Raw genomic sequence first — 144,179 nt, 5'->3', positions numbered from 1 at the left:
CCTCCAGGGCTCACGCAGGAATAATGAAGGGGGGGAAGTCAAGAATTTGCTCCCTGCCTCTGATCGATTTCCACCTAGAGAAGACTCCGTATGAACTTGATTGCCTAATTCTAAAATGAATTTGGTTCTGCGTGACCCCAAATACTAGCCATCTGTCCTTGTCTAAAAGTCAAAACCATAACAAGGGAGCGCTGCCACCTGGAGACATTTATTTTAAGCCCAAACAACCTGCCCGCACGTCTGAGCACAGTGTCGCCTTGTCGCAGAGCTGCCGGCCAGCGGCTCTCTGTGGCCTGCACTCTTTGCCTTGCCCTTCGTGGACCATTTGGAGGGGCAGGGAGTGCGGGGTTGGGAGGCATGTTCCAATAGTGGGCTCAGCTCCCCCCAGCCCAGCTTGTCATGCAGAGTGGGCTTCACTATGGCTCCCAGGACGCAGGTGCCAGGTCGGTGCCCCCAGGCATCTCTGCAGCCTCCCCCGCCCCGGTCCTGCACCAGGTCATGGCTGTGAGCAATAGAACACACACACCTGTCTGCTTCCCTAAACACCCTCGCCCGTTCCTCCCCCAGCCCTCCCCTCCTCCCCCAGCCCTCCCCTCCTCCCCCTCTTGGCTATGTTATCGTTATCAACTTAGATATTTCAGATGAAGAGCTGTGCCACTTGGGGCTTGGGGGCGATCTGGGGTCTTACCTACCCCCACCTGGCCTGAAATGGAAAAACAGGTGTCAACTCCCCCCAGGGCAAGGGAGCGCAGAGCTCTGGAAGCCAGAGGCCCAGAGGAAGAGGAGGAATCCCTGTCTCCATCAAGGGTGAATGCGTTCCCCCCCGCAGCACCGAATACCGTGTCGGTGAGCCACGCTGCGTCCGGCCCTGCCGGGCTCCAGATACTCCCTGCCCTGGAGGAGGATGCCCTGGGAGGCCAGGCAGTTCCTCTGGTCACTGAGCCCTCAGCCGAGGCAGGGGAGCCCCAGGTGCCAGCTCTGGGGAGCCTCCGGAGCCAGCTGGTGGGACCAGGGACGCACGCCGGCAGGGCCGCTGCAGGGACCTGCAGGTTGTGCCTGGCCCAGAGGGTGTGGGGACTGAAATCCCACGCTCTGCTGGAAAAGGCATGTGCTGGCTGTGGGCGCAGGAGCCCGGGAAAGGGCTCCTTTTCCAGTTCGTCTGCCTGGAGACAGGCCTTTTATAACCGCCTGCCCTGGGGGGAGTCGTTTTCCAGTTCATGTAAAGGCCCTGCAGGTGGTTGCACCCCAGCACCTAGGAGTCAGAGAGGCAGGCAGTTGCCCAGGGACCCACCTGATGCCCCAAAGCTCTGTTCACAACCCGCCCTCCACACAGGGTGGGACTAACCCAGCTGAACAGAGGACCTCAGAGAGTTAGAACCTCCTGAGATGGGATCTCAAAGATGCGGAGGGACTGAGAGTGGGGTGCAGGGACAGAACACAGAGAAGACGGCAGTAAGTCAGAGCCGGGAGGTGGAGCGACGCTGCTTAGCCAAGCATCCGTGTGGCCCGGTCACGCTGGAGACAGGGCCTGGGTCAGGAGTGCTGGCCAGAGCTGCCAAGGCCACCAGGCTCTGGCCGGGTGCTGGGCAGCACCTGCAGACTCCAGGCCACTGCAGGATGCTGACGTCCTGGGCAGGCTGTTACCTGGCTCTTGTACCCCCAGAGTGAAACCTGTCACTGGGGGCTGCCCAAGGGTGTACTTGGTCCTGGCAACCTGAGCAGGTCCAGAAGCCAGCACAAAGGCGAGAGGCAGAGACCAGAGAAGGGCAGGGAACTCACACCGTGACCGTGATTGGGATCTACAGCCCCCACCAGTGTGGTGGTCACTTCGCTGCCCTGTGACATCCCTGTCCTGCCTCCAGTCCTGAACTCACGCAAGCTTCTCAACTCTTGTTTCCCACGTGTGCTCCACTCACCTGCCCACCCACCACCACCAGGGGCATCGCTCTCGCTGGGACGGAGTGGATGTGCGGCCATCTGACCCAGAGAGGGCACAGGACGATCGGCTTATCAAGCTCTACTCGGACAGAGCCGCCCTCCCGACACAGTTGCTCCGCAGCACGCGCCGTGGTTGACTTACCTGCCTCACGGGCTCCCCGCTCCCCACCAGCTGGCGCACTGGAAGAGGTCAGGGAGCCTCTGCGTCGCATCCCTCTCGTCCAGGTGCTTAACACGCCCTCCCTGAGTCAGACGGAACACGCCACAATATGTGTGTAAAGGAGTCGTGTTCTCTACAAAGCGATCACTGTGGTCATTTTGGAACAAGGCTTTTTGAACTGTCTTCAGAAAATTCGTTTGGAGGCTTCACGAGAGAAATAAGCCTTCATGCTTTACGCAACCAGTGGTGAACAGAAAACAGGACTAAACCCCAAACCAGCTAAAATCCAGCTGCTTACAGGAAAGCTTTTTAGCGACTGACTCTTGCATTTTTACTTACTGAGATTTTTACTTTTCTGGCCTCTGAGCTTGTTAAGGCCAGAGAGCTGGCCCGCTGTTGGGAGAGCTGGAGGCTCACACGCACCTGCCATGACGGAAGAAGGTGGTATTTCCGAATACACGCACACATTTTCTTTCTGATGAAAGAATTTGCTAGTGATGCTTAAAATCTGTATTATGCTTCTATCCCCACTTTTGTCCTCAACATTCAGATTTTAATTCGGGAGGCAAGATTGTCCATACTTGGTGTGGACATGCTTGGGGTGGCAGAGAGAAGCCATCAACCCCAGCGTCTCTAAGTCCTGTCACCTCCCGTAGTCACATGTAACTCTTTGATACGTCCCGGTTGTGGGGAAACGCACAGTGGGGTTGAATCACAGCAGATCCAAGTCCGCCCAGATCACCCCACAGCCCAGGCCTCCTCAGGACTGGCGAGTCCAGCCCAGGCTTTCCCTGTGCTACCGTGGTCTTCCTGCTCAGGACACAGCTACGGGAACCCCAGCACTCAAGGGGACCCCTGGCTTCCCCGAGGAATTAATTAAATGGGCTCCAGGTCAGAATAAAACACCTCAACATTGAACTGAAGGCCTTGAACTCCTCTGGGGCAATCAGAGACTTTCCCAAGCACCAGCTTTGCCCAGTGTCAGCGGAGCACAGAAAGTGCTAGGCTGCCCACGGAGCTGTTTCACAGGAGCCCAAGGAGCTGTGAGGCCAGCGTAGCAGAAACACAGTAGATCCTGTGGGGCTGGTCCCAGAGGGGCGGGAAGCACGCACCTGCCTTCCTATAGCTCTGGCCCAGCAGGAGCCGTGCCCGCCGAGTTCCCAGGGCCGCCCCCACCACGAGATACACACGCGGTGCAGAGAACATCGGCCTGAAAACTGATGCTCCAGGATCTCTTCCCTAGACTGCCGACCTTTGGCTGTCTAGGCTGCGGACTGTTGCCACCCAGACCTTTGACATTCCTGGTTCCTCAAGCCCACCTGATCCCCCAAGCAGACCCAGGACCCTCCTTATTGCAGGAGCCTCCCTGACTCCCTGGCTCTGCTTTTGGTCCTGGCTGACCCAGCCCTGCCAGCCCCCATGCCTGAGGCAGCACTGAGCTGGGGGACCTGGCCAGCCGGTGGGGAAACAGCACAGCACACATGCCAGAGGCTGCAGATCGTGCGGCAGGGCTAGTGCTCTCAGAGCCTCCTTGGTGATGCTCACGCCCCAGCCCACCTTCAGATCATGTCCTGTGTCGCCCCATCCCCGCCTGCTCTCAGACTACACTTCACGTGGTTTTTGAGCAAGTCATGCTTCCACGCCCAGTGGTTACTTTTCCGCTAGGCAGTATGAATACTTTTCTTAGGAAATACAATGGGATGCTGCATAAATCTGTTATACAAGATTGATTTTAATTTGGAGTTTTTAAAGCCCTTAGAGATTTATATCTTTGCTGCAGTAGCAAATTTATTCCCCGAATGGGCTCATCTGTTAGGAAACACATACCGGGCGTCATGGCAGGTATGTTACTTTATCTCATTTAACCATTCCATGCAGTGGGCAGTAACAGTCCCATTTACAGATGAGGAAGCTTCGGCTTGAGGAAATTAAGCAGCCTGCTCAGGGTCACAGGAGGTAGTAGAAGCAACCAACAGCAAAGGCAAGAATGGCATTTTGTTGTTAGGAATTTTTGCTAAGTTGTCTGCACGTGGTTTACATGCTTCTCTGTGACCTTAACCGTGAACTCAAAAGGTTGACTGGGGTGGCAGCCTAAGGGCTCCAAGGGGCCCGCCCCCTGCCGACCACGAAAGCCTGGGAGAGACGCAGCAGGTGACCGTTGCTGGTCTCACAAGAGGTCGCGAGATCCCCGAAGCTCTCACGTAGGTCAGGGCCGGAGCGCGACCAGCCGGGCCGAGCGTCACACCAGGTGGCAGGTGGCCGGGGGCGTCTGTCAGGAATCACTGGTAGCCGCCGTGTTGTGGGGAAACAGAGCAAGACAAAGGTCAGGAAGGAAGAATCAGGGACTCCAAAACTGAGCCTAGATGCCCCGGACGGGGAGAAATAGTCCTCAGTTGGTGATATTCCCTGGCTTCTGGCAAAAGACAAAGCAAATCCTCTCTACAGGAGAGCCTTCCCAACCCCTGGTGTCAGCTACCCAGACAGAGTAAGATGTGAAATAAGCTCACAATCACAGCCAAGATAACTGAACACAAGGGAGCAGAGCAGGGCACTGGGACAGAGCATGACCACAGTGAGCCTGCCGAGGACTGTAGACACTGGAACCGTCAGACACAGAATATAGACAAGCTATGTATTAGTGACAAAAGAAATAAAAAAGTCAACCACAAAGATTATCAATCATCAAGAAATGATTAGGAATAATCGGATGTTTAAAAATCAAAATTCTGGAAATGAGAAAAAGCTATAATCATTGAAATAAAAACTCAGCAAATGGGTCAAACAGCAGATTAGACACAGTCGAAGGAAAAATTGTGAACTAGGAGTTATAACCAAAGAAATTACTCACATTAAGGATGTGAGCGGAAAACATTAAAGACATGATAACAGATGTGGAATGCTGAGCGAGGCAGTCTAAGTTACATCCAGGCAGAATGCCAGAGGAGGGGACAGAGACGGTATATAAAGAGATCATTCTCCAGGACTGGTGAAAGACGTGAGTCCACACCTAGGAAGCACACTGTGCCTGAACCAGGAAAGGGCACTCGATGGGCAGCCTTCCACTCTGCCGTCAGCACCCTGTCCCTGTGTTTCAGCCCCAGCCCGCAGCTGGGGGCCGGGCGCTAGGAGAATGAGGGGGGCGCGACCTGACTTTTCATTTCTCTTGCTCCGCTTTCAGCCCCTCCCCACAGCTTCTGCCTCCTCCGTGTCTGAGACGGGGTGAGGAGGGGGCAAGGAGGAGAGGAAAAGGGGCTTTTACGCGTAGCTGGTGCTGTTTGTGTCCCCCCCTGTCTGTCAGATGCCTTCTGTTTCGGAAGACTTTCAAATTCTTGCTTTCTCTCTTGTGGGCTGCACTCCCGGGCCACTCTGTTGCGTCCACGCCTTCAGCTCCTGCACCTGTGCTGTTACACCTATAGGCTCTTCTGGCTAAAACCCTTTGTGCCAGCAGGCAGCCCTCTTGGGCAGAGTCCTCCAGGGTGATGTGGGCCTGACCCCCCTCCACGGGGACCCTCCTGCCTCCTGGTCCTGCACAGTGTGTAAGGGCAGCCGGCTCCCATGGGGGCCGTCTCTCCTCACTCCTCACTGACATCCCCTCCCAGAAATGTCTAGAGGAAACACAGGTACGGTCTCCCTCCGTGTGTGTGTGTGTGTGTGTGTGTGTGTGTGTGTGTGTGTGTGTGTGTCCCAAACCCCCAGGGACATGCCTCTGAAGAGCCTCCTGCTCTGGCAGCAGCAAGGGCCAGGCCTCAGAGTTGTTCCTCTGGCTCAGCAGGCACTTGGCAGTGAGCGAGCTGCTTCCAGGCAGCCCTGGTCTCCAGGAAACCTTCTCCTGGGGCCCCCCACCTGCGAGAGGGGGGCGGGCAGAGCACCGTTCCTGCTCTGCCGAGGAGCTCAGCCAGCACTGCGCCCTGTGTCTGTGCGCGCCTTTCAAGGGCCTCTCAGAAACACTGCAGCCTCCTCAGCGAGCCTGAGGTAGCGGTTATTGGATTGCCTCGCTGTATTTTAACTGCGTAGATGAGTCTAGAACCTTCCTTCAGAATAAGGAGTTCCTGTCATTCATTTCTCAGCTCTGAGGCTTTGGCCAAGTTTCGGAGACTAGAGAAATGCTTTGGTCTTATTGTTTGAAGCTGATGTGGACAGTGAGAGAGCTGGTCTTCAGCAGAGTTCTCTGTGTGTGACGCATTCACTGGGCAACTCTCTCACTTCACTTTGGATGCGGACCGTGCTTGGAGGCTGAGGATAGACAGTAATGTAGACACACACACACCACCACCACCACCATATACACACCTCATCACACACACACTCCACACATACGCACACACCACACACACCACACCCCCCCCACCATATACACATACACCTCCCACGCCACACAGACATATGTACACACACGTCATCATGTGCACACAGCTCACTTCGCACACACCACACACACCACACACACACGCACACGGCGAGGCTGGCAGGGCCACCGTGTGCTCTAGCTGGCCACACTCAGAACTCAGTGCCACAGGAAAATAACATGCATTTGCAGCCTTTTCATCCAGAAAACAAGAGTAGAAGTGTATCTAATTATTGCTAGGTTACTGCATTTCCCAAAGAGGGACACGCACAGATAAAACAGCATGCACGAAGCAGTCAGCCTCCTCCTTCGTCATTTTTGGAACTATTTTTCTCTGCCCCTTGGGTGTGCTTAGAGGATCCAGAATCCCTTGTTCAAAACCTGCTAGGGCAGATGTGTTTCAGATTTCAGAAGTGTGCAGACCTCAGGAAGTCAGTCTAAGGCAGCTGCCACGCTTTATGTAACAGCCCCAGGTCTAGGGCAGCATGTCATAATTAAACTCACGAGCATTCCTCTAGCAAAGGGTATCAACAGTCGTCCTAAGTGTCATGAGTTAAGATCCTAATTTGCCTCATCTCATTTTAGGTCAGGTTCTGCCTCTAAATGCAAGAGATAAAAAAATCCCCAGACCTCTTGGGTTTTGGATATTGGAATTGTAGATAATGGATTGTGAGCCTTTCTGCCCAGTTTTTGGACTTACCCCATCTTTTCCTCCTTCTGTGCACATCTTCCTTTGTTCATGCTTTGGGTCTGATATCACAGCCTTTTCCTGTCCTTCCTCAATCTTATCCTTCTTAAATATCTCAGGCGTAACAGTCAGACTAATTTTTACTTTCAAATGCTGTAGCTACAACCCGCTTTGTGCAGTGAGGACATTCAGGCGCAAAGAGACGTGGTCTAGACTCGGATTTTAGGCGTCGCAAAATAGGTTTGTGTCTTATGCAGCTTTGCAGAGTCCACAATTTGAGCGATTTACCAAAAACATACAGGGCCCCTGGTGTTTCATGCACCAACGCTGAAAAGAACACTTCAGGCACTGAGCAAGCCCCCACCCTTCATTCATTGGTTAAATCAGTGAGGATTAGCCATTGGTTCCTGGTCAGCCAACCCATCTCACAAGACTCCACAAGAACTAGTTTCTGGTTGCAGATGACTTTCTGGAGTCACCCAGAGTTATGCATAACTATTTATGCCAGGAAATAAAATCTCCAAAGCACAGCCCAGCAGAACGCAAGCGCTCGTTTCACGCGGGGGTGTGAAGTTTTACCCACTGGAGAATGCTCATCCTGCGTCTCAGCTGTGGGTCGTGGCTCCACGCCTCGCTCAGTTCACTCAAGAAGCGCTCATCTTATTTGTGCGTCCAAGCCTTTTTCACAAGAGCCAAAGGTGGAGGCAGCCCAAGCGCCCGCGGCCGCGGGAACGGCTAAGCAAGCAGTTGCATGTGTATGAACACAAGGGGACCGACTATTCAGCCTTTGAAGAGGAGGGAAATGCTGACACGTCTACAGCACGGATGAGTCTTGAGGACATGATGGTGAATGAAATAAGCCAGTCATAGAAAGACAAATACTGTGCAATTCCGTTTATGTGAAGAACCTAGAGTAATCAAACCCAGAGACCCCCAAAGTAGAACGGTGGTTGCCAGGTGCTGGGAGGAGGGGGGATGGAGTGTTGCTGTTTAATGGAGAAGGGGTTTCAGTTTTGCACGATGAAAAGATCCTGGCAATGGACAGTGGTGACGGTTGCACCACAGTGTGAATGTGAATCATGCCACAGAACTACACACTTCAGAACTGTTTTAACGGTACATTTCACATTGTGTATTTGCACCACAATAAAGAAGAGAATAGCTAATACTAACCAAGATAACTCTTGTTTTGCAGACATACTTTTTGCTTCAAGTACTAACATGAGCCCCAAAATGACAGAACAAGTCATCAACATACACCTGAAACTAAAATGCAAGAGACACCGATAGCATCGATGACCTCCACTAGGAAAGCCTTCCATCGGGCTTTGCACAGTTTGTTTTTGCGCATGAACATTTTGAATTTACAGCAGTGATGACTTGGAAAGGGGGGAACAAAGTGAATCTCAGCTTTAAGAAAACTAGGACACGGTGTCATTTATAGAAACAGGTTCAACTGGTTTTATTTGGAAATTTTTTTCACAACTCTCTTCGCGATAAATAAAAGCAGATGCCACCAAACCGGGGATCTTTGTTCGCAGCTGCTGACAAACTGTTCAGTTGCATGAAGGTACCGAATAGTAGGCGGCCATCTTGCCAGCCCTCCTGGGAAACCACCTTCTAGAAGAAGCCGACAGACCCCTTTGGGGCCAAACACTCATCCTCCCCCCCGAGGAGCCGTAGCCAAGCCACACTCTGGAAGCTGCCACACCCAGGGTCTATGAGGAGTGGAGTGGTCTTCTCACCTCGATTTGGGGGCAACCCAGAGCCACCCCATAGTGCCCCCTGGGATTGGCAGAGGCTTCTGGCACCACTCACCCTCAGTTCTCCATCCTCTGCCAGTCCTGCTTACTTGCTCCCTCACCAGCAGTGATCCCGGTAAACTTCCCTCAGGCAAACCCTCATCTTAGCCAGTTTCCCAGGAAACCTTCCCCAAGACTGTGATGGGTACCAGGGGGGCAGGAGCGGAGATGGGTGAGGTGAGGATGAAGAATTCTATCAGAGGCGGAGCTACAGGACCTGCTGAAGGACTGAGTGTGAGCCTTGAGAAACAGCAAGGAATCAAGGATGCTGCCTCAGTTTGGAGCCTGGGAACCAGGCGGCTGATATTGATGCTATTTTCTGAGGTTCTCCAGGGAGAAACACTGGCCACAGAAATGTTGATGTGTTCCAAAACAAGGGCTTCCAACTGCAGTTTGTAAATTATTAAAGGCTGCCCTCGTAATAGCTGTTAGTTCTGTGTGTTCTAAGAGCTTTAGATGCATTCGGGATCTTAACTTGTTTAATTCTCACAGTAGCACAGTAGCGTGGGCTTTATTTTCCTGTCCTCAGATCCTCATGGGCACCAGTCTCTTCTTCCAGATCTGGTCGACAGGATCAATGATTCTGACCTCAGGCCCTTTGCACGTGCTGCCCTCCGCCTGGAGTGCTCTCCCCCGACCCCACCACTCTTCTGGCTGTGACCTTCTTCAGGTATCACCTCAGAATTCACTCCATCAACGTGGCTTCTCTTGTCCTCCAAGGTTAATGAGGCCAGGTAGTGCTGGTCTCACAGTGCCTGGACATCTTTCTTTATGGATTGACTCTATGGTTTTCCTTCATTGAATAGCCCTGTGATATTTCCTATTTCTTTTTGATTAACCCAATAGTATTTCTTTGCTATTTCACTACAATTATAGTTATATTACTATTTGTGAGATGAATCTCTTCCCTGGTGTATTTTAAGCTCCATGAGAGTAGACGCTGCCTGGCTCTGATTTTTCCCAGCACAGTCTTGGCACATAGTAGGCTCTCAAGAAATATTTGTTGAATGAACCATGGAAGTACAGGGGTGAATGAAATTATAGGACTTCCCAAGAGTCCAGGTCATTTTGTTGCAGAGCTGGGATGTGAACCCAGGTCTATTTGACTCCAAAGGTCAAAACACATCATAATTGGCTGACTGAGGTCGGGTGGGCAGCCCCATCTAACTGGTCAGTAGTATCTGGACTATTACAATATGCACGGGAGTCCAAGAATGCTTCCTGGAAACTGGATTGAAATGAGGGTTCCTATAACACCCAGCCCTTCACTGGGACGCTTCCCAGAACAGCAGGGAAGTGATCATGTTCCTTCACCCAGGCAACTCTAAACCAGATTCAGGTTGACGTAAAGAATTGGGGCAGGATGCGATGAGGGGACAGGAGGCTCTAAGAAGGTACAGTCCACTGGACTCCTCAGAGCCTGAGATGGGATGGTGTGAATCCACGAGGTCCTTTCTCACCGAAGACGGATTCACTAGAAAACCCCTTTTATGTCAGCTCTCATGTAAATCTTTCTAAAATGGGTTAGTCCACTTTCCTGCAATAAAAAACCCTATTTTCTAAATGAGATCTAATTTTTTAGTGATGACAGAATCCCACGGGGCCAGCTCTGACAATCCAGCGCTGTAATGATGAAATGGACAGAGCCAAGCCAACAGAGGAGAATGCTCTGGGTCAGTGAGCGGAGGACGAGTCCAGCCTCTACCACACGTAGCTGGCGAGCGGGAGCCGGGCAGTAAACCCACGTGGACCTGCGTGTCTTCCTCTGAAAAGTGATGGTGATGGACCACATCGGTGTTTGTCATGTTGTTCAACTACATCCCGCAGTTGAGAGGATTGATCTTCGGAGTCTGCATATGTACATGTATATATGTGTGTTTATATAGAATTAAAACAAAGTTTTACTAAAAATACCTACTCTTTTGTACTCACTGGACGAGCAGAACATCCCCATCTTCATCCGTTGCTGCCCGGATGTTTCAGAGCCTCTAACAATGCAGGGGCTCTTAGGATTGCAAACGTAGGGGTCATGATCCCAGAAACTGGCAACAGGAAATTCACCCACATCAGCCCCTTTCAGTCCCAGGTGAGGAGTCATTCCTGCCGTCCCCACTGCCCACCCTGGACCACAGTCCCAGTAGCACAGGTCACAGGAAGCATGGGCTTGGGGCTGGGCTGAGCCGCAAGAGACGGCAGAACTGGCCTTTCAGACCTTCAAGCAATGGCGTGATTGGAAAAGCTGCCAACTCATTGTCCTGGTATCCTGGGGGTCTAAACCAGCTTCATTTGGGGACATCAAGGCCTCCGGCTGGGTTCACACTACAGCAGGGAGCACAGCCACAGAGGTTCACCTGCAGCCGCGCCCGGCTCTTCCTCCAGCCTGGAAGGGTGTGGCTGCCTTTGTGGATCAGAAAATTAGAACAGAGGAAAAAACAAGACCTGGGTTTCCCTTGACTGAGGGACGAGAATCTGGGTCTCCCGGTTCCTGGCCCAGCCTCCGGTACTGTTTCCTCGTGTCTGCACAGAAGGAGGCTCCTGGGAGTGCTGACAGCATGTTACTACCAAGCACATCGAGCTTACCTTCTGGGTACCAGGCCCATGCCAAGGGCTTCACGTGAGTTCATTGACTTAATCTCAAAAAGCAAACCCTGTGAAATGAGTTCCATTTTTTCCCTTTTCCAGTTAAGTAGGATGAGGAGGGGCGGTTAGGGTGTCTTCACATCCTCCAGGCCCTGAGGGACTTTCAGAGTCCAAACTAGGGAGCATGGAGCAGAATGTGTCTTATTGAAAGAAACCAAGGTGGCCCTCGCCCAGACTCCTCTGAGTCATGGATAAATACATCAGAGAAGGAAACTAATTCAATTGGGCTAATTCAGATTTCATGCCATTTAACTTTAATAGGATGAATATTAGCCCATAAATAACACGTTTAAGTTGGTTGGACTGTGAACAGGGGCAAGTCGATGTTGAACCAAAGGTATTATTGCAACATCATTTAATTTGATTGGTCTTGGAGGAAACGGAGGAGGCATTTTTAGTGGCCACAAAGGTGGCTGGCTGGAGTTCTGATAAAGCTGGGGACAGATGGATAAAACATCATCCCAAAACCAACAACCAGAGCTTGAGCGTCTCTGAAGCACCTAGAGGCTCAGCCCCTTCTCCTCTCCATCATGAGTGTCCTGGGGCCAGTCACCGAGCACGCGTGGTGGGGATCGCGGCATCAGGTATCCCGTGACAACTGTGGCCCAGCTCCCTTGCCCCCTCACTCCCCCGTGAGCCTGGTGAGGGCAGCAGTCAGGTCCCCTGTCCTCTGGGGCCTTGTACCAGTAGCTGCTAGTCCAGTGCCTTCGGATGAACCATTCATGCCGCTGGCCAGTGTTCCCTGTGCAGCCCCGACCTCTGTCCTGACACACAATCCTCCACTGAGGACGTCCTCGACTTGTGGTCCACCCAGATGGCCCCCGGCTTCCCCAGCAACAATTGTAGAATAAACCAACTATGGGCACTCCCAGCATTCCCCATCCTACAGCAGCATGTCCAAGTAAATTCTGGAAGCGCTCAGGGGTGTTCCAGGGTGGCTAACGAGCGATCCTGGCTGAGAAAGTTTGTGAAGCCCTGGCTTGAACTCAACTAAGTGCCTTTTTTTTTGAAGACTTTAGCCTCTAACATGCTCCTAAGGGCTGTAATTTTCCTAGAAGGACAAACACATTCAGCTTTTCCGTCTTGGTTTGGGTTCCCCAGAGGCAGGCCCTGAGATGCAGATTTACCGTCAGGAATTTTGGATGTGATCCCAGGAAACATTGGTAGGGGTGGAGAAGTGAGACAAGAAAGAAGATAAGACAACGCGCTGGGCTTTCATGCAAGTTACCTGCTGTGGAGTGAACGTCTACATCCTCACACATGTGTATTGTGAAGGCCCAGCCCCCAGTGTGACTGTATTTGGAAATGGGGCCTTGATGGAAGTAATTAAGGTAAATGAGGTCATAAGGGTGGGGCCCTGATCCGAAAGGATTAGTGCCCTTATAAGAAGAGACACCAGAGAGCTGGCGTGGTCTCTCCACAGGCACGTGTGCCCACATGGAGGACAAGCGTGTGAGGCCTTCAGAGAAGGTGGTGTCTACAAGCCAGAAGGAAGATCCTCACCAGAAACAGAACTCTGCCAGGACTCTGATCTTGAACTTCTAGCCTTCAGAACTGTGAGGAAATAAACCTTTTGCTGCTTCAGCCCCTCAGGCCGTGGCACTTGGTTACATCCACCCGAGCTGACTAGTGCTCTCCTGCCATGAGCTTAAGGCCCCTAAGGGTCAGAGGAAAACCTGCACCAGGGCCTTGGTTAAACCACAAGGAGACAACCTGGGGGGGGGGGCAGGTTGGGATCTCCGCACAGTAACAGGGTATAAGTGAGCTTCCCGTGCCGTGTGCTCGGCACACCCGGGACTGAGTGAGTGGCACAACCAGAGAAGTTCCCACGTCACCCAGGCGGTGGTGGCTTCTCCAATCTGAAAACATCATGCCAACTTGTTAGTCCGGTAAACTGAGACCCAGAGGGGAGGAGGGAGCTGGGGTACGTACACTGTTCCCATCAGTCCTGGCGCCCGGCGCTGACCCACCTGCAGCGCAGGTGCCCAAGCAGGCTCCAGACCAGAGAGAGTCCTCAGGCAAGAGACGCAGGTGCTGGGTGCTGGAGGTTGGCTGGTGGGCCCTGAGGGGCCGGGGCACACGCTGGGGTGTTGATAGCACCAGGCACGCGTCTCAGAATTGTCCTCACGTCTTACTGAACAGTGATGTTCCTTGATGCGGTTGGGGAAGTTCAGTTCTAGACAGATGTCAGGCCCTCCAGGAGAGCTTGGCTTCTGTCAGAATCAGCCCATCTGCTCAGCTGTGGTGATCAAGTGCCACCGCAGACTGGGTGACTGAAGCAAAAGAAATTTATTTAATCTCAGTTCTGGAAGCCATCACTGCGATTGACGTGTCGACAGGGTGGGTCCCTCCTGAGGCCTTGCTCCTTGGTTTGCAGGCGGCCGCCTTCCCCCGGTTTTTCACGTGGTCTTCCCTTGTCCTGGGTGAGTCTGTGTCCTGATCTCTTTTTGTAAGGACCTGGTTGTACTGGATTAGAGCCCACCCCTAATGTCCTCCTTTTAACTGAATCATCTCTTTAAAGTGTCTCTCTCCAAACTCAGTCCCACTCTGAGGTACTGGGAGCTAAGACTTCAACATAGGAATTTGGGGGGAATGTAACTTAGCCCCTAACACCAGTTACCCCTCCCCTAGCATCAAGGCAAGTCATTTGAAAAAGAGCACAGGGCTCTGAAATCAGCGGGACCTGCCTTAGACCGTCGGGTAGAAGAGCACGTCTCAGAGAGCACGTGGCTCCCAAGGGAGTTGTTCGGTCACCATGGAGATGCCGGCGGAGGCCCACCCCGCACATCCAGGACCTCAGACACGAGCTGCCCCAGGCTCGGGGGAGGCCTACCCTGGGGTCAGACACAGACTGCAGGCCATCGCAGTCCAACTCTGCCGCAGTCAGGTCTCCTCACTTCCAACGCCGACTCCTCCGTCACCCAGAAATAGGCCCCCTGCACACCAGATGGTTCTAGGTGCTGGAGATGCCGCAGCCAGCCAAGGAGCCTGTCCTGGGGGGGCTGAGGGGAGGACAGATGAACAAGGTGAAGAAATAAAATACCCGGCACAGCAGTGGTGATGAGCGCTGAGGACAGAAACAAAGCAGGAAGCGGACTGGTGGGAGCTGGGGGTGTACAGCGTACCGGGTGGCCGAGGGGCAGAGGAGTGGCCAAGGGGGAACAGCACTGTCTCTGCCTGACCATCCACATTCCAGGGCAGGGGCCGGACTAACCAACAGTTCAGAATCCAAAGAAAAAGAAAAACTTTGTTCCATGCAACAACGAGAATAAAATGTTTCTGAAAGTAATTCTTCAAGTTACTCTACCAAAAAAAAACAGACAAAAAAACCCAAATAAATTCATTAAAAATGTGTATTGACAGAACGAGCACAGTGCCTCTCCTTAAAAGTGAGAGTAATTTTACTTTCTAATCTTAGTTTCAGGCTCTAAAAGTTCTGTAATGAATATGTGTTACTTTACAATCAGAAAAAAGACATATAATTTAAAAATGTTTAATACCATTTTAACAACACAAAAATATATAGAGAAATGAGGCCCTGACCACAGAGCTCTCTTTCTCATACAGAATCTCAAGCGGAATACTGTCTTTATGTGATGCTTGCTTCCGTTCTCTATTTGATAGACCCTGAGGATGTTGCTTCTGCAGGAAGGAGTTAGTTCTGGGGTCCTGTATCCTGCAGGCCATCTCTGTTCATGCAGGAGCCCATCCCTGAGTGTGGGGAGAGGTAGTTGGGAAAACGTTCCCTGCTGACGGGGAAACACCAGAATATCACGCCTTTTCCTTCTCCCATCTTTATAAACGGAGAGATCATATTTAAACTTAAGATCTACTGCGTGCTCTGGTTTTTGTATCCAGAGGAGACAGGCTCATAAAACCAGGCAGAGATCAGGTTCTTAATTTTAGAAACTATTGATGGGTTAAAGTAAAAACAAATAAATTAACACTGCCACTTCAGGACCTAAATGCATTGGATTTGGGCCAGCATCTGCTTCTGCAGGAACTCGGTAAATAATTTCCGTTTGAAAACACAGCTCGAGGAGCAGTTAGTAATTGCAGTCTGAGGAGCACAGTGGTGATTTACACCGCAGCAGCGTCCATCCAGACAAGCCGATATTCTTGGGGAATAGTAACAGTGAGCCAGATCCAGGGCGCACTAAGGAAGGGGCTCCTTTGGGATCAGGATGCAATGTGGTCAACGGCGGTTCTTAAAACTGGCTGAGCATTTTGCTGCTGTAGGATTTGCCTCCCTAATCTGCTCACCCCACATCCATCCTCGCTGCTAATCTTGAATATCGTAATTCTTTTGACCAAGACTGTAGCAATTTAGGGAAAGGCGTGAAGAAGCGGGACGCTGGAGACTGGGACTCCCGAGGGGGACCTCAGGAACGAAATGGGTCACGGGGCTCCCAGGCAGCGCTGCCCCGCCTCCGCGCGGGTGCGAGCGCCGACCGCCTGCCCGGTGGGATGCAGGGCGGCGGCAGAGAGGGTGACGGTGCAGTTCCGGGTGTCCGGGTCCTCGCTCCCAGAGGATGGTGGGGGGCTCTCCGCGCCCGCGTCCGCGCCTGTCCGCGCGACCCGCGCAGCAGAGCCCCGCGGGGCGCGCGCCGGCCTACCGGGGCTCCGGCGGCGGCGCGCGCAGGCGGGCGCGGGGCGGGGGCGCGCGCGGGAAGCGCGCGGCCGGGCGGCCGGGCTGGGAGAGCCGGGCGCGCGAGCCGAAGCCGCCGCTCACCTGCCGCCGCGGCTCACCTGGCGCGGAGCGCGCCCCCGTCCCCCCCCCCCCCGTCCCCACCCGCGGAGCCCCGAGCGCAGCCGCCGCCCCTCGCCCCGCGGGCCTGGCGCCGACATGCGACACGGGTAGCCCGCGCGCTTCGGGAGCAGCGGAGGAGCCCCCCGGCCTGGGCGCGCAAGGTGACCCCCTTGATGCCCCCGCCCCCGCGGGCTGCCTGTCCCGGCGCCACGTGTGTCCCCTCGCGTCCGCCGCGCGCCCCCGCCGCCAGGGCAGCGGCCGCGGTGCATGGACATCTGTGTGTCTGTCTGTGTCCACACCTCCATCGCGCGCGCACGCCTTTTGTGGCCCTGCCGCGACTGCCCCGTGCACACGGGGGAGGCCGGGACCCCTCTTTGTTCTGGCTGGGGTGTGAGTGTGTGCACGCGCGCCGGCTGGCTGGCCGGGTGGGAGTTCGAGGGAGGTGGGCGGTTTAAATATTCCACCGAGGATGGCAGCCCCCGGCTGGCGACCTGTCCCCGCGGCGGGGTCCCCCTGCGGCCGACCCGATGCCAGGCGGCTGCTCCTTGTCAGCCTGCGAGACGGATTTTCACGTGCGTGTCCCCAGCACTTCAGCAAACCGAGCGCCGCGGTTCCGGGTGTGCCTGCCCCGCTCACGCTCGCGTGCTCAAGTCCTGTGCTTTCCCCAACGCCAGACGGCGTTTTTTTGTTGGTGGTGGTGTGGGTTTTAAACCACGGAGACTTTGGCTTTTGTTTTATTTCATATCAGTTTGTGATTCACGAAGCTTGTGGCATTTGGTGGTAGCATCCGAGTGGGGGCTGGCTTTCTGTTTGTGTGTTTTTTGCATGATGTTGGATTGTCTCCCTGCTGTATCTAAACATTAAACAGCCTGTCTTTTCGTTGAAGAGGACAGGGGTTAAAATGAATGAAGACCTGAAGGGCAATGTAAGCGGGCTGCCTCGGGATTATTTAGATGCCCGTGCTGCGGAGAACGTCTCGGCTGCTGCCTCCTCCCAGGTTCCTGTTGTAGAGCCAGAGCCAGAGCTCGTGGTCAACCCCTGGGACATTGTCTTGTGTACCTCGGGTACGCTCATCTCCTGTGAGAATGCCATCGTGGTCCTTATCATCTTCCATAACCCCAGCCTGCGTGCACCCATGTTCCTGCTGATAGGCAGCCTGGCTCTTGCAGACCTGCTGGCCGGCATCGGACTGATCATCAATTTTGTTTTTGCCTACCTGCTTCAGTCAGAAGCCACCAAGCTGGTCACAATTGGACTCATTGTCGCCTCTTTCTCTGCCTCTGTCTGCAGCTTGCTGGCTATCACTGTGGACCGCTACCTCTCCCTGTATTACGCTCTGACCTACCACTCGGAGAGGACGGTCACATTTACCTATGTCATGCTGATCATGCTCTGGGGGACGTCCATCTGCCTGGGACTGCTGCCCATCCTGGGCTGGAACTGCCTCCGAGACGAGTCCACCTGCAGTGTGGTCAGACCCCTCACCAAGAACAACGCCGCCATCCTCTCCATCTCCTTCCTCTTCATGTTTGCACTCATGCTCCAGCTCTACATCCAGATCTGCAAGATTGTGATGAGGCACGCCCACCAGATCGCCCTGCAGCACCACTTCCTGGCCACCTCGCACTACGTGACCACCCGGAAGGGGGTATCGACCCTGGCCATCATCCTGGGGACCTTCGCTGCTTGCTGGATGCCTTTCACCCTCTATTCCTTGATAGCTGATTACACCTACCCCTCCATCTACACCTACGCCACCCTCCTGCCCGCCACCTACAATTCCATCATCAACCCTGTCATCTATGCTTTCCGAAACCAAGAGATCCAGAAAGCCCTCTGCCTCATTTGCTGCGGCTGCGTCCCGTCCAGCCTCTCCCAGAGAGCGCGGTCACCCAGCGACGTGTAGCAGCCCTCCACGCAGGGGAACACTGCGTTTACCAAGCACTCCCACTGCCTGGCCAAATGGTTGAGATGCTTTCCTTAAATCCTTTCTGCTGGATTCTCTTTGAGCCATAGGAGAGCTCAGCACTCATGAAGCATTCGTTTAGATGAGTTAAGTGATTGAAGTGAAAATAATGCTCTTAGTGTTTTCACTCTTAAAAAAAATGGTTGAGTTCTTCGCTCAATATTATTTTGTTTTGTTTGGTGGGTGGGCTTTTAAAAAAATATCTTTGGAGGTAGGGTTTTTGTTTTCTATTCTGTTGGGAGGATTGGTAGTGGGTGGGAAAGGAAGGGCTATGACATGTCCATGAAATTATAAAAAGTAAACTGGTCCCAGAGTTTACCGGACTTTAAAATAAAACTGAGTTATTGAGGAAAATGGAGAAGTTACTTTTTGCAGGCTTTGCTGTTTTAATGTCAAGGTAGATTTTCACTGCCATGTGTATCTACCAAAATGCAGTCACTCTCAAGCCAACAGAAATCGTTTACATGGTTATGTTTGGAAGGAACCTGATTTTAGTAACATGAACTCAGTAATAAGTTACCAACATTGAAACCGTGAACCCCCATTCTTATTCATTCTTTCCTTCCTTTCAGCAATTACTGTTTACCAGAGTTATTTTGGTATTTCTATGAATGTTGTAATTCTTTCTGCATGGTTGCCTGTGTTAGCTAGACCACTAGTTTCAAATGTTGCCGTGTAAATCCAGAATCAAATGTGAATCACTTTTTAATATAGTTTTTCAATATGTCCTTCTAAAATGAATTGTGAAATTTGTCTTGATTTACATATGAAGTAAGATTGATTAGGTACACCATGTAGTTTTTTAAACTACAGTCTCATTGTGTTCAGGAAACAAAAGAAAAAAAATGAATAATATTATTAAAAGTAGATTAAAATTATTTTAGTATATTCTGAAAAAATAAATCCATGGAAAGCTATCAGAAAATATGAAAAGCACCACCTTTCCTATCTCTCTCTATTTAAGACTATATTAATAGGTATTCTTGATTGAAGCAAACAGAATTAAATATTGTAGACAAGTATTTCTGTTCATACTGTCTGTGGTAGCAGTGCATTTGAAACAGGTGGTCTCCTATTTTCCTGATTCAGTTAGTGAACAACGTACCTGTCTGATTGTGATGTTTATCAGCTCTGTCCTGTAAGTTTACAGCCAGAATGACCACATGGCTGTTTGTGAAAAGTTAAATTTGAACTCTGATCTTTCTCTTCACCAAAAAACAACTTAAATGCAATAAAAACTATATTGCCTGTTTTCAAAGATCAAGGATTTAGTCAGGAAATGACACAGAAGAATTCATTTTATATATATTGTAAAATCGTTGTGTCTGAGTGTCACTTCCATTAGCGAGACAGACGTTCTGGACACGGATAACCTTCCCTCTGTTTGCAGTGCGTTTATGGCTGTGTCTGTACAACCAGTGGAAGACTTTCTGGACAGCACATCAGCGTAGCCCAAGCCTGGTGTTTCAGGGCCCTTGGGGATTCATCAGTAATAAGTTGACGTCGTTGGTCTGTCCCAAACATTATGCCGGTGGTGGTCGCAGGACCGGTACAACAGCCCGCATGCCGGTACCACCTCCAGCGCCCCTCAAATCATAGCACAAGCGTGAGCAAACCCTAGGCTTGAATCTGTGCCTCCTCCCTTAGGTTACTTTGAAGCAGGAGAGGGGTTGAAATATTTCAGAAGTGGGAGAGGATTTCAGTACATATCACTGTACGATCAATCTCGTCAAGCTGATGCCTTTAAAAAAAATCCATCAACATGGGATGCAGCTGGCAGGCCGAATATGTTGAATATGTTTTTAATCACTTAAAAGTTAATAGCGTCCCCATGTGAGAAATGACGAGGTAAGACCGGTTTTGACGGGGGCCGGGGGAGTATCCATAGTGAGGCTTGAAAGCGGTAAATGACGTTTCTGCAGAAATGGTGGTTGCCATTTGCATATCTCTAGTAGTAAAAATTACAGTGTGTTTCACCGCATGTTGTGTGCCGGCCCCATGCTGGGGGCTTTACCTGCTCTGTTCCTATATTCACAAACACACACTTCTAAATTTAAGAAAACTGAGGGTAAGAGAACCTAAGAAATTGGTCCGAGGCCACGGAGCTTCAAGGGTAAAGCCAGGCTCTGAACCCAGGTTTTCCGAAGTCCCTGCCTTTCTCCTTCCCCACACGGGGCTGCCTTTGATGCCCCCCTGGATCCAAGAGGGAGGAAAAGATTTATAACATGGTACTGCCACTAACGCTTTAGTTCCACAGTTAAGACATAAAGGTTCCTGTTTAAAATTACATGTGATGGGACTGTCAGCTTGGTCCTACTACGTGGAAGGGGTCTGGGTTACTTAGGTGTCCTCTCCTCCACTTGGAGCCGAGACCAACCCCCAGAGGCACATGGCAATATTTTAATTTAAAGACGTGAGGGCAGTCTTACTGTGCAGAGATTCTCCCTTCATTTACTATTTTTAGGGGAGGGGAAATTAGGTTTATTTATTTACTGTTTTTCTTTTTCTAATGGAGGTACTGGAGATTGAACCCAGGACCATTTACTGTTTTAAATTTCATGTTATCCACTTAACATCAGTACATAATGATCTTGTAAGTCCTGTAAATGGTTGATTTTGCCTCCTAGTTTTAAAACATCTGCTTTCCACTGAGATTTTTCAATCGACTACAACATGTCCTTTCTGTGGACTTTAAATTGTGAAGAATTCTGGATGTTTATGTGGTTTCTTCAAAGCGTCTTGTTTCTACCGGGTTAATGATTAAGATATGCTCATGTGTCTTGATATATATGTGTACGTCTCTGTAGGTGTTTGTGTATGTGTAATATGCTTATATATGTTCAATAAGATGAACTTTGCAACTGAAAACAGCATGGAAAACAGTCATTTGCCAGCAGTCCTGAGGTAGCAGGTAATCTTTTACTCCATGTGATTAAAATTTTTAGCTGCCAAGAAACTTGTATTATTTCCAGTAGAAAGAGTTACACTTGTAACGATGACAGCTCAGTTCTAGGCTCATTATCCAAGTTGTGGCGTCCTGGGGTTTGTTTCCTTTTATCCCTCGTAGCTCTGTTTCTTTGTCTCTGTCACGGTTGTTTCTTGGTGGTGGAGGGGACTGTTCCCTCTGGTACCTGGAGGCAGAGGGGGTGACCCCGAGGAGAGCACCTCCTTTCCCGGAAGCCTAAATTACACAGCCGCGTTCAGGAGGGGAGAAATCCTCGGGTGACTTGGCAGCAGGAATCGTCTGGGAGTCCTCCAGAATTTAAAGCAGGATTTAAACAAACTTAAAAGAGAAAATGAGAAATAAATGTTTAGTGCCAATGAAAGTATCTTGGCAACTTTAAACTTTATTTTTTTAGAGAAATGCTTAGTCCGTTATTAAAATGATTGACTTTATTTCATGATAAATATATATCCTATGAAATTAGGATGACTTAGCATTTCAAATTTAAAATGCATATTAAATAAGTGACTATGTTGGTGTTACATTGAACATTTGTTTCCACTTGGATTATATGCCTGGTGTAATAAAGGGACAGATGGCCTTCTTGTCCTCTTTAAAAAATGTCGTGATTATTGGATGGCTTTGATACCTGGTTGTGGTAGTGGAGGGAGGGACCCCTAAAGTAGGAAGCCCACCAAAGTGTGGGTTCTTGCCGCTGGCTGTGGAAGCATTTGCACGGCAGAGGCAGGGGGATGAAGTGAACAGGCACTTTATTGCTCACAAGGGGAAGTGAAAGGCAAGTGCTGGAGCAGAGAGAGGGAGGAAAAGCTCTCAAGCAGGAAGAGGCACTCAGGTGGGGAGCGGTCAGCCAAGGTGGGCGGCAGAGACAGCTCCTGCCTGGGCTGGGCCACGTGGACTTTTACGGGAGGCTTCCACCATCATGTCCGCCTTCTGGGCGTGATGGAGCCAGTCAGTTCTTGTTCGGGTTTTTCAGTCCTTGTGTGGACTTTTCCGGTTGTTGTCATGGTGATCACAACTGTCATGGTCCTGGTGGGGGTGTCACTTAGCAGATAATGCATTACAACGAACAAATAATGAGGCTCACGGTCACTGGAAGTCAAGTCCTCCACCATCTTGGACTCTGTCGGTTCTAACCAGTTCTTGTTTCTTCTCTGCAGCTGCCTCCTGACACTTAGATAAGAGTAACTGGTTTCTGTTTGAGGGAGGGGCAGGGGTACGATCCGGGGGCAACAGCATTGGTAACAAAAAGGAAAGTTGCCTTTTAATCAAAATGCCTGCAATCTGGTGGACCCAGCATCCCCTCCCTCCCCCCAAATTTCATAAGATGCTGTTCAGCTATGAAAGTTTTAAAGGGAAATGGGTGAGTGATCTCAGTTAACTGTTGAGATAGGTGGTCAGAGTCCTTGCCATCCCCCGGTGCCCGTAGGCTTGTCCTCACCAACTGCTGGAGCTGCTCTTCTGTGACTCAGGGAGGCGGGGAGACTCGGCTTTTTTATAGACAAGGGGCCGGGGTGGGGGGTGGCAGGCTTTATTGGAATCTTAAAATCTGGTTAGATCTTTTAGAATCATCACCATAGTTTATGTACATCAAGGAAGTAAAAATGTGGTTTGAATTAGCAGACAGGTTTACTGATCTATTGTACTCTGGCAAACGATGCAGAAAAAAAGTACTGGTAATTTTGACTAGGGATCCTCAAAATTTAAATATTTAAAAGATATACAAATCACCTGAGACTCTTGTTAAAATGCAGATTCTGCTTCAGTAGATCTGGGCATTGCTGAATTTCTAGCAAGCTCCCAGGTCATGCTGAAGCTGGTGGTCTGTAGCCAACACTTGGAGTCACAAGGGTAAGTGTCACACCTTCAGCATCCTTAAAATATATATGTATACACACACACACACACACACACACACACACACACATATAAACCTCTGATAAGAATAAATAATTTAAAATATATATACTTAAATAGAATATATAATATATATTTAAGTTATAATTAATTTATAATAATTATTATATAATATAGAAATTTAATGTATTTTAAATATATATATTTAAAGTGTGTATTCTTGTCAGAAGTTAATAGATAACTAGTCTGTGTTTAATGGATATGAACTTTGAACTTTTCCTAGAATTTCTCAGTATCTAGTAAAGCTCTATAAATATATTTTTTCCATGTTAATGTTCTCACTTTTAAAAATTCAGATTACCATTGCCTTAGGGTAATTCTTTCAGAAACTCTACATAACAATGCAATGTGTTTCTCTATATGTGTGTGAGCATACTTAGCAACAAAGGTTTGCACCTCCATTTTTTTCAAGGTCAGTTTTCTGCGTGACCTGTGGTTTGTGTTTGGGGGGCTGTGTGTGCTTGCTTGATTTCATCCTGAGATAACTGAGACGAAACTTTCGTTCTCTGTGTTCTAAAATTCAGCTGAACTCATCCTAAAGCAACCCTTTTCTAGTCTGGTAAATCAGAGACTTTCTGAAATATCTCACCTTGACTTCTGACATGTATCTGTAAGCTTTTGTTATTTTTCAGCATCAAAAACGATGTTAATGTTAGTCGTTACAGTGGTCATTACGTCTTGCTTCTTTCCTGCCCAAGGAGATGAGAACATTTTGTATCCAATAGAAGTATGTTAAGGTACGTAGTTGAAATGGATTTTAATATCTAACTTAAATATCTCCGTGGTATAAAATATTTACAGAAGAAATCTAGGAATTTAAAAATCATAAACACTCAAATACTAGCATCAGATCATCAGTGAACAAACTTTCAATTGAAAACAAGTTTGGAGCAGAGGAGAAAACAGTACCCAGGGCACAGATTTCCCTGGTAACTGACTGTGTGAACAGGCAAGTAGAAGATGCTAAAAGGAAAGAGATCCTTTTGAAATATGAGCAAATTTATTCTTGGAACCTACAGGGTCTAACGATGGGAAGAAAATTCACAGAGTGTAACTGTCTATATTGAATCAAAATCATCGAAGTCAGGATACCTCGGGAAGTTGCACCGCTTCGCTCAGTGCTTAGCGGTGTGTTAATATTCCGCGTGGAAGTCTTCCTTGTTACTCTCTAATTCTGTTTCTCTTGGCCAGCCCCTGGAGGTACCGAGAATGCCTTCGTCGCAGTCAACATTTATACATTGGAAATATCAATGAAACGCTATCCTCTTCTTCACACGAGGTTATCCCAATTACTGAAATTGTTTTTTTCGGATTTATTTTCTATTATATCCTTTTGCTCATTTTCCTGTTCTTTCCCCCCATACATCTACCATTTCTCTGCAACCTCTTCAGCTCTACTCATCAAAACTGGGCTACAATGGCTCATTTATGCAGCGCTTCCTGGAGCAAAACGACCCATTATCCTCTGCTTCTGCTGGTCGTGGGGCCTGCAGGTGTGGGCCCAGCCAGCAGCAGCGGCGTCTCCTGGGAACGTGTTAAAAATGCAGAGTCTCAGGCCTCACCCCAGCCCTGCTGACTCAGCTCTGGACACAGACCACCTGGGATCATGTCCCTTCTCCATCACTTCCGATTGACCCTCCGTGTCCTGGCTCTGTGCGAGGGGCCTGACCCAGGGACCCACCGTGCCAGGTGAGTTAGGACACAGGAGAGGTTTAGCAGACGTCGCTCTGCACACACCTGTTTGGATGTTATTTTGCGTTCGTATTATTATTATTAGCGCTGCTGCTAATACGTGTACTGACTTGGCCATTCTTCACATCCTTCAAGGTAGAATTTGAAAACTAGCCTCAAAAGAGGGGCTGTTTACATACCCAGATGGAGAACAAGCTCAACACACTTCTGGCCAAAATCCTCCAAAACCATTTATCACCTTAACAGGTGACGCTGCATTTCAGAAGTCATTGCATCTTCAGTACAGGTTATATGACGTCTGCCCGTCCAGAATATCAGTACAAAGCCTGGCAGACACCCCACCCACTGTGATTCTGTGTCACAGCAGGGCTGGCACGCTTTGAAGGGGGATTTGCAAAGGCCTAGAACCTGTTTCTGTCCTGCCAGAAAGTGCGTGGCTGGTACCAGACGTGACAAGTATGCTTTTAGAATCCCGCATGTGGCAGGCGACCAGCTTGCGGAAATAATCCCGATACAACTATTGCTCAAAGTGACAGCAAATAGCAAAATCCATCGGGGGCCGGCTGTCCCGGGCACCGCAGTAGGCAGGGCAAGTGCTTTGCCTAGACGAGCTCTTTCAACCTTTTCAGTGACCCAGGGACCCACAGGCAGGTTCGCTGTCCCCATTTTCCAGGCGAGGGTACCAAGGACTGAGCGACTAAGGAACGTGACCTTCCGCCTGCTAAGTGTAGGGTCCGCCTGATGTCACAGCCACCCTCTCTCCCGCTAGACCCTGTTCCTTCGGATCTGTCTTGAGGATTAACCTGAGTGTCTGTCCTCAGCAGGCTTGTCTACACAATACTGAAGGCAGTTTCTGGAAGACAGGATCTGAGACTGTCTTTGTTGTAACACCTCTGAGCACAAGACTGCCTTCTACCACACGCCAAGAGACGTTCCTTGACCCTGTGTGAACAGCGGATGCGAATCAAGTAAACTGCACTGAATGTTTAAATAGAGGGGCTCCAGCCCCCGACTTCCACCCTGCTGTTCAGTGGGGCCTGGTCCTTAAATACAGGAGTATTTCCTGAGTCTCAGTTATTTTGTAAAGGAAGCCTAGAAAACATTTGGAAGTACAGAAACACAGGTAACCTGAAGAACCCCTCAATGGCATAAGCTAACCCACAAAAAGCAGGATTTTTTTAAAGCTGCTTTCTTAGTACTAGTGAGGGAGAGAAGCCCAGACGGGCTGTTTCCCAGTCTGCCAAGCTTAAGACTTTCTAAGATGATGGTCTATGTATTTGATAAAGGATTTCACTGAAAATGATGAATTTGACAGTTCATTTCAGCACAGCAATCAGCTGACTCATAGAACTTGAGACCTCAAAATAATAATTCTTACAGCTAGAATTATATTCACGGGAGTGTGTGCGTGTGCACGCACTAGGATGGATGTGTAATCTGTATATTCTCATTTGGGTTTTGGCAATGAAAAACTGTTGAGGATGTATTAAATCAAGCTTGAGTTTTCTGCAAGAGATAAAATTAAATGGGACCAGGACAAAACTGAAGCATCAAGAATGTATTTTTATATACTTTATAAAAGCATACAATTCAGTAAGTAGTGAGTTGTTCTTTATGTCAGTGTGTAATGTCAGTGTTACATATTTTGGATTGTATAATTTTGTTTGGTAAATACTTACTATAGAGCAATCAAATCTAAGCACTTATTAAAAGCTATGTCAGTGGTGACTTATTTTAAAAGCTGGATCAGCTGTACTTCTATTTAATACCGTGTATATCCATCTATTTTGATCTCTGAGAATAATTCTAGAGCAAGGCTGTCCAATGGAACGTTCTGTGACAATGGAAATGTTCTGTGTGCGCTACTGAGGACAGAAACTGCCAGCCCCACGTGGCAACTGAGCATTGGAAAGGTGGCCAGCGAGACTGAGGAACGGAATTTTTCATTTTGTTTCATTTCAATCAATTAAAAAAGCTACATGTGGTATCAACTGCTGTGCCAGGCGGCGCTCACCTAGTGACGCCCTGCGTTTCTCATGGAGACGAAGACAAGAAAGACTGGTTTACAAATAACTGCGCCCCGCTGCGGAGCACAGGGAGCGCTGCTCCACGGCTCGTAGCGCCTGTGAGGAAGAAGAGAGTACGTGTACGTGTGTACTGCTGCCACGCTGCGCTGTAGCCAGAAACTGACGCGGCCCTGCAAACCAAAAAGTAAAAAGAAAAAGCCGCAAACTTCGGAAAAAAAACAGGTGTCATTTTTAGGAATTAAGTTTCTGTCTCTTGGTCCTCTTTACTATTCCGCTGGCTTTAAATTATGCACAGCACCTTGTTTCAGGAAAATCTGTGTGTGCAGATTTTAAACTGAGGAAACTGAAACATTAGGAGCGATGGTCACCTTGGACAAGAATTTGACGTCACGAGATTCCCAATGATTCTTTTAAAATGGTATTTTTTTCTGCCTTGCAAATTCAGTTCACTAAAGTTTCAGTCATACAAGGTAAGTGCGAGGGCTCTGTTGTACAGCATAGCCTGCTGTGAACAACAGTGCATTGTGTTCCTGAAGTCTTGCTAAGAGGGTAAACCTTATGTTAAGCGTTATAATAATAATAATAAATAATAATAGTAAATAAGAGAATGGGAGGAGACTTTTGGAGGTAATGGGTGGGTTTCTGGCATAGACTGTGGTGATGGTTTCCCAGGTGTATATTTATCGCCAAACTCATCAAGTTACATACAGTCATTTTGGACAGTTTTTTGTATCTCAGTCATGCCTGAATCAAGTAGTTAAATAAATAAATGAATAAAATGTGCAGTACCAAATTCTAATGTTTACAGAGCATTAAAATATACATAATCCATTATCTACGAATTACCCTTCCTATCCTGTCCGGTCCCTGGAGACGGACAGGGCAGAGGGACGGGAAAGAGTGAAGGTGGAATTCAGGGATGTTGACCGTGGCTTCAAAAGCAGCAAACTGAGCCTTTTCCAAGGGCTACGTTAGCATTAGAAACAGTGCATTCAGCCCTGAAACATCTGTGCACAGGCCGTGGTGGGGGAGCTGGGGCCCGACCAGAGGACCAGATAAGAGTGGAAAGTCAGGTTTCTGCCTCCACTGGAGCAGGTGAAGGGGTGGCCATCATCACAGACACGGTCACCTGCAGGTTTGCTTGTCAGATCAGCCACAAGGAGGAAGGCGTTTCCTAGATCCTAATAAAACCCTGTCATCTTCCAAACTGCATTTCCTACAATTTCTTTCCCACCCCCTGCCATCCCCCCACTGGTTTCTGAGAAACAGGAGGAGGAAGATGCAGGACAGTTTACAGTACTTTGCTTTCTATATCATTTTTTGGGTATCACGTTCCCTCAATTTGCTTGAATCTCATCTCTGACTTCGCGGCACGAGCCCCACCTCCAGTGAAAGCGACACGCTGACCGCCCCAGCGCCGGCGCCTGGGCCCCGGGGGCTGCCTCCCGGGTCCCGGGTAACTTTCATACCTCCTCTTACCCAATGATTGTGACACTTTGAAACCTAATCTTTAAAACGTCAAATACTGAAAATAGATTCAATTCTTAAGTTCCTTAAGGTTTCAACTGTGGATTAAAATCAGCCTCATGTGATTTGCATGATGACTCTTGAACTTTAGTTTTTTAAATGGCATAAAGTAACTCTGTCTAATGTCCCAATTTGCACTGCACTATAGCTGCTGCTAAATTGAAAACGTAGTTTTCGCTCATATTGTAATACTTTATTAAAAAACAATTGTCCACAGTACTTTATTAAAAAACAATTGTCCACGGCGTTTGCGTCATTTTATACATGGTATATATGACAAATTTAGCTTTGTAGAAAAGATTGTGCATTTCTTGATGCTGAATAGACACATTTGTTGATTCTTTTCAGTGTATCTAAATGTGCCCTTTAGAAACAGGGGCTCACCTGTGTCTAGATTGCTGAGATTTGACTCTAGAAGTTTAGGTTTCCAGAAAAACAAAACCTCAAAAAGGTAACAAAATTTCATTTAATTGCATTTCTGCACAATCCTGATTAGACTGATTTTTGCTTAAACTAAACAGCTTTAGAATGCCCAAGATCTGAAACAGGCAAAGATGATATGGGTCAAGCCATAAATTAAGCAGCAAATAAATAAAATTTACCTGAATCTCCAAAAGTGAATTCTGATTTTTGCCTTTGAAGGTTTAGTGTGTTTTAGGAACATGTCTATGGTGGAAACGCATCGTATGTACCCTTTTCTTCTGGGCTGGGGAGAGCTCATGAAGTCTGACTGGGGGACAAACCCCAGGCTGTGGGCTCTGGGAGGGAAGTCGCCGGCCCTCTGTGCTCTGCCCGGCCACCACCCCGGCCTGTACTAGGGACGGTGGGTGTGGAGAGAGACCAGCCCCTGAGCATGTTGCCCTGGTCTCTCTCCCCAGCCGCAAGTCCTTGCACAGAGTAATTCTGGTTCACACGTTCCCAGGGCTGGTCCCCTGCCAGCTCTCCTGCCTCCAGGGCAGGGAACCAAGTCAGATGAAAGAAGGCGGGCGTTGGTCCAAGATGGGTAGGCAGGCCAGCAGGCTGCCTCATCACACATCACTGACACTTTCCTGACCTGCAAGTTTTGGGGTCAGATTTTAGAGTCTTTAGTCCACCCCTCCTTCCTCTGATAGGTGACAGGGTGGGGAGGGAGCAGGAACGGGACCCTCTCCCATGCCTGGGTCTGGGTTCAGCATCGCCTTTTCTATCTGTGAATCTGGAGGAGACACAGGATCCGGGAAGATGCTCTCCGCCCGGGTAGCAGCGGCCTGTCCTGCCCCAGGCCTTGTCCTTCCTGTCGTGCACTTCCAGGGCGGCCGCGGGGGCCCAGCCCAGACTCAGAGTGAGTGGGACTGTCTCCCACCAAACGGGGAAAAGATACAGGAAACGGACCTTCTTATTTCATCACAAGTGAAACTATTTTTATTATTGCAAACGAGGATTCTCCTGAGTGTCAGCATAAGCAAGTATCCCCAACCTAAAAAAAAGCCAGCTATTATTTCCCAAATGGGTAGACAAAGCCTAGAGAGGGGAGGGGCGGGCTCCAGTCACAGCTCGAGGAAACAGAGGGGGTTGGCCTGTCCCCGCTGCCGGCTGAGACTGTTCTGAAGGGGTGGAGCCGGGGCCGTGTAGCAGATGTCAGTGAGACACTAAAGGAAAAGTCCTGGTTCATTCCTGGCACCCCGGAAGATTCAGGGACGCGCGGAGGAGGACACACGCTCCTGGAACGCTCCTGCCCGCTGATAACCACGGGCAGTTGTCACGTGTTTCCGTCCGTTACTCACGAACGCTCCTCCCAGCCCGCAGCTCATGCTGTTGGAAGCGGGGCTGCCACTTACTGAGCCAGGCAAAGTGCTAAGTGCGCCACCTGCGTTCTGTTTTATGACAGAATTCTTTTAAGCTACTGTTTTGTCACTTACTGTACAGTGAACACATGGCCACAGGCGTGGCCGGGTCTTTGGCCACATACATACCTTTTAATGGCCCTATAGCACGGTATCAAATGAAAACACTGTTGTCTGACTCACATAGAAAACAAGCTTATGGTTACTGAGGGGAAGGGGGGTTGGGGAGGGATAAATTGGGAGTTTGGGATTAGCAGATACACACTACTGTATATAAAATAGATAGACAACAAGGTCCTCCTGTACAGCACAGGGAACTATATTCAATACCTTGTAATTACCTATAATGAAAAGGAATATACACACACACACACACACACACACATATATGGGTGTATAACTGAAACACAATGCTGTACACCAGCAATTAACACCACCTTGTAAGCCAACTATACTTCAATTAAAAAAAATACTGTTGTTTATTTAACCAATCCTCTTTTTATTGATCATCCAGACTATTTCCAATTTTATTACTAGAAACCTGCTTCAAGGAACATCTCCAGACACACGTTTGTCCATACCTATGATTTTTCTCTAAAAATCCTAGAAGAGGAATTATTGCATCAACATTCCAAACTGCCCTCCAGGTAGTGACTCACAGGTTTACCAGCAATACATGCAGATGTTCTCAGCAGACTTGATTCTACTCTAAGTATGTTTGCAGAGACAGGGGCAGGCAGAATATGAATGATTCTGTTGAGTGAGTAGCTTGCCTTGGCGGGTCATACCCCAGTGGTGACTGTTGGTGGCTCCGTCTCAACCCACAGAGGCACAGGGAGGAGAGACTGTGAGGAACGAGGCTCCACACAAACAGGGAAGGAGGGCTGAGAACGACATCTCCTCTCACCTCTGCCCTGGTTGCATTTTATGAGTCCATGCGCCCATTTGGGGACACCATATTTGGAAATGGTTACAGAGAAATTGGAATAAATTCAGTTTAAAAGGTGATGAAAAGGTCAGGAAGTAGAGTCAATGAGGAAAGATGGAAAGAGTTGAGTTATCTGTCCTGGAGGAAAGGAGGTCAGTTAGCGACCTAATTACTCCCTTAAAGTTATAAAGGACTTTAAGGAGAGCAATTTTTCAGTATTAGTGGGGAATTGAATAAGAAAGAGAGATGGTATTAAAACAGGGTTTTTTCCCAGTTGGAGCCGTGGAAGTGCTTTCAATGCATTTAATCCCATTTAACCCTGATGACAACTTTCGGACCTGGGTCTGTCTCTGTAGGTATCAAACGTCTCATCTCCAGGTCACATCAGGGCACTTAAAGAAATTACTTGACTTGATGAAGGCCCCAGAGCTGAAATTCCAACCTCTGTTTTATGCCCAAACCCCTAGAACTATGCCTGGACAAGAGTTTGTTAGTAAACACATGTTTATTCACTGTTGACTCAAGAACTTGAACCCAGATGTGCTGGACTCCAAAGCCTGTGCTCTTAGCCGCTGGGACACACTGTCCCCAAAGCACAGTCAGTGTTCGATGCACTTGGAAGCATCAGTGTAACCCAGCATCAGCTGTTCCCTTGCAAACTTGACATAAATCTTGGTCCTGCTGTCAGCTCTTCTGAGCATACTGTGACACACCGGTTTCCCCAACACGTGTGAGGTCAAGGGAAGTGTCCGTCATATAGTGTGTTGTCTCGCCCCAAATGCCCCCGGACATCCCTCTTCTCCAAACCTCATACTGCCCTCCTCCACCCCACCATACCTTCAAGTGAGACTGTGCCCCGAAGCCCAAAGCAGGTGGAGCCACGTGGCTGGTCCCGCCGGGAGGACCAGCCCTGAGCCCTGCCACCCACACGGAGCCTGTGGCTCCTCCCGTTCCAGTTTCTTTCCAGAGAACCCACCCGGATACAAGTGTGGATGACAGCCACGCTCAGATAACCTTGAATCTGTTTTAAATGTATTTGAAAGAGTAAACAATTCAAGCTGCATTTCTTCCTCCTTGGCAAGTTTGCTGGATGTCACACTAAGGACGTCTGAAGGCTCCTCAACTCTTGGGAGGGACAGAATCCACACTTCAGTGGAAATGAGACCATTTCACAGGACAGAACTTGTGCAGAGCTGGGAGCAGGGTCCTCCCAGAGGCTGCCCTCGCCCTCCAGGGCAGAGCCTGGGGCCGCGCGGCTTCCTGGGTGCCAGCCGAGGTCCCCCTGGGCACTGGGACTCGACTCCTGGGGCCAAGACAGCCTGAGTCCTGCCTTCACAGGGAGAAGGGAGGCCCCTTCCCCATTATCTTCATAACGTGCTTGGCGTCTCTCCCCACTAGCCCCTGGCTTTCCCTTATCGCAGCCCAGATTACACCTGCTTGTCCTTAATTAGTGACCCACCTGTCTGCCCAGACTGTGAGTTCTGGAGGGATGCGGGGAGGGGAAGGCAAAAAGGCTTGAGTGCCCAGCCGGGTCCCAAGGTGGGTGTGCTCTGCACTGCCCAGATGCCCCCTGAGGACCCAGGCTCACTCCCCAGTGGCTGTGGGCTCACCGCGGAGTCCCCCAGGCTCTCCTCCAGCGACTGGTCGGGAAGGAGGGTCGAGATAAAGGCACAGCCCCCACCTCAATTCAGGGTGCTGAAGGTCCTCGCTCCACTGCCCCATTGCCCAGGGCCCTCCTCTGTAACATCCCACACGCAAACCTTTATCTCAAAGTCTGCTTCCCAGGGAACCCCACCCAACCAGCAGGCATTCAGGGAACACTTCTGGGTAAATAAGTAAGACCAGCTCCACCACTCAGCCAGCCCACCTGTCTGTTCTATGGGTAGATTCACACACGAGTGAAATGAAGGCATAAATGATAGTTACCGTCCTCAATTCCAAAAATAGTGGGGGAGGGACAAGCTAATGTCCACTAGCAGAATCAGGGTGACAGAGGTGAAGGTCTTCCCATACAGTGCACAATGCAGTTGTTACATTTTTAAAAGGCAGCTCTTACGTAAATAAGATATGGAATAATCACATGCATAGAGTTAAGATACATGAAAACAAACGCAGCCCCACCAGACGAGAACAGGTGCGGGCCGTTTATTCTGAGCTTGCCCAGCCGCCATCACCTGTGTTTGAGCAGAGACACCCCCCTACCCCGCCACATTCACATCAGGAGTAAAATGGATAAACTGTAGTCACACGGCGGGATACTCCAGGGGCCAGCAAGCCACAGCCTGTGGCCGGTTTTTGTACAGCCTGAGAGCTGAGAATAGTTTTTACACCTTTAAGGGGCAGTAAACTGTAACCCCCCCGCCCAGCAAGAGGAGAAGGAGGAGGAAGAGGGGGAGGAGGAGGAGGAAATGGAACAGAGATTTCGTACCGTTTGCAAAGCTTAAAATATTTATTATTTGGTCTTTTACAGAAAAAGTTTACTGACCCCAACGATACTCTACATGAGTGAAATGAAAACAACTAAACTCAACAAACATAATGTTGAGTGAGAGAAGCCGGACACAAGCATACATGCTGCACGATCGTATTTAGTAAAACTGTAAAACCAGGTGGGACCAACCCCAGCTGCTGGAGACCAGGGTGGCGCCTGCCCTTGGGGGTGGGCGGTCGTGACCGGCAGGGAGGGGAAGGGGGCTCTGCGGGCGCCCGCTCTCTTCGTTTGGGCGCTGATCACACAGGTTTGCTCTGCTTGTGAAAGTCAGTGGTCCGTTCAGGATTTTTGCAATTTTCGGCATGTTTATTGTGCTTTGCTGAAACATGCAAAACAGCAACGTACGGCATCGTCTTCTCCCAACGTCCTCAAAGTCACGAGGCAGCCTTGGCTCCGTGTGTGGTATCAGAATGTTGGATATATGTGTTTATTTATTTATCAAAACCCATAGAATGGACAATAACAAGAGTGAGCTCTAGTGTAAACCATGAATGTGTCAATATTGGCTCACCAGTTATAACAAACGTACCACACCAGTGCAGATGTTAAAGGGGCGAAGACAGGTCTGTGGGAATCCTCTGTACTTCCTAGGCAACTTTTCTGTAAACCGAAAAGCCCGCTTAAGAAAAAGTCTATTAAAATTTTTTTAATTAAAAAACAAGTTAGTGAAAAGATATGGAATCTGGCCAAGTTGTCATTTTTCAACATGACAGGAAAGAGAGGTTCTGATAAGGAAACCAGAGATAAATGGCAAGGTCCTACTGTAGAGCACAGGGAACTATATTCAGTACCTCGTAATAGCCTATAATAAAAAAGAATATGAAAAAGCGTACATATAGGTATATGTACAACTGAATCACGATGCTGTGCACCAGAAATTAACACAACATTGTAAGCTGACTATACTTCAGTGAAAGGAAAGAACAAATAAGGAAATCAAGAGTATCTTGTGTGCAGAGCTCAACCAAGCGTGTTCCGCACTAGAGCAGTGACATCCATCCATCACAGATGAGGTCCAGCTGAGCTCAGAGACATTCCTGACTCACCTGGGGCCACAGGTTCTGCCAACAGAGTCAGGATTTGAATCCAGCTCTCCTCGCTGTGAAGATTTTTCTATCCTGTACCACTCTCTGAACCTACCCACCTCCGTTGAAGGGGGAGGTGCTCAGGGACGGTGAGATATACAAAATCCAATATTCTGATGTGACTTTTACCCAGCTGGTGCTCAATATATTACCATTTCATGTGAATTGGGGGTGGGGGGAGTTCCATAGAATGAGCATTTGGAGAAGAGTCAATATCCCTGAGTCTCAGAGGGATGAAAATAACAGCACAGGGCTGTAAAGGCAGACAAGTGCAGCAAGGTCGTCTAAAGACTGTATTAGGGGAAGATGAAGCAGTGTCTAAAATAGTTGCCTCCATCAGCCTGTTGCTAGCAGCGCAGCTGCCCACCCACCCCTCCTTGACTGCCAGCTCACAGTAGCCCCAAGCGTGTGACCCATTGTTCAACAGTCATCTCTGCCGTTAGAGCCGTTCTCCGGCAGGCACGGCTGAAAGGCTCTTTGCCACAGTTGGAATGTGGTCTGCTGCGTTTAGACACACCTGGTCTTGGAGGCAAACTGTGGGAGTTCTGCGGGATGATCCCTGGTCCCTCTCCACTATCCTGCCCTGGTCCTCCTCCTCTGCAGGGAGGCAGGTGGGACTGCCCAGGCTCATTGTCCCGCTGAGCCCCAGGGACTGCTTTGAGTGTTTTTTGCAGAGCAGGGAGCAGTCACTGGGCCGCACCTGCCCTAAGGAGAAACAATTCTGCAGTGCGTTCAGTTAGGCACTCTTTGCAAGCCAGCTTTGCATGGGGGCCAATACCCAGCTCCTGGAACTGTCTGAAGCCACTTCGAGGGGGGCTGTGCAGGGACTCAGGGTTGTCAGAGCACAATCTGGGGACAGACAGGGCACCTGCCCTTCAGTAGCTGAAGGTGTTTAAAGCCCCTGCCCCCCGGGGCATGTGCCTCCCAAGCAGGCCTCACAGAGAGGTGCTGGCCCATTCTGGGCAGTTTGCCTGGCATGATGAACTGATGTGGACGCTGATTTGAGAGGCGTGTAAGCGGGGATCAGCTCCCGGAGCCCTCTTTCCTTCCAGGGAGTGGTGGATGCTCCGAGGAGACCTCGCTGGGCTGAGTGGATCCCCGTCCTGCCTCTCAGACTCCCCAGGATTCTGTCACAGACACCCACATCCCTCCTGCAGGCCAGATTTGGTACAAAGACTCATCTCTCTAAAGCACATCAGCCTGGCGCTGCCAAGACCGAGTTCCAGAGCACAGCAGTGACACTCGCAGGTGGCACATCGGCACATCATGGTCTCAGACTTAATAAAAACAGCAACACCCAGGCTGTGAGTCTAGGACTTTGCCCATTTCGAACATATTGGCATAATTGCTTATTGTCTGTTTAATGATCGTGGGGTCTTTAGCAAAAATCCCCTTTACAGTTCTTGCCTTTGATCTTGTACTTCCTGTTTTCTTTAACAAGGAGTTGTGATTTTTATTAGTCTTCTCAAAGAATTGGTCTTTCGCTTTCTTGAGCCTATTTTGTGTGTTTATTCTTCTGGGTCATTATTTTTGGCTTTAATCCTTATTATAAAGGCTACTTTACTTTCTTTGGCTTTATTTTCCTAGTCTTTTTCAAACTTCTCGAAGTAGACTCTTAGCTCATTGATTTTTAGCATTTGTTCTTGTCTAATTGAAATATTTAAGGCTATAAATTTTCCTTTAAGCATAGCTTTAGCTGTACCCCAAAAGTTTTGATATGTAGTATTTAATAATTAACTTAAAATATTTTCTAATTTTTATTATGGTTTCTTCTTTGTCCAATAGTTTCTTTAGAAAAAGTACTGCTTAATTTCCAATCAAATACAATTATATTTTTGTTATTAATTTTTAGCCTAATTGCATTGAAGTGAAAAAAATCCTTTATAAGAGTGTAATCCTTTGAAAAATTTGAGACTTAAACCATTCGGCATATAGTCCATATGTCACTATGTCCTGAAAAAGACTGTGTATTGTGCAGCTATTGAATGCAGTGTTTAACATACGTTCACTAGGTCAAGTTCGCTAATATGGTATTGTTCATACTTTATTCTATATTATTACTAATTTTTACATGTATTTGTTTTATTAATGTTTGAGAAAAGGATGTTTAATCTCCTACAATGATTGTAAATTTTGCTTTATATATTTTAAAGCTATTTTATTCTGTGCATATAAATTAGGAATGATTGTATCTTTCTGGAATATTAGACTTTCCATTATTATGAAGCATCCTCCTTTGTTTATGATAATACTGATTATGCTTCTCATCCTTAAACATAATATGTCCAATAGAGCAATGCCAGCTTTCTTTCGGTTAGTGTTTGCACATTCATTTTGAATCCTTTTCTTCTGAACTTGCTGTAACTTCCTTATATTTCAGATGTGTCTCTTGTAATAGCACCATCCAGGCTGGCAAACGGTGTATTAATGGCAGCACTGATCACATTTACAGTTAATGACATTGTGTATAAGAGATTACTTTCATTATTTTATTTTATTATCTCATTTTTGTCATATCATCATACAGGTTTTCATTCTCGCCCAGTGGTCCCTGTGGAGATTACAGCAGCATTCCCCTTGTGTCAAAGTCCAGTATTCATGGGTTGGCCCGCTTCTTTCTGCTGTGTCCTGCTTCCTGTTTCTCTTTCATCCTCTGCCCTGAGCTGTCCAAGGTGTCTAACCCGGTGTCCTGCTGGGCCAGAGCGGAGGCTCAAACTGCGCAGCAAGTGGAGTCTGCGCTTCCTCAAGCACCTGTCACACTCCCAGTTTTCAGCTGGGGGAGAACAATCGCCCTTTGTCTACAACCGGCACCCAGACATTTGCAGACCCTGACATTCAGGATGGGGGTGGCTGATGGAAGTCAGATTTCGGTGAGAGATATTAAGGCTCCCCCTAAAAATGCTCTGCAGTGGGAGGAGATCGGGCAAAATACACAGCCCCCCTTCCAGGTCAGGGTTCCGGCTGGCTAGTGCCAAGTGCTTAGACCCACCATCTCTGAGACAGCCGCTGCCTCACGCGTGGCCCCGCCCTGGTGGGCGTGGCCTGTGGGGCAGAACCAGCGGAGTCTGGAATGTGATGGATGGGGATCTCCCTGAGATGCCATCAGGTTCTCTGCTCTCTCTGGTGTCACTGACCACGAGGACATTGCAGGACCTGATATGCTGACAGGAAGATCTGGCCCACCAGGTAGGACACGGGTGACCCTGCCAGTCCCCCGCAAGGGAGAGGTGGCACTTGGCTTCCAGAGTCACCCAGGACTGCTGCACGAGGCCTGAGGCCAGTGTTCGCGTGACTGCTTTTATACTCACCAGCAGAGATGCCAGATCCTTGGGTGGTTTGGGAAAGAAAAGACCCCAACGCGGCTACAGAGAGGAGGGGGCTGGCCTTGTGCTCTGGACTAGTAATTAAATGAAATAACACCCTCAGGTGGGAATGCAGGGGGCGCTCCCCCAGCCCTGCTCTGTTCACACAGTGAGGATTGTGAGGAGAGGGGCCAAGAGCCTCTCAGAAGACATTTGCATAATGATAATAATTAACTTTGCAGGCTGGTAGGTTAATTCTGCTTGGGTGAGGAACAGAGGACTCCATCCCAGCCCCCTAAGACCTTGTGTCTTGTGGCGATCAGTCTGCTAGGGCTGCCACAGCAAAGTGCCCCCACAGGCTCCAAGCAACAGACATCTTTCCCTCCCGGTACTGAAGCTGAGAGTTCAAGATCAAGTTGTTGACAGGGCTAGAGAGAAGCACCCTTCCTTGCCTCCCCTGGCTCTTGGTGGCTCCTGGTGTTCCTTGGCTTGTGCCAGCATCTCCCTGACCTCTGTCTCTGTCTTCCCGTGGCCGCCCTCCCTCTGTGTCTCTGGGTGTCCTCTTCTCTGGGCAGCCGTCCATCTCCGTGGCCCAGAGCCAGCAGGGGATCTTTCCAGGAAGACGGGGCTTTATTGGCCCCGAACACACAGCTGAGAAGGGAGCGCCAGGCTCCTGTGTCTTCTGCCTCTGCTATCCCCTTATTGACCCCAGTCTTCAGAATTGTGACCCCGCCCCAGTCCAGGCCATGCTGGCCGCCTTCCTGGCCCAGGCCTGGCAATGGGACCCTTGCATCGCTGCTCTGAGCCCCGGTCCTGATCTTAGTAACTTTCTCTCTCATCAGGGTTCAGCATCTTTGCAAACCAGAAGCTCACTCTGCCTAGTTGCAACTGAAAAGAGATTTAAAAAAAAACGATTAGGAAGTTCCCAGAGATCCAGAGAACCAGCCCTGGAACCCACACAACAGGCGCAAGACCTAAGTCTTCCTGCGGAATTGCTCCCGGGAGGCGCCCACCGCCACTGCTGCCCCTGGGCACGGACCCTGACCGCGCCTGCAACCGTGGTCTCCAACCTCCGCCGTGAAGCTTCTGAGGGCAGGAGGCCCCGCCCACCCGGAGGCCCCGCCCTCCAAGGCCCGCGTGGATCCCGTACCTGCCTCCCTGCTTCCATCACTAGCTTCCAGATCGGAGCCTCCCACCCCCTGTCCCACAGCCAGTCAGGAAGTCCCCCTGTTCTCACCTTTGGTGCCCGTGACTCAGGCAGATGTGTGTGATGGGCCCACTCCCCATCTGCTCCTAGCTGCGAGGAGAAAGCCCCCTTCTGGCTTCTCCCTTGGGGAGGGGGACTCACAAGGCAGAAATTGCCCAAATTGAAGGAAGGGGGTTGAAAGGCCCTCCGTGCCACAGGAAGAAGGCAGATGTCCACACGTCCACCTGCCTCCCAGACCTGCTGTGACTGGGGCCTGCCTGACTCGCATCGGCCTCTCTGTTAGGAGTTACTACTCCCATCCCCACTCCGTGCCTGGAACCCCAGACTTTCCCTGGAGGCACTGCTAGGGGCTCGCCGGTGGGGGATCTCCTTCTCCTGCCTCTGGGACCTCACACTGACCCGGCACCTGGGCTTAAATCAGCCATCCGGGGGGCTTTGGGAGGCTGTGCTCTGCTTGGGGGGCTGGGTGTTATCTCAGGTCCGCCCCTGCATGAAGATTCTAAGACAGGGAAGAACTTGCAAGTTTAAGGAAGAAAACCAAAAGCCAGTGGATCTGAGTGCAGGAGCCTGGGGGAAGCTCCAGGTGGGCAGCAGCCAGAGGTTCTGGAGCCGCCCCGTCCAGTGACGGGGACACTGTCACAGGTGCCGCTGAGCAGCGGGGTGAGTATTGAGATGTGTTGTTGCATGTGGAAAATATACCAGGATTTCCAAGACTTAGAGAAAAAATGACATTAAATATCTCAGCACTTTTAATATTGGTTTTGTGCTGAAATGGTATTATTTTGGATAGATGGGATCAGGCTAAATAAAATATTCTTAATGTTAATTTCGCTTTTTAAAACTGGACAACGGGGCTACTAGAAATATAAAATTACACCTGTGGTTCACATCTGTGGCTTGCATTATAATTCTGCTCAAAGGTTATGTAATCACTCTCTGTGAGGTGTGGATTTCAGGGAGCAGAGTGGACAGAGAGGGACAGTGGGAGGGTGGTGCCCCCCGACAAAGAGGGAGGGAGAGAATGTTGACCTGGATAAGGGGGCAGCCGTGAGGATGAGAGTGGATGCCATCCAGTCACGTCTTAGTGGATGTGTTCGCACGACTGGCACCGACCCGGCACTGACCCACATAATCCGGAGCATCTGGGAAGGCGTCTGTGGCCACTTCCCTAGTCTTATGTCTGTTACACATAAATATCTGCCTATTCCCTTAGCGGCTTATTGCAGCATTTTTCCTATATCCCTTTGCCTATTTTGATATGTGTACCAACTAGAGCCGCCCACCGTTACTGTTAAGATACAGGCAAACCCCCATTTCAGCATTTATGTTAGTAATGCTGAAATATAAATAATAAAATATTTACATTTGAGCCAGAGGGCAAGGGATCTAATATCCAATATTGTGATCATTCTTTCAACAGTTTAATTCATTGCACATGATCAATATTTAATATCACTTCACCTGCTTCTTTAAAAACAATGATCCTGCCGCAAAGTTCAGTGACACCGGGAGCCAGAGCCATGGGAGGGAGCCCATGATGTGGGTCACTCTGTGATGATAGCAGAGTCTCTTCTGCGGGTACATTCTTCTCTTTGTAAAACTGCATGTGATTGGGCCAAACACATGCAGGATGTTTTGAAAAATGACCAAGACTCAGCTTTCAGGAGAATAAGATCCCAATATAACCTGTCTTTGTGAAGAAGAGAAACCAGAAAGCTGTCAGCCAAGCAGGTGATTCAAAAGAACACTAAGGTTTCAGTCAGAAAGGGCCAAGCCTCTCAAAGTGAGAGGGCTGTTCAGTCAAACATGCTAATGACGTGACCACCTTCAGCCCAAGAGCCACAAAGCTGGGCTTTCAAATTCTTTTTGTGCCTCCTGCTGGGTGACACTCACAGGCAAGTGAACGCAATCCTTGAAACAACTCCCTCTCCCCATATTACAGGTGGGGAAACCGTAGCACGGAGAAGCTAGCATGTGTAGAGAACTTAGAAGATTGCTGGACACATAGTGAGCCCAATATTACGGTTAGCTGGCTGAGAGCTACACACGAGGTTAATGTGGTTCCTCTCCTAAAACACCAGCAATGACAGCAAGGTTGCAGGAATCAAGGTTAATGTACAAACATCAACCATGTTCCTATTCACCAGCAAACCCGGGCACTGGGACTTGCCACATCTCCCCATGCAGCCAGTGCTGGAAAGCAACCCTCACCCACCAGCCGAGGCCTGATGGACAGTGGCTTTAAATGATCATACGTGTTTGCCTTATGCTAAGAAAAGTCAGCTCTCTTGCTATTTTGCTATCCTAATCATCATAAAATTGTACTGCATGGCATAATTTGGAATCTTAATGAGAACTGCTTTCTTAGTCTTAATTGGATTCCAAGTTACATTAATTCTTTATAAAAATCTCTCAATATATTATGCTTACTAGGCCAGAAATATTTTGTTAGCACTGCATTTTAAACACAAAAGAGAGAGAGAGGAAAAAAAGAACAGAGCAGATAGCTCATTTTAAAATACTCTAAAAGGCAAAGCAGCCCTTCATACACGCCAGTACTGCCGACATGGAGCTAGTGCAAGCTCGCATTGTAGAAACAAGACTCCTGCTTGCAGGAGACAGCAAACACCCGTCGGGGAAGCAGTGCGACTCGGGACACGACCTGCCAACCTAGAGCCACGCGTCCCTGCTGAGGCCACCTAACCTCTTTGAGCTGGTGTTTCCTTGGGCTGGGAAAGAGGAGGAACCAGCCCTCCCTCCCTGTATGGGTCAGGCACTGGGCCAGCTGCCTATGTTTGCAACTCTGTGAGATAAATTGTAAGATTTGCTTTAACTCAGGGCAAACAGAGGCCCAGGCACATGAAGTAAATCGTCCAAAATCACACAGCCAGGAAAGGCAAAGTCTTTGTGTCTACACCACTCTGGTATAACAATTCCGACTGAGATAAAACAACAAACAAACACCCAGTTCAGACTTGAAGACATCATGACAAGTGAAATAAACCAGAAACAAAAGGACAAACACTGGGTGACTCCACTTACATGAGACACTTCGAGCAGTCAAATTCAGAGGCAGAAAGTAGGATGGTGGATGCCGGGGCTGGGGGAGGGAAGAAGAGGAAGTTTGTGTTTAATGGGGACAGAGCCTCCATTTGAGAAGATGGAAAATTTCTGGGTATGGATAGTGTGATGGTTGCACAAAGTCTGTGGTTTTCCACCTTCCCCCGCCCCCATCACAGCCGCATCTGTGGGCGGTGGCAGCCTCAGCTGACTGGTCCAGCTCACTGCGACCTCAGTTTCTCTTTTACAGCAGCCTGGCAGCTCTGAACACGGGACTTACTGCACTTTGGTGACTTCTTTTTCTTTCTTTTTTTGGAGGGGCGGGGTAATTAGGTTTATTTTTATGTATTTAAGGGAGGTGCTGGGGATTGAACCCAGGACCTCATGCGTGCTAAGCAGCATCTCTGCCAGTGAACTCCCCCCGCCCCGTGACTCCCTTTTTCTGCGGCAGCAGCCGTCCCCCAGCTTCACGCGCAGGGAGGAGGCTGCGGAGACAACGTCCACGTGGGAGAGGCGCTCGCCTGCCCGGCTGCTGGGTTTGAAGCAACAGCCGCCTTCGTTTAACCCGCAGCTCTGTCCGCACAGCCCAGTCCCCCACTGAGGTCCCTGAAGTGTCCCTCGAGCCCATCAGGAAGCCGTTAGAGAGCAGAGGGGCCCACGCGACGCCGCATCCTGCCTCCGGGGAGCGGCCCCCTCAGACGCGCGTCTAGAGGCAGAGCTGACGGCCACCAGGTGGACGGACAATCTGACACCTGCTTCTGCCGGGCAGGACAGCCCCAGTCTCCCTCTCCCAGGCTCCGTCCAGGAGACGTTCCATGCGGTAGGAGAGGGCTCTTCGGACAGACAGAGAGCCCTGGCGGGCAGAAGGTTGAGGCTGGGTCACCCTGAGGAGGACAGGAGCCCTGCGTGGAGAAGGCTTGGCCGCGGGCCGGGGAGGACGGGCCCTCCGGTGATGCCCACCTGGACTGGGCAGCCGGTCACCTGAGGGCAGGGGGCGACAAGACAGGTGGCGGGAGGACCCGCAGGGGCGCTGAGGGACCCGGAGCCAGGGACACCGCATCCTAACCCTTTCCATCCCATCCGGGAGCGCAGCAGTGACCCCCTGTGGAAGGCCTCCGAACTTCTCCGCGAATCAGCTTCCCCGCCACCGCGCTCCCGGCGGCGGCAGCAGCGCGAGAACAGCGCCCCCGCGCGAGCAGGGCCGGCACTGCGGCTGGATCGAAGCTCCCCGGTGCCCGCGTCGTGGGGCAGGCACCCCCCGCACCGCGTGACAGGTGAGGCGACGGTACATGACTTGCCTGGGGCCACGAGGTCCGTGAAGGGCCTGTGGGTGACCGGGGCTCCGGTCGCGGTTAGGCTCCCGCTCCCCACTCTGACCTGCGTGCCTGTTCCGCCCCTAATACCATTTTTTTTCTTTAAATTGAAATATAGTTGACTTACAATGTTGTGTTAGTTTCTGGTGTAGTTATACACACACAGACACACACAGACACACACACACACACACACACACACACATGCTTTTTCTTAGTCTTTTTCATTATAGGTTACTGCAAGCTATTGAATATAGTTCCCTGTGCTGTGCAGTATAAACTTGTTATTTATCTATTTTGTGTATAGTTGTGTGTATCTGCTAATCCCCAACTCCTAATTTACCCCTCCTGCCCTTCCCTCCTGGTAACCGTACGTTTGTTTTCTGCGTCTGTGAGTCTGTTCCTGTTTTGTGAACAAGTCCATCCGTGCCGTTTCTTTAGATTTCAGATGTAAGCGGTGTCGGGGGGTATATGTCTTCCTCTGACTCACGTCACTCAGTGTGATCACCTCTAGGTCCATCCACACTGTCTTGGTGACTGCAGCTTTATAGTGAGTCTTAAGTTGGGAGCATCGATCCTCTGACCTTGTTTCTCCTCTGACATCATGCCGGCTGCTCTGTCTTTGCCTGTCCGCCTCTCAGACCAGCACTGGCCCGTCCACACCCTCTCCCAGACTGGCTCCACCTGGGCCGCACTCTCTGGCCAGGCTAGGCTCCCACCTGCCCACATCTTCTGGGAATGGTGGCCACTTACACACTCTCAGGCAAGGTTTGGTTTTGGTTTGGTTTGGTTTTCCACCAGCAGCATACGTGTTCCTGCGGACACAGTGGGAAGGCGGCTGTCTGCAAGCCAGGAAGAGGTGCCCCCCCAGAACCCGGCCACACTGGCACCCTGATCTTGGACTTTAGAAATGTGAGAAAATACATCTCTGTCATTTAAGCCCCCAGGCTGTGCAGCTAAGACAGGGGTGCGTGCTGTGAAGACCTTCCGATTGTCCCAGGGGCGTGGAAGACAGGGCTGGCACCCCGGCAGCACGCACCTGCACCTCATCCCAAGTGAACTGGCCACTCTGGGCTCTGACGGGTCTGTGTGTCTGTCAGAAAGCAAGTATTTTTATTGCCACTAGGGGAGACTATGGATTAACTTTAGACTTTGATAAGTTAAGGTCTCCTATTGTGATTCTTAGTGTAATGGCCCATCAACGTTTTTTCCAATTAAAACACATAAACTGTCAGAATGAGGGGAAAAAATCCAAATATGTTTGCTAACAAAAGGCATATCTAAGACATAAGAATACAGAAGGTTGAAAATAAAAGGACAGAAAAAGATACACCAAGAAGATGTTAATAAAAAGAAAGCCAGTGGAGTATTATTCATATTAGACAAATAGATATAAGGCAAAAGGAAGTCCCAGCAGGAAGCTCGTGCCATGAAAGCAGCTTATTCACTACAGTGATGTGAAAGTGTGGCTCCACGAACGGCCTGCAGAGGCGGCCTGCTCGAATCTCAGCTTGGCTCCTCCCTGGATACATAATCTTCAGCAAATTACGTAGTTTCTGTATTTTTCAGCTTCCACATGTAAATGGGATACTAAGAGTACCTACCTCACGTACGGTGGTTGAAAGGATAACGGAACTGGCATATATTTAAAGCACCCAGAACAACGCCTGGCATGTGTGTGCAGAGGAGGCATTATATAAATAGGCATAAAATTACAAACCCTAGTAACGCGCATCAAAACATGTGAAGGAAAGTTTAATAGAACTACAAAAATGAACAGACACTAGTCCAAATTCTTAGTGGGGTATTTTTAGCACATCCTCTTAGTGATTTAAAAAAATCAATAACAATATGGAAGACTTGACCATAGAAAAACCTTGAATCAATGAGCAAAGGTAAAACATTGCCACCAATAACCTCATATACACGTTAGTTTCCAAAATTTGCCATATCCTGGGTCCTAAAGTAAATCTCATCAAATTGCATACAAAGCATGCATAAAATCATGAAAAACATGTTCTAGAACTCCAAGCAGTAGAGCTAGAGATCAAAAACAAACCAAAAAACCCAGAAAGTCCTCATATGTCTGGAAACGAGCCTTTCTAAATAATTCACACATACAAACTGGCAAATAGTTTGAACTGAAGGCACTATCCCTCCCCACTGCACGGAGGGGGATACTAAAGAATTGGTCATTTGAGTGTCTTGCCCAAGGTCACGGGGCAGAGGCAGGATTTGAACCCCAGCAGCCTGAATCTAGACCCTTACGCTTGACCCTCATTTTTTACCATTGGCCTTGACAGTGGAACAATAAGGTGACTTTTATGACGGTGAGCAGGAGCTGTCTTTCGTCTCTCTATCACAATGTCTGGCACATCAAAAGGCCTTTATACTTTTAAAAATAATTGGTCAATTTTGTAGGCAGGGAGCAGTCACTTGGTTACAAACTGTACAGATACTGAAAGAGTATACAGCAGGCGGTCCCCCTCCCCGCTGCCCCGAGATACTCGGGTGCCCTCCGAGATACTGCTGTCACCTTCCTTTGGCTTCTGTCAGAAATATTTCAGGCACATATAAATAAAGACATATATTATTTTCTCTTCTTTTTAGCTAATGGATAGCACATAGGCACATTTTCCTGCTCTTTGTTTCTTGAATTTAATGATGTGTCTTGAAAACCATATGAATTCATTTGAAACATCTTTGTCCTTTGTACAGTTGCAGGTATTCCATTGCGGATATACTATGACTGAGTCAGTGTTCTGTTGACAGAACAGTAGGTTGTCTCCAATCTTGTTATTTCAAACCACGCTGTGGTGAATATGTCATTTGGCACATGTGCGAGTAAGTCTGAAATACTTCTCTGTCCCCGTTACGAGAATCTGTCTCGGTTACTAAAGGTGTTTAACAAATGACCGCGAATCTGAGGAACCTAAACCGATGATGACGTTTATTTTTGCTCACAAGTCTGCTGTTTTGGCAAGCAGCGCTCAGTGTGGAGGGACGTCCCTGCTCCGGCGGGCACCAGCTGTAGCAGTTCACTGGGGGACTCAAGTCCTTGGAAGAAGTCTCGCCCACTCATGGGGCTGTCAGGTGATGCTGGCCGCTGGCTGAGATTGTGGCTGGGACCAGACTTTGCATGTGGCCCCTGAGGTGGCCTGGGTAAAACATGGTGGCTATTCTGAGAGAGAGCCTGGCCCTTGAGATCTCGCCTTGAAAGTCAGGCCTGCAGCAAGGCAGCCCCCAGATCCCACCCAGCTCCAAGGGGAGGGAAAGAGAATCCACCTGTGAACACTGAGGGGGCAAAGGTCTGGAGGAGAATGTGGGCCCAGAAACACTGTCCTTCGACTTCTGGAAAATCCAGTCTCAATTTGGATTTGCTCATTAAATGTACAGTTTTAATTTTGATAGATGTTTGCTAATTGCCCTTCGGAGAATGTGGCCCAATTCGCTCTCTACAGCGGTGCACGAGAAACACGTATTTGTTTGATGAAGGAATGAGACAGATTGAAGAACGGGGAGCGGATGGATGAGCCGATGAGTAGCAGGAGTGAAGCTGGTCTCCCGGGAAACGCTCAGCCATCTGGCCACTGGGGGGCGGCGCTTCCCCAGCGCAGAGCAGGGCGGCGCCGCGGGAGGCCGCTCAGCGCCGGGACGCTCGCTTTCGCAGAGGGAGGCCGGACGCTCCCTGCAGCCCGTCCAGCGCTGCGGGTCACGCCGCACGTGGCTGCCTTGGTGGGTGGGAGGGGGGAGGCCGGACCGCAGCTCTCGTTTCTCCGGCTCTTCAGTACAGGGGGAGTCGGCTCTCCGTGGAGAGTCCGCCCAGAACCACAGGCCCGGAACTCAGAACCGGCCTGTCCTCTTCAGGGGCCTCGGGGGCTTGATGCGGTTCCTTCAAAGGCAGATTCTCAAACGGTCTCAGTGTCAAGCCCCCAAATGCCGGGGCTTACTCAGCGCCGGAGAACGGGCGATGCCCGGAGGGACAGAGGTCGAGAGAGCGGATGCCGAACCCCGCGCAGGTTCCCGCCCAGGTGATTCCAGGGGCAGCGGCGCGGGGCCCCGCCCTCCCGCGTGCAGAGTCTTCCGTCACCTCCAGCGCCCCCGGGACAGTGCGCCCCCACGGGGCTGTCGGGCTCCGGGCGTGGCATCCCGGGGGCAGCGGCACCCACTCTGCATCCATCCCTCGGCAAGGATGTTTGCAGAACCTCACATCCTATGATGCAGGCCCGCTCTTAGGTCATCCTTCGCACGGATGCCAGTTCGCTGACATCCCCACCCACTGTTCTCCCACCGTGCTGGCCCCCAGAACCCCCACCTCCCGTCTTCCTGCGCGTCCGCTGCGCCTGGCCTGGAGCACCATCCGTGCGCGGCAGGCGTCGCACCCAGGTGGAACCCCATGCGCAGGCGGGTGGGTCAGGCTGAGTGTCCAGCATCCCTCCCCGGGCAGGTACCCCCTAGTTCCCTGCCTCCCCAGATGCTGCTTTTCAAACTTTGGCCGGGCCCAAAGCATGACGTTTTGACAATGCAGCTTTGATGTCAGGATGGTTCCACTGCGTGAAAACTTTCCAGAAAATCGAGTGAGGTGGGTGCAGGGACCCCTATCCCATCTGGATGGATGTTCACCTCAACCACGGAGATCCAGGGTGGAGCTCGGGGACTGCTGGAGTCAGGGACAGTTCCAGGAAGCAACACAACGTCTCTGAATGTTTATCAATTTGCTTTTAGTCCCAGTTAGGGGACCAGCAGGCCTCTTGGGCTGAGCCCTGCCACCTACTATTAAGAAGCCATGTTGTCGCTTGCAGGGACTCATCCACTTCTGGGGTCCGTTTGGGCCCTAACTCCTCACTTCCCACCTCGCAGTCCTGCCTCAGCTCCGAGGCACAGCCATGGGGAAGGCCCACGAGCTGCCCACTGGGTCCTCCTGCAGATTCCTCCAAGCACCTGGGAGGGGTGTGCCGAGGTGGGAGGCCGGGTTTGAGCCTCAGTCCTAGGACCCTGGGCAGGTCATGTGGCCTCAGTGTTCTCACCTATGAAGTGGGTCAGAGTTCCCGCTGCCCAGGACCACTGTGTTACATCAGACAGTTCATGCAGCAGTGTGAGTCTGGGGCCCGGCACAGGGGACAAGCACGTGCCAGAGTCCACGGGAAACGCAGGCGTTTGGGCCATACTCCCAGCAGAGATGGGTCGGTCTGAGACAGCACTAATGCCGCCAGGGTCACGAGCCATGCTTGTTTTTTTTCAGCTGACACGTCCTGGCCCTCGGGGACACAGCCACTGCTTCTCACGCATTGCCAGTGCCGAGGGGAGCAGCCTGAGTGTCAGGCCCCAAGCGCCCTCTCCACCAGGACCCACCTCTGTGCCGCTTTCTGCTGGACTAAGTGGGATGCTGCACTGGCCCTGGCCCCTGTGTTGGTGGCCCCAGGCCACAGAGGGGAGGGACTGTCCTCCTTTCCTCGCCCTGGCTGGCCTCCTGCCGGTCCCTCGCTAACACTGCTGGGGACCTGGAACCGGGCGCCCCGCCCCCGCCCTCCCCAGCTCTGCAGGCAGGCACTTGTGCTAACCTACTTTCAAGACTGCTTTCTCGCCAGGCCTCAGAGCAGTGCTGCTCCCTCCTTCGGCGCGAGGCTGGGAATGGGTGCAGAGGGCAGGGCAGGCTCCCGGGGCCCCCAGGCTGAATGCATGCCGGCCTTTTTCATGGCGAGGTCGAGGGCCTACCAGAGTAGAAATCATTCTCTTGGCCACTTATCTTAGCAGAGGGCAGATAACTGTGTTACTAGGTATGAGGCCGACCCAGTGTTTACTCTGTTTCCTGTTTAAAGTCAGTTACTAAATGGGAAAGGACACCCTAGGTTGCCCCCCTACACCAGGACCGGTTAGGACCCGCCTGCTCAGGTCAGCTCAGCAGACTGACTGCACATGGGGAGAGGCAGGCTCCTTCCCCCCTGATAGACAACTGCCAGCCCCACACGAGCATCTTTGTAAGACGCATGGCCCAGAGAAAATCACGGAAGGACTTCGCTTTCCTTGATGCCACTTTGGATGCTGCCTGTCCCAGCAGGGCCAAGGGGCAGAGCCCTGAGCATCATTCAGTGCCCCACCTGCCCCGATGCTGGTGCAGCCAGGAGCAGGGGGGGTGAGGGACACAGTGAGCAAACAGACCAGGGGAGGGACAGGGGAAGGAGACCGGGGCCACGAAGGAAGACAAGGGAACTTGTAAGAGCCTGGGGCTCACACCTCCAGGAGAGGTCCTGGGGATCGGGGCTGATTCACACACCACGTGCATCACACCTGTTCCCCCTCCAAGGACCAATGGTGGCAGAAACAGCAGAAAATCAGACAAACACCTCCCAAGCCATGGAAGCATGAGGGCCTGTCCAGTGAGTGACATCAACGGGGACAGCCCACCTGCAAGGCTCAGGCCCCGGCGTTCCTCCTCCCCAGGGACTGAGGACAAGAGCTGAAAGGGGCTCCTAAACAGCCTGCTGCAGGTGCTTTGTGCAGCCAAGGCCCAAGGATACAAGCAAGCAAGCATCGGGGGGCGGGGCCCATCAGCAGGCAGGTCTGGAAATGAAGGGACAGCCCGCTCTGAAAGGAACATGGAAGGGGGCCACCAGGTGTGAGATTAAGGGTGGTGAGTCTGCACTCCTGTACCTGAGGTCCAAAGATGAAGACTGCCGGGTGGTGACTCAGCTCATGCCTGCAGGCACCAAGGGTGCACATTTGCCCCTACTAGGCACCAGAGTGACAGACAGCTCCAGCCTGTAGCTGGGGACTGGGACCCAGCGTTGAGTCCTTTTGGTGCCTGTCGGCTGACCGACAGCCTGGATCACTGCAGGTGGCATCTCTGGGTTCCAGTGGACCGACCATGTAAGGGCAGGTGCTGAGCTGACGTTTCTTGAACTTCAGTGTTCCTGAGAATCACTCCTTGCGACAGGATAAACTGTGGACTCCAGGGTCTCATGCTCAAGGTTTGATTCAGCAGGTTTGCAACAGGGCCCAGAAATCTGTTTTAACACGCATCTCAGGTAACACTGCTATGGGTGGTGTGGACCTGCCCCTGGAGAAAACTTAGACTCACCTGGTAAGGCAGTGAAGGGGACACTGGCCTGGCTCCTCCCCCAGCGTCCAGGGGCATCTCAGCTCAGATGCACTGTCCTAACCCCTCTGTTAACTTCTTTGGGCTTCTGTGCCCCCAGTGGTGTTGCAAAACCCAGTGTGGCATGGGCTGGCTGGGCAAGGAATGGATGCAGTGGGGGAGGAGAAGAAGGAGGCACTCCTGGCAGCTGGAGGGGTGGGTGGGGTGTGGGGATGTCCTCAGGGCTGGGCAGGGGGGATCCAGGGGGTCTCGACATGGATTCCCCGTAGTGACTCACTGTGCAGATCTGCCTCAGTGCACACGCCCTTGAAAATCTCTAATTTGCAAATCAAACGAATGCCTAGGTCTTGGAAATATTAAAAGACATTTCGAAGGAGCTGAAAGTTAACACCCTAACTTAATTATCAAGATGGTAAAGTCGATTTCAAGAGGGGACATTTGGAGCCACGGTCACGCACTCACAAAAGGCAACCTCTCGTCCACATAGACACCAAGTTGCACTACACGCCCGCAAATCGCCTGACTTCTATTTCAACTGATTTTAGGCCAAAACAGGCGACACACGTCCTAGAACATCAAATGCCTTGAAACGTCACTTCATGGTAAGTACCACTTGGTACGTTTTAAATTACTCTCAAAGGGCATATTTTCTTCATTTTTTTCTTCACGGTAAATTATCTACCAAATCCCCACCTCAGACTAATCATGGTGCTGTATTCAAAGCTAATTACTCAAGTCACACGTGAGCAGTGAGCAGGATGAATGCGGTGGGGGATTTAGAAAGAAGCCATATGCAAATATTCCCAACAGAGCTATTGTGTTTTGGCAAATGTCCAGCAGGTGTCAGCGCTGGGGAGAAACTGTACTTGGAAAGCAAGTCACTTGTATCATCTAAGCCCCTGTCAAGATACTTCTGCAAGTTGCTCACACCTCCAAATTCAATATGTAAGTCTCCTCGTGTTCTGACACCTCTGCACCTGCACTGCCCTTGCAGAATACGAAATCAGAGCACAGTACAATGTGCCATGACAGTGTGAATACTTCTTGGTTTAAAGAAAATTTTTAAAAATATAAGAAAATCTTATCTTAGGGGTTGGGGATTAACAGACACACATTACTATACATAAAATAGATAAACAACGAGGACCTACTGTAGAGCACAGGGAACGATATTCAATTTCTTATGACATAATGGAAAAGAATCTGAAAGGAAAAAATATGTATGTATGTGTATGTGTAACTGAATCACTGTGCTGTACACCTGAAACTAACATTGTAAATCAACTACACTTCAAAAAAATTTTTTTAAAAGAAAATCAGATAGTAATGTGAAGTGGTGGTTTTCAAACTTTGAGGTAGTGAAACCATTTTTTCAAATGAACCCCCAATAGTAGAATTTACATTTCTAACACTCAGTGAAAACATTAATGTTATTGGGTGAACATGAAAATTTGAGACTGGGGTTAAGACTGGCGATTTGCTAGTCTCAATCGCCACATTATTTACCTACTGTTGCTCGCACCGTTGAGAGAATATCCTGATTCACAGACACAAGGAGAGGCAAACAGCAAGTACTTCAGAGCACAGCATGCATGCAACCGTTCTACACCACTTACTAAATAAAGATATCACAAGTTTTATTGCAGGGTCCTGGCAAAAACAATTTCGCCTGGCAGAAAAATCGAAACATTGGTCTTCTGTTGTAATTTGGTATTCAACAACAGTCTGTGGTTTTACAAATTACATTTTAAAATAAAAAAACAAAAACATAAACATTGCATCAAGTATTTATAGAATGAGTCCTGGGAACGGAGGACTAACTCTTTCCAGACCAATTCTTTACAGAAAACAATTATAAACTGGACAAAATATACCTCATGACTACTGAAGGCAGTGGAGACAAATCAGAAACAGAAAGATGCTACAGAAAGCTGATGCCTGGAAGGAAAAGAGTTTGGTGCCTTTCCTGTTTTTTAATAGCTTTTTTGTCTCTGGGAGCCGCCGGCCTGCTTTCCCGCAGGCGGCCACCCTCCCCTCCCCAATCCCCCCTCCGTCACCCCCCCCCCCCCGCACCGCTGTCCCCACGTGTGGTTCATGTCCCCCCAGGCCCTTTCCTGAGTTGGTGACTCTGCTCCACTCTTGGCCCCTCACATACAGGACAGAGAATGGCCCTTCTAAAGGACCCTCTCACGGAGCAAGCGGAAGCGTCTCAGGAGTCATCAGTGCTAGAGTATTAGTCACTACGATTGAGACTAGATGTGGTCAAGACACCTGTCTTGGAGGCGCTGCCTTCCGCTCCGGGAATGGCTTTTTTTCTTTCTAACAACACCAGTGCTTTCCCAAGTCACTTACAGACTCCAACCTGAACTCGTGGTCACTCAACAACTGTGTAGAAATTTCAACGGAAATCAGAGAGGCATCTTTGTTATCTAATAATGGAAATGCTAATTAAAAACCCTGTCCCATCCCCAACCTCTCCCCCCTAAAGACGGTTAAACTGACAACACTGTTACAAGTAAGCCAAAGTGCTTAGGGTTAAAAGTGTAATTTTATTTAGATGTTACTTGTACATAATCTATAGTAAGATATACAAACAGATAAAAATTGTTTACCAGGAGGTTTTTGTTTTAATACCACTTTAAATTCAATTTACAACAGCATTGGTAATACTGCAGGATGACAGACGAGACTCCGCTTTGGAAAACAAAAATTACTTGCTACCTGGATGATACATTCCCACGAGTCTTCAATGAATTAAAATGGATTGTGTATTTCAGCTGCAAATTATTACAAAACGTTCACAACCTAGCCACTTGGTGCTCAGAAAAGCTTTTGATACTCTAAAAATTTACTGAAATGAAGACGCTAATTCTCCAACAGTGTACTTTTACCCAAGAAAAACCTAAGTGACCAAATCTTACAGTTTGGCGCTAACAACGGGAAATCAACCACGTCGTGTGTGTGCGGTTAATGTGCGGTCCTGAGGAACCTCAGCCCCTCTGCCTGACCTATGACATGAAGAAAAAGCTTGTCAGAAATTAAAACTAAATACGCACGGGATGGGGGCGGGGGACTGGGACAATTTAAAATGACTTTACAACATGTAACTACTTTAAAATGTAAAATTCATAGTCATGAAGTATGCATTTAAACGTCTATCTCCATTTGGTTTGTAAATACTTTCTGAAAATGAAAACTGGCAATTCAAAATAGTCACTTTTTCCTTTTCCTGTAATATCATATTAGAAAAAGTCTGGATTTCATTTTTAGAATAAATCAAATGTGTTGAGAAAAATACTGCAAAAAATAGTCTAAGCTGGATTTTAGTCCTTTTCCATTCTTTTAAAGGCTGCCTAATACATCAGGGCAAAAGCTTTCTCACTAGTCAGAAAACCAAGTTGAAAACAACTTGTTGATTAAACTACAGGAAGACAACCAGTAATTAACAGGCTCATGAATATTTATGAGTAAAGTGCCACTATTTTATTGTAGTAAGATATAAGTAGAAGAAATCCTGACATGGATAATAGCTTTACGTGGTCTCTCCAACCTGAGAACAGAAGGGCCAAAAAAAAACCAAAAAAAACCAAAAAAAAAACCAAAGCAGCATTATCAAATATAAGTTCTAGAATTATACGGGTAATTCTTAATCCGAAAGAGACACTAAAGACAAAATACTGTAAGACAAAATATGCCTCAAACTGGTAAAAGTCCCAAGAAAAATGCCAACACAGTTGGCCTTCACGTTGAAAAAAAAAGGGAGAGAGAAATTAAAGAAACTAAAAAGTCATTGATAACTACTACATACAGTCAATAAAATTACGGCGCCTAGCTCCAAGAAACAGAAACTCAAGAAGCGTGTGCCAGAACAGCAGGTTTGAGCTGAAAAGACTCAGATACCTTGGCGTGAGCACTTGGAAAGGGCGCAGGACCTGAGGCTTTTCAGAGATCCAAACCCAGTGACGAGAAGCCTGTTCTGAAGGCTCTGTACAAGGACCACACCTCCTACAGGCCATAAACGTCCCTCAGGGACACAGACGTGACCGGGGGCCAGCGACCCCCATGGGAGAACTCATTGACAAAACCCATCCATCAGGCTCCATTTCCATCCCAACCATCCTCCCAAACTGCTCTGTTTTGGCTTCAGATTTCTGCCCACAACTGACAGTCACCAAGAGGCGCGGTCCGTCTGACATGTGGCCCAGAGACGTCCTCAGGGAGTCAGGTGCCCTCGAGCATCTGTGAAGCCAGATCTAACATCAAAGCCTGTGGCATTTACTTCTTCCAAAGAAGCAGTTACCTTTCCTCCAGAATGACAGAATCTAAGCTTTGACTCCTGAGTTTGCCAGGGGTCAGCCTTGGCCAGAAACCCGCCCAGGGTCCCGGGTGAGCACATCGGGGAAAAGGGGAGGGAGGTGGCACTACACCTAAGGGTCTCCTCTGACCTGAGGGACCCGGTCGAGTCTCATGTGCCCACCACCCTGTGTGCTTCTAGGACAGAGTGAAGGCTGGGGCCCTAGTTGGCCACAGCACCAGGAAAGGCGAAAAGCTGTCCAAATCCATTCCCACCTCAACAGAAGCTTTCGGGATTTAGGCCGAGTGGAGCGAGGTGCCATCGGAAGCCATCTCTGTGGCACCAAGGCCTCCGCTGGCTTCCCCGGGATGCGGCTCCGCGAAAGAGGTTGTGCGGGTCTCTGCACCCAGCTCCAGACCACCCGGGCCTGTGCAGGCTGGACCCCCAGCTGCCGAGTGTCCTGAGGGTCACCCCAACGGCCCCTGGAGGATAAAGGACAGCTCCCCACTTCGTGACTGCTGTGCGGCTGAAACCTCGTACAGAAATGGTCAACGAGCACTGACCGCCTGAGCGCCCGCAGGGGCTCCTGCCTGGAGAGCGCCCTTCCGAGCCCACGGTTCTCAAGAGCGAGCAAAGGGAGTGCAATTCTTCAACAGAAGGCTCAAATTCACAGAGCTTACCAGGCCAAGAAACGGAAGCAGAAAGATAGGACTCTCCTGCTTGTCAAAACTTTCTCTCTAGAACCAAACTCTCCTTCTGAAATACACTTAAAAAAAAAAGTTGAAACAACCTCACTGACCGGAAGACATCACTCTGACGCAGCCATTAATCTTGCAGAGACCTGACACCAGGCAGCTTCAAGGACACACAGCAAGCCTGCAGAATTAGGGTGACCGAGGGGAGTGAACCCAACCCGCACGAAACACTTTCACGGCCAAGAGAAAGGATGCAAAGGCTGTTGTCAGGACAATGCAACAGTTACAGCGTGTTTCCTCATGTGCAGCACAATTTGCTATGTTTAGTGGCACTTAAGTATTACACAGTAAATACTGAAAAAACCCAGAATTCTCGGATGTGCAAAAGCAATATCACATCATCGGTACAAAAGCCGCTAAGCTACAGGATTTTAACACCACGACGCAGGTGCTGCGACCACCTGCATCCTCAACACGCCGCCCGCGCCCGGCCCGGCCCCCTCAGTCGGACCAGTCGTTGTCGTCAAACTCCGAGTCGTCGTCCGAGTCGCTGTACTCGACAGCGATGCGCCTGGACAGGATGGTGGCCACGTCGTTGCCCACCGGCTCGCGCTTGGCCTCCTGCTCCCGCTGCTCCTGCACCTTCTTCAGCTGAATTCCTAGAGACACAAACGCGCAGCTGAGAATGACAGCCCTCGCTCTGCTTGCTCCAAATTAGAGAGGCAGCTTAGTGACTTTCTCTTTTCCTACTGACACTAGAATCGAAAGTTTTAGAAATCTAGAAAAACACCGTATGATATCACTCATATGTGGAATCTAAATATAAAGGAAAGAAAGGACACCATGAACTCATCTACAAAACAGAAACAGACTCGCAGACATAGTGAACAATCCTATGGTTACCGGGGGGAAGCAGGTGGGAAGGGATACATTTGGGAGTTTGAGATTTGCAAATGGTAGCCACTATATATAAAAATAACTAAAAAAAAAAAAGTTTCTTCTGTATAGCACAAGGAACTATATTCAGTATCTTGTAATCAGATAACCTTTAATGAAAAAGAACATGAAAACAAATATAGTATGTATATGAATGACTGGGACACTGTGCTGTACACCAGAAACTGACACATTATAACTGACTGTACTTCAATTAAAAAATTAAATTAAATTAAAAATAAAATTTAAAAGAAGTTTTAGAAATCTGAGGGAAGAAGCTTGGGAAATAGATGTTTCATGACCAAAATTAAAAAAAAAAAAGTGTACTCCAAGTCATAACATTCTTTACAGCAACGTGTTAAAACGTAAGAGAGTCAGTTACCATTTCAGGGCACATGAAAGAACATGAAAGCACGGAGCCACCGGCCGTGTGAGGCTGTTTCAAGGTGGATGTATGCTGGCCGGCGGTCCCATCCTGGACTGGGCAAACGTGAACACTCCTGTCATTACCTGGACTGCGCTGGAACCCAAAGGCCTGGAAAACAGCTGAGAGCGCCTGGCCAGGCTGGGATGGTAACTGAGAAAGCTCTGTTTCAATAGTTATTGTTGAAAATGGGTATGAAATACAACCATCCATGCTCTTGCTTTTAGTAAGTAACAAAACAGGATACCTGACTCTTTAATGTGTTATTTCTTTAACTTTTTCTCTCAAAATAATTCCAGGTTTATAAAATAGCTGTAAGACTAGTAGAAAAAATTTCCCATGTAACCTACTCAGATTCCCCAGCTGGTAACATGTGACCACGTCGTGACCTCTCCTTCACTCTGATTTACACACACTTTTCCTGGACCATTTGAGAGTGAGTGGCATATAATGTCCCTTTGCCCCTAAAATGCTTCATGTGTCTCTCCTAAAAAAACAAGGACCAAAATCAGACTATTTGCAGAGACACAACAGTACCATCTATTCTAGAAATTTTATTTAAATTTTGCAAAGAGACCTAATACAACAGATGGAAGTTTTCCACCAGGTTTGGGGTCCAACACAGGATCACCCGTCACATTAGGTGTCGTGTTTTACTAGCGTCCCTTAACCCGGGCACTTCTTCAGTCTCTGTGTTTTATGACCTCCATGTTTTCATAGGATGCCGCTTGATCTGGGCTCATCAGAGGTCTCCCCGTGCTCAGATCCAGGTAATACCTCACTCTCACGGGGCAAAGCTCACAGGTGTCAAAAAGCAAAAAACATTGTCCTAACAGGACCCCAAACTCGTTATCAGTCAGGTACTGCAACTCTGGGACTTTTTTTCTGAACAAAACCATTGTATGACAATGACAGTCAACATAGACAAGAACCCCAGGACCTGCAGGAGGGCCTGGCTGGTGGCTGGTCAGGCAAGAAGCAGGGACAGTCCTAGGATGACGTCAGGGACACTGCAGCCAGCTCTCTCCTTGGCCACCCCCGGACTGAGACAGCTAAGCTGTGACCAGCAGACGTGCAGCTCCCTGCCATATGGGAAGCCCTCGGAGTATTTCCACGCCCTGTCGGTGACCCTCAGCCAACATGCACCGGGACCGAGGGTTAGGAATAAATGATGTGGAACAGATGCCTAACGTGGGCTTCTCAGGGGGAGGGGCAGGTGGGGAGGGGCCAGGCTCCTCCACCCTGATCTGACCAGAGATGCTCTACTTCTTGTTTCACATTCTGAGGTTTGGTGGACTTTCATTTGACAAGTGTTTTGCTGCTTAAATAAATGTTAAGAAAACTACTGGCTTAGCCCATCAAACCAAAAATATGAAAAGTCTAAGACACATCCTAGATTTTCTTAAAAACTATCATTTGATATTAGCCCATTTGCTTTCATTTATACTTTTACCCTTAGAGTGGAATGCAGAGACAAGATCCAATTAATGGTCCAAAATGATCATTTTTTAAAGAAGTGGTGGTATGTATATACAATGGAATACTACTCAAACATGAAAAAGAATAAAATAATGCCATTTGCTGCAACATAGATGGACCTGGAGATCATCATTCTAAGTGAAGTAAGTCAAAAAGAGAAAGAAAAATACCATATGATATCACTTATATGTGGAATCTTAAACACATCACACACACACACACAAATGAACTTATATACAAAACAGAGAGAGTCTCACAGACATAGAAAACAAACTTATGGTTACCAAGGGGGGGGGGAGGGAGGGATAAATGGGGAGTTCGAGATTTGCAGATACTAACTACTATATATAAAGTAGATAAACAAGTTTATACTGTATAGCACAGGGAACTATATTCAATATCTTGTAGTAACCGATAATAAAAAAGAATATGAAAATGAGTATGTGTATGTTTCCATATGACTGAAGTATTATGCTGTACACCAGAAATTGATACAACATTGTAAACTGACTATGCTTCAATTAAAAAATAAAATAAAATGGGGTTTATCCAACCCCAATATTGTTTTAAAAATTTATCAATTTTTATTATCTATTTCTAGTCAAGAAAAGCTTTCCTGAATTCTCAATGCTTTATCATTATGTGTTTGCTCTGCAAACACATACAGTTACTGGCAAAAGTACATTTACTCCTAAAAAAACAAAACCAAACGAGGTCACTTTATCCGAATTCTACAGGACAGTCTACAGGTGGAGGGAGGAGTCGTCTGGAGCAGCTGGGGTGGTGGCCGGGACCGTGGACCCGCTGATGGGACAGGGTGCACTGGGGCTTCACTCACCCATCCGAATAGCAGCAAGAAGGTCGCTCCGGGCGTCGCTGATGGGCGGCTGTGCAGCGTCCTGTCTCTTGGCCTCGGCTCCCGGGGGGCCGTGCATGGGGGAGGAGGAGAGCGAAGAGCCTGCACCCGGAGGGCCCGGCGGGGGCGGCGGGGGGCCCGGGGGCGGCGGGGCTGTGACAACGAGCCCGCCAGAGGGAGGGTGAGGAGGACCTGCATAGGAGGAGCCCGCGGATGCTGGGAAGGGGGGCTGCATGGGGACCTGGAGGGGACTGACGAAAGCAGTCTGTGCGGAAGGGATCATGGGCGGGGGCGGCGGCGGCGGCGGTCCGGAGGGGTTGTAATACTCAATGATCTGTGCCGGGAGCATCCTGGCAAAGACACGAAACACAGAGTCACTAAAGCAGTAACAGAGGGTCACATCTCCGAGGTTTGCACAGGGCTCAAAGAGAGGCCTCCCCAAGCACAACACACACGGCCACATGAGTCTAAGACACTGCAGGATGCATCCTGCACACTCTGGATCGCAGGTCAGCATCACTCACTGTGATGGAATTCAAGAGCGTCTACTGACATGCATCAAAAAGATAACCCCTCAGAAAGTAACCTTCCGAACAGCTGACCGCAGAGGTAAGAAGGCCTCACAAGTGCATCCTTTACTGGCATCTCAGAAGTGGTGGCTCAAAAACCCATCTTACAAGGCTTCTGTGGCCAGTCAGATTGGAAAATGCTGTATTTTCTCTCTCAACTCCCCGACGGAAATTCCCCAAGCCCACACCAACTATCAGAATCTCCAAAGCTTTGAAAACCCCTACAGCCGAGAAATCTGCTGTATTCTATTTAGCCAAGGGTTTCCCAAACAACTGGACCACAAACCCTCTCTCTGCCTGATACTTGCTAGGAGCCTCAGAACACACTCTGGGGATCCTGACTCAGAACCAGCCAGAGGAAAACGTGACCGTGTGGTCGGGGAGAAAACCCTCTGGAGACGGAGGGACGTACAGTTAGCAAGTGACACACGCTGCTCTGGAGTGAAAACACTGTCAGTGGGAACACACTTTGAACTTTCTTGGGCACTGACCTGAAGGGGGCTAGCTCTTTAAAGACTAAGGTGAAGCCAAAAAGACAGCCTGTCAAAATACAGGTGGGTGCTGAAATGAATAAACACTTGAACGCCAGGGTCTTTTTTAGGAGGCATTTGAATTTCTCCCAAATGGCAGAAAAGAGGATCTGCTGGCAGAACAGCGTTTGGGCACCGAGAGGTCAGGGTTACATGCGCAGGTGTGAGACGTGCCCGTGGTGCTGTGCTGTACAGCTTTTTCCTTGGGATATGAGTTCTCTGCGGCTTGCCCAGGAGATACCGAGACCCGGAGGATTTGGGACAGGTTCCCCACACCGGCATCTCGTCCTTTGCCAACACCTTGGCTCGGTCATTCACTCAGACACAAAGGGAACGTGTATTCGTGAACAGACACAAACCTGAGGTTCATCTGTAATTACAAAAGAGGGGGCAGCTGACGCTACATTTTTAACACAGAATTCTTCACAACAGACAACATTCGTAACCAGTCATTCTTGGCTGCATTCGGGCCCCCAAACTATGATTAGTCAGTTCAAATTCTTCCGCCACACACAGCGAGGCCCCCGCGCAGGGGCCAGGCGCGGCTTACCCGTAGTCCGCGGGAGCCAGGGGCGCGGAGGCCTGCGAGCCCTCGGCGGCCTGCGGCGGGGGCGGCGGCGGCTGCTGGGGCCTGTTCAGGGCCACGTGCCTGGCCGAGGCCGACGGTGGCCGGTACTCGTGCTCGGCGGCCTGGTTTGCTGGCCCGTGTGCTGGCGCATCACCAGCTCCGTAGGAAGGGGTCACGGGCTGCGGGTGCAGAGAATGGTTGGGGGTCGCCGGATACGAGTAATCGGTGACATCCGAGGCGTGGGATCTGGCAGTGGGAACACGGGGTGGGGGGAAGTGAAATTAAGTTAGGACGACTTCCCCTCGCACGCACAAGCATACATCTGAACTACCACGTACTCAAGGCACAGACGTCACACACTCAGCCCCCCGGCCGTCAGCAAGGTCTAGGCCCACAAGAACCTCCAAGCAACAGCACCGTTTCGGCTTTAGCGGCAAGAACGGTGTTACAGGGATTCAGAGCCACAGCTTGAAGCGACCGCGTCAGACGGCCAAGCATCGGACGGCAGAGCCCGCTTACACACCAGCGTGGCAGCGGCCTCTCCTCCAAGAGGGAAGCTGCGGGACAAGCTGCGCTTAGTTTAAAAACAGCGTCAAGGACAGAAGTTTTCAGCGGCGACGAAACAGACAGCATGTCATTAGACACTCTAAGGTGACAGACGAACCAGATAAATATCAACAGTATGGACAGAAATAGGAGCCAGGAGTGCAGTACGGTGAGTTGCAGTTTTCTTGAACGGAAGAAATGTATTTAGCCAAAGAAAGAGACAAGGAATGCGGGGCGCAGGAGGGCATCCTTGTCTGAGAGCACAGGTGCGCGCGGGGCTCTGAAAGGAACGGGGCCTCGTGTTAGTCAGCCCAGGTGGGGGGCCCGCGGGGGGGGGCAGCACTGCGGGGCGGCGAGGCTGCCGGCGTTAGTAACTGGGTTACGGCGGGCACCCCGCCCCCGGCAGCCGAAGCAGGGGCCGCTGGGCTGCAGTCCAGGAAAGCGGAGCCACAAACCCTCTGGGCGTCCCGTCCTGGCCCGCGCTCCCTGCCTGCGGCGGAGTCTTTGCGTCACTGATAAACTCAATGCCCATCTTCCTCCGCTCCCACTCTTCTCTCCTGGTTCTCACTTTCCTCACATTGACTTGCTGGGCTCTGTTAGGGTTCAGCTTGTGTCTCTCTCTCTGAAGGAAACAGGCAAACACACATTGGGTCTTTGGGATTCAGACAGTCGCGTCCCTGAACCGAAGCATCACACCGCAGAGAGCTCTCTAGATGACAAAGACTGCCTTTTTTTTCTTCCCTAATTGCAATATAATAATAACTCATAACTCATTTCTTCTCCTGTAATTGCAGTATAAATTCTAGATTACAGTGCACATCTGTCTTTTGAACTATGCCAACTGCTAGCAAAAGAGTTAAAAATACTTTTAAGGGGGAAAGAATCTGACCTGTGTTTGGATCTGGCATATTTTAAAAACAAATACCGAAATCTCTGGAGCCCCTGATGACTGCATGACGGGGGGTGGGGGGGGCGCTATGTCCCAGGTGGGGAGCAACCTCCTAAAGGGAACAAGCTCATCTAACAAACCATGGAGTGCTTCGGAGGAGATGAGGAGCCAGAAACGGTGACTGTCCTGGCGCGACTGAGAGTGCTACCCTACAAGGTGGCTCTGTGATACACAGCCAGAAGGAGCCAATAAGAAGAGCACAGCCGGACGGAGGAGGGAGTAAGGGAACAGCAGTGAACGTCTGACTCCAGAGTGACGGCAGCAGAGCCTGGAGGGCAGGGCTCTGATGGAGGGTGGGCGGGAGGGGGACACCAGTGGGCTGGAGGGGGGTGAGGAGGACGGTGACCGCTGAGAGACAAGGACCCCCACAGGACAGCAGAGGTCAGCCAGGGTACAGTGTGCGCACAGGCGGGCGGTCCTGAAGCTCTGTGCTCATCAGTAATTATCTGTCACAGGAAAGAGAACTGGTGGAGTGAATATGGTGTGGAAACAGGAAGAAGGACGCACAGCAGAGGAGGCGCGGCGGGAGAAGCAGTGACTCCCTCAGGGCTGTGCGGTGCGCAGGTGGGCAGAGCCGGGCGGCGGTCACACCCAGAGCAGGATGAGAAAAGGCACAAGGTCAAGGGCATGGAGGCCTTGTGCTTCCTGACCAGTGGGGAGAGGGCAGTGGGCAAGCATCTCAACAAGCCTCGGCCTCAATTTACGCTTAGAATCAAACCGTTCCCGACGCTCTAGGAAGAGAGCAAAACTCCTGATTAGTTTATGGGGCCGGGTCAAGACAGGTCACTTACACGGACAGCTGACACACATGCCATAGAACGTGATACTCAAATTATGCTGAATACGTCCATTAAAAACTATGTTTCTAAATAATATTCAAAACGTGAATATGAGAAATAAAAAATAATCAAAAGACAGAAAAGAGAGAGCGTGATTTCAATTCTGTAAAAGAAAAACACACACACGTATACAAAAAAGACCAGAGGAAGACGTCCACTAAAATTCTAGCGGTGGGTTCTCTGGATAATCAGACTGTGAATAATACTTTTATTTTTTCCTATAATTTCCAAATAGAAAAGTTTATCTTGTTTCATAATAAGGAAAAAGTGACACACTTTAGTAGAATAAAAAAATAAGAATTTCCAAAATACTGTAAAGGACATAATTCATCAGTTTCATACTCAACATGGAACAATCTAATCTCAGATGCTGGAATGAATATCAGTCATTCAACTAAGATTTTAAAAAGTCAACTTTCCAGCTGTATCTACTGAAAAAAAAGAATATATGTGGAGTATTATAAAGCATATGTTTTGCATGAGTTAATAATCACAACTGAATTAGTTGGAGAAAACCAAAAAGCAAACTGACATCCTGGGAGCTACCAAGTTCAAGTGCTTCCCCCACCTGAAGAACTATGAACAGAAGTGTGTCATCATTCTTACCTTCTATAGAAATAAACCGGCATAAAGATTCAAACTTGAGGCAGGGGTTCAGGTAAAGTGCCAATAATTCTCTTAAGAGTTAACTGATGACACAGAAAGTTACCTAGAACTCGCCTCAGAGTCAGTGACCGACAGCCCTTGTGGGGCAGGAGTGCTGACGGAACTGCAGCCACCAGGTACTCAGTCTGTGCTGAACACTCAAGGTAAAAAAAACACAAAGTGTTTTTGATATAACGCAAAGTCCAAGTTGTTGCTGTTTTTGAAGCATCCTTGAATCATGTAAGAATTCTCTATTCACATGCTTAAATGCCGACAGAAGACTCCAACTTTACAGAAACAGAAATAGGAAATTAACCTGAAGTTAAAATCGGTCACTTTCTGTCATTTCAATGAAGCCCTTTTGTGATAAACGCTGCTTAGTGACCACATCTCTCATATCTGCAAGAAATATTTTTACTTAATTGCTAACACATTTTTAAAGCAAACGCCAACAGAATTCTCCTCCTGCAATTAAAATACATAAGATTAGTGAACTGGAAAAAAAAATCTCTTTCATTCATCACTTTTTGAAAAAGGTTAGCAAAAAGAAGTTATCCCTTAATCACATCAATTACCACCTCCCAATCGTTGTAAACACCAAGTGGCAAAGGAAATGCAACATTCTAAGCAAAAGAGGCAGAGAAAGAATTAAATGATTATGAAGATTAAAACGTCAGTCATTGGCAGTTACTAAGCTCAAATTCAGAATCGATGTTAACAAAACTATATCTAGATGAACTGAATGATCGAGTTAAGTCAGAAAGATGGAAGATCACACAAAGTAAGCCCACATACAGTAAAACTGCTTTAAAGCATTATTTCAAAGTCAAAAAACATAGATCGTGGATTTTTAAGGAAAGTTTGGAAACACACTGTGGGCCACATAAACACAGCTTACTGGTGCATTTCCATTTACAGAGAAGCCCAGCCCAGCTTGGAGGCCAGGGCACCGCGCACACGCACGCACATGCACACACACACGCACATGCACACACCTAGTGTCTGGGGACAAGGATCCCTCGGAAGACGCTCCGTGGTGTGTGCTCTGGGACAACCTGGTGTCGGGTCTAAGCTCTTTGTCATACGCCATCATATTCCACTCCTGGCGCCTGTTTCTGGCTTTTCTAACCTTTTTCACCTCTCGGGTGGTGCCATCTATACGCTTTTGCTCCTGACGTCCAGGAAAGGAGGCAAGCGTCCGAGACAGAAGGAAGGAAAACAGCAGGTTAGTGCAGTCGGCAAGCAGGGGCCAGCCTGGTGTGCAGACAAGACAGCCCCACTCCCATTGCTCTCGGGCCGACAGCATCCCCACTCCGCGCGTGCTCCTCTTACTGACGCAGACCCAACGAAAATAACACACACCCAGCGACTGGACACAAATGAGGAAGAGCCACTGCGCTGCGACTTCAAGAGGGGCTGACCATCATTTTTGGTAAAGAATTCCCCCCTCGCTAGAATGTAGCTTATTTTAAATGTATTCCACCTTTTAGGTCTTTGTTACACAGATGAGGTAACTGACCACACCAGACACAGAAATCATTTCCCATCACTGCACAATTCTGGCTGGTTAACATGCAATCATCTTTCAATAAATTATTTTAAATGGTTCATTTCAGTCTCTAGAAGGTTACCACATAATATTTAAGCTAACCCTGCAACATAAAACAAAAACGAGATAAAAACTTACCTTCCTACACAAAGAACCGTTCTTGCTGCAGCCCTACTTTGCCAGCAAAAATGTGCTCAGTAAACACTTGGGTCCTATGTGGGTGCTTTAAAGGTGAGGACAGTTACTTCTATGTGAGTTTGTATGTTCTTCCTGGTTCCCACGTGAGATTTGCTGAACTATGTGCCTTTAAGTCCCATGCCCCCTCTTCCAGTAGTACCTCCACTCTGTGGCTGTAAGAGCGGACACGCTCAGGATATGCCGACTGAATGACCACACCTCCCCTTACGGAGCCTGCAGTCGCGTAGGGGAAGCCCACAGTCTCACAGATACATGTGTGATTATAAAACCCTGCAAGGTGAGCAGGTGTGAGTTCTGCAGAGGAGCACCAGCCAGGTGCACATGCAATGGACAGAATGTGCAAGGCAGTGAGGAGGAGGGACAGACATTGGGACATTAGGAGAAATGACAGAAGGTGAATGTGAATTAGGGCAAACGGCTCCTAGGGTCTGGACGGTGCGCAAGACCTTGAAGGCTGTGTAGAAATGTTCTTTATCCCAAGAGCAACAGGAAACCATGATGACTGAGGGGAGGGGCTGGTGCACTGAGGAGCCCAGGGAAAGTGTCGTGTCGTGGAGAACCCGTTCAACGGGGAAGGCGGGGACGCCATTGGCAAGCTGCTCAGCTGTCCAGGTGACAGGATGGGAGGTGGCTCGTGGCGGGGTAAGGAGAACTGACTGTTCACACAGGTGTCCAGGAGGCTCAGGTGATGCCTTGGCAAAGGATGTGAATGTAACATTCACAGAACACATACAAACGGCTAATAAATAAAATAATAATGAGATGTGGAAAGATGTGGATGCATATTAGATTTTCTGAGGGGTTGGGGAGCTCATCAAAAAAAAACAGGAATAGTCCATCAACAGACGGATGGATAAAGAAGACACGGTGCGTGTATTCCGATTACTCAGCCATAAAGAGAACGAAGTTTTGCCATTTGCAGCAACATGGATGGACGTGGAGGGCATTATGCTAAGTGAAGTCAGTCAGACAGAGAAAGACGTCCGTTGTATGACATCACGTATATGTGGAATCTAAAAAAGACAGCTAACTAGTGAATATATAACAAAAAATAAGCAGACTCACAGATGTAGAGAACAAACCAGTGGTCACCAGGGGCGGGGGCAATGCAGGGGTGGAAGAGGAGCGTATAAAACTTTTTTAAATACATGAGGATAAGGCCAAGCACCATCACCATCAGGACTGGAGGAGGCCAGTTAGGAGTATTAACTGGTTCAGTCTTTTAAGGGTCAGGGGCAACAGGATGGTATCTTCCAAAAATTTAAATCCACACTGTACTTCTGGGAATTTACCCTGAAGAAATATCCGCTCACGCGTACAGGTGCCCCCCCACCCAGTGCTGTAACTGCAGCAATTCAGAAGCCACCTAAATACTCATTAACACGGTCATGAGTGAACAGCTTCTGAGGCATTCAAACCCTGGAACATGACACAGCTGCTGGAAAGGACGAAGTGCATCTTCACGATGTCACTACACATACGTGTGTGGGGGGGGTCATATGCAGCACAGTGCTAGGAATAAAACATACTTCGTGAGCTGCACATATATGTGCGCACACATATATTTACAAAGGCTTAAAAAGTCAAAAAGTACGCACACCCATCTGTTCCCAGAGGGTAGCTACGCCTGGGAACGGGAGAAACTCAACCCCAAATTTTCTAAACCCAGGTTTTTCCTTCAGCGTAGGCTGGGCATTTTACAGCTGGCCTGTATTGTCTGTATACTTTTAAAACCAAAAGAAAAGAAAAGGGGGAGGTTTCAATGGATTCCAGTGTACAATCCGATTAAGAGTCTCCGTATTAAACTGATGAATAATTATGACCTTTAAGAGATGTGTGCTGACACAGTTAGGGGTGAGTGTTTGGAAACCTGCCACTGTCTTTACAATGATTTACCCTCCAGTCTACCCAGCAACAGGCAACCAACACACACACGAACCAACCACGACACAACGTTAACTGTCGTGTGTCTGACTGGCCTACGTTACATCCTTAGAAGCCCCCGTCTGCCCACCAGCACCCACCTCCCTCGCTTCATCACTGTCACCCCCCTGCTGCCACCCCCTACTTCTCCCCCCAGCACTGCACCTGCAGCCTTAAAACGACATCACTATTTGCGTAACCGTTAAAAAATGTTTTTAAACTATCAAACTAGGGAAATTCAAAGTTCAGGAACATGGGATTTCTTATCCCCAAATTTTTCTGAATTAATTTTTCCTTCAGATGGACTTGTCAGTCCCGAACTGAAAGAGACTCTCGGGTTTCCAAAACCCTGGGGCACGAAGGGCCTCTTGCCTCGTTTTCCGTTCCTATGGAAAGCAGACTTGCATTGAGATTTTCACATTTCTTTCCCTCTGTGATTTTCCGAGGACTGCGGGATTATTTAACGCTTGTTTCTCCTGCTATATTGTAATCTCCTTGAGGGCGGTAATGCTTTCTTTTTCATCACAGCATTCAGAAGGCATTCGAAAAAAAGAACCATTATATAAGTGAATGGATACGTTCTCATCAGAATTTTGTGTGTTTGAGAAATATGGAATGAGACGAAACTGCCAAGGAAATGACAGAAAATCCTGAAGACACACTAATCACACATAGTAGATTAAGACTGTTTTTCCCTGAGGAACAGTAGTTAAAAAGTTACATATTTTTTAATGTTTTTTGGGGGGAGGTTCTTAGGTTTATTTACTTATTTATTCTGTTTTATTTATTTATTTTTCCATAAAGTATCGCTGGCTCTTCTGGGACAGTCCTGAGAGGACTGAGGATTAAAGGAGGCAAGTGTCAGGGCAGAGCGCCCTGAAGCGCCCTGGGCTTTTGCCCTGTTGCCAGAAAAACATTCGGGGATTAAGACCAACAGGCCTTTGAAAATCTGTTCCTTTTCTTTTCAAGAGATTAGTGCCTTCTTTTTCTTCACCTAATGCTTTGTAGCTTCTTCACTTGAATATTTCTCCACCTGAATTCTGAGCAGCTCTTCCAAGATCTCCCACTAACAATCTCCCCAGCCCACCAGCCCGGGAAGGCGCGCGGGTAGCCGGTCTGCGGAATCTGTCTTAGAACTCGTGGTGACATCTCACATTTGCAGCCTGCAAACTGTTTCCATGTCCCCTTTCCTAATTCCTGTTTTCACATCTCGGATTTTCTTCCACCTCAAGCCATCCCTCCTACTGGGCCAATAGACCCAAACTCCCCAAGACCTTAAGGCAGCCAAGCCACACAATGCTAAGCTTTTCTCTTAATGAATACATCTTCCTATTTGTCAAACAAACCAGGTGGTCATTTTTCAAATAGGTCACACAGGAAAGTCTTAGCAAATATTTGCCTTTGGAGAATTAACTCTAACTTCCAGTGGTGTAAGTCTAATTTCTGGGCCCCAAAGACACCATTTTCAAAACAGAAGTCCCTTTGTCTGAGAGTGGACTCGGTCCTTCCAAGAGTGTTTGCAGTGCAGATGCTTCTCCCTTCAGACTTGCCAGTCTTGCCTACGAACATCCCCGGGAACCTCACGTTCAGTAAATACTATCCTCTAAACGTGCAGATCACACGTGCTCCTCAATCCAACATGAACATCTCAAGGTCTTAATTACAGTTAGGTGGCAACCCAGCAATTAATACTGTTAAAAAGACCAAAGCAGGTAATTCTATCTGATAAGGAATGTCGACTGCTTTACAAAATTTGTAAGAGCAGAAGAGAAGTCATAAAACACAGTTACAAACAAAACTGAAATTTTAGCCACTACTTTCATTAAAGCAAAGCAAGTATTAGAGAACAAGTCAGAGTGTTTATTGAAAATAGCTTTACTGTGTTAGGCGGAATGGTCCCTGCCCTCATGGGAAAAATGCAACCTCTAAAAGCCCTTCAGCACTAAACCCAACATCTCAACCATTTAAAGAAAGAATTTACTGATTTTAAATTTCTAATTTGTACACGAGAATCCCACTGACGCGTGTATACGCCCATTTCCCACACTAGAATCACTCACTTTCTGACGTCTTTTCTCTTTCCTTTTATCTTCTGTGTCCTGTAGCATTTTTTCTTTCCAGAGGTCAAAGAAATAGGAAGGGTCAGTATAGAACTTCAGTCCGTCCTTTTTATCATCTCTGTAAATCAGCACGTGACAAGTCGGGGGTGGGGAGAAAAGGCTGTCAGACATTTTCACACGGGATTAATACTAACTTACGTTTATGGGCATTTTAACCGTCCTATACATTGTTAAGTCTCTGAATTTTCCTTACTTGAAAAAATGAGGAAACATGCAAGAACAGCAACTTTTTCTAGAATAATTAAGTGAAAACCACTCTTGCAAATTTAGATTTAGGTATAGAAAAGTGCTAACCCCAAATCACAAGACAGCTCAGAAACAGTGCTGTTTAATACCTCAGTTATTGCAAGGTATGTTTGTTTTATTCCAACGAGGGCTGAACAAAAGCAAAATCACAAGTTAAAACATTAGGCCTACACTACTACTATTCATAACGTCACTAATTTTTACGGAAGTGTGCTAAAACCACCGGAAAAGTATACATGTTTCATAGAAAAAAGTGGCGTCCTGGCCCTCTCCCACCACGGTTTCCCTGGAATCTCTTACATTTTTTGAGAACCTTTCTGTCCACACTGAAAGAAGAGGGTGCAGTCTGGACCATTGCTCTACCGGCAGGGCTGCAATAAAGGGCAGGCCCGGGCATCTCCTGCTGGACCCTGAGAAAGGACAGGCCCTCAGACCAGGAAAAGCTCTGCTCACTCCCCAAGGAGGGCCGGCCGGCCCAGGAGGGCAGAGGTGGAGCTGAAGGACTTGCTGAATTCAGGAGCACCGCCCAGCAGAGCCAGTCCAGGGGGCGGTGGGGACCACCTCCCACCAGCCTGAGCCCATCAGGGGCTGAAGGAGTGAGTTCGCGGGAGGGTGAAAAGGTGGGAAGGAACGAGGGACATGAGAAGGTGTGTGAAACTGGGAAAGAGCCCCCTGAAGCGGCAGGAGAGAGAAGAGCCGTTTCAAAGAGCATGTTTAGTTAGTTTCTTAATATTGACCTTTTGCGTGACTTATTTTCCCTTCTTTTTCTTGGGAGTTTGGTCCTAATGCTGTGTCCCCCCACCTTCACCACAACAGAAGGTTAGTTTCTTGACTACACACACATCTTGGAGAGCCCCAGCGCTGCAGAACGAATTTTCCTGAATTAAGCAGCAAACGTCTCTGCTGCGCTGAGACGCTGAGGCAGGTATTTTGCTGCGTTATAAATGAGTCAAGCAGCTCCTTTAAACTGGACTTTGCATACGAGGAACAGCAGAACCGCACAGGATTATTATGTAACGTGTCCGCTTCTACTTAAGCTGCCTGCATTTATTTATTTTCTTTAAAAAAATGTTTTTGGGGGGGAGGTAATTAGATTGATTTTTTAATAGACGTACTGAGTGTTGACCCCAGGACCTTGTGGATTAGGCGCTCCCTCTACCCCTGAGCTATGCCCTCCCCCTCCAGGCATCTGCATTTAAAAGCTAACATCAGAGCTCACACTTCCCTTGGTAAAGTTTATCTATATTTTGAAATACTTGAACTTCAGCAATTCCGTACCAATAAGTAATTTCACTGTGTGTAACACCGCAATTGTTATTTTCAAAGTTTGAAAAAAGTACTTCCACCGCCCCGCCCACCTCTCTCGACTTCCTCACACTAAAGGCTCTGCGGACACACGAACCGTACCTGTAAGGTGTCAGGATATTCAGAGGAGGAGGTTTATCGCTCTGGTTGTAAATGTCGGCAACAGGGTTTGGAATGCTGTTCTTTGAAACCACCTGCTGGTCTTGGACTGTGGAACTTTTGAAAGCTTTTTTCATGTTGATGTCCTGTAGTGACACTATTTAGAGAGAAGTCCCCCAAGGTGGGTTACATGGGGATATTTTTACTGTTTAGAAACAAGCATAAGTGGACTGACAATCGCACACATCTCCTAGACCAACCGAATGTCTTTTATGGCTCATTTAAAACCACGCTTAAATAGCACGTGCACTCCCTCCCTCTGATGAACAGCAGTTATCTCTGCAAAATGAAATCAAATTACGCCTTGTCTTCTTTTGTAATGACATAATTATTTCACTGAACCTAGTGTTAGAGCATCATTCTTCACTTAAACAGCACTTCTCAGAAACCACACAGGAATACAGGCATGAGTGTACAAGGCATGTAAATACAAAGATGCGGGTACCCTGGGGGAAAAACTGCTCAGTTAATACCAGTTTAATTACAATACATGTGGGAAACACTTCAGCAAAAATTACACAAATGTAAAAAGTGCACTAAATTTCTCCATCACTAACATTAAGGAAAGAGGCAAAGGTTTCCAATACACCTGTCGTTCCGGAAAGTAAGTAGCATGGCACAAGTCTATGCTGAGAAGCGAGCGAACCAGGCTAGTCACACTCATTTCCTGTGTCTGCACACACTTTACATCTCAGGTGTCAACTCACTGGACCTTGACACAGACTTTTTGAGGCGGGCAAGCTGGACCAATGAAGCTGACAGGAAGGGGTCTTAAATGACCTTCCCAAGGTCACCCAGCAAAAACAGTGGCGGCCAAAGCAGAGGGCAGATTTCCCAACTTGGTCAAGTGATTTTTCAACAATAACATTCATGCTAAGAAGAGCAATGAGGTAGAATGCTGACTGGAAAGGGATGTTAAGGATATGAGATACACTGTAGAATCTGATGAGATTTAACCTACGGATTAACCTTTTTAAGGTTTATCACAAGATTTACAATTGCAAGAGCCAACAAAAAACTGAAGATGAGTAAGTATTTTAAAAAAGCATTCGTGATACCAATTTGAAAAGTGAATGATGGATTTAAATGTTAAAAGTTCCCTTTCTGAATAGATCAAGTAGCTATTCAAATTTTTATTTTTTCAAATGAAAAATAAATTTAGCTTCCTACTTACTGTTGGAAAAGAATGTCTATAATGGATGTTAAAATACCAATGTTCTACCTTTCTGTTAAATTTTTAGTTCACTAAAATTTTGACTTTTGAAAAAGACTTCAACAAGAGAAAACAAACATATCTGTTTTAAATGATCAGGGACAAATTCCATAAGTAACTATACTAAAAAATAAAGCCTTCATTTAAAAATTAATACTATTATTACAGGTCTAGTAGAAAAATGAGATGCTGGGATTGTTTTAACGTAACAAGAGAAACTGTAAAATAAAGGTAAAAGTAATTTTTAATCTGAACATTTTTCTCAAAGTAAATATAAAATGGCACATCTTGACCTTTTTTTTTTTTGTAGATTTTTTTCCAGTCTAATCTCAGTCTTCCATTCAAAAGATATGGCAAATGAAATTTTTAAAAAGGACTTGCTGAATTTTCATTTTGTTGAAACCACCCCAACTCCAGAGTGTACCTTCCTAATGACCGTCAGTTAACTACACAGTGTCTGTCACACTAACTTTGTTTTATAACCCCGAGGCCTAGGGGCCTTCAGTAAAGGCTGCTTCTGGGAACTTTAATCAGCGGATCCCCAGGATTACCTACAAGCACCCGCCCGAGAACAGCAGCGGGTGGAGGGCCCCGCTGGGTTGCACCACCTGTCACAGCACCCCCCCCCCCACCGCCCAGCTGGACGGTACCTCTGGAGCGAAGCTGTGATCTTCAGGTAAGAAAGCATCTTTAAAACAACCACCCATAGCCTACATTAGGATTTCCAATGCTGAACGCACTCCAAGTGTCCTTTAAAACACTTGTACTGTAGTTCATTTAAAAAGAGATTGTGGCACACAAGGCAGACAAGATGTGACTCTTTTAATCACTGATTAACGCAATGCTGTGGGCTTCCCCCTCGCTATTCTTCTAGGAGAAGGCAAGATGAAGTCTGCGCACTCGACCCCAGGAAGCACAGTAATTGCCCTGCGATTAATCACTAGCCTCTTGCCCACATCACTGAGAGCTCGCTGCTCTCAGGCAATTACGTACCCTCTTCCACTGTTGAATCCAGCTGGGTGACTTTGACGGCAAGGCGATCGATCCTGTCTTGCAGAGAATTTGCTCTGATGTAGAAGTTGTTGGCCTCATTAAACAGCTCGCCGAATATGTCTTCCGCATGTTTGCCTGGAGAAGGAGCGACCGGGGGAGGCCGTCTGGTGAGAACTCGCATCCTCACCAACGCCGATTACCAACAACACGTGGGATGTTGGGCGAATGACCACAAAAATAAAGAATCCCAGTCAAAGGCCTTTAGAATTTTTGAAAATTATTAGGGATATTCATACATATCTGAAATTGACCCAAAGCTGTAGGGTTTTTAAACGCCCCAGGCAGTATAGAATTTTTACTTAAGTATCACACGAGCTACCACACAAGTAGCTTCCCATTCAATTAAACTTCTTTGGAAGAAAAAATTACTCTTATTTTGCACGCTTTATGTGTAAACATCTCAGGACCTAAACTTTCCTTTTACTTCCCAAGGTAAGTGAACAAATCATGTTGGTTTCTAAATTTAGGATTTTACCTCATTCACAGCTGGAAATGTTAGATATCTTACGTGGTGCCCAAAACTGCCCCCTGGCATTAAATTCTTCTAATTCATATTCTGAAATCTAAGTATATGGCGCTGACTCTGGCACTCCCTAAAAATCGGTCTGTTGAATTCTGAGTTAAATTTTTCTGCACAGATCATCTCTTCAATCTTAAAATGTAATTAGCAACATTCCTGAAAATTTAACAAGCAAGATAGTAATCAGTATCTGCTTACGTCAAATTTCCAAATAATAACACCATTCCTTTATTCACTCAACAAACATTTAATAACTGCCTACTGACTGAGGTACACCTGCATTGTATCTTCCCGGATAGAGATACCACTTTTTTTTTTTTAACTAGTTCATTTTTTCAGAGCAGTTTTAGGTTCACTGAAAAACTGGGCAGAAAAGCAGAGAGTTCCCGTACACCTCACCCCCCACCCTCCCCAGACACATCGCCTCCCCGACTATCCACGTCCTGCACCATAGGAGGACCTTTGTTTAAATGATGAACCCACGCTGACATGTCATCATCACCCCAAGTCCATGTCCACATTAAGGCCACTCTAGGTGTTGTACATTCTGACATATATGTGGTGACATGTATCCACCACTACAGTACCACACAGAGCAGTTTCACTGCCCGAAAAATCTTCTGTGCTCCGCCTATTCACCGCCCCCTCACCCAACCTTGGCAACCACTAATCTTTTTTTCCTGTCTCCATAGTTTTGCCTTGTCCAGAATGTCCTATGACTGGAATCACATAGTATGTAGCCCTTTCAGATTGGCTCCTGCCACTTAGTAATGTGCATTTAAGGTGCCTCCGTGTCTTTTCATGGCCCGACAACTCGTTTCTTTTTGTCACTGAATAACATCCCTTTATCTAAATGCAACAGTTTTACTGATCCATTCACCTGCTGAAGGACATCCTGGTTGCTTCCAGGGTTTCGTGATTCTGAGTAAGTATTTGGGGGCAGCTTTTTGTGTGGACCTAAATTTTCAACTCATTTGGGTGAATACCAAGGGCTGTGACTGCTAGATTCTGTGTTAAGAATACGTTTAGTACTTTAAGAAACATCTAAACTGTCTTCCTAAGTGGCTGCACCATTTTCCGTTGCCGCCAGCAATGAACGAGAGTTCCTGTTGCTCCACATCCCCGTCAGCATTCGGTGTTGTCAGTGTTTTGTATTTTAGCCACTCTAATAGGTGCGTGGTGGTGGCATCTTGTTTTAGTTTGCATTACCCTGGTGACATATGACAGGGACCATCTTTTTGTGTGCTTATTTGCCACCTGTGTATCTTCTCTGGTGAAGGGTCTGTTCAGGCCTTCTGCCCATTTTTTAATCAGGTTTTTTTTTATATTGAGTTTTAAGAGTTCCTTGGATAACAGTCCCTTATCAGACTATGTCTTTTGAAAACATCTCCTCCCAGTCTGTGGCTGGTCTTCTTACTGCTGACAGTAACTTTTGCAGAGCCCACGTTTTTAATTTGAATGAAGTCCAGCTTATCAATTACGTCTCTCACTGTCATGCCTTTAGTTCAGTATCCGAAAAATCGTTCCCCTCGCCCAAATTAAAAATTAAAAAAAAAAAAAAGAACAGTACGTTTGGGGAGGGTGTAGCTCAAGTGGCAGAGTGCATGTTCAGCACGCGCGAGGTCCTGGGTTCAGTCCCCGGTACCTCCTCTAAAAATAAAGAAATGAGCAAACCTAATGATCTCCCCCTATAACCACCCCCAAAAAGAAAAGAGTAAAAGCCATCGCCCCACCCAGGGCACCTCTCCTGTGCTATCTCCTAGGCGCTTTACGGCTTTGCATCTAGGTCCACGATCATTTTGACTTGATTTCTGTGACGGGTGTAAGACGCGTAGACCCACAACTTCTTTTTATTTGCGTGTTTTGTCAAGGTATCGCTCAGATGGAAAGAGAACCTGACCTTGCAGGAAGAAAACTTGGCTGGAGCAAGAACGGCCGTAATGTTTCCACGGTGCTTTACAGTTTATATGTGCTCTCACTGTAACTATGACACTATAACCCCCATGAGAGTAAAAGCCACCTGGGCCAGTTCAGGGCGGCCACCCCCACCTGGGACAGTGCCTCCAGGCATCATCTGTGCAGGAGTGAGTCCGCTTGGGAGATAAACAGGGAGTCACTGCTTCCACTTTCCAGATGACTAAGCTGGGCACCAGAAAGCTGGTCTGTCCAAATCTCGTGGTGAGTAAGTGGGAGAAACAGATGAAGCAAAACCTTGGTCTCCTAACTTCTGATTCTGCCTTATCACATACATCCCTCAACTTTCTTGGCTAGAAATCAGCAACTTCCATGAATTATTTCAGGCCATGAGACACATGGTAACTTCCTATTTACTTAATGAAACAGACTAAAATATCTTGTTGCTTCAATGATTAATCTCAGATACTGGGTAAGTATTTCTTTTGAATTTAAAATTAGTATAATTCCATAAATCTTAACAGTGCAATTGTTTTAACAAAGGAGACTTTGTCTTAGAAAAAAAGAGTAATAAAGAAATCAATAAACACACATACACCCTTGCCAGAAGTGGGGTGGGGCAGACTACTTATTTCAGCCGAGAAGTAAACTGTTTCTCTTAAAGCCGTGGATCTGCAGGATGCTTCTCTGGAGTGGCTTAAAACTGCCAACAGCTCCCACTCCCACAACAGACAGAATGGTTCCAAAAGGCAAAGTAAACAAACAAACAGACAAAACTTCACCCAAATTACATACGTTCTTAAACACTGTAACCAGATGTATCTAGAATTAATGTTTGTTTGCTGCCTTATAAACTCTTTCTTGAGCAACTGACTTGTGAGTCTAACTACCTAAAAAACATACCCACACTGATGTCCTGTAAGAATCGCAAATCCTGTACAGGTTCTAACACGAACTCGTTTCACACTAACGCAAACCCGCGTCTCCACGCGGAAAGGCGTCAACCATCCCAAACGAAGCCCAAGCAAGAAATGGAGCCATCCCGGCTGCACCCTCCCTCGAAGGCGGATGGACACCAGCCCCATCCCTTTCTGCCCCCAGCCCTCGCTCCGGCCCCTGCTCCTCTCCCGAACTACACCAACAGTGCTGTTCTTCTGCCCTCCCACTCACCTCCCACCCTCCAACCTGCTCATCGTGCTGCTGCCAAGTGATGTTTGCAAGGGAATGACCTGTCTGCGTGCCCGCTGCTCCGATTCGTCACTGCCTCCATCACCTCAAGGCAAAACCCAAGCCCTGTGCCCCTCATCTCTGCCCTTCCCTTGTGCTGGCCCTTTACCTTTAATTCTTAACCTTACTTAAAAAAAAAAAATTCAACTGATACTATACCCCCATTGGACCAAGTACTCCATTTATAAAAAGAAACAAATTAAAGACTTGCATACTTAATCTTTTGCCAGCTGTTGAAAGCTGACAAGTGACTAAAGAGAAGAAAGTGGAAGGAACTCTATTTTCTGATGAGCAAGAATAAAGTGCTGCAATTACAGTTTTGCAAACTGCGTCTTATTTGAAAAACTTAATTTTACTCACTCTTCCAATGGGAAGTCCATTAATAGCTAAACTAAAATAATTCTGAATTGAACTGAAGACCATATCGAGGTAAGTACAAGTTATTCATTCTTTACTGACGAAGAATCTATTTACGGGTTAATTAGCACCACTGTGAACCTGCGTCCAAGTATGTCAGGTTGAGGAGTACGCCTCCAACCTGCCAAAGCGTCAAAATTATAGGTGGGTTTTCAACGGTATTTAAAAGCAAAGATTTACTGTAAACAGTGTGTCCGATAAGAGTCCTTTCTGTGGAACAAGAAATTGGTCATAAGGAGGGCCTTTAGAAATTTTAACACATACACCGGGCACCTAGATTTTGCTTTGTCAAGATTCTGGCTTTTCATTCTCATTCTCTACTGCAAGGAACCGGGCTCCTTGAAAAAATGACTGATTCTAGCAGGCAGCTGTGTACATAAGTTGGAGGTCTAGGGAGGTCAGAACCGAAGCGACACATGTGGAGGTCATCAGCGTGGACTTCAGGTGCATTTCCAGCCACAGGACAGATGAGGTCGCCAGGTGAACGGGAGCAGGTAGAAGAGAGTTTTGTGGCCATACTCTGGAGCCCTCCAACGGGGGAGGCTGGGAAGATCATCAGAGGAGAGAATACAGGAGAGCGCCCGAGGCAGGAGAAACACCATGTGCGGCCCGAGCCGGTGGGAAGGCCCCTCCAGAAGGAGGCGGTCATCGGCTACAGCCAGCTGGTGCTCAGGGATCAGGCCGCGCGCCCGAGGCTGAGCACGGGCGTCAGCAACGAGAGCGTCACTGGTGGTGCTGACAAGCACAGTTCCAAGGAAAATGGGACAAGACTTCAGTGGGGACAAGAGACGACGAGGGACGTAAAGGCAGCGGAGACCTGAATGGTTCTTTTAAGGAACCTTGCTGTGAAGGGAGCAGGAAAGGGGGAGACAGGCAGAGGGTGACGGGAGGGGGATCTAAGTTGGGAGGCTTCTCGGTGTGTTAATATCTGGCATCAGGGCTGATGCTATGGGGGGTGGGGGCAGATGATGCAGGGAAGAGAGGGGGTAAACCTGGTCCCGGAGGGCACATCAGGCGTGGGGTCCGGTGCTCCCGACAGAAGCACAAACAATCCCCACCGCAGGGCGGGGTGCACGGGACAGGCTGGTGCGGGGGCACCTCCGAGGGCAGGTCTTGCAGAAGCGGGGTGTCTGGTTCTCCCCCCACGGCTTCTACTTTCTCAGTGAACTAGGAAGCAAGTCATGAGCTCAGAGTCTGAGGTGGAAAGAGCAGAGAGGAAGCAGGCACTCTCCGGGCGGAACTAATTAGCAAAGGGATTCCAGCAGGGCTGCCGAGCAGAGCAGCATCATGCTTCATGCCTCCCTTCTAACACAAGCCCCTAAAGCTTCCAACCTCCCTCTAAGCACCTCTTTACGTAAATCCCACACACACATCGGTAATTTTGTGTGTTCATTACCCACACAGTTAGAAACCGTTCGCAATTTCCTTTTTGATTTCTTCTCTGACCCAAGGATTATTTTAGAAGATATTGCTTGATTTCCAATATGTGCGAATTAGCTAAAAAGATTATTATAATATTTTTTCCATTAGCACCATACTCTTTGGTATCAATCTTTCCAAAAGTATCATCTTATGGCCAAGCACATGTCCCATCTTCAGGGACATTCCATGAGAACTGAACATTAAAAGAACGTGTACCCTACAGGTGGGAGTTCAGTGTTCAGTAAAGGAGAATTACATCAGATCGGCTGGGGGTGTTGTTCAAACCTTCTATATCCATGTAGATTTTTTAATCTATTTGTTTTTATCAATTATCTAGAGGTTTTTGTTAAAATCTCTATGACTCTGGGTTTGTCTATTTCTCCCTTTGATTCTGTCTTTATTCCATGTACTCTGTAGCTCTCTTTTTAGGTATATAATCATTCAAGCTTGTGTGTTCTTGATAAATGGACCCTTTTATCACTATGAAATGTCCTTGATCTGTTCTGTGGTCTCCTTCATTTGGTGCTAATATAGCCACGTCAGCTTTCTTATGTATTGTGTCTACATGGTATAATTTTCCCATTATTTTCCTTAAATCTACGTCTCCATCCTTAAAAAAATACAAGTATTTTAGCCTTGATTTTTTTATTCAGCCTGATAAGCTCTGCCGTTTAAGTGCAGTGTGTGCGATGTTTCCTTTTCACGTGATTGCCGACACGGCCGGTTTAATTCTGTATCTGGGCACTGGTCTTCCATTTGTCCTTCCTGTTCCTTGTTCCCTTGCTCCTTTCCTGCCTTCTTCTGGGGTAATCAAATAATTACCTTAGGATCCATTTTATCTTCTCTATGTGTTATCCTTAGAGGTGACCGGCAATGAAAATGTGCATCCTTAACTCAGCTTACCGTCCCTTCTAATGGAGCATTTCATACACAACGTGAAGCCTGCAGGATAATTCTGCTTCCCCTTCTTCCCTTAGCGCCCACTGTCACATATTTTCATGTCACATAGGTTATGAACCCCACAATAGACTTTAAACAGTCTTTTAAACAAATAGACAGAAATGCGTACTTTAGGTGGCCTTTTATATGTACGCCCGTGTTTGCTCTATCTGGTGATCTTCAGTACCTTCTGTGGGTCAGAGCTAGCATCCAGCACCATCTCCGTCAGCCTAGAGAATGTTCACAGCGCTTCCTGCAGTGCAGGTCGGCTGAAGGCTGCCTCAGACTCTGTGTGGATAAAATGTCGTTTCACTTCTTACTTCCGGGTTTCCAGTCCCTGCTGTTTCTGGTGAGGAGTCAGCTGTCTTCTTTAACGCTGTCTCCATCCTAGTATGTCACATGCTTTCTCCTCTTGCTTCTTCTAAGACTTTCTTTGTATCTTTGTCCTGTTAGCAGTATCACTGTGTGACTAGGTGTGCTTTTCTTGTTTTAATTTTTTAATTTTAATTTAAAAAAATTTCTTCCTGAAATTTGCTGAGCTCCTTGAATCCACTGGTTGAATATTGATCATGAATACTCAAAAATGCTCATCTGTTACTTCTTCTGCCTTATTTTCGCTCTCTCTTCTTCCGGGACTCCAGTTACACATTTTAGACCGTTTGTTATTGTCCCCTATTTTGCATGCTCTCTTAATGTTTTATTTTTTTCCTTATTCATTTTCTCCTGTGAGTCAGCCTGGATAATTTCTATTGCCTTTGTTTCCAAATTCACCAATGACTTCTGCTTGGGTCTGTTCTTAGGGCCACCGATGACTTCACTTCGGATGCTGCAGTTTGCAGGTCTAGTATTTCTTTTGTTTTTGTTTCTTTCTTAATAGTTTCCATTTCCCTGTGAAGAAATCCCCTATTTCTTCACACATGTTGGCCACCTTTTTCACTCTGTCCATATACTTTTTTATTCTTTCTTAGAATTTCCGTGTCTACGCTCACACTACCCGTGTTTTCTTGAACACTGTCTCCTTTTTCCATTAGAGCCCTCAGCATATCAATCACAGTCACTTTAAATTCCTGGTCTGAGAAGTCCAACATCCCTGCCACATCTGAACCTGGTTCCAGTGCTCGCTCTGTCTCCTCAAATTGTGTTTTTTGTCTTTTAAATGTTTTCTGTAGTTGCTGAAAGTCAAATACGACATAGGGATAATGGGACCTGGGGTGCCCAGGCCTTTTGTGATGTGTCAGTAAGGTGAGGGGACGGCTCTCCTGACGGGTAACTGACAAATAAAACTGTACATAAAGTGTATAACGTGATGATTGATAAACACACACTCTGTGAAATGATTATCATGATCGGATTAACTTGGTTAATTAACCTCACATAGTTTGGGGGTTTTGGTAAGAATACTTCAGATCTACTCTCATAGCAAATTTCAAGTGTACGATACACACTGTTTAACTGTAGCCACCACACTGCACATCAGAGCCTTGGGGCTTCTTCCTCTTACACTTGAGGCTTGGACCCTCTGACCAGCGTCTCCCCATCCGCCTCCCTCTGGCCCGTCACCCAGTTACAACCATCTGCTCTTTGTCTCTATGAGTCTGACTGTATTTTAGCTCCCACATACAACTCCGGCCACACAGCACTTGCCTTTCTCTGTCTGGTTTATTCCACTGAGCACAGCATCTCCTAGGTTCACCCACATCACAAATGGCAGGACTTCCTTCTTTTCTGCTTCTGAATAACATCCCACTGTATTTGTACCACGTCTTCTTCATCCATTCATCTGTCAACAGCAGTCCTGTGATTTGGTCTCCCCTCATCCCAGGTGAGACAGGAGGGGTGCTTCCCTCCCCCAGGTCTGTTAGGCTCTGGTAAAACCCAGCCCCCTTAGGCTGTGGTTCAACAGCTTCGTTGGATGGCAGCTATACGCTGAGAAAAACAGAATGCTCTGGTTGTTTTTGCAAATGGCTCCTTTCCCCTCCCTCGGATGGAAGCACAGGGGATTTTTCTGTGATCCTCGCTGTGAGACTCCACTGGGGCTCCCAACAGTAGGGCGCCCGCTAACACCAGGCCCTCCAGGGCGGGAACCCTCAAATCTGTTCTCATGGAACCCCCTGCAATCCAGCCCAGGAGCTGGTTCCCAAACCCCCTCAGGGCTCCAGCCAGGTGAGCTGTGATTCTCGGGGTCTGTCTGTCTGTCTGTCTGTCTCTCCAAATTTCGGGGCTGCACTTTGTCCTGCAACCTCAGTTCTCTGATGGATCTAAAAGAAGTTGTTGTTTTCAGTTTATTGAGCTTTTCTTTGTTCGAAAGACGGGAGTGACTTCAAAGTTCCTTAGATGCCAAGCTGGAAACTGAAGTCCCTTCAGTACATTTTCCATAGCTATTTTAAAGTACCTGTTAGCTAGCTCCAACACTGAGGTCATCTGTGGGTCCTGTTTCTACTGACTTGTTTTCCTCTTGACTGTAGGTCACACTCTTCTCCTCCATGTGCCTTATGTTTATTGTTTGGACAATGTGTGTGAAAGAACAGCGGGGACTGGAGCAGGCAATGCTCACGCCTATAAAAGGCCACAGTTCCAGAAAGAATGCTGCTAAGTCTGGGCTGCGGATAATCACAGTCATGTACCTGATAATGACAGTGATCGCAGTGAGCACAAGTTTAGAAAAAGGGATTAAAAACCTTTAAAATCTTCCCTCAAAGTTTTTAGATGACAATTCAGTCTAAGTCAAAACAATCAGAAACGCACTTACAAATCACTTCAGACGTATTACCTCGAGCCCACAAACTCACGTAAGGGAAGGACACAGACGATGAAACCAGAGAGGTCTGGCGGCCTGAGCGCACATTCAGACGCGCTGACTCTCCAACCTTGCTCTCGGGACCTACTCAGCATTTAAGTCCTGCTCTGTTGCAGGCCGTCCAGGGCCAGGAGAAACAAGCAGCATTTCTCGTCATGACTCCTGTGATGCCCGGAAGGAAGGGTACCTGACGCTCCAGGCCCAATGACGGGAGTCGAGGAAGTGTCTGAATCCCCAGTAACCCTGCCTTTGTGGGGAAGGAGTTCTTATTACATGCCTGCCTCTGACTCTACGGCTGACAGAACTCTCACCCTATGCTTTCACAAGTGCACGTGACTTCTCACCTCCTTTCGTGGCTTTCTATTTTTATCCACAAGAAATACAAATACTTATCTCAGTTTGAAGCAGTAAATTTCTAAAAATTCATGCTGTTTCTTCCAGTCAACTCTAATACATTTTCTCTTAAATTCCCCTTAACCCAGCGTTAGCCTGCACGGAAATGAACTTGTGATCTATTTTTCTCGTATTTATTGCATTTAAATCATCTTTTCCCCCTAAGATCCCATTTGGCTAAAAATATCCAAGAAATCTTTCCAGTGCATGTCTTCAAAATATTTAAATCTCTATTCTGAGTAGAACCGCACTCGGCATAATCGATGAACACAACTCCTCATTTCAGATCCAACTGCATAAAGCAAAGGGCTGCACTGCAAGCCCTCTGGGAAGAATTGCTCTGTCGATTTGGAATTTGGTTTCATACGAGACATAATATGTACCATAAGGAGACATAATATTAATAAAATATTAATCACTCATTAAAATCTGAGAGGAAAACAGACTTTCTCATTTATACAAGTGCTCAAAATATAGAGATTAATGGAAAATAAATTTTGTAATAATTTTTTTAAAAGAGACTCATTTTTAAAATTAATGGAGTCCCAGAAATGTATACCATTTGTAAAAATGATCTTAGCTTTTTGTGAGGTTTGACGACTTGCAAGACATAAGAAATTTAAAAAAAAAAAAGCCAAAAAGGACCAGATATGTAAGTACCAATTTTATACGTGAATTTATGACGGTGCCCCCACAACAAAGAAATATACATGTGTCCAACAGCGAGATAATGGTTAACAGTGGTTTATCAATATAATACAGTAATCTCTAGCTATTAAAAAAATGTGTCTTAGAAGAATTAACAAAGATATTTGTTATATATCAAGTGCATATAGGCTATCAAACCATATTAGGAGACACCATTTTTATAAAGATGTATATACTAAGCATTATCAGTGATTTCCTCTGATTAATAGAAATGTTGTAATTTTTTTCCCTTTTGCATTGTCCCATGCTAAATTCTCTATCTCATTAGTGCCATCAGATACAACCAAAAACCTTGGGGCAAAGGGTTCACCAAAGGTCTCACTCCTTTCCTTATGACATCTTGGGGGGCCTTCTTAAGAAAGAAAAAGGAAGACAGCTGTCACCACAAGAACAAAGAGAAAGAAGTGGACGCCAGCCTGTGAGGTACTGGAAAGGATGTGCGTCATCCTTGGCACAAATGCCCTATTTCCTTTTTAAAGCAAATTACGTTAAGATTACATTATAATATCAGTAGGAATTTGATTGCAAGATAGTGTAATTTTAATTGAGCAACTAGCTGATAGGAGCGAGAGCAGGCAGATAATTAATGAGGGGAAATGATGAAAAAGCACTCCTGATGTAATGTTAACTGCTGCACTAAACTGTCATTATTTGAACAAAAAAAATCCACACCCCATTGCTGGTAAAGCAAGTAACATGCTATTTTTTTAAATTAAAGTAGAACTGAATAGATTAAAAAAAATAAATTTCTTCTGTATAGCACAGGGAACTATATTCACTATCTTACAATAACCTTTAATTTAAAACAATGTGAAAATGAATATATGTATGTATATGCATGACTGGGACATTGTACTGTACACCAGAAATTGACACATTGTAACAGATGATACTTCAATTTTTTAAAAAAAGGTTAAAAAAAAAAAAGGAGAGTTGATGTACAATATTATTTTAGTTTCAGGTGTACAGTGCAGTGATTCAGTATTTTTACAGATTATACTCCATTAAAATTATTATAAGATAATGGCTACAATTCCCTGTGCTGCACAATATACTCTTGTTGCTTGTCTGTTTTATTCATAATAGCTTGTTCTCTTAAATCCCATACCCCTTTCTTGCCCCTCCTCTCTCCCTACTGGTAGCCACTAGCTTGTTTTCTGTATCTGTGAGTCTGCTTCTGGTTTGTATACACATTCATTCACCTTTTAGATTCCACACACAAGCGATATCATACAGCACTTGTCTTTCTTTGACTGACTTAATTCATTGAGTGTAATATTCTCTAGGTCCATCCACTTTGCCACCCTGACCTCTCCAGTCCTGAATGACATTTCAGCAGCACATCCCATAATAAACAAGCACATGCTCTGTGTCTTAGGTCAAACTTCCCGAAAGACATGACTGACCGGCCGGTCTTCTCACTCCAGCCCCTGGTGTCTGACCCGCAGGCCCCATCTCCGGTGCACACTCCCACAGCACCTCTGCAGCGACTCTCAGCATCTTCTTCTTAAAGCTCCCAGGTGATTGCAACAGAGACAGGGTGCGATCCGCTGAGCAGCCGGACGGAGCTGACCGTCCGTGAGGCGGGAACCCACCCGGGTCCACTCACGAGGCTGGAGCGGGTGTGCGTACAAAACGTGACCAGGCTCCAGTGCTGCCCTGCTTCCACTGCTGCTGTACCAATTTCCCACAAACGTAGTGGAGTAAAACAACACAGAATCACCTTCTCACAGCCCTGGAGATGAGAAGCCTGAAAGGGGCATCACTGGGCTAAAGCTGAGGGGCTGGCAGAGCTGCCCTCCTCAGGGAGGCTCCAGGGAAAGTCCATTTCCTTCCTTCTGCTGCTTCCAGAGGTCGCCCGCGTCCTTGGCCGGTGACCTCTTCTCCCATCTTCAAAGCCAGGAAAGGCTGCTCCATCTTTCTCACGTCAGATCACTCCGACACTCCTTCCTCCACAGGTAAAGGGCCCCCGTGACGACACTGGGCCCACATGGGTAACCTCCTCGGAGGGTAGCTGACTAGCAGCCTCAACACGCCCTTGCCCTGTCACACAGCACATCCCAGATCCATGGATCAGGACACAGACATCCTCTGAGGGGCTGTCACCATCCTGCCTACGTGTGGACTTCGTGGAATAAAACATACCATGTGGGTAGTTTCACTTACAAGGGTCTGTGGCCAGGCAGGCACCACGGACAAGACCGGCGTAACACTGGACTGAATATTACAGCACAAGGCAAGGTGTGATCATTAAAACTTGAACAAGTCATGCTGGTTTTCATCACTTGGACTCTATGCCAAGAGCCAGAAAAACAAGAGACTAAAGCATTCTTACAAAAGTATATGAATGCAAACAGAAGCATTTCTACCCTTCAGTAATTTACAAAGGATCCCCCATGTTTATATGAGTTTGTACATTTTATCAACAACCACTACCAACAATCAACTATAATTAGTTCACATTTCAAGAGAAATCTAAATTTAAAACCCATTTTAAGTATTTTCCAAGTTACTTTTGCCTTAGCCAATGGTTGTCGATACATCAAAATATATCAATAATGATGCAGTGCGATTCTTTTAAGGAAAAAAATACTCAATCATAGTGTTTCTTCTTCAAAATAAACAAAAGTACTAGAGTTTTTAAAAACCATTCTCCCGTGTTTGAGGCTAGCAAGATGTGAAATTCCATGCAGGATTTTCTAGTTATTAGCAGAGGTTCTGAAAATCTTCACTGTGAACACCTGTCACCCAAGAGGCAGTGTGAACCATCTAAACTGAAAGGAGTGGGGAGAAGTGAGAAAGTAAAATCCTGACGGAAACGAGGAAGCCGGGGAGGAACACAGCAATTCAGAATGCTTTGAAGGAAGAGCATTTTCGTGCACATCTGAGTCGTAAGAATCGGAATATTCCTGGGTATTTCATATTAATGTCCAACATCAGGAAAAACAGGAGGCCTTCTCTTCCTGATGGTTGTACTCGCGTTTGTGTAACCCGTGTGTGTAACACACACAGGGTACTGCACACGTGCGGCCATCAGCTCACCTGCTGACCTCAGGGTGGAAGTCAGTACCTGCATTTTAACCTTCAGTAGGATAAAATCAGCAAATCTTACTAGTCTGGGACTTTGTTCTTTGATTTATTTGGGATGTTGGTCAATCAACAAACATTTATTGAGCAGCCAAGGATAATACAGGTGTGACCTATTTTCAATGTGGTACGTTAAAAAAAATTAGTTTTGTCCAAGTTTAATAAATAACCCATGTTTGAAAAAAATTTCCTACCAGTTACTTTATCCTCTTTTTTTAACAAGCTTTTAAAAAAAAAAACACTACTTTAAATCTACACGTTTGGTCTTGTCTAGTAATTTGTGGACTGGTCCGTTCTAACTTCACAGAGTTGGTATCACCGGACTACTGAGGATGCAACAGTTAACTTCATGCTGGGAAATTCAAGAGGGAGGGAGAGGGGGAGCTCTCTCCCTCAAGCGGCAGTCTCTCCTTTGGACAACTGTGTAACAACAGAACTGGATTTGCTAAATGTGTTCAAATTAATAAATACGTCATTGGTAATCAGAAAGCAGGACTCACTCAGGCTGCTCAGCTGGCGGATGATGGCGGCCAGGGTGCTGTTGGTGACACACTCAAGTTCACTGGTGATGCCTTCGGGCAGGGCTCCACGGCACAGGTGCCGGGGCTCGATGTTCCTCTTCACCAGAGGCATGGCTCGCGGTCTGAAAGTTAACAAGACGTCTCTTCAAAGTTTGCATTCGCATTTTAACAAGCCCAGAGTTTTAACTCCCTGGAACATGGACTCTTTCCCGGGAATCTGCATTATCCTATCGTTTCTACGCGAGAGAATCGGCTAAATACGCAACAGAGGCTGAAGTACTTGAAGGAACTACAGATTCCAAAGGCAGATTACAGCACAATCCTGCTCTTACAGGAAAGCAGCACGTGCGAGACTCCCAGTCAAGCTGGGGTCTGAATGCACGCGTCTTACCGCGACGCGACCAGAGGGGGCGAAGCAGCAGCCGCGAGCTGTGGGCAGAGCTAAGGGACCAGAACATGGGAGAGGCCGCCCTGGACGCGGAGGAGGGTGCAGGACGGTGCCCACCCACCTGGACCACCGATCCTTGCCTGCCTGTCCACGAAGGCTCGGGCAGGGGGGGCCGGGCACCTAAAACGGGGAGATGGAGGCATGAGGGCTCTTAAGATCCATTTACGAACTTCTCCTCCCTTCCTGGGCTGCCCCTCCTCCCCTGGCCCAGCGTGTTTTACTCTCTGGAAAAGGTAAATTCGATGATCTGGACTGGAAACACTAGGTAGAGCGAGGGGGCTGGGGAATCACTGAAACCAGGAGCATCCAACCAACCTATGCTGAGTGGTGAGGCAGACCTGCCCCATGCAGCCCAGCTCCCTTCTCCACGGGGCTCCCAGGACACCACCCAAGAAGACTGGAACATGCCTCCCCGAGGAACGTTTGGAGAGAGAAGGTCTACAAACACTGGCATTGTGACAAGGCTTCTCCCTATTAAAACAGCCAGCCAGGCCACCAGCAGGGACACCTGCCAATCACCTCTCCGGACACGCAGCTTCCAATCAGCTTTCAATGCCACAGACTTCAGTAAGGAAAGGTAGTGGAGGTCGCCAGATACCCAGGGAAGCTTTCCACGTTATCCTGGGAAAGCAGTCCACCTCTCACCTCAAAAAGGACACCATAAAGCAAGCAAAATCTCAACTTCTTGTTTCAGGAGGTACACAGAATTGCAAACCTACTACTGATGCAACAAGCCTCCTGCTCACGATGGCAGGAAACCCGATGACTGGGATGCACTGTCATGCATGATCAGGAGTAAAAACAGAAAAGCTAGGACCTCGGTGACACCGGAGCAGGCAAACCAGCCCTGCAGTGCCAATCTGGAACTCCTGCAGTGTGAAGCCCGCAGTATCCTGTGTGTTCACGCCACGTCGGTGGGTTTCAGTCACTTGCGGTTAAACTTACTCCTGGCACAGTCACTGAATGCTGTACTCCCCTGAAGGGCCGGGACGTGTGAGGCCCAGAGGAATTCTTTCCTTTCCCTGCTCTCTTCAGTCCCGCTGTTCACCCACCCAGTAAATACCACCTGAGCACTGACCTGGCACTGGGGTCCCGAGGTGGCTGGAAACAGATGAGGTCCCTCCCCCCAGGGAAGTAAGACATTGGTCCAAGCACACGGGTCAGGGGACTCGGGTTATGAAACCCTGGGGAGGGGCGGGTGCGGACCTCTGAGCAGCCCGGGGCAGCCTCCCTGTGGCCGTGACACTGATCTGGCCAGAAGGTGGATGAGAGCGATGGCACAAGGGCTCTGGGAGAGGGAACGGGCCGGATGCAGGAGCGCCAAAGCAGGCGACAGCTGAAGAGGGCACGTGCTGCTCAACGTCTGTGTTTTTATTGACTATTTCCGCCTTACGTCCAGGAGGGCGGGGCAGAACACAGTGACCGTGTCTTCACACTTGAATAGTATTCCATCCCGACCAAGGTGTGCCGACTCCGGTTCACCACTTCCCCGCTGCCCCGCGCCTTCCCTCCCTCCCTGTGAGGCAGGGTAACAAGGTACCTCCCTCAGGGGAGGACTTACTGTGTTATCACACCTACAGGTCACTCAGCACAGGGCCAGCACACAGACACTCACAGAGCGGCCCGGGGGAGGGTTTACAGCTCAGGGGTAGAGCGCGTGCCTAGCATGCACAAGGTCCCCGGTTCAATCCCCAGTACCTCTGTCAAAATAAATAAATAAACCTAACCACCTCCCTCTAAAATGTGACCGATTAACTTTATTATATCTTATATGCTGTTATGTTAGTTATTACTCTGCTTATAACAATAAAGAAGGAACAGTTCACTGGTTGAAGATAAGGCTAAGCCACAGAAAACAGATAACAATATGCACATAAAAATTATGTCAAAGAAGGGGTACGCACCCAAGGAAGAAGTTAAAACATGGAAGTTCTAGATACACTAAAAAATAGGATTTACTGTGAGTTGTCATTTCTTTTCAGGAAAATCTGTTGGAACAAGAGGTTGGTAACTAACCACAATAAATTAGAAACCCTCATAAAGAAAACAAGGAAAGTCATTAACAAACTTAATAAAAGCATAAAGTGTAGGAAAGAAAAACACTGAAAACTGATCATCAGAGACATGCACACGCTAAGCGCCACGGACGTGCACTGCACTTGTCTGGCTTTCTAATCACGTGGACTTGTACGTACGAGTTCTGTCCTCAGAATAAAAGTGATGCAGAAGAGGGGCCCTGCTCCCGCCCCGCCCCCCAGAGCCAGTCCTCTGAGTGCTGCCCCCATTCCTCCCACGGAGCCCCTTTCACTGTGAAGACCCAGCGCCGTGTCTGCCTCCCCCACTTGGTGGCATCCTGCTCGCCTGCCAACACCACCCAGGAGACGCCACACAGATGTCACCTTCCCACGGGCGGGGGAGAGCCTGTGCTGTCACCCTCCAGAGCTACACGGCCTCACCTCTTCCAGGGAAGCTTCAGATGAAGTCGTGATGAGGTGGGGGCGGGGGTGGCGGGACTGTAAGATTCCGTGACGGTGCTTCCCCGGGATAAACGTTCCAGTGTGGCTGTCAGAGCACAGTCTGTAAGTTCCCGCACGACGATGGGCAGAAGGGCCCAGAGAAACAACACCGGCCGAGGAACCGGACGACCTGGGTTCCAGGCCCAGTCCTGCCACTAACACCCCATGACCCTGGGCACATTCCTAACCAAGGTGGGCTTCGGCTTCCTCTTCTGAAAAACAGATTCGCTCTCACAGGGCCCTCCAGCCCTGAGCTGCTGTCTCCCCCCCTTTGCGAGAGACCCAGCCGGCTTTCAGGCACCTCAGAACTGGATTTGGGTCCTGGTGCCCAGATGACTAGACACTCGGGACACCTGGGACCACAGGATCTATTGTATACTCGAGTCTCCACCTGTTTTATAATTCTTCGTTGTGTATAAACATTTATTTTGATGCAAGTTTATAATCCAGGAACCTGAGAGACACTTTTACCAGGAACGATTTTCCTCCTCTGTTTTGACCAGCAGGCAAAACCAGCCATTTAAATAAAATTAACTTGTTTTAGATAAACAGAACGCGGGAGATCTAGACTGTAAAATAACCCCCACATCACTCCTAAAGCTTCATTCTGGAGTAAAATGGGAAAGATTGTTAACAAAATGGATGAAAGTGCAAATCACTTATCTAATAAGGGTCTTATATGCAAAACATATAAACTCTCAAAATTCAATAATAAAACCACCCAATTAAAACTATGAGCAAAAGATTTGAACAGCCGCTTCTGTTCTGCAGGGGCCGGGCACTGGGACAGCCCGCCCTGGAGCAGCGAGCAGCCTCCCAAGTTCTCCAGGAGCTGAATCCCACTAAACTCAAGTCCTCACGACCCCCCCAGGGCTGTCGACGAGGTGGTGCAGCCAGGAGCCTACAGACACCATAAAATGGGCCACAGACACCAGACGGGATTGCTGTTAGGGAATCAGTGCTCACCTGACACCATGCCTGCCTCCCTTTTCCCTTTAGTTGGACAGGAAGAGGAAGAGGCCATTTATCAGCACCGCAATCAGGCTGTGATCACACTGCGATGAAAGCGAAAAGCTCATAAGCCGACTACCACAATATTACTATTGTTATTTATGATCCACACTGAGTATCTGTTAAATTAACGCCTATTTACTTATTCATTTTGAATGGCAGCACTGGAGATTTTTAATGGCCAGGACCTCGTGCATGCTAAGCACGTGCTCTACCATGGCCCTCCCCAATGCCCTTTTAAACAAAACTGAAATTGTTAGCTTCTTATTCAAAGTCCAATAAACATCCAACCTATGGACACTTTACAAACACAACATTAAACTGAGTGCACACTGCGTTGTTTTATAACATAAAACACAGGAATAAACCCTCAGAAGCTAAAACCGTCAAGAGTGTTTTCCAACCTGCCAGGGAGATAGGACTTTCCAAAAAGCACCCATCTCAAAGAATTTCCAGGCACTCAGGCTCTGCCTGTTATGACCAATGACCTCAAGGTTTAATTCTCTAAAGGCGCTGGCTTTTGTCTCTAATTACTTAACCACACATGGAAAGTCTTCTCAAAGATTGCTCAGCATCTCCATTTTTTATTCAGAAAGACGTTATCACTTATTTTTCTCTACCTTAGTCTTTGGCATCAAATTATTTGAGCATGACATTGACCACACAAATTAACAAAGGAAATCCAAAATGCATTAAAAATAAATTTAAGTTCCTAGAGGAAACAACAAATGAAAAAATACAAAATTAGATCATCTGCCAAGTATGCAAAGAAAACACTACTGGCACACCCTGAAATACCAACCTGAGCCGTCGGAAACGACCACTTTCGCGGCTCAAAAACAGCCCAATACGGGCAATTCACGTGAACTGACAGCATAAAGTAAGGTCAAAATAGCAGTAACGCTGTGGGCCCCACCGACTGCTCCCTAGCCTACACGTGACTGACCTTGAGTCTCTGTGTTTTCAGAAACAAAGGGCACCCCGAGGTCAGTATTTTTGGCAACTGGAAGCTGTGCTCATGAAAGAAAGTTAGTATAAATGGAGCAGTTATTTAGTTAACTATTCCCAACTGTCTGCACTGCGAAAGCAGGAAGAGGAACACTGGATAGTGAAACAGCCGAAATTTGCAACCTATGCACTTGGTCTCCCAACACCAAGTCTGGCACCCTCCCTGCTCCGTTCTCCTGAACAGAGTCCACCAAGTGAACTGCGATCACCACCGAGAAGGACCAGGCGGGGTTTCTAGGTAACTTTACAGAAACTCGACCAAAGCCACAAAATCATAGAGCTAACAGCGGTGAGCTGGTTAAAGGTGATAAATGGGAGCGTTTTATACGTACAAGCATTTCGTGTGCACTATGTCATTTACACCCCGCTACAGCTTCATAGGCTGGCACTGCCTCACTTAGCAGATTAAGAAATCAGGGCTCAAAAAGTAACTCATCCAAAGTGTCCTGACCAGTAAGTATAAGGACTTAAGTTCAAACCAGATCTGTCGGATGCTGAAGTCTTCACCGTGTCACCGCGACCAAGACCCTTTAAGAGAGTGACCAGCTGAGTGCCCACGGGCTCCCAGATGCTCTCATGTTTTCAGCAGCTCGTCCAGATTATTATCCGCCTTTTACTGAGGCGGGGAATGAAGGCTCAAGGATTTAAGTGGACTTTGCTCAAAAGCTTAAATTAAGCCTCAAATTAAGTATGTTTTTAGCATCTGAACCCAAGATTTTCTGTAACTTCTAAACTTACATTCCGTCTACTAGACCACTTTGCCACCCTAAACCCGGCACCAACGGACAGGGCCAGCAATACGCAATGAAACGCACACACTAATTTAATACTTATATATTTGTTTAAATTTGTAACTAGTCTACTTAGGCTGAAAAACTGCTTCATTGCAAGAGTCTTAGAAACGATTCCAGGGAAACCACCCAGAGATGCTGTCCTGTTACACAAGGGTCCCAGGCAACTGGGACCAGGACTCCAGGTTTCCTCCACTCCATGCTGCCAGCCACCGTAAAAATAAGCAAGTACTTGGAAATTACATAGCAGAAGTCAGTAGGCAAAACATGTGTCCTATAGTATTACGCAAAACATGTCAATACATTCTAAGACATGGCAGCAAGCATACAAAACAATTGTTAACGCCTCCAAAGTTAAATGAGAGTTACCAACAGATTTAATGAATAATTTTGTTCATCCTCACAGAATTTAAGAGGACATCTTCACATTGTTTCAGATAGCCTTTTTCTTTAAATTAAAAAATAAAAGCTATTCAGTGAGGTTTAAATCAACGCTTAACTTTTAAGTACTACACACGGCTTCCCCATCATCCTAACAGAAAGACGACAGTGCTCAAGTAAGACTCTCCCAACAGAGTTCGCCGACTTGCAACTTTAAAGAAAACAGCAACTTGAAACCAAAAGTGATATAAATGTTGCCTTGCTTTTATGATTTTCAGGTCATAACCACAGAAACCCAAACATACCAGATATTATGTACTGCCCTCAGCATCTCCCCCCACCTCCTCTGTCCTCTCCCCTGAATCACAGAGGCCAGCGGGCTAAAATCTACATTTCTCAGGCCCTGTGCTATACATATATATATATATATATATATATATATGGAGTTCTGAGTCTGCTTTCGCTCTTTCCCTATCCATATGCCTTTTATTTCTTTTTCTTGCTCTATTGCATGGCCTAGACAGTTGTCAACAGGCATGTGGAGTGACCGCCCTTGCCCTGATCCTACGGTTAGGCAAAAGCGTTCAGCCTTTCACCAGGAACTGCCATTTTAGCTGCAGGTGTTTTATAGATGCCTTTTATCAAGCTGAGGAAGCTCCCTCCTGCGCCAGCTTTGCTGAGAGTTTCCCTCTGTTCTTCTCTTTCTGAGTTTTTATCATGACCGGATGATGCACACTGGTAAATGCTGCTACTACATCTATTGAGATGATCACAGGGGTTTTAAAAATTCTGCTGTTTAATTTGTTGATACTGTGAATTATATTTATTAACTTTCAAATGATGGACCAATCCTGGAACAAGTGGCCCTTTGGCCTGACATATTATCTTCTTTATGGAAACTGTATTCAATTTGCAAATATTTTGTTGAGAAGTATCTTTGTCTATTTTTTGTGTCAGAGTAATACTGACCTCATAAAATAGTGTTCCCTTCCTTCTGTTTTCTGAAGAGCTTGTGTGTAATTGGTATTATTTCTTTCTTAATAGGTTGGTAGAATTCGACAATGAGACCATGTGGACTTGAGCTTTCGTTCTGGGACAGTTTTAAATACAAATTCAATTTCTTTAATGAACAGCTATACAAGTTACCCATTCCATCTCAAGTGAGGTTTGGTGGAATTTGTCCATTTATCTAAGTTACCAAGTGTATTAAGTGGCTCATAATATTCCCTTGTCTTCCTTCTAATATCTGTAGGATCTAGGTTGACGGTCTCTCTTTTCTGATATTAGAAATTTGCCTTCTTGCTCTCTTTTTTCCCCCCGATTAGTATGACTACAGATTTATCAATTTTATTGATCTCATCAAAGTATCAGTTTTTGGTTTCACTGATTTTTTTTCCTCTTTTTTGTTTTTTATTTTATTGATTTCTGGCCTTATCTTTCTTTTCTTCCTCTGCTTGTTCTGGGTTTAATTTGCTCTTTGCCTTCTAATTTCTTAAAGTGAAAGTTTACATTATTGTTTCACAACTTTTCCAATATGAGCCTTAACACTGTAATTTCCCCTTCAAGTACAGCTTTAGCAACATTCCATAAATTCTGATATGTTGTATTTTCATTCAATTAAAAATGTTTTCTGATTTCCCCCGTGACTTCCCCTTGGACCCATGGGATCTTTAGAGGGTGCTACTTAATTTCAAAGTATTTGGAGATCTCCCAGATGTCTGATACTGACTTCTAGCTTAATTCTACTGTGGTCAAAGAATATAGACGTATTCCTGAAAAATTGCTTGTAATGTGAGACAACGGGAATCAGATTCCACTTTTCGACAGTAAGTTACTGTAAGGATACGCCCAAGGCCAAGGTGAGGCAGGTTTAGGGACCGAGCCTTCCAGCATCCCCTCCCTCAAGATATGAAGAAGCAGTGTGTTCTCTCTCAACACATTCACAAAACCAAAAGATCTGTTCTTCTCTCTCTACCCTCCCCTCCCCTCAAAAGAAAGAAAGGACAATTCTACATGCGCCAAGTGATTTTCACAACTCTGCAAAACAGGCAAGACGGACGACAGCCTTCTATACAGAAGGAAAGTGAAGTTCAGAGGAGGAGCTTGCCTGACTGGTCTGCCATTCGTGTTACTCTGGAGACATTCCTCGAAGATAGAGCCATACAGACCATTTAAACCACAAATAACTCAGACCTCACCTGAGCACTGCTGGGATCACCACTCCCGTTCAGAGTGACTTACAGTGGCACCCGAGTGGGTGGAACTTCATCATCTTGACATCTCATACCCACGTGTTATTAACAAGATTCAGAAAATAAAGCCCAGGAAATGGAAAGCAAATGGGCAAAATATATTGCGAAGAAAATGAGACTCCAGTTTAATGAGTCAAAAAACCACACAGCTCTATTGGCTCTTCACATAAAAATGGACAGGAAATGAATGTAACAAATCATAGTTTTTCAAATTCTCACTGTTGACTAGGACCTAAAGCTCTCAAATATTATCTGCAGTTGATATTTATATACTAAAATATATTGATATTTATATATTGATACTTAATAAAATATTTTATCCTATTCTATTTCAAATTAAAATTCTAAACCGTGATGTTACTGAAACTGAATGGCGTTAAGGGTAAAAGGCACACTCTTACCGCGTGGCTGCTGACTTATGGGCTGCAGAAACGTCTCTCAGGTGGCATCACCACTTTGGCTCAGGTATCGGTGGTAACGGCAATCAAAATTAAAACTAAAAAGAAAGACAGAAAAAAACAAAATTAAATACCGGCAAGCAAAAAGCATTCAGGTCTCCAAGAAGTCTTAAATTCATACTTCACATTTCCGTAATTTCATCGAGGGAGCTCCAGTCCCAGAACTAGTTCTTTTTTAATTAGTTTAAGCAGGGAGCTAATGAGAATTCCAGTACAGTCCCACTCGCCACCTCCTATCCTGGAAGAAGCTCTGAAATTAACTTCAAGGAATCTAGTAAATAACAGCCAAAGGGAAAAACAAAATGCCAAGTACATCACAGGTCTGGTCGACTGATCTGCTCCACTCAGTGAACTTACTCACCAGCAACACATACACTGAAGGTCTGTGACCATCCACAATGACCTGAGTTTGGATCATTCACACAAGAGCTCTATTTCAAGTCAATAAAAATCTTGGTGACCACTTCATAAATATTTTAATAGTACATATGGGGGTAAAATAGTAACGAAGACTGAACACCTGCTGAACTGACCCGAGAAAGTGTTTCCAGGATAGCTGATAGAACAGCAAGCCCACAGAGCAATATGAAGATAAATACTGTTTACCACCGTGCTGAAGCTAAGAGGTACCAAAAATATAGTAGAGTTTTCCTACCCAGAGTCATGGCTCACCTGGGAGGCTGCATTTAAGAAACACGTAGTGAACAAACATCCATTCACTCAGTAAAACTTTCCCAAGCATCCTGCGTAAGTCAGCCCCTCTTTAAACACCGCAGACACAAAATTGTCTAAGAAAATGCCTGCTGGTGAAAGAACTCAGTCTCGTGAGAGTGACGGATGCATGTGGATAATCATAATCTGATAGGTGAGGCATGAAAGAGTAAGGGAGCCGGGAAGTAGGCTGGGGAACATCACAGAGCTTCTGGGGAGGGAAGTCAAGGGAGGGAGAGGAGGGGGGAGGCCAGAGGAAGGCACGAAGCCCCAGGAAAGAGAGGGTGCGGTCTCCGTGCGGAAGGAAAGCAACCTGAAGTCTCAAAGAGGCGGTCTGGCCGTGCGTGAATCGTACGCGGGCCAGTGGATGATGAGAACACCGTGGCTAAGGCTGTCACCGTCCTTTCCAAAGTGTGAAAAAAAAAACCAGATCATTCAATGACACGCTAACTTACACACCTCCTCCTGGTTTCTAGCTTCCTCAAAATTGAAAGCAGCACGTGATTTTCATCCTCTTCCTCAGAAGCATCTGTACAGCTCTTGATTGTGCAAGAAAAAAAGGGACTTTTTAAGTAACTTGCATACGTGATCACCCTGTTTCCAGACGCAGGCAAGTACCCCTGGATTTCAGATCATCCAGGCCCAGCTCCGCCTGAACCACATCACCTTATCTGCATGGTTTTGAATGTAACCAGTCAGACACGGTGACATCCAGCTGACTGAGCACACAGGGCAAGGCAGGTGTCCGAGCGTGTTTCCCGGACGACCGTTCGTGCTCACAATCATGGTTAACTCTTCCCGTGGGAAACACAGTTGTGAATTTTCCCATCTGTGTGAAAGGCCATGGGGCTAGGACTGTGTTACCAGTTATCACTTGAGGACAGAAAAATGCCTTTTCAGTAAACAAAGGACGTTGCTGGCCATTCCAGCAAACAACCTATGTTGCCAGCCACGAAGCCACTGGCCACTGCGGCCGCCCGGATGGTGCGCCCAGAGGGGATTTCAGGATGGACAAAAACAGGATACCGGCCCTAGGCAGTTAAGGTGAAGATCTAAGGAATAATCTCAATGAGCCAGACCCCTGCGTCTTCCTATACCTAGAAAAGCACTAAAATCGTTAACTTGAGAATGCCCCTTTTTTTTGGCAGAGGAGGGGAATTTATTTTTAGAGGAGGTACTGGGGATTGAACCCAGAACCTCGTGCTTGCTAATAAGCATGCACTCTACCACTGACCTACACCCTCCTTAAAATCATTAACTTGAGATGTCTGCTTTTTGTGATCAGTAGTAATCTTCTGATGTCTGGCTCTATGATTTTGTTATTTTTTTCAGCAAAAGCTCCTATATATCCTGGCCCCTCCCTCGCCTCTGTGGAGCAGTTCCTCAGAGCTCTCTGAGAGGCTGTCTCCCGAGCTGCAGTCTTCAGTAAGGTCCCCGAACAAAATGTGACATAACTTTTAGGTTGTGTGATTTTCTTCAGTCAACACGGTAGTACCTCCATTAAAAAATGAGGAAACTGAGGCTCAGACGGCCACCTGCTCAGGACGACACGGCCTGGAAGAGGCAGGTCAGGGCAGGGCTGCCTGGCTAAGTCACCGTTCTCACTGTCCGCATCACACAGCCTCCTCTGCACGTGCACACACGCATCTTTCTTTCCTATTGAGGGACATCAGGAGCCACAACGGTCTTGAAGAATTAACTAGGCTTTGAGACTGTGCCACCTGATGTGACAGGGAAAGGGTCCCTATAACACCTTTGAAGTTCCAAGTGAAGGTTATTAAGTGTGGAGTTCAGCACCTCTAGTAAGAGATGTCATATTTGCACAGAGAAACACATTCACATGCGACACCGTAATTCAAATTGTCTATGTCCCTCGGTTAAGCCCTGAATGGTGCTGAGCACACTCCTCTGTGGCTATCTTAGGAGCACAGCTGTCCTGTGACTTTCCACCGACAGGCTCGCATCCGTGATGCTCCCTGGGCCACAAACGCCTCCTCTCTTCCAGCTTCCATGCATCCAGAGTGGCTCCGGTCCTCACAGTGCAACCCGGTGCAGCCTCCTTCACCCCCTGCTTCCTCCCTCTGCTCAGTAAATGCTCATTTCCTGGGGTGATGTGTCAGGCTTTGTGTGTGCCCCTACTCTGACAGTCAAAGCCCAGCCCTGCACTCCAACCACCTCTCGGTCCCCAGAAGAAAAGTCATATCAACAAGGAATTAGCTTCAGTGTGATGACGGTGTGCACGTGGTACTGCGAGAGGACACGGGAGGGGGCGGCTGCCACGGGGATGGGGGGCGGGCAGGGAAGGCTTCACGGTCCTGGTAACGCTGCAGGCTTAATTCAGATGACAGAGACCTAAAATAAGACAGGGGAGAATGTCTTCATGGGGACGAACCTGGGAGAGGTAGGCGCCGGGTGATGGGCTGTGTGGGTGCTGAGATGTCTCAGGATGGATCCCAAGGACACAGGCAGCCCCACCTGGCTCACCTTCCTGCACTGATGGACTGGCCCACAGGGGGACACCAGCCCACGAGGCCGCTCCAGCCACAGAGGGCACTGGACGGACCCCGACATGTGGTGGGTGTGACTGAGGATCTGAGCTTCCCATGTTCTTTCTCTTTAATTAGTGCTAATTCGAACAGCGGGGTGTGGCTAGTGGCCCCAGACTGAACAGTGCAGCTCTCAATGCCACGGGCTCGAGACGCTGGGCTGAGGGTTGTCACCACACCTGGAAAAGGGACACCAGGAGGAAGGTGTGTGAACACGCAAAAATCTGCTGAACAGATAGACAAACAAGTCAACGGACGGAGGAGCAAACTGGGTGACCTTTAAGGGCTCCTCCCTTTAAAAGCCCCTCAAGAGGTGTCCATCCTTGCTGTTGGGGTTTTGAATCTGCCCTCAAGGCATCAAAATGCACTCATGCAGTCTCCAGACCTCAGCCTAACCCTTAAAATACTACTACTGACTTGAAATTCTTTATGCTACGCAGTGCAAAAAAAAAAAAAAAAAAATTGGGGGGTGGGGATAAAGGGGAAAAAGGAAAAAAACTGTATTTTGAAACCACAGCAAGTCATAATTTGGGAGATATTCACAGCCCAAGATAATCAAGCCAGGATAGATAGCTGTCTAGTAAAAATATGTCTTCTTCTTAAACAAAGAAAGAAGGGGGGGGGGGAGGACAGCTTCAGGACAAGCCCAGGTCACGCCACACACGTGACAGGCCATTCAGCTCCGAGCAGCTCAGGCCGCAGTCAGCCCACACTCCTGGGCACTCTGGTGAGAGGAAGGGCTGACCCCGTCTCACGGAATGCCTAACTCTGTTCCACAGAGCGTCCTGGAAGGTCAGTGATAACAAAGTCCTCCCCAGTAATGTGCCTCCTCTTCCTAGTTACCCACGACCTCGAAGTCAAACCGAAGTAAGAGACTGACCCGAAAACACCTACCCTGAGAAAGGCTGGTAATCCGCCAGTACCACCCTAATCTGATTTATTAGGGTTGGTTTGCTATTTCGGTCCCCACCAGCTCTCCTAAGCTTCTGAATCCCAGCTTTCCAGAAATGAGGCGCCGCAGGCGTACAGCGCGACGCTCACACGCGGTCCCGGGCGGCGGCTTCTGCACGTGGCCCCGGTGCCACCTTCGGAACCAGACTCAGCGCCTCGTTCCTCTGCGTCCAGGAGTCCATGTCGCCTGCATTCTTAACGATGCACACAGAAAGCTCTGCCCACAAGACTGTTACCTGACACCTGAGAACGTGCAGACTCTATTATCTTCAGAGAAACACAACTCGTCAGAACGTCTCCTAGGGATGTTTTTACCTGGAAGCACGTGTCTAGCAACACGATAAAGCAGCATCTCTGTCCATCCATCCCTGGCCTCCCAGGTTGGCTGGTTACCTGAACTTCAATTCCCGCTACAGAAGTCCCACGTCGCTTAAATCAGGGCCGTCAGGAACACACTTAGCTGGCCCCACCGTTCAACCCAGTTTGTAAGTGAGCACTTACGTAGAGGGTGAATGAGGAACGAGGCAAGACTCGGAGCCCAGGAAGCTCCATCTGGTGAGGACGAGTGTGAGTGTGAGGGAGTGTGTGTGTGTGTGTGTGTGTGTGTGTGTGTGTGTGTGTGTGTAAAGCAAGCAGCAGGAGAGACGCTGCTATAAATAACACAAAAATAACGTGAGCTGACATTCCCTGAATGCCTACGTGCACCCCACTCCCAGCTAGGGACACTTCGTTTAATAATTAATAAAACCACATTAATTATTCTATGAGAGTGCTGATGAAGTAAAAGTCTCCCAGTTTTGAGTAATCTGTTCATTTAAAAAGTATTTATCACAGACCTAAATTTTAGGATCATAAAACAACAGTTCCTTCCCCTTTATTTAATGAACAATAACCATCTCACAAAATAGGAAGACAAAAACGATCAATTCCTGATACGATATGACTGTGCAGAGAACCGTGGCCAGCCCACACCTCTGGGCTAACAGTCCTCAGCCAGATAACAGTAACCCAGACCGAGATCGGGGCCACGTGAACCCCTCATGATCCAAACTCTGAGCATCCTCTTACCACACATGAGACACAACCACAAGTCAGGCAGAGGTGATACACAGAAAGACGGCACGTCAAGGCTCGGAGGTGCAGGTGGCAGGAGCGATCTGTGCGGGACGTTTGGGGAAGAGGCTGCAATAACCAAGAAAAGACTGAAAATGTGTGTGCTGAACAAATGACCCCGAGAGACTGACCCCTGTCCTCTGGGATGCACAGAGGATGCAAGGTGCACGTGAAGACAAGAGTTGTGTCACCACCCAGACAGGAAGAGCTCCTGAGAGGTCAAAAAACCCCCCCGTCCAAGCGTCTCATGAAATAAGAGTCTGCCGGCCCCCCTGCGTCTGGAGCTACAGCAAACGCACAGGCAGGAGCTGGCAGGGCTCAGGCTCCCCGCCGCCAGCCAGGACACTTCTGCATGAACACTGTGCAGGGACGGGAATTTGTAGCCACCCACTAAGACGGCCAGCTCCATGTTTGGTGAGAGCCTGCATCTTTACAACTTCCAACCGATGCTCTGTCCTGCCCTCTGAAACCAAACCGAATCTACCAAACCCATTAACCCTGCAACCTCCAAGGATCTGCAGTAGGGTTAGGGGTCTGGTCCCTCCGTCCTGTCCCAGGTGCTCCAGTTTGCCCTTCGCAGATGCAGGTGTGTCAGGAATGGCTGGGGAAGCCGCATCCTTTCTGTTAATGCAGCCAGTCTGCCTGTCCCAACGGCTTTACCGTGGGGTCCCCACTGGGTGCAGTCCTGTTAGAAAGACGTCTCCCCTGTCCCATTGGGCGGCCAAGGCCAATTCCAGAGCAGCGTCCCCAGGCTTCACTCCCGCCACTTCTCCCCACGCTGCCATCGTGCCCACGCCCTCCACACCTGCCCTCCCGCCTCTGGGCCTCCATGTCCCCCTTCTGACCAGCAAGGGTTCACTTCCACTGCAAAGCCCCGCTTGGCTGCAGACAGAGTCTACTCCCTTCTCTGTGCCCACGAAGCAGCCGGGCAGCACAGGATGCCACAGTGCAGTGGGCTCTTGAGCCACACTTGAGCTCTAACTGGCTGCCCCACGTACAGACTCTGAGGCAGTTTATTTAAGCTTAACTTCACCCAACTACAAAAGTGAGAGTAGGAGAATCAAAGGAGCTGGTCCCCAGGACAAGCCTGGCCTCGCACATGATGAACAAGCCCTTGAGAGCATCCGTCATTGCTACTCCTGCTCCCCCAGCACCGTTCCTGCCCGTCCCCTGGGCACTGTGACATCCCCCTGGGCTGGGAGAGGGTCACCTGTGACCCCGTATCCCCAGGGCGTCACACAGAAAGGAGCCCAACGAAACCTCCCGAACAGTGCTGTGTCCAGAATGAAACAGCAAATCAGTAAACGAGCACACAGGGCCTCACACCAAGATGATGCAAGCAGCCCAGACTGAGCTCCAGTCTTACGTCTGCCTAGTAGTTCACGACAGCAACACACAGTACTAGGCTGCTAAGAGCGCAAAGAACCGAAGTTGAAAAAGTTCAGAAACTCACAGCAGACGGAGGGAAAACGGATTATCTCGCTATGTGTTGCTTCTGCCTACCCATGACTGTTAAGCTGTTTTGTTTTTTTTTTTAAATACATAACATTTCTAATGCTCATGGCAGAGGTCTGGCCCTAGGCAGCCACCTGAGTCCTAAAACTGCACTCCTCACTGTCAAAGAGCTTCTTCATTTTCTTTTTTCTAATTCCTAGCACTTGGCTCAATGCCTAGCACACAAGCGACACTCAAAAGAAATTTGTCAAACAGGTGAATTTTCTCAAGTGCCTGGGTTAAAAAAAAATCATGATGCGTCTTCCTGACCCACTTCAAACAGATGTCCCAGGACCTGGGGTCGGCCCCGGGGTCACCGCTCCAAGGGCTGGGCTCCCCCAGGGGAAGGGCAGGAGAGTGGGGTCCTCAGAACGCTCGCTGCAGGTCCACCAAACAGTTAATGAGCTTTTGCGGAACGGGCACAAAGAGAATAACCATAACTCGCACGAGATAAAATAAAGCTTCCAGCCTGAGGAGACTGCTGACTGGGAGCAAGTTCTCCAAAAGCTGTTGAGCAACATTATGGAACAATCCCCAACCATTAAATACGAATGTGGAGTGGGACCAACTGGCAGCCTCACGTCGTTTTCTTTCACAATGTTCAGAGGCAGCCTGAGAACGGAGGAGACGGAGGACAGATGCGGGGGACAGAGGGACGGAGGCCCTGATGGGGAAGGCTGGCCAAGGCAGAGACTCCAGGACAGGAGACCGGGGCAGGCCCAGGGGTCCCTGAACGCTTGTTCCAGAATCCTGCTGCTGACACAGTTACCACAAGCTCACCGGTTAAGAAATCCCAGAGTTTTCTAGACTTCCCTCCTTAAAAAGGGGACACTGTGTCCTTGGCCGAAGTCCTGGCACTATTCCTGTTGCTTGTGACCCACAGAGACGACAAACCAGTGATTCCGGAGACCCAGAGGGTAACAGTCTAAACCCTGAGCCCGATCCAACTCAAGTAAAAACATCTTCCTGCCTGAATGATGCTATATGTTTCTCTGCTTTAATTACTGAATCCTGTAACTGGAATTCGTCACTGATTCAAAGAGAGGCTAAAAATAGTCTGTTCCAGAATGTGGGACGAGAAGCGTCATGTAATTTTGCTACTAAATGGACTCCTGTTTCCTCACAGCTCAGTAACGTACTCGTCAAATGTGCCTCCTTTTTATTAGCCAAAAATGTAGAACACTTCAGATACACATCACACATTAACTTTCACTAAATAATTCTGTATTTATAAGTTTACAAGTAAAATCGCAGACACATATATATGAACCTTACCTAAAAGCAGTCTCTTGACTCTCCCTCGACACCTAATCACGACCTTCATTAAACACCTTTGATTGCAAGAATACAATCTCATTTACGTACGATGAATGAATTAAAACAGAGCTGTCATCCAACAGGCTCCCACTGCAAACGGCAAATTATTAATAACACCTTACATCTGAATATGGTGCCATTTACAAAGGGCTTCCACATAAATCATCTCGTTTAACCTCTACAACAGCCGTGACACAAACAAGGCAGATGTTACTCTCACTACCTGACAAATCAGGAGACAGCTGCAAGACTGAAACAGCACGTACAGGTGCAGAGGCACGCACCTACGCCCTCCTCACCTGAGCTCCCACCTTGTATTCCAACCTCAGCCCCTCCTGTGACTCACACGCTTCCTGGACGGCCTCCGCCCGGCCAGACCACCCCTTCCTCCAACTCCCAGAGAACTCATGGTGAGTGCAACCCAGGTGTGACCCACACCTTTCCTTTCCATTATGGTTTCTCTTCCGATGCACATGTTCGGTCTTCCCAACACAATGAGAAGCCCTTGAGGGTAAAAATAGAAGCTCACACTCTGTACTGTCTAGAACACCATGCACATCACAGGGCTACGCTGGCTTATTGTTATGATGCCACCGATCAGAGGATCACCAAGGAGACCAAAATCTAACTTCAGCATCCCAACCACGGCCTGACTCTGAGCTACAACTTGGTTAGAGAATCCTGGAAGTCTGTCCCAGGCCAGTAAATAACTATGAAACAGGTGCTCTCTGCGCTGACTGAGCAGCTTCACATCTTCAGCTGGCTTGAGTCTTGGCTGCTCCCCCACATCTAGAAACGGTCCCTGGTTTCTGACTGTGTGCCGGTTCCTAGGCACCTGCGCACCTGACCTCCTGGGCATCCGGATGGTTTCCAGCTCCCTGATGTGACCTGCCTTGATTCCCACGTCCACCTGGCTTCTGTTCATGCCAGGACCCACACCTTTAACTTCCAGCCCTGCTTGGTCCTCTCAACCCTGACTCTCTAACTCACCCACAGCACGTCAGCCAAGGCTGGCCCTTCACAGGGACCTGCAGAGCGTCCACAACCCACTGAAAAGGGATGCTGCATCTTTTTTATCTCCAGCTCCCACCTGGAGTTCCGCATTCCCGCAGCTCCTCCAAGAGGACGAGTGCCCCTGGGTACCAGTGGCACCTACTCTTACCTCCCCATGACCCAACATCCTTACTCTTCAAACTTAGACTAAACACTGCAACAGCCTCCTAAAACACCACGCAGTCAGCAAGCCACCTGCTGTCAGACACCAAAGAGATCACAACCAAATCAGGATTATTACCATTTAGTTTCATTAAATATGCTGAATCTTGAATTTGGACCAAAAAAACCCTATTACATAAATGCACAAAAATACTGAGGAAATCTGCACATTATCAGATGGAAACAGCAGATGTAAATGCTGCACTGCAGAGGGTTTTTTCTTTTTTCCCAATTACCATGACAATTTTTACATAGTCCAGGATCAAAATCTAGCTCAAAGCTTTCTATATGATACTAAACCTGACACAGAGATTTCAGGTGCAATTCAACAAGTAACTTCAGTTAGTTTTCTCCCCAAGGATCCAGTATAGCAGCCGCCACTGTAACAAATGGGCCCATAAACTTCCCCCGCAGGGGACCCGTGTGCTCAAACGAGACTGATAAACGTGGCTGTCACCTTTTACGATGCGTCTACATTCAATTCAGCCTCCAGTCACACCCCGACGGAGCTGAGTGCACAGCACCAGGAGCGAGCAGAGAAGGACACCGCCCACGAGAGGAGACGGAAACGGGAAATTACTACCCCCCAGAGACAAGGCAAAATCTCAGTCGCCTAGAAAGTAACTCATTACCTTTGAATACAGAGGACGAGGGAAGAACTGAGAACCTACACCTTCAACCTTCATTCATCTCAACAGAGAACAGAGCAGCAGGGAGCAGACTTGGATGGGAAGGTAATAATCACACCCTTGGAGATGGTGAAGCTGAGGCGCAGGGGAACCTCCAGATCCCTAGTGAATACAGAGGGGAGCCTGGGGGGACGCGTCCACCAACTGTCAGCACTGGCCTGACTGCGGGAAGGGAAGAGACGAACAGTAGGTGGGAGGCCAAAGGGAATTAAGACAAGACGAGAAGGAAACAGCGCTGGAGGCCAGATTCCAGGAAGGAGGTCTCTCTTAGAATGTCGGTGGGAATAGAAACTGTTACACTTTTGTTGTCAGTATAGGATAAGAGACTTACATTATTTCAGCGAATAATTCTTTTAGTAATACATCCCAAAGGAATAAACACAAATGTGTGCAAAGATCTATACATAAAGATGTTCCCTTTGGTGTTACTTATAACACTGAAGCTCAGAAGAAACAAAATATGCCAAACAAAAGAATTAATTTAAAGCAAATTATGCCAGATCTATAAAATACACTGTCAAACAACCATCTATGTTGCATTTTGGAAGACTTTTAAATCACGATAAAAGTCTCACAACGTGAGACTATGCGGGAAAGTATACAAAATAGTACCTACGGTATTTCTTTAGAATTACTTGTTGAATTCCTACTACGTACTGTTGTATATACGAGGTACTGGGGACAAAATAAAGTAAAAGAAATAATTCCTTGTTTTGGGGGAGCATGGATTTTACTGGTAAGTGCCCCAGAAAGGGTAAATAAATCAATCTGCAAGAGAACCTCAGAGGAAATAAATGCTTATAAAGCAAACATAACAGGTGACATAAGGATATTATCAACTATTTAAAAATATGAAATTGACTTACCATAACTAAGCCACAAGATTAATAGTAAAAAATAATGCAAAATAAAAACTAAAAGCAAGTTCCAGGTGGCTCCATAAATGGTCAAGAAAAATAAAGTGATTAAAATAAAAGGAAAGGGTCTGGCCCTTTGTGGTTTACCCTCCGGCATCTTCAGGAAGCAGAGCGTTCACAAGCTCTCACCTTTCTTACCCTCAAAGGTAACTCAGGAAGCACACAAAGCAACAGGCCTCCCGGAGCCTGTGCCCGGCGGCGGCGGCCGAACGAACTCCTGAGTACCTCGAAAGGCAGGAAATGCCCCAAGGCAAGAGGTCCTTCCAAACACAAGCTAAGCAACACTCTTTGATAATAACCTGTACTCAACACACACACGCAATCGAATGACCTTTCTCTTTCAGAAAATTACTCTTCAACAGATAAATGACAGGGAAGTCCTCGTATTAGAGACGGAGAAGACATGGTAAAGTAAAAATACCATATAACTCCATGAGGAGAACTCCTGGGAGTCACTCTGCAAAAACAAGCACAAAAGTATTTCCAAGGATTCCGGAATACTTCCTGACAAGTAAATATAATTTAAATGCATGTTAATTACTTGCTTTTTAAAAAGTCAACTTCCAGAAGGATATTATACTATTAGAGATTGGCTAAATATGAGCGCTTTGCAGAGGTAGGTGACATCATAAACTTCATTAAAACCGTAATACAGCAAAGCTTATCCTCTCCTGTCTCCACCTTGGCTCCCAACAGCCTGCTCTCCGCTCAGAAGCCAGAGCAATTCTGTCAAGGGGGAAGTCTGGTCATGTCTCCCCTCCATTCGAAACTCTCCAACAGCTGTTCGCCTCACTCGGGGAAAAGCCAAACCCTTACGATGACCTAAGAGACGTACCTGCCTCCCTCCCTCCCTCCCTCCACCAGTCCGCCCTCGCCTCTCTCTCACTCCCCTCTGCCTCTGGCCCTCTCCTTACCCTTCAGCGACTCCCCTTCCTCCACGTCACCTATCATCGTCCCACACGCCCTGTGTGCACGCGTGTGATTAGCTAAGTTATCTCCGTATTTACTGTTTCTCCCATTAAGGTGGCAGCTGTGAGGGCGGGACAAGGAATTTTAAATTTTTTGCTATCTGATGTATCTCCAGTGCCCAGAATAGTACACAGCACATAACACGCAGTCAACAGCTTTGGCCAAAAGTTGGTGTGGCATTTCATTCCTACTTTTTATGCAGAAGTAACTAGAGAATTATGAGACCACCAGATTTTTGATATATTTACTTGGAACTTTTCTTTGGTGATCTCATCTAGGGATCTCATCTAGATCCGCCTTGTCCTTAAATCTTAGCCAGATCACTTTCTATGAGTAGATTTTTAGGGGATATCTATGGCTTAAGAGATGCATTTGGAGATGACATCTGTAGGAACAAAGACATTTTACAAGGATCATCAGTTTTCCACCTTATGCCTCTCTTTAGTTTCTTCTTAAATAAAAAAGGTCAAAATTTTTAAAAATTACTGAAGCAAAAGTAAATACCATGTTACATTTTTATAAAGAGAGCAAGAGATAGCAATCTTATTAGCACAGAAACAACTAAAAACAGAACATACTGACAGCGTCTTGCAAGCTGAGGACAGACAGAGCATATTAATGAGAAACTGCTGTTGTGCTATTCAGACATGGGCCTCGGTGTCCATTTTCTCCAAGGAACTGGCTTCATTCACAGGGGGAGGGAAAGTTACACACACAAGAACAAAGGCATGTTTACGTGTTCCATCTACTCCTGTAACCTGAGCTAATGAGGTCACCTTTGCCTGCACTGGCGGAAACCCAGGACAGGAGGGTGGCCAGTCGAGGAAAGGGTGCCCAGGGAACAGGGCGATGCCTTCCCAGCACCGCCTCGCCGCAATTCAGCGTGTGAGGCATGACGGCAATGCGCACGGACGTTCTGATCCAAGGAAACATCCAGCCCAGCTGTGTGGTTTCGCTTGTGTTCAAGACAATCCAAAGCAGGAGGTCCAGCATGTGCTCTGCGGAGGAAGGCTCCCTGCACCCCAGCCTCCACCAACATGACTGCTTTTAGTTTAATTTTGAGAGAGGCACAGGTATAACCCAGCCCAGCTCTGTGGTGCTTTGGAGAAACAACATAATGGAAGGGGAGATTTAAATACCAGACGTGTGCAAAATCATTCCCAAAGTAGTATCATGGTACCGGTTTCCCTCTGAGCATTCAGCTCAGGGGAAACCAGCCAGACCCCTTGGACAGAAGCATCTACAGCCAACGCCGTACCAGCCTGGAATCCCCAGCCTTCCTGGGTCTTTGCCACTAGCCGAGTGCAGTGATCTTCCCAGCTGTACAGTCATGGATGCCCGCGGAGCTCGGTCTGCAGCCACAGCTTGCCAGCCCCGACCACGACGGCTCCTGGCTCTGCCATCACTTCCCTCTGTGCTCTGTGGCCACCTGCCTGCTCTGCGCCGCCCCAGCCACCCCGAGATGAACCGTTTTTCGTGCTATATTTGATGTCTGATGGAACAAGTTGAAACTTTTCCCAAACGCATCTTTTCACAAAACAGAAGGCTCCCTGCTGCCCAGCAATTCGGCTGAACAAAAACAGATGGGAACCAGGTCACGATCCACCCGGGGATTAACAGGAAAGCAGGCGTGAAGAAATGCTCACCCTCACGTGACTTTCAAGACCATTTTCACTTATATTAGCAAAGAGCAAACCACGTGGAAAACCCCAGTGCTGGCCGGGACAGGGGTACACAGGCACTCTTACACTTCCCTGTTGCAAGTATAAGCGATAAATCAAGCTGTTTCAGATTGCAAAGGGTGCCCAAGATCTAATTAGACTCTAAGGGGGAAAGTACGTATTTCCCCAAGTGTATGTAATCTGTGATCGCATACCGGAACAGAAGGCAAGTTCGGGGTGCTGTTCAGTGGAAACACGCAGGGGACTCCCTAAGCCCTGGACTTTGTGACACCGCCCCCTCCCCTGACTCCCTGGCCACAGCTGACGGGACGGGGCGGACACGACCCATAACGAGCCGGTCAGCTTCCCTCCCAGGGATGGGATCTGAGACTCTGACTCTGGCTGACTCTCACTGCACAAGCTCCTGAACGAAGGAAACGAAACCCACATGGAGAGCTTCACCTAAAGAAGCCCCGCGTTCCGGGCACATTCGACTCCTATTCAGCACACGAACCGCGTCTGGATTCAGTAAACTGACTTCCACTTCGAATTTTTCAGACGTATACTGGAGGATTAGTTTCTGCTTATATTCTTGTCTTTCCTAAACTCCCTTCTCTAATCTTTCTAATTTCACAGCGGCAATTTCAGTTTATCTGGTTATCATATCTGCTCCTGCTGAAGACACGACTTCCGTCTCATACAGACTGAGTCTGGTGTAACCAGACTCAGCAAATCCCAGACCTCACCCTCTGCTTCAGAACACTACTCTGATAGGGTTATAGGATGTCGGCTAGATTGCTTCAGGGTTTTGTTTTTTTTTTTAAGTCCTATAACAATTTTAAAATCAATGAATCCTGAAAGTAATTTTCCAAAGGGGGTAAAAAAAAAAATTGTCATCTCCTCATTTTAAAAACTCACTTTGACTTAATGCTGACTGACATGCACCAACAGATGAAGGCCAATTTCCTCTCATCATTCGTTCCGTTATTTTCCAATCTGTTACAGAATCATACAGACTACAGATGTGATTTTCCCTTCAAAATGTAAAGCTTGACTCCTGAGAATCATCACAGCCTTGACTGTCTTCTCCCACAGTCATTCTGTCCAGGGGCTCTCGCCCAAGCTAACAATGAACACTCAGAAAAGAGAAGAAGATATATACATACTTACTTCAATCACAGTAGCCAACAATGACAACACAAAGAATTCAAGCTTTCAAAGCACTTAATTCTGCTGAAGATGCAATCATGTTTACATGCTTCGAAAATAACGCACTCCCCCATCCTGTTTTTAGAGAACTTTGAAAATCTAGACAATATGCTTCCTTTCAAAACACCAACTGCTTACAGAGCAAAAGAAAGAAACAGACAAATGATCTTGCCAAGAACCAGTTCTCCAGTATCTCTGGGTAGAGTAGCCCTTTCAGTGGCTACAAAGATTTAAATTCCGTCCTTGATTGGGTTGGTGATACACCACCTTTCATTTACTTAGAACTGAATTTGAGCACAAAAAAGAGCTTAGAGAATTCTAATTCAGTTGCTTCCAACTTTTGCAATGACGAGGACCCCTCTGTGATGCTAAAAAAATTTTTAAGAATTCTTAACAATAGTTACGTCCAGAGGTTGAGAAGGTAAAGGAAAACGGTGAGTACACAGTGATTCTTTAAAAGCACTTGCAAACACCTGCGAAATAGTCAAACATGAATATGATTTTTTATGACAGAGCCAGTTAATACCAGAACGAGGTCTAAAACCAAGTCTCTAGACTTAACGGTACAGATGGGGCCCCAAGAACCACAGTGTCATTCATCACATGGATGACTGCCTCTGAGGATCCCCAACAATCCTCTTAGGAACTACACAAGCCGAGTTTAAAGTTCTTATGGGAAAACAAGCAAAGAGAGACAATTCTGAAAAAGGAGACAAAAGAGTAGACTGCGTCCCTTGCAGACACCTAGACTCTAGAAATCTATGAAAATTAAAACAGTGTGGTGCTGACTTCTGAGTAAATAAACCTCTAACAGAACAGGTTAGAAAATGCAGAAAATGACTAATACACATCTAGGAACGCAGAATGAGACGGATGTGGCATTTCCAATCACTGGAGCGAAGATTACTCATTAATTAGGTACCCACTCAATAAACGGGTAACAATTTGAGTACCCACTACGGGGTTGGGGTGGGGGGCTCAAACTGAGTCCTTCCCTACCCCTGCCACCAAAGGCCTAAATGAAGCCAACAAAGGACTAGAAGAAACACAGAGGAGTTTTTAAAATAATCTTGCAATGGAGGTCTTTCCAAGCATGATTGAATAAAAGAATCCAAATGTCAAACTACTTGAAGAAAAAATTACTTTGTTCCTGAAAATTCTATAAACAACCAAAACTATGCATTAAATGAAGACCCATCAGGGCATCACAATTCCAAGCAGCACTCAAACCAGGTTCTTGCCAACCGAGCCCAGCACTCCTCCAAATTCCGTACGATACATGGCCCAACAGTCACGATGCAAACTCAGCCGTGAATGCTGACCTCACTGGTAACGTCCACAGAGACTATTAGGCACCTGCTGTACGCAAGCTGTACGCCAAACCCTAAGAGGAAGAAGAGCCAGTCTTCTGCCTTCCAGAAGCGTACAATCTAACTTATTAGTCAAGCAAACCGTAAGGAAAGGATGTCCTTGTCAACATGAGCGACACGTGTCACGTTTTCATCCTCATATCTCCCCACGTGACCAACAAAGCAAAACCACACCTACCTACCATACCGCTGTAAGCGCGTCATAACTAACCACGCGATTTTTTTAAAGTTAGTTTAAGGCCACACTTGAGTGACTCAGCCCCAACCTGGAGGCACCACTGCAGCAGTCCACCAGCCGAGCGGGGTCCTGCGAAGGCTGCTATTTAAACTCAGGTCATTATTCAGTATCGTCTTGGTCCCGAAACCGTGTAATTCTGACGTCTATGGACTCTTCCCCCTTTATCCCTGTCTGGTATTTCTCCAAGTGTTACCAATTCATTCTTTCTCTTTAACATGAAAATATTACTTGTTACAAGTACATATTCACTCACTTCTGTCAGTGTTTTCAGTTTTTCTTCCTTTTTGTCACCTGGGAGAACAGCACGCATGTGATGACGGGAGCTTGGATTCAGAGGGACTCTGCCCCCTACACCGCCTTTTCCCGGAGGATGGAATGCAGGTCCTCCCCCGGCCCCCCAGCCAAACAGCACAGACTATCTCAACCGTCAAAGGAGGGTCTGTTCCCATTTTTCTATTCACAAAGGCTCTGAAACAGTTACAACTTTCTGGAAGGTCGTCCACAGGGCAACACTGGCCTTGCAAGAGATTCCAAAGCCTCCTATCCCGTATGTACCTTCAACACACAAATACTAGCAAGTAAAATTCCTGAATAATTATCTCGCATGTTTCTTCACTGCCTACGAATGTCCCTAGATAACTGAACATAAAACTGAAACATATTTGATAAGTTCCTTATTTTAAATTAAGGAAATGACTGAACTCAAGATAAATCATCCTTTTACCTGGTAATTGTGAAGAAATGGATGAAATTATGAGTCAATTCCAATAAGCTGTCCTTAATAATTTCTGCAATAAATAATTCTTTGGTTAACAACCAGAACTCTCAACATACTACACCGAAGATATCAAATATAGATTCGGTTCACAGAGGCCAAAGAGTCTTAATTCCAGATTCTATGACTACTGTTTCAGAAAAATGATGTTCGCCGCCTAGTACTGGAAATTGAAGGCACACTTTAACTCTAAAAATAAGCGCTCTAGGGAAGTACTCTTGGCAACTATTTCCCATGAATTATAATAAGACATTCTCATTTGCCACAGTCAGGGATTTTCATAGCAAAGATCTTTAAAATCCTGAGACGTTTCATTTGTATTCCAGCAGAAACGATCAGCCCTTAAAGAGAGGAATAGGAAAAGGCCCCGCACTCTTAATTTACTGGTCCCCTGTGACTAACCAACGCTGAAGTGCCCCTGTGGTAATGCTAGCTGGCTCTCCACAATCCGGCAAAACCAAGTGTCTTTTTGTTCTTTTTCTTGGAGGGGTGGGTAGGCAGAGCCCCAGGGGTACCACTTAAACTTCAGAGGTTTCAGTAAACATTAGGCAAAAATGCAGGATCTTCCAGGAGGGCAGAGATTCAGTGCACTGAGCCCAAAATGTACTTGGCCGCACTGAGCTCTCAGGGCCTCTGGGCAGATCACTTCTCTGGGGAGCCCTTGGCCTCTGCACGCCACGCCCTCCAGGGCTCCCGAGGGGCAACCACGCCACACCTCCGACGCCTGTCACCACATGCTGTGGCAGGGGGTGGGGGGGTGGGATGAAGATGGTCCTCCACAGCCTCCCGACCAACAACGAGAAAGCAAAAGTGGCTTCAAACGACTGTCGAGGCTTTAAGAAGGGGGACAGGGACCTTCTGTAACCGTAACACAGGAGGGGACTCTAGAGACAACCCCAAACCCACTGTGCAGTGTGTTCAGGGCCACTGTTGGGAAAAACTGCTCAAGGAACAACAAAAATAAGAAATATACAGACAAAATAATAGCACACGCTGGAGGGAAAAAGGCCCTTGCTCCATCAGGAGTCCCCGCCCAGCTTTATGCATTCACCTGCCACCTGCAACCCAGGCGACCCTTTCTGTGTGTCACCCATTACGGAAAAGAATCCTAGTTCTTCTTTTCTTAACCAGGTTTGTATTTTTTTTTTTAATTGAGGTATAGTCAGTTTACAATGTTGTGTCAGTTTCTGGTGTACAGCATGGTGCTTCAGTCATCCATATACACACATATCTTCCTTTTCGTATTCTTTTCGCCATAAATTACTATAAGATATTGAATACAGTTCCCTGCGCTGTACAGTATGACCTTGCTGTTTACCTATTTTATATATAATAGTGTATATCTGCAAATCTCAAACTCCCAAGTTATCCCTCCCCACCCCCTTGCCCCCTGGTAACCATAAGTTGGTTCTCTATATGTCTGTGAGTCTGTTTCTGTTTTGTAAATAAGTTCATTTGTGTCTTTCTTTTTTTAGATTCCACATATGAGTGATGTCATATGGTATTTTTCTTTCTCTTTCTGACTTACTTCACTTAGAATGACGATCTCCAGGTCCATCCATGTTGCTGCAAATGGCATTATTTTATCTTTTTTTTATGGCTGAGTAGTTAAGAATCCTGCTTTTTCTGATCCTTGCTTCTCTCCGCTGCCTCTGGAACTTACCTTCATGCAAACCAGGATCATCTGAGTAAAACGCAACCTTAGAGGGTTACTGTAAGAAGGGAGGGTATAGCTCAGTGGTGGAGTGCGTGCTTAGCATGCACAAGGATCTGGGTTCAACCCCCAGCACCTCCATTCGACATAAAGAAAGAAAGAAACCTAATTAACCACCCCCTCCAAAAATGAAAAGAAAAGAAAGAGGGCTGCTGTAAACATCAAATTTGATCATGTAACTAAGACACCTAACACCATAGATCATGAGAACCGCGGGACCATGGCTGTTGCCCTCTTTGCACTGAGACCTCAGGCTGCAAATTACTAACTTAGTATTAATTTCTTTCTGCCCCACTTTTAAATATCCAGAAAGGTGCCTGTCAACATTTTTCTCAATAACTAATTATGCCCTCAAGTTACCTATCCTCTTAGGAGACATGTTAAGAGCTAAAGGACATGGAGACTGCCCTGCGCCTCTCTTCCAAGTGTGGCCCCAAGATGCACACCCAGGTCTGAAGGTTTCTGAGAAGTTTCCTTGCTGTTGCTGTTGTGCTTTATTCTGCACATCACTGGGCGGTTTTCCGTCCTCAGCACAGAACTCAACCCTTCATTCATTATTCACGTGCCCTCCTTTACTCTTACACCAACTCTGTGGGGTAGGCATTGCTTTTTCAGATGAGGAAATCCAGGGTTTCAGAAGTAAAGAAATGGCCTCAAAACTACATGACTAATAAATGGCAAAGCCAAGATTTGGCCCCAGATCAGTCTGGCCGCAAACTCCTCCCTGCTCTTGACTGGGTTGCAATTCTATCTCATCAGGTCTGAGAGGCAAGCAGTCACCCAGCCCTGAGCCTGAAACCATCCACACAGGACGGCATTTACGCACACCCCACGGTGCTCCAACAGGCAAGACAGCATCTGTCAGAGGCAGGCAAAAAAGAGAAAAGAACAATAAGGAGAGAAGCACTAAACGGGTAGAAAGGGGACCCACAGACGCCATCCCTCAAGCCCTACACGTCTGCTTCAGGGGAGCCACAAATCTGGTTCGAGAACTTGGCAAGGGGAATCGGATGTATCACAGAACTCAGGCTCCAGGAGCCACGCGTCTACCTACCAATCAGAGAGGGTGCCTTTACTCCTGCTTCTAAGACCCAAGGGCAATTGCAGCCAACACGTTTGAGTCCACACCTGCTAATGTCCTGTCCCAGAGCAGAGGCTGAACGATCACCTCTGCACAGTCCTCTCTCTTCAGTGCTCCATACAGCCCCTCTGCTCTGATCCCAGAGCCTCGCAGGCATGGAGTCCAGCAAACAGCTGTCCAGGAAAGAATCTCTGGTGAGTGAGAATTAAAAATTAAAAGCCAAGAAGCTTTGACTGTCTTCCCTGATAACACAACTTGGGAGCCCTTGCCCACAGAGCAGTGGTTTTGTAGCCTTGTTTTTAAATAAAATTTTCATCAGAACGCCCAGCAGCCGGTCATGAGTGACGCTGGTTGGAACCAGAGTGAAAGCTTCCAACTGATTTCTCCATCCTAATTTCTCAGAAATGTGGCAATTCCTAGTCCATCTCCAGCTTCTCTGGCTGACCCAGCCACTGCGGCTTCCTCCCACCACAATATGCATTTGTGAAGTTCAGCCCTTATTTTCCTTCCAAAAGGAGCAATTATTAGCAAAAGTAAAACTCAAGGTAAGAAGCCCATGAAATACTTACATTCATACACATGCATACAGGAAATCTCGGCGAAGTGAGAAAACTGACGCTAACTGGACAACTTACATAAGGTCGCAAGAAGATATTAGGGACAAAAAAGTTATGAAACTCCTAGATTGAACAACAAGACAGCATCAGAATATAACCTTAGGATACAGTCTTTACCATCTCTGCATCTGGGGGCGGGGGCACAAAACAGACCGAAGAGCTCCGGCCGACCCACACCGCTCTGGTTTGTATTCATTCAACTTTCCTCAAATGCGGTTTAACTCAGTATTGTTTTATCCCTAACACTTCAGACGTTCTAGAAACTTAAATTTAAGTGAAATTTGTGGAATCTTCTGATTTATTTTAGTACTTCAATGAGAAGACCGGGATAAATAAAATTCTACTCAATTTAGGAACAGAAATCACATTCTCTCCATCTGGACAAGGAAGTGTCCCCCCATTTCACCAACAACCACTGCCTGCAAAACAAACATAACCTTAAAAAAAGAGAGAGAAGAGAAATTCCAAAATTACCAGAAACAATTTGAGGCTGACAGTAGAGTTGGCGGGGGGAGGGGGGGGTCAACAAGCTCCAAAATGTATTACATGAAACCCAACACTTCAGAATAATATCTGAATGCTAACTGGACCTTCAAAAGCATATGAGTCTAATGCTTGGCCGCGTTTATACAAAGCCCACTGAGAGTGGAATACCATTCACTGAGGCTCTTTCAGACATTCCTGATAGAAATAGAAACTGCACATATTTTTAAGCTGCATTATGCTACAGCACTTCAGAGGGGAAAAAACCAAACATGAAAGCCAACTTTGGGACACATTCATATTAATAAGAATCCATCCTAATACTCTTCTCAAGGGAAAAACCTAAGCGGTTATTTTTAAGTGCAATCTTACATACTAGAAAGCCAAAAATACACAGTAAGAAACGACTACAAATGCAGGCATCTCTCATTTTCGACATCTAAGGTTTCAGAAACGCAGTCAGTCTAGAAATCATGTGTTTTTGGCACAATTCTGTTTCATTTTTTCTGGGCTCGTTCATTCATTTCTGAAGACTACACGCACAGTGAGCACACGAACCGTCCGCAGTGTCGTCTCTGGGTGGGAAGGGGGCATCACAAGGCATTATGCATCATGCCTGAAGATCCACCATGAGGTGGGGGCACGGGGGAGCAGGGTGCAAAGACTCGTGTTTTTCTGTCTTTTTTTCATTCCCCCCGCCAAAGGAGTTCAAAGAGACAAAAAAAAAAAAAAAAAAAAGATAAAATAGACAAAGTGATAACGTATATAAGATTTTGGCGCATCTGCAAAACAAACCAAAATACAAATGTCTCCTCAGTAAAGAGGAAGAATTATTTTCAATTTTTTTTAAATTATTTTCAACTTTATTTCCTGTTCTTGGCATTTCAATTTAACCTTTGTCTGGAACCAGACTACTCACCTATATAATCTATGGAACACTGAAATATTTGAGTTTTATATGTCTATCATCCAAAATTACTCAATAAAAGGTAAGCAAAAAATAATAATGATTATATTTAAATAATTTGCTTATAATGAATCATCACATCCTTCCCTTTCTCTAGCTTATATATTTTACTTACTTTTGTACTTTAATTTGGTTTCTCTCTTCTTGTTTTGCAGTTTCACATTAGAAAGACAGTCCCAGACAGTCCCAGACAATCATCATTCTAAAATTCTATAATCAAAACAGTCACAAATCATTTTTAACAATTTTGAGGTTAAATCCTACCTAAATGGTAGGAGATCAACAAAACTGACAAACCTTTAGACTGGCCGTGAAAAAAGAGAAGTCACAAGTTGGCAAAATCAGGAACGAAAGAAAAAACATTGATCACTACCAGCCATAAAAATGTTCACAAGGACTCTAAGGGAACACTCTGAAGAAGTTTATGCAAGCAAACTAGACAACTTAGATGAAAAGGGAAATTCCTGGAAACATATAAATTAATAAAACTGACTAAAAAAAGAAAGAGAAAAGCTGAATAAACATATAGCAAGTTAAGAGACTAAAATAGTAATTTAAAATCTTCCCACAGAGAAAAGCTCAGGCCCAAATGGCTTCACAGATGAGTATCTAAAAAAGAAATACCAATCCTTCACAAATTCATCTAGAAGAAGAAATACTTCCTAACTATTCTATGAAACCAGTTTTACCCCTTGGCCAAAGCCAGACCAAAACATCACAAGAAAACTACAAACTGATATCCCTCATGAATTAGTTGCAAAAATCCTCAACAAAATAGTAACAAACCAAATCTAGAAACATATAAAAAGAATTAGATACCACAACCAAATGGGATTCATCCCAGGAATGCAAAGTTGGTTTAACCTCCAAAAAATCAATTTGTACAGTATGTCCTATTAATAAAGGACAAAGTCATAGGACCATCTCAACAGACACAGAAAAAGCATTTCACAAAATCCAACACCCATTTGTGATTAAAAACTCCTAGCAAACTAAGAATTGAAAAAAATCTTCCTCAACCTGATAAAGGTCTTCTATGAAAACTACAACTGACATCATACTTCGTGGTGAATGGCTGATGCCTTCCCCTTAAAATCAGGAACAAGGCAAGAATCTCCATTCTCACCACTTCTATTCAGTGTTGTAACGGAGCTTCCACCCAGTGCAGTAAAAGAAAAGAAAAGGAGACCATCCAGATCAGAAAAGAATTAAAACTGCCTTTCTAGTCAGTTTCATGACTACTGCATGTCATGATCCTACATGCAGAAAGTCCCAGGGAATCCATGATGACACTACTAGAACTAAAAGACAGGTTCTACAAGGTCACAAGATACAGATCAATACACAGCAATCAACCACAGTGACCACAAAGAGGAAGCATGAAGGGGTTCCTTTGTGGGAATGACAGTCCACAACTCAATGGTGGTTACATGACCCTACATGAGATTAAGGTGCATAGGACCACAAATGAGTGCATGTACAGATTAGTAAAATTCACCAGTACAAACTAGTGAATAGGGTCTATGGATTGCACCAATGTCAATTTTCTGGTCTTGATAATGTGCCATAGTTATACAAGACGTTACCACTGGGGGAATCTGGGTGAAGGGTACGTATGACCTCTCTGCACCACTCTTGCAACTTCCTGAGTCTACAACTGTCTCAAGATAAAAAGTTATTTTTAAAAAAATTAAGTGTTTTTCTACAGAAGGGCAACAATCAAAAATGAAATTAAGATCCTCAGGTGATTCTTTTGTGCAAATTTGGGAACCACTGTCTTATATCTTTCTCAAGACAGCAAGAACAGACGTTACATAACCATATGATGTACCATCATTCCAAAGTATGTAGCAGTAAAGTTCCCAAGAGACGGGAAGAGGGGAGGAGCTGGCTCAAAAACCAAGCTGATTATCACTGACAAGATTATCACTTAAAAATGAGTCAAATTAAAACTTGACATGAACTGAAAAGGAGAGCTATATCCAAACATGAGTATAAACGTAATCTATAAAATAAATCCAGCTATTAAAGAAATTCCAGATTGCCAAGGTGAAAACAGAGTTGTTTTTTTTTCAATTACATTAAAAAAAATTAGAATACTCAAATATCTCCTTTTCTTTTTCTACTTAAACCTTTAAAACTTTTTTCTTGGAAGTATTACACATACACAGAAAAGTTCATGGCCTCAAAAATGTACAGTCTGGAGAACTGTCACACAGTCGGCAAACCCAGGTGACCACCATTGAGATCATGAAATAGGGCATTGTGAACGCCCTCAGAAGTGCCCACCATGCCCTGCTCAGGTATTAATCTTTTCTCTGTCCCAAAGGTAACCACTTTCCTCCTAACATCTCTTCTTAATTTTATTTAAATAAAATCTCACAGTTATGGATTCTGTTACATCTAGCATCTTTTGCTCAAAATTAAATCTGTGAGATTATCATTGTTGTTGCATGTAGCTTAATTTTTCTTCATTTCTGTCACCGAATAGTGTATGAATACACCACAACTTAATCATTCTACTGCTGATGAACATCTGGGTTGTTTCCAAATGGGGTTATTACAAACAATGATGCTACAAATAGCACCACACATGTATCCTGGTAGTCACACATTTCTGGTGGGGGTTTGTATACCCAGAAGAGATTCTGGTTCATAAGGTATGTGAATTGTCAACTTTAGTAAACCACGCTCAACAATTTTCCAGCATGTTTGTACCAATTTACACACCCATCAATCAGGTATACAAGCACCAGGTCCTCCGTGTTGTCCACACGACAGACTGCTGCTCATTCCAAATTTAGCCAATCTGATGACTCTATGGTCAGGATTATTTCAATCTGTACTTCCCAAATCCTAATGAGTTTAAGCTTCTTTTCACATGTTCACTGGCCATGTGTATGTCTATATTTGCATAACCGTAAAGGGCTTACTCCAATCTCTTACCCATTTTTTTCTGTTGGATTAGCTGGTTTTCTTATTGATTTCTGCCGTTCTTTCAATTTTCAAGGTAGGAGACATGTCAGTTTACCTGTGATTCAAATATTCTCTTCCAGCCTATGGATTACATTTTAGTCTTAATGGTATATTTTAACAAACAGAAGTTCTTAATTTAGTTGAATTTAGCATTTACTCATGGTCAGGGCTTCCTGTTCATGACATTTTCCCCTACTCCAGGTCATGAAGCTATCCTATATTATTTTTTTTTTCTTATCTTTCACCTTTATAGTCTCTCTGGCATTGATTTTTATGCATGGTATAAGGTAGGGGTCAAATGTCACTTACAGACATCCATCTCAGGATCACGCGCCAATTATCAAAAAGACTGTCCTTTCCAAACTATTTTGCACTTAACAATTAAATGTCTACATGTGTGGGTCTGTTTCAGGGCTTTCTATTCAGTTTCATCAATCTGTTTGCCTATAATTATGCCAATACCACACTTCCTAAATATTATGACTTTATAAACTCTTGATATCTGACAAGTCCTGCCACCTGTTATTCTTCAAGAGCATCTTAAAATTCTTGGCCCTCTACATTCAAATAAATTTTAAAAATAGTCAATTTCCACCACCACCCCAAATTTTTCAGGCTATGGACTCGGGCTGAACACGATCTACGGATCAATGTAGAGAGAACTGACATCTCTGTATTTAGTTATTCAATCCATGAACATGGTGTACTCCTCCTTTACTTACCTCTTCCTTAAATTCTCTAAATACTTTACAGTTTCTGATGTAAAGTTATTGTTAAATTTCTTGCTAGCTCTACTCCTATATATTTGGATTTTTAATGCTATCATAAATAGTAGCTTTATTTACTTCACTTTCTAATTGCTTATGAGAATCCAGCAACTATTCTAAATATACATCTTAAGTCTAATAACTTACTACTTCTTCTGCATGTTTCTACATACACATAGTATTGCCTGCATATATTGTTTTTTTTTTCTTCTCTTCTAACTCTTGTATCTTTTATTTCTCTTTCTTAATCTACTGCACTGGCTAGAACCTACAGCATGATGTTCACTAAATGTGGTAATAAAAGCATCCTTATCTCATTCCCGATTTCAGAGGATAACTTTTCATTATTTCAATCATTAATAAGATATTTGCTATAAGTTTTCTGATACTCTTCCTAGTTTGCTTAAAAGTTTTTCATCGTGAATACATATTAAATTTTAGTGTTTTCTGCATCTAATGATGACTGCATAGTTTTTTCTCCTTCATTAATATGGTGGGATATATTGGATTTTGAATGTTAAACCAACACCACATTCTAGAATAAACACAAATCGCTCATGATATATTACCCTTTTACACTGACAGATCTAATTGTTATTTTTAAGGATTTTTTGCAGGTATGTTCATGAATGAGACTGTCTTGTAATTCTTTTTTCTTGCAACATCTTTGACAATATTAGATATTAAGATTAGCTGGCCTAGCAGGACTTCCAGGCTTAGAGGATTTTGTCCATGTGATTTCAAATCTCTCCGTACAACCTCCCTCCAAAACATCTATAAGGAAAGCAAAAAATCCACATGACCCACACTTTCAAGCATCAAGAGGCGGCAGAATACAATAGCCTTCAAATTACCTGTAAGTAGAGGAATAAACTGAATTCAACAGAGCTTCCACCACACACCACTGCCAGCCTAGAGATGCTTCCTGTGCTGAGTCACTGACGGCTTGCATTATTAAAGCCGCCACGTCTACGACACTGACTTGGGAGGCTTGACTGTCACTGAAAGCACGGGTTTTGTTGTTTTAATTCCTGATCCTCACGGAGTTTTGATTCTCATTATTTATACACAGCTTACAGCTTTATTATTATGAGGATTTCCTGTAAGTTAATTCACATCTTTATTTAATGGAGGCCAAGAGAGACAAATCCCCACTATTTTGGATATAGGACACATTCCATTTAAACAAAACTTGGAACTTCCACTTACACAGTTGATCTAAGTTATATCAGTGTCCACAAAGAGAAAAATGCTGAATAAACATTAAAATGCAGGGCAATATTGTTTGTCTCAGATGAAATCTGCCAATCTTAAGAAACTAAACAGCCTCAGAAATAAAACCACAAACTTCTAAACTGCATAGCAGGAAAAAGTAGCCATAAATACAGCTTAAAAGAAAAATTCTGTTCTAAACCCTTTAATGCCTCATCCGTACACAATTCTTTTAAATGACGCCCTGAGATTTTGTTGTGTCTGTAATTTTCTTTTTGGAGGGACGGCCTGCAAGGAACTGGACATATGAGAAATGGAAGAGGTTTCTGTCAGCCTGTGTGATGCAATGGACACCCAGTGCAGAAGCTATCCGTTTTTAATTACAGCTCAGGCAGGGGATGGGCCTTCAGCATCGCTGATAAACCTTGTGACCATTCAAAATCACCACGCCAACCTTTAAAAAGGAGTAACATTTCAACAGTCTTCCTCCCTGGAATATCTCACAGAGCAAGTCCTGCTTCAGTAGGGCCTTTGGAATCCAAGTTGACTGCAGTGTGTAGTTAAAATACGAAGGCGGGTGACGGGGGAATTTGGGGCTTTCTGTGTATTGCTGGTCTTTAAATCAATAATCAGGGTAATGAAAAGATGTACAAAATGCAAATACAAAAATACTATGGAAAACCAAGAACCAAGATATGTTTTAAATCTAAAAGGATGGTTATAAGACATTTGTTTTCCTATTGCCATTGAAATAGATGGATGTACTATATTGAAAAATTGCAATCATTCCCCTCAAATTAAGATCTTACTTTGTAGAGACGGAAAGCGAGTCTGTTCCTCCTCTTTCTAGGCTGTGGACAGCCTCTCCCAGGATGAGACCAACATGAGCTGCTCCCTCTCTCCTTGCAACCTCTCTGGTTAATGTCATTCCTCCCCCAGGACTAGATACCTTGCTCCCTAAGTGTTCAGACACTACTCCTTCCATGCACCACAGGGAGCAACTTTAAATCCCTGAGCCTCTCCGAAAGCGTTAATTCTAAACTGAGGAAAGAATACTGGGCGGCAAAGAGTTACAAAGTCAATTCAAAGCTGAACTCTGCCTAGTAATCCCCCAGCCCAGGACTACATCACCAAACAGGCAAACACCAAAAACGACTGTGCACAAAGGAACTGAAACAATAAGTGTGGTACTAGTAGCACAAAATGACTCAGAGCAAGTTATTAAAATTACACAGTAGGGACAGAGTTCTGCTTACAGCCATGAACCAAATTTGGAACATATTCAGTCAGTGAAAAGGTATTTGACGAAGCTCTTCCATGTGCAAAGAATACACTGTTTCATCCATTTAGCTGATAATATACGGCCACGTGGACTCCAGTTCACATTCAGTCACGTCCACACTTTTATGCTGCAACAGGACTGCACTGTTCGTGTGCGCAAAGTGGGTACTAGCCCTGCTTGAGAGGAGGCTGGGAGGCGAACCAAGATGGAAACGTCGCAGCAGATACTGAAATCTTCGGCTTGCACCAGAGCACAACTTTTACAAGTCCAATACGGGTTTCAGAAACCAGAAGCACTTAAAGACCAGAGGTCACAATACCTAGGGGAAGGCAGCCAGTGTTATCACTCTGAGCAAAGGCTGTGACCTAACGCGGTCTTTATAGGAGGTTATTTCCCAAAGCTAGAACATGCCTACCGAGACAGGCACCGCGCGGTCTGGCTCCTGCCCACTAGGAGTTTACAGCTAACAAGACAATCGACCCTCTCTGGCCTCCCTAGCTCTTTGAGGACAGACTCTTGGCGACATCAACAGTGTCGCCACTAGTAATCAAAATGGTACAAAGCAGGCAACCAAACGTTTGTGGGCCGCTCGGAAAGAAACAGAAAGCAAAAACTAAAAGAAAATAAATAAACAAACACTGAAAAAGTTCCAGAATATATAACGCGACAGAAGACACCTCTAGATTAATTTCAAGGCCACTGCTCCAGGAGGTCAGAGGACACTTAAGAACAGATGCAAGGGAAACTCTCACTGTTAAAAAGCTGAGGAATCATCCCGGATGCTGAGCTCTTGAGTCAAGGCCCAGAGTTCTGAAGGAGACCCGAAAGATGAGAAAATACCCTGGGATGTTCAGGATGTTCCAAATTAAAAAAAAAAAAAAGAGTCAAAAGTTAAGAGAAGCCAAGAGCTAACGTCAAAGAGAAGAGGCCCAGGTCCGGAGAAGGAGAAATGGAACAGGCTGGCTCCAAAGACGAGGAGCGACTTCTGAGTGTAGAAAAATATTCTTATCTAGGGACATCTATTAAGTCAGGGAGACAGGCTCCAACACAAAACAAACAAGACGGGCCTTCAGGTGAGGAGCAGAGAAAGTCCTGCCAGGACAGGACGGCCCCAGAGAGGACAGTCACCGCCCGCGTGCCCTCCAAGACACCAGAACCTAGAAAAGGACAAGGCCGTGTGAAGGCAAACACACCCTTGGGAAACGCATGCCTTAAAGGAAAACAGCACCTTAGAATTGTCTCAATAAGAGAAAATAAAGTTGCCCCGCACCAGGCCCGCCAAACCCAGCCTCCCTCGGCTGGCTCCCCCTGCAGCGCCGTCACCCTTTCTCCCCCAGCGGTAAGGCTTCCCCGAGACGCCTCCTGTCAGAATCAGCCCCTGCGTCCCAGGGCTAATCCCAGTGGAGACTTTGAAGCCACCACCTAACGGGTCTCTCTCGAGCACTGTCTCTCTCGGGCCTTTAACGTGCTCAAACCCCTCCGTCCCCTTTCACCACCACACTCCCCCCACTTCCTGGCCCCTGTGCACAAGGAAAACCTCTTACGAACTGGCCGCCTCGCTCCTGTCCCCATCACTGAGTCACCACTGCTGTCACCTATGTTATCATCCCTCTTTGCTGAGGTTTGCCTGGACCGTGGCTTCCCAGACACCATTCATGCCCCCGGCCCCATCCTTTCAGTCTCAGCAAGGGCGCTTACCTTTTAAACACAAATCGCTCAGAACCCATCCTACCTGACCCCTTTTCTCACTCAAACACATGCTTCCTGAATAACCCAACCTACTCCACAGCCTCCACCAGCAAACGCAGGCAGAAGTCGAGGTTCCGGAACGCTCTGCTCACTGCACCGCTGAATATGAGGAGAGGTGCCTCCTGAGTAGCAGAATCCTCAGACGTGGTCAAATAACAAGCGTTTATCTCCCAGCAACTTAGCACCCGTTTGAAAAAGCACACTTCAACGGACAGAAGATGGTATATTTACTTCACTCTTAAATAAACCACTGATGGCCTGGGTGCACGTGTGGAGCACCTTACAGTTTCTCAAATCTTGGAGTCAGACTGGATACAACCTCCTTCACTCCTATTCCACACTGATTCGCACAAGGAACAGCAACCAGTGCAAACCCAGCCTTGCAAAGATGATGTCATCAAAAGGAACCTGGTGCAAACAACTGCAGAAACTGGTGACCACTCCGAGCAGGTGGTTCCCACAAGGTTGACAGGTGTTACTGGCTTCTGCGTCTCCTGCCACAAGTCAATATGCCACAGTCTCCCTGCAAGTTCATGTGGCAGGGAGTTTGGCAGCTGGTGCTAAGAAGTCTCACGCATGTGTCTCCAGTCCAGGCACCTCCCGATATGCAGATCCCAATGCTGCCCACTCAGTACCACATCCCACTGGCACCATGAACTTGACAGTGCCACCATCTTCCCCCTGGGATGACTGCTGCCCAAAGTCAGCACCGCCACCCACCAACCGCCCAGCCAGGACTGGCCCTGTCCCCCACCCCACCCTCTCCCAATGCCTCCCCCCAACCAAAAACCACATCCTACCTCTCCAAGTCCCCCTCCTTCCAGCCTTGCCCATCCATCCGTCCTCCAAGGGCACATCTGATTGTGTCCATCTTTGGCTCAGAATTCTTCCACTGCTTCCCAGAACTCACAGAGGAGGCCAAACTCCACATAACGGGACTCACAAGCCTTTCCGTGGCCCCAGTCACCCCTCCTATCTCTTTCTCCCACTGCCCTGCCCTCCGCCACACCAACATTCTAACCAGGATGCGAATTAGTTGCTCCAATGCACCATCTCCCCGACCAGCCTCTCTCTATACTCTCTCTTCTCAGCGCAGTCTCTAAGTCCCCTTTTGGACTTCTTGGGGAGGATTTTCTCATCTCCCTGAACAGCCCCTAAGCTCGGGTTGGTCATCATCCTACGAGCTCCTGGAGCGGCTGGTTCCGGGCACTCACCGCATGCTGCACTTATAACCGACGGCTAACAGCAGCCGAGACTGCGCTGAACAGAGGTGTCTGCCTTGTGACCCTTGTGTCCCCAGAAAGCATTATAAACTCTGGGGTACACTGAATGAGCAAAGCCCGTGAAGGAGTCAATCCGGCCACTTGTGTGATGCTCCCATGTCCCTCACTGCTGACCCTGTCCCCTCGCTGACCACACCACACGGAAACTGCATCGCAACACCATGAACATCCTGAAAGCTCTCACCTCTTATTTCTGCAACCCCGGTATTAAAACAGTGCCTGAGGCTTCACAGGCATTCACTAAATGGTTTTTAAATTTTAAAAAATATATTAGAAAAAATCTGGGAGGCTACACACACCCCACAGTATGAAGTGCGGTCGCCTCTGGAGAAAGAAACGGGACTAGGGCGGCCACGGGCGAGGAAGGGGGAACCGAGACGCCTTACCCGCCTGTCTCTAGAGCGACCCTTTATTTCACAGTGCGCACTACTCGTGCATTGCTGGTATACAATCGTCCTGGATTACCAGCCTACATCAAGTCAGGGAAAGGAACCAGCCCTGAAGCGGGGTGCATGTGTCCAACGGCAAGAGCAGGTCCCACAAAGACCCGACCTTGAAGAGGAAAACCGGCCCCTGAGAGAAAAGGACTGAAGACACAAGTGAGCATGTGAGGTCAGCGCCCCGGACGCGCTCCCGAGAACACGTGGTGACAGCGTTATGGGCGGAAAACACAACCTCACGTATTCCTCAGAGAAAGTTCTAGTAACTCTCAAAGACCACTAGCACTGGCTCACCGGCTTAGACAATTCTCTGAATACTCAGAACAGGCAATTGTTTTAACGGAAACGTTCCAATAACCGAAAGGTTTCTACAGGAAGGGTAGAGCAGGTCTACCTAGAAGGACACACTAAGAAGAGACGGGAGGTCACGACGTTGGCAGGACCACTCAGACAAGTGCGTTGCTGCACACTTACGGTCAGGCTCTGTAAAAATGCTGTAGCGGATCACTGACTGCTAGGCCACAAATTTTAGGCAAACAGATAAAGCAGTGCTATAAAGCAACTTCATGTCAGTAACCAGAAGTGGAAGGATAATTTTTATATGTAGACAGTTCTAGAACAAGCTTCTTTCCACTGTTTTAAGAACACAGTGATGACAGGTCAGACAGTAAATTTATAAAGCTAACCGAACTTTCCAACCTAATGAGCTTGAAACATCTGAAAAGGCACAACTCTCATGAATATAAACTAAGAAGGTCTTTAAAAATGAAGAAAAATGAGGACTATGTGGACGCTCTTATAAAGGAGACCAGACACACAATGAGGGCTGCCTATGGGAAAAGCCAAATCCAGCTTTCTTTTGTTTAACCTCTCAAGCAGATAAAAGAACCAGCTTTAAAGAATCATCACATTGTTTCACTGCTAGAAAAGCAAAGTTAGGTAAAGCATATACAAAAAGAAGTATCCGGCGTTCAACAGAATTCGCCCTAGAGGCGACAGAATAGTCAATGGTAATACTTTGAACCTAGTTTTGATAGAGAAGCAGACATTTTAAGTTTTAGGCAAATCTAATTTTTAAGATGCAAAGAATGTCTAATGGCTAGCTCCTTCCCTTAAAAAATGTGGATTCCAATTCTCGAGTTACTATTTCCTGCCCCATGATGCATTTGATTTGAACAGCTTCAAAGCGAAAACGGGCCTTTCTAATTTTCAGGTTTTAACAACTCAAAAATTATTGCTGGTCGTAACTGCAAATTTTAAATTAATCCCCAAATGAGAAGGAATTCCTAATCCGCCCAATAGCAGCTGAGAACTGAGATGCTCCATTCATCCCTAAACCCGGGGCTTCGTTTCTTAATAATTAAGAACTCTGCTCTCCTCCAGGGAACTATCCCGGCAGAGAGGCTGAACCAAGGAGAAATCGCCATTGCCTGTAAGCACCACACGGAGAGGCAAAGGCTTTCCGCTCGCCCAGGCTCCGGCGCGGAGGAGGAGCGAGAGCCGGGCCCCGCGGCCCCGCCGGCCGCGCGGGGAAAGCCTCCGGGGGAGGATGCATCCCCGCGAGGTGGCCCCGGCGTGCGCCCCGTCCCCGCAGCGCGCCACTCGCGGGCTACCGACCCTTTCCCAGCACTCGGGCTGCCGAGGCCCAGACTACGCGCGCCCGCAGCCCCGAGGGAGGGGGCACCGGGCGCCGGAGAGGGCGAAGCCAAGGAGAGAGGGCCGGACCCGGGCAGCGGGCACGCGGGGACTGGGCCAGATGCGGCGAGGGCGCGCGCAGCCCGGAGGGACGCGAGGGTCCCAGACGCCGGGCAGCCCCGGGCTTGTGCATGGGGCGCGGGCCGAGGCCGGGGCGCCACCTGCGGCCCGGAGAGCGGGCGCCTGTCCCGCAGCCGGGCGGCGCGCACCGGGCAGCGCCGGGGCCGAGGGCTGGGGGGCAGGCGCGGGCGAGAACGGCGCCGGGCCGCGCGGAGACGGCGAGAAGCCCCGGCCCGCGCGGGAGCCGGCAGAGAGGATGCGCCGGGCTGCAGGGCAGGCGCGGGCGGCGGCGCGGCCGCAGTGGGCCCGCCGCACGCCCGAGCGCCAGGGCGATGCAGCAAGTTCACTTGGCCGCGGGGCTGCGGGGCCCGGTCCGCGCCCGCCTCTCCCGCGGGGCAGCCGCCCGGCCCGGAGCCAAGCAGGGCAGGGGTCAAGGCCAGGGAGCCGGCCGGCCGCAGCCCGCACTCACCGGTCCGCGGTTCCGCCGCCGGCGCCGGCGCCGCGCTCCGAGCTCCATGGTCCCACCGCGCCGCGGCCGCCCGGCACCCCCGCCCCGCACCGCCCCGCACGCAGCGGCGCCAGCGACGCCGCCTCCGGCCCGGCCACGGCCGCGGCCACGCCCCCTCCCGGCTGGGGGCCTGGCCGGAGCGAGAGGGGGGCCCAGCGCCGGCTCCACCAACCAGGGCCCGCTCGCCGGCCGCTGCTCCAGGATTGGCGAGCGCCTCGGCCAATGGGGGACGGCAGGGGCGCGAAACGTCGGGGCCGCGGGGCGGGGGATTGCGGAGGAGGCGGCTCTCAGTCTTGGTCCCCCGCCCCCGCCTCAGGATGAGGCTTTGGCCGGAGTCCCTTCCCAAGTGGACAGGTAGGGACACTTTGGGCCAGGTTTATCCTAGGGGCCCTGGGTCGCCTCTGCTTACGATATACCCACTGCAGCCCTTTGAGTTCCCCCCATACCCTAACCTTACCTGGGTTTGAGGGCTCCTGGAGACAGAGAACCAGCTACCTGTATGCTGCAGGGTGGAAGGTTACCAACCCGGAGAGGTTATAGCCGTGACCTCGGTTCATTGGACGCCCTTCTCGAATCTGTTACCATCCTGCCTGCAGAATCGTCTCACCTCCCTGCACAGATTCTTTCCTTATTCCCCCCAATTCCAGTCTCCCTCCACTCAGATGTGAGAATATCCACAATACCTGTTAAACACGGGGCATCTCTGAAACTACCAAGCCAGGCCCCTTGGCAATGGAACTAGACTCAGATGTAAACTTCAGGGGGGAAATGAAGGGAAGAGGAAAAGGAGGGAATGGAACAGAAGGGGGGGGGGGAGCCAAGTGTTTTCTAGGTCCTGGAGGAAAGGGGATGTTCATAAACATCAAATAGAAATGTTATCTATATTTTACTTGCATGCCTTTATTCTTTTTGACTTACCAATAAGATCACTAAATTGAAAAACGTTTAGGAAATAAGTTCAAAACCCAATAAAGAGAGCTAGAAAAAAATGAATTCAGGTTGTCTTTACAGACCTGTGACAACTACCCATATCTGCTCCAGCGAGTAACAGCAACTAAATGCTCAGAAAAAATGAATGGCCATTGATAACAGTTTTAGCAAAGTTTGCAGCACCAGCAGTGCAGAAGAAAAACCATGTACTCCTCTTCGTGTGTAATCTATTAACCTACATTACTTCCAATGGAAGAGTTTTTCAAAGTCTGTTTTAAGATGACATACTCTTAGTTTCCGTATCACGTACACATGAAACATACTGGTAATTATTAAGGTAAACAGGATTTTCATGGTTTTATTACACTGCTCTGTATTTGAAATGTTGATGCTAGAGTGATTACTTTCTGCTGAATTCAAAGCTGAATTGGCATTCAAATTAAAATAGCTTTCCTTAATTTTGTCTTCACTTACCCAGGGGAATACCTTCCATGTCTATATTTAGGTCATTGCTGTAGAATGCAAAAATATAAAGAGATGGGATAGCCGGAGTGTGTTTTCAGGCATGCCAATCACATTTCCCTTGCTCCTCCTGTCTTCAGTGACCTCCACCTTAAACGAACTGCTGCTACAGTTGGTTTACACCCTTTATGAGCCCTTAATCACACTGTCCTGAAGTGTTCAGAATTGTTTCATATAGGTTGGTCTTATCTCTAATTAGATGGTAAGTTCCACGAGGGTAAGGAACTTATTTTATACTCCTGTTTCCTCCCTCTGTAATTTCCAGCTGAACGTGTGGTAAATATAGCCCTACCCTCAGTACTGTGTCCGTAATACAGGGAATTTTCTTCACTTATGGTCCTTCTGTGATCCAGTCCTTTAAAATAAAATTGCTCAGAGTAGTTTCATAAAGGAGCTAGTGCCTCTTCCTTAATAGAGCTTGAAAAATGTTGCCAAATCAGGGAATGAATTGGTTGCGTGTAACAGAAACTTGAGTAAAGTGCATACCAAACTGGGTGCTTCTTACCACATGACTGGAAGTCTGCAGACAGCCCAGAGCTTCTGCAGTATCTCCAGGGTGTCGGTGCATCTCAGGCTCCTTCTGCCCATGGGCTTGGCTGTCCTTGACACGTGACTTTGTCTCCCTCTCACAAGATGGCTGCTCCCCTTCTGGGCATTGTATCACAATCTGGAGAATGGTGGGGGATGGGTCAAGGACAAAAGAGCAAAGAGATGCCTGCCAACTGAGTCTTCCCCTTAACAATCTGCACCTTCTGCTTGCTTCTTCTTGGCCAGGCCCGTGTCACACTGACCACCCCTAAAACCAAGATTCTGAAACACCGAGTAATTTAAACCGGGGACCTTGTCTGTGCCAGTGGGTTCTGTCAGGAAGGGAGAAGGGGAATGCACTAGCAGCCGAGTAAATCACATACTCTCTAGTCCCTCATTCTATTTATTAATGAGATGGCACACTTAAAAAGAAAAAAGCCATTTAAATCTCAGTAAGAATACAAACAACCCAGTTTTATAATGAGCTAAAGATCTGAAGAGACACCTCACCAGAAGAGAGATGGCGATGTTCAGGGGGCAGATAAGTGTGCTATGTGAGAGAACTGAAATTAAAGCAACAGTGAAACGCCACAGCGTACCTTTTAGAGTGGCTAAGGTCCAAGAAACTAATAACACCAGATGCTGGCGAGGATGTGGAGCAACAGGAACGCGCATTCACCGCAGGTGGGGGTGCAAAAGGGTACAGCCGCTCTGGAAGACAGCAGGGCGGTTTTCACAAAGCTAAGCATAGTCTTCCCATTCAATCTAGCACTCGCGCTCCTTCGTATTTACCCCAATGAGTTGACAGCTTAGGTCCACACAAAACCTGCACCCAAGTGTTTATTTATAATCACCCAAACGCTGGAAGCAACCAAGATGTTCTTCAGTAGGTGAATGAATAAACAAACTGGTACATCCAGGCAATGGGATGTTATCCAGTGACAAAAAGAAATGAGCTATCAAGCCACGAAAAGACAGAGAGAAACCTGAAACGGGTATTGCTAAATGAGAGAAACCGGTCCAAAAAGGCTACAGACTGTGTGACTCCAACTATTTGGCATTCTGGAAAAGACAAAACTGTGGAGACAGTAGAGAAGGCCAGTGGTTGCCAGGGGTTAAAGGGCAGGAGGAATGAGTAGGCAGAACACGCAGGATTTTTAGGGCAGTGGAACTGCTCTCTTTGATATTATAGTGGTTGGCACATCATGATATGTGTGTCAAAATCCGCAAACTGTACAACACAAAAGCGAACGTCATGTAAACTCTGGACTGTAATTAATAAAAATGTTTCCATTTTGGTTCATTCGTTGTAACCACACACTGATACAAAATGTTAACTGTCCAGGGTGTGGGAGGTGTACGGAACTCTGTGTACTGTCTGCTCAATTCTGTCAGTCTAAAACTGTACTAAAAATAAAGTCTATTCGTTTAAAAAAATAGGAACTGTAGTTAATATAATGATATCTACATAGTGAAATCACCATAATAAAGAAGAAAAAATTGCTTTGGAAGAGTCACCTTTGCTTTATTTATGGACCTTTAATGCATTCACAGACTCATTCTATTGCTCTTCAAGTATTGCTAAATCTAACAAAGTTCTTCATCACATATACTTTTTTGAAGTTTTAGTTCTGGGTGAAAGATTCACTAACTGTCTATACAGCCACATTTTCTTCTTCACTCTTCATTAATCTCTCTCTCTCTCTCTCTGTCTCTCTGTCTCTGTGCACAGGACTTTTTTTCACTCAACCCCTGGAGGCAAATTGTAGACACCAAGACACCCTACTCTAAATACTTCGACATGTGTCTTCAAGGGCAAAGCTGTCCTGATTGTTCCGGTGTGTGAGACACTAGCAGAGCCTCAAAATGGGATCAGGAGACCAGGTACCTCCAGCCACTCAAGACTTCATCACTCCCTTTTTTTATTCTGTGAACATTTGTCCAACCTGATATATAGTGGTCATATCCCCATGAACTGGTGTCATGCTGAAGCAGTAAAATTAAATTTGGGAGCAAGGGAGGTGACGATAGGGCATCATAACTAATGAGAATCTGGTAATGTGAGGTGATCAATCATTTGTGTTCCGGAAAGTGATGTGTGTGCAGCGGGTCCTGGACCCGCCGGTGAGCTAAAGGCACGCTGTTCGGTACTATTATGACAACCGAGCAAGCTCTCAGGCATATTTCTCATGAGATCCTCACAACTGTATTTTTAAAAACCTTTTGGAATGTGCCATCTTTGCCTCTCTTTACCCTTGCCTGGTCAAAAGCTTGGATAAATTCCCAAAGCTAAAGTGTAGGCAGTTTTAGCGTCTTCTTTACTTTGAATCCAATGAATCTGAGAGTGATGACACAGAGACTTTTGCGAGACGCTTTATAAATTAGATCTCTGCTCAGTGATTTGCTTAAGTTCTCTTTTATCATCACTAAGTCTTTAGTGGAAAAAACAATTGTCATTCTTTTTTACTTAATAGCATGTCATCTTACATGAAAATTACAAACTGTTTTGCATCAGGAAGTGAGTTCAGTCTCACTTTGGGGAAGCAAGAGAACAAGTGGTTACTAATTAAAAGAACATAATTAGAATAAGTAAGAAATCAAATTATAAAAGCATAATAATTGTCAGCATTTTTGACATGTTCATTTGTACTTGTTCTCAGAATGGAGTGAGGTAATGACTACAAATACCTCAGTTCTCAAGAATTAATTTAGCTCCATACATAAATCTTTATAAACACGCTTCACTTACTCCAGCTCGCTTTTGAAGGGGAGTATCTATTTTTGTCTTGACACTAGAGTGAAATAAATGCGCACATCTCCACACCCACATCTCCCAAGAATACAACCTACCCCAGCCAGACGAGGGGCTTTGTCTTCAACTGGAATATTAGCCCGATGCTCCCCCGAGAGCAGGGCAGGGTACTGGTGTTAACCTTGTTCTCAAGGGAGGACAATTAAGGGAAGGTGAAAACAGCCCGTGCTGACAGCTCGAATTTGCAGCCTGACGTGCTTGTTATATTTAACGTTCGTAGCATCTATTGGATACGTGGTGCATACTTCACAGGCAGGGCACAGAGAAATTATGCTATTTACCCAGGGCACTCAAGCGTCGGGGATATTTTGGTGGCAAAGCTGTTTTTCCAATGAGCCGGGACGGGCATGAAGGTGGCCAAGGAGGCAGCGGAGTGATGTGTACATGCACTCTGACACCAGTACCTCTCTGTGCCCGGCCCGCCTACCCAAGCTGAGGTCGCTGCCACCCCTTGCTATGCTGTGACAGTATTTCTAACACGGGTCCCTTGGCTTCATCCCCCTTCCGTCTGTCTTCACACTATTTTATGGGTGATTTTTTAAAACTCGTATTGATCTGATCGCATCTCTCTGCTGCTGAAAAACCTTCAGAGGCTCCTACCATCTACAAGATAAGTCACGTACAGCCCTTAATCATGATCCGGCTCTAAACAGTTTTCTTAAAACATCCTGCACCACTAGCAGGCTCCCCACGTGCCTCCAGGCCCTTCCCTTCTGCACCTGGGACGCTCACCCTTCACAAGGCAGCTCAGATGTCACGCTGTCTGGAGCCTGCCTGCAGTTACTCACACCCACCTCTGTGCTCACCTTGTAGCCCTTCACTGCCTTTCCCACCACGGAGATTTCACTGCGCCCACCAGACAAGGCGTCCCGAGAGGGCAGCGGCTGTTTCTTATCCTCTTGACTCCCCAGCCCCTACCACATGCTAGACATGGCAGCTAATATTTGTTGAATGGATTTCATGACATCATAGGAATAATTAATATCCAAGCAATCCAAATAGTGAGACAGGAGGAAAGGGGGCAGAGAACAGCCATTCGAGGAATGACACAGCAATTTACACCAAGATGGCAGGAGACTCAACTCCCAGGAGGCCTTGAGCTTCATTATATGCTCATAGTTAATATACTAACATGGTAAATGGCACCCCCACAGGCATCACGACAGTTCGGAGGCGGACCTTAAAAGATCAAAAGTGGGCGTGGTCCAAATACCTGGGAATCCCCGCCCTTCCCCAAAGTAGTTGGAATAGTCCTCCCACTTGAGAGCATATGAAATAGCCGAGGCCATAAAAGCTAACACCCCACACCTGCCTCCCTGGCTCAGTGGCCGAGCCTGTGCTCAGCGTGAACCGGGTTCTGGGTCCTGAAGGGCTGCTCTCCCTTCTGAGAGACGGCCCACACTCTGTGGAGCATGTGTCGACTTTTACCTGAAACTAAGCTCCCAACCCTGCACCTCGTGGCCTTCCTCTTGGCTTCTGAGACAGGCTGCACTCTGTCCATGGAGTCTGCATCTCTCTGAATAAATCTACTTTTACTCAACTGTGGCTTCTCTTGAATTCTTTCCTGCGTGAAGCCAAACACTCACACTTGGCAGGGCATGTCCCAGAGACTCAGCTGAGACCTGGGACATGCACGGCCACCCTCTTGCCCCACATTTTCCTGTATCATTAGCACTTAAAGGTAGAGGGCTCCGAGGCATCAGCTGAGACATTTCCACTGTGAGCATGTGGGAGACAGGCTTCCATCCCCCTGAGGCCATGACGCTGATGGCAGCAGCGTCAGGAGGAGGGCAGGTGCGGCAGGTGTGCAGGTGGCTTTGCCCCGCAGCGTGTGGCCGATGTGGGCTGCCCGCTGCCCCACTGCCCCAGCCCCACGACGCTGGCCGGCCTCTCCTGACCCTCACCCAATAGCCCCGTGGTCTGACCTCGCTGCGGGGAGAGGGGCGGGAAAGCACCTGGGTCAGAAGTTACCTGGCTGCCAATTGCGCTACAAGGTCAGCACAGACCACGATTCCACGCCATCTGTCGTCCACACACTCTGGACCCCAGGACCTGGGGAGGCCGGGGGATGGGCTGGGAAGAGCATGAGCTCTTGAATTAACCACTCCGGATTTACATACCACACCCACCCCGTTTACCTAGGAGAGTAACTTAGTGCCTCTGAGCCCCATTTGGCTCATATAAAAGGAGCTTAACGGTGGTCCGGTGTTCAGGGAACGTTTATCATTCCCCTTCTCCACCCTCTCCTGGTCCAGACTGCCCTCTTTGATTTATCAGATCTATTCCCTTCTCCACCTGAAGGAGACCTGTTTTAAGTCAGTAGTTTACAAACACTGCAGAAGGGTTACCTGGAAATGACTGACGCAAAGCTATGAAACAGACCCAAGTTCGCTGTACTTAGTTAAACACACAGTAAGTAGGGTATAAGATGGGTCTAGTTATTGCAATAAGAAATTTTTTTAAAAAATCAAACACTAACCTGATGTTGCTGAGGACAATGACCCCTGCTGGCCCTATATAGACCCCCCCAGGGAAAGGTCATCTCTGTCTGGGACCCACACTGATTTGGGATCCACATGTACCTTATTTCCTTGTATCACCAAAACTGAAGTGCACTTGCTCTAAATTCAGTTATTAAACTACAGAGTCTTCACTGTACTGCTTAGGTTTTTACTGTTCCTAATTTGCTCCTGAAACAGATACACACCTCTCTGTTGGTGCAGACTGCGGAATGACCTGCAGCAGCCACCGAGACGGCTTTCATGTCTGTGCTTGGTGAGGTCTAATTACATAAGCCAGCCGGGCTTTGATGGGAAGGAAACGGCTCCCAGATTCTGATGCTCCCTGAGAAACATGCCTTCAGGATCGGACATTCCCCCTGACCATCAGGCCTGGGGGCTTTGCCGGTTAACCATTCCAACCTATGCATATGTGGGTTAGTATGCAATGGCTTTTCCCATAAAATTTAAAGACCTTAACAGATTTGGGTGTTTTAAAAGAATGTATGTTTCCTTAGAAAAACCCTTAAAGATAGGCTACTTGACAGATGAGGCATCTAAACACAAGGAAGGTCAATAACTCACCCAGGGTCTCAGGGCAACTTTCTTTTTAAACTTACTTTATTTTGGTGGGGGAGGTAATTAGGTTTGTTTGTTTAATGAAGGTACTGGCGATTGAACCCAGAACCTCCTGCATGCCAAGCACAAGCTCGACAACTAAGCTATACCCTCCCCCTCGCAAAGCACTCATTTTAACAAATCCCAGAAGATTTCCCAATTGTCTTAGCTCCCAGTCTGGGTCATTCTTGGTGGAAAGGGCTGTTTTATTCCTCTCTGTGATTCCCATGTCCCATTCACTGGCCCTCACTGCCCATAAGGGATAATCAAGTTTTCTTAGTTACTACAAAGCACTAATTATGTTCAATAAACATTTCTGTAAGGAGATGCAGGTTGCAAGGAGGATGCCAAGCAGAGTATGACATTTCTCCCTGCCACCAAGGAGACTCCCTCCTGCCTGGAAGGGGAAACCCACGCATGTTATCAAATGCAAAAATTGTAAGTCAAGAAAGAAAGGTCATAGGTTCTAGGAGAGATGTAAATTTAAATTAAATTCCCCTGGAACATCACAGAAGGGGACGTAGATCCAGCCGAGTGGAAGCGTGGGAGAGGGAGCGTTTTGGTTGAACTTACAGGGTAGATGTCATCCTGACCAGCGACACACCGGAGAAGGGCACCCAGGTGTGTGAAATGGCAGAGTTGGGGAGAGACTGGAGAAAGTTGTGAAGAAGCTGGAGGAAGAGATTAGGTCTCAACTCTGTAGGGTCATGAACATCTTGCTAGGAAATTCAGACATTGTTGCATACACTGTGAGGACCCCTGCGGCAGGTCATCCATCCAATCACGTGTGTGAGCATGCAGGCTGCGCCCAGCGCTGCGGAGGAGTTCAGAGGAGGGCACTCGTGCTTTGGAAGGACTTCCGTCCTGGGGGTGAGGGTGGAGAAGAAGTGGAGAGGAGGGATCGGCGGCGAGGAGATGGGTTATTACATTCTCACAGTTAGTGACAGGTAGCAAGGACCCAAACCAGGAAAGCAGCAGAAATAACACAGGAAAGGCAGGTGTGGGGCATGGGGTAGGGGGACACCCCCTGTCCACGTGGCTCTGGACTTGAAAGAAGAGGAGGACATTAAAATGTCAGAGTGCAGGTGAAGGTTTCAAGCTTCTGGGGAGGAGCAGGAAGATGTTACTATAGACAGGGGAGGCTGGAGAAAGGGCAAGCTTGAAGGAACACATCTGGAGATTTACAGTGAATGCTAAGGAAAGTCACTGGGCCCTGCATAAATGAAAAGATCGAAAGAGACAGTCAAAAATAAATCAGTACAGATGTTGACTTATTAGACTCTGGAAACCTGAACCATCTCTCTGCAAAACTGAATATGAGGTCAATATGTATCAAAGCAAATGACCTATCCTTACAGCTATTAATAGAGTGAAACCTTGCTTTCTGGGGGAAATCAAACAATTTTAGGTAACGTCACTGGTTGGCACTGACACGTGAGTAAATGACTACATTAACTCCACATGGACTGTAATAATTCACTCAGAGGGCTGCATTCTACAGGCATTCCCGCTGGTTTTCTGTTTGACGTTTTGTCACTCATTTCAATGTGGGCGAGAGTCCGGAGAGCATTTCACTTGCACTTAACAGAGATGCTCAAAAAATTAAAAGTCTCAGATGGCCGAGGAATTCACAGTTTAGTGGAGAAGATCAAGAGAAGCAAACAGACTATTGCACTTATGAGGCACACTCTTCTAGAGGGTTCTGTGAGGGCAGGGAGAAGCATCGCAAGCAGAAAGGCCGAGACAGGGAATCTCGCTGAAGAAGGCTTCTCAAATCCCCAAGGAGGGGGAGTCCGTTAAGTTCAAGCAAAGAGCCACTTCTAGGCCAAAGTTGTACCAAACGCAAAGGCATGAGGATGTGTGGTGAATTCAGGTAAATATCACTGTTCACTCTGGACCGGCCCAGGAAACTCTATGCGCGTGTGTGTGTGTGTGTGTGTGTGTGTGTGTACAGTGTTGGTAAGAGTAGGAGAGAGGTGTGGAACAGGTTACACAGAAATGAGACAGGAGGCAAACTGAGGCAGGTCATATTCATTTAGTCAATTGATTTGCTTCCACGTTATATTATTACAAAGAAGACTGAAGGTGTCTCATATCACGTATTTAACAAAACAGGATTAAAAACTAATGAGGAGGGACCTGGAGAGCATCATACCAAGTGAAGTAAGCCAGAAAGAGAAGAAACACCACGCCACATCGCTTACATGTGGAATCTGAAAAAAAAAGGACACAAGTGAGCTTATTTACAAGAACAGAGACAGACGGACAGATACAGAAAACAAACTTATGGTTACCAGTGGGGGAAGAGGGAGGGGAGGGGTAAAACTGGGAGATCGTGATTTGCAGATACACACTGCTATATACATAAAATAGGTGAATGACAAGGTCCTACTGTGGGGCACAGAGAACTGTATTCAATATCTTGTAAAGGCCTATAATGAAAAAGGCTATGAAAAGGAACATATATATGTACAAATGAATCACTATGCTATACATGAGAAATCGACACATTGTCAATCAACTATACAATCAATTAAAGAAGACGAATGAGGAAATCAAAGAACAAACATCTGAGGGCTGGACATTTGTCAGATGATGCTGAAATCACGAATCTTTGTTAAAGGTGGATCACTGATTTGGTTCTGAGCTGATAGGAGCACGGAGACCAGACAAGTAAACGTTTGGGGAGAGCCGTCCTTGAAAGGCATGAAGCCTGGTGGGAGGCTGAGAGGGGGCTGCCGGCAGGCGCGAGGCCTCCAGTGCCCCGTCTTCGCCACATGGGCCTGTCTCCTGCCATCACGAGGATAAACCAAGGCCGCACACCGGAGCCTGCGGGCCACACGCAGCCAGCAGAGCTGTCCTGTCCGGCTGGCGTCCTGTTTTCATTATTGTTGTCTGATACTTTTGGTTTGGCTCTTCAACTGATGTTACAAAAGCAATATATTTGTAAGATTTTAAAATATAGAAACGTATTTTCTATATAAAATATAGAAAAAAAACCCCAACTACAATCCTGGTCAGAAATTAGCACTATTCACACCCGCCTTTTATCCTAGACATTTGCTCCGGTGGCTTTTTCTTTATCTGGGTCTTCCCAGCAGGACGTGCCACCTCTAGGCGCCCGTGCCACCGGCCTTACATCTGGCCCAAATCACACATTTGTGTTTCCTACTTGGTCCTTGAGATCCCTGAATAAAATCCTAAACTATGTGTGAGCCCTAAAATGAAGCCACAAAGTAACTAAAATACCAGAGAAAAGAAAGGACAACAGGGAAGGCAGTCATTCAAGAGGAAACAAATCTAGTAAGTTAAGATTAATTCATGGCATTTTGAGACAGTACATATGCACTTTAAGTAAGAATATATTCAACCACATCAAGATTGAAAGTAAAATACACAGCAGAGGGAGGGTGTAGCTCAGTGGGTGAGCACATGCTTGGCATGTACGAGGTCCTGGGTTCAATCCCCTGTACCTCCATTAAAAAAAATCAAATAAATAAACCTAATTACCTCCACAACCCCTCCAAAAAACTAAAAAAAAAAAGACATGTTTAAATAAACAAATAGAGGATAAATATAATTTAGGATAAAAGAGATAAAAATCTAGAAGAGTAAAAAAATTAAAACACACAAGTAGAAAGGGTAAGATTCAGAATAAGGATAGGAAAGGGAAAAATGACTGTGCTCAGAGTTAAAAATATAAAGCTAGAAGGAATTACAGAGACTAACAAATCACAAGTAAAAACAAAATTGAAAAGTAATAGAAGGGAAAACAATTTTAAAGGAAATAAATCTAAGCATTCTGAAAATTAGAGGAAAAGAAGGAATATAGAAAGTACTTTAAAAGGACAATGAAAATCCCAGAAGTCAAAGCCATGATGTCCCCTAAAATCGTCTCAAGATACAGAGAAGCTCTAGCTTCTCTACTGAAATGGCAGAGGAAGAAGGAAAACCAGCAGCGAGCACACAGGGCAGGGCACTTCACGATGTCCCGAGTCTCTCTGGCCTCCACGCGGCCGGTCCTGCTCATCACACAGCCCGACGCTGGAGTGACCAGCCCAAGTGAAGGGGGCAAGAGGAGAGAGGGGACAGCCTACTTCTCCCCCACCAGCTCCGTCCCTGTGTGGCCACCAGCCTAACGAGCTCATTTTGACTTAATCGCCCACCTCTTTAAAGTCCGCATCTCCCAATATAAATACATTTTGAGGTCCTGGGGTTTGGGACTTCAACACATGAAACTGGGGCAGGGGACACAGTTCAGCACGTAACAGTGTCATTAATAAAGTCTAACCAGAAAACACTGGCTTCAACTTCTACTACATTTGTACAGTCGTTTCCAATCTTGTATCCGCCCCAATACAGATGAAAAATGCATCCCAGTCCTGCTTGTAAGACCCTCCAGCGACAGATGTCGTAAGAAGGGTGTGGTGGGGGTGGGGTGTGCCCCAGCCCAGGGGACGAGTCAGAATTGGAGGGTGGGGGCCATGCAAATCCCCACCCCCTGACCAAGAATCGTTTTTTAAGGATTTGTTGCGGATCTGGCCTTTATGTCAATAACAGTTGCTGGTCTCTTAGAGACTGATTCTGGCGGGTTTAAATATAGCCACAGTTAATGACTTATAGATTATTGCGGCGGAGCCCTGTCGAAGCCGTTTCCCACTCGATTGCCAGTGGAACCAGGAGAGGGGGTCAAGCTCGGCCAGGCTGGGGAAACCAACAGTGCCCACAATCCTTCCATAATTCCAGTTTTTTTTTTAAGAGAGAGAACCCTCCTCACATGACTCAGAACAGTCACTGTCTCTTTTAATGGTCCCTATTGTATTTTTGAAATTATAACTGGAGGCTGAAGGCTTTCTGAATCAATAAATAATACATCTTCATTCCCAACAACTTTGCCATTTGACCCGTGTATTTCCCCAGTTTCCCAGGTTTGTTTTCAAACTAAGCAGATCTCCATCCATCCATCCATCCATGCTTAACTCCCCTGCACACACACAGAGGAGCTCCCACAGCCAAGGAAAAGGCAGGAATGCTTCCAGAAAGACAGAGCCCTGGACCAAAGCCGAGGCAGACACCTTCCTGCCACCTCCACATCGCCCCAGTGCCCTGCTGCCCAGGCGTGACTCCGAGAAGCGGGACTCAGCTCTCAGCACAGGAGCCCACAGGCCATGGTGTCCCGAAGCCCTGGGCTGCCCTCACTTCACGTTGTCATTTTCTTTATCGCCTTTACAGGCTCCCAGCTCTCTAGCCAAATTCAGAAAGTCTTTGTCTCATTAACCTGTAGTCCCTCATACGCAGACACCATGTCTGTACGCTCCATTCCACACCTTCCGAGAAGTGACATTAAATAAATGTCTCGAGGGGACCGAACAAGAAGCGTTTGTGGAGCACCTGTTCTCTGCGCAGGGCAGCAGCAGCCCGCGCTGATCAGTGTCCAGTGGGCTCTGAGCAGGCGGTGGTGTGGGGCGCCCGTTAACCCGGACAGAAAGGGACCGGTGTGTGGCACCGAGCTCGTCCTCACGTCGGTGGGTGTGGCTAACACACAGCCTCGCGCAAACAGCTGCCCTCCTCTCCAGCCCCTTCTCCCTGACGGGTTTTGATGAAGTCCTACAATTAAGACTCTTCAGCTCCCTGGCC

General features: G+C 47.3%; 2 protein-coding genes across 5 annotated transcripts; one reads left to right on the top strand and one right to left on the bottom strand.

Annotated features, from left to right (window-relative positions):
• The first annotated feature begins 16,489 nt into the window (after positions 1-16,489).
• On the top strand, positions 16,490-19,276 carry GPR12 (G protein-coupled receptor 12). The gene has a single exon (XM_010951557.3). The coding sequence runs from the start codon at positions 17,225-17,227 to the stop codon at positions 18,227-18,229; it is 1,005 nt and encodes a 334-aa protein (XP_010949859.2). The 5' UTR covers positions 16,490-17,224; the 3' UTR covers positions 18,230-19,276.
• A 33,972-nt stretch (positions 19,277-53,248) lies between these two features.
• On the bottom strand, positions 53,249-130,732 carry WASF3 (WASP family member 3). Of its 4 annotated transcripts, none has more exons than XM_074377953.1 (10): positions 130,596-130,732; positions 96,563-96,663; positions 87,740-87,882; positions 73,756-73,890; positions 71,493-71,646; positions 69,780-69,897; positions 65,045-65,220; positions 61,053-61,316; positions 59,386-59,753; positions 53,249-56,367 (listed from the first exon to the last, which is right to left on the bottom strand). In XM_074377953.1, exons 3-10 carry the CDS (start codon positions 87,870-87,872, stop codon positions 56,210-56,212), a joined length of 1,506 nt encoding a protein of 501 aa, XP_074234054.1. In that variant the 5' UTR covers positions 87,873-87,882; positions 96,563-96,663; positions 130,596-130,732; the 3' UTR covers positions 53,249-56,209. The 4 variants fall into 4 exon arrangements, with proteins under 4 accessions (XP_074234054.1, XP_074234052.1, XP_074234056.1 ...); XM_074377951.1 differs by having other exon boundaries at positions 96,569-96,663; XM_074377955.1 differs by lacking the exon at positions 65,045-65,220 and adding an exon at positions 62,072-62,238 and having other exon boundaries at positions 96,569-96,663.
• Between the last annotated feature and the right edge of the window lie 13,447 nt (positions 130,733-144,179).

This window comes from Camelus bactrianus, chromosome 14 (genome assembly GCF_048773025.1).
Source record: "Camelus bactrianus isolate YW-2024 breed Bactrian camel chromosome 14, ASM4877302v1, whole genome shotgun sequence".
NCBI lineage: Eukaryota > Metazoa > Chordata > Mammalia > Artiodactyla > Camelidae > Camelus > Camelus bactrianus.
Note: the sequence above shows the minus strand (reverse complement) of the source record. Positions and strands in the feature narration are given on the sequence as shown.

Excerpts from the sequence above, each read along its gene's own strand:
- GPR12 (XM_010951557.3), top strand. The coding sequence starts at position 17,225 with ATGAATGAAGACCTGAAGGGCAATGTAAGCGGGCTGCCTCGGGATTAT.
- WASF3 (XM_074377953.1), bottom strand. The coding sequence starts at position 87,872 with ATGCCTCTGGTGAAGAGGAACATCGAGCCCCGGCACCTGTGCCGTGGA. Across the intron at positions 65,221-69,779 it reads AAGAGAAAAGACGTCAGAAA|GAGCAAAAGCGTATAGATGG; the intron begins GTGAGTGATTCT and ends CCTGGACGTCAG. Across the intron at positions 56,368-59,385 it reads TCTTGCTGCTATTCGGATGG|GAATTCAGCTGAAGAAGGTG; the intron begins GTGAGTGAAGCC and ends TTGTGTCTCTAG.